The sequence below is a fragment of the Stegodyphus dumicola genome, chromosome 7, assembly GCF_044657685.1.
Source record: "Stegodyphus dumicola isolate Sdum_Otavi_A_Nest chromosome 7, ASM4465768v1".
Classification (NCBI taxonomy): Eukaryota; Metazoa; Arthropoda; class Arachnida; order Araneae; family Eresidae; genus Stegodyphus; species Stegodyphus dumicola.
The window spans coordinates 119,306,857-119,451,035 of NC_140774.1; positions in this window are offsets into that span (position 1 = coordinate 119,306,857).

A 144,179-nucleotide genomic window follows, 5' to 3' on the forward strand; every position below is an offset into this window, starting at 1 on the left:
GGACCGAACTATTAGTGCTCAGGAACTTTACCGCTCGAGCTCTGGTGGGCTCTTTTTTTTTCATTCGCTGTTTGAAAAACGGGTGTTCACTTTACGATAAAGTAAGCACCCGTTTATTTCAATTAAAATGGGTTAGACGATATGACTCTTCCTACTTTAATCTCACTTAGCTTTTGATTTCTAATATTGATTCAATGTTTTCTGTAGACAAAGTATTCTGATTAGAATAATAGATTTCAAACATGTTCAAAAGTTGTGTATCTGAATATAATTAGGTTTTTATAACATAGGGCCCATTTTATTAGTTTCACATAGTTCTAAAGCAACTGAACCACAGCATCGCTGTTTTGAAAGAAAGTAAAAATGTGAGAAATGTATAATGAACATTAATATACAGGCTTTATTAAAAGTAGTCAGCCTTTCAAAACGTGACCGTCTATGCTTTTAGAGGATTTTTGGAGCTCTGTGCATTTGCTCTGGCATCTTAAAAAAATGATGTTCAATATCAACGTATGTTTATGTTCTCAAAAATACAGGTTTCTTTCAGAAAGCGACCTCTTAGAAGTCGTCAATAAATGATTCAGTATAGTTATTTTCTAACAGACTATAGAATAAATTTATTTTAACATCAATTTAAAAATGGCTGCTTGTACTAACAGTTAAGAGCAATAAGACTCTAATTTTTCTTTCGCAATTAGCTATCATGCCAGCTGAATTGTTTTCTGCATAACCTTTATTGTGTATAATTGAAATCTTTAGCTATGCATTCAACAAATATACAACAAATGTAAGACAAATCATTAAAAAAATTAAAATTTGGAACATTAATGATAATTTTTTGTTATACATAAAATATTATTAATGAATGATGAATTTATATCATATTATATATAAATCAAAATTTAAACTCCTGTTCCTTTATAATAAATTGAAGAAAAGCTATAAAGTGAATTAATTTTTAAACGAAAATTTAAAAAAAAAAATATTTTTCATATACCTAGAATCTAAAAATGACGAATACTGAATTTTACGACTCATGTGTGTATGGGTGTATTTAATTATGGCAAGGTACACTATGGCTATCTGCCTAAGGGGGGATGCCTTCGTGGATGACTTTCTAAGGGAAACTGGCTCGTATACACGTTACACATGAAGAAAACCACGAAAACACCCATGTAGCCAGACCGTTCGCGGGATTCGAACCTCGGACCGAACTACCAGTGTTCAGCGACTTTACCGCTCGACCGCTGGTGGGCCGTTTTACGGCTCATATAATAATAAATGCATATTCATATTGTAACAGAAATTTTGTTAGAAGTCTAGCATATGTGTAGTTATTTGTGATCATTTAACACTGTCGTAACATGATGCATATTTATCATTATCGTGAACCAAAACAGTATGCTTTACATCCTTACAAATATACGTGATAGATTTTAATATTTATTTCTGCATATACTTACGTTTCCCAAAGACACGAAAGCAAGTCAAGCAGATTTTTGTTGTATTAAGCAGACTTAAGTTTTCTGTTAGCTAGTGTAACATAATTTCGGATGTTAGTATAACATAATTTCGGATTCTATGAGCCTTCCAGAATTATTAGCAAAATAGTGGTCTTTACAAAGTGTTTTTATAAGCAAACAGCAGATGTACACTGAGCAGTGATCAACTGATATATTTCTTAAATAATTTGGTTTAGTTGATTATGACAAAACACACTGGGGCTATGTGGCTAAAAGCAAAAATGCCTTCGTAGAGCACTTTCTTAGCAAAACTGGCTCGTATGGTACGCGGTAAGCTGGTACGGGAAAAAAACCACGAAACGCTTAAGAAGCCAACCCGTTTGCTTGAGATCGAACCCAGGTCGGAACTACCAGTGTTCAGCGATTTTACCGCTCGACCGCTGGTGGGCCATTTCTTAAATGAATAAAGGTATACTCATAGCATTATGAAATAACACTGATTGAAATATTTAGCGCTTCACTATTATCTCTAATAAAGTAACATAAAACTTTCCTTACCTTTTATAGATTTCTAAATTTCTTTTAAGTTCTTATTCGTACTTAACCTATACATTTGCGAATGTTTTTATCGATTTTATTGTTAAGTGTAAAAAGCAAGTTGATATTTATAATATAGCATTCCTTGTCTCAACAAATAACAGTCTCAACAAGGAGTTTTTGGAGAGAGGATGAATCGGGGAAATTTCACCTTTTCGTCATTAGCGGTTCTGATGAAGGGAATGGGGGAAGCAGCAAACAAAATAACGAATAACGGACAAATAACGCAAGCTAATCTTTAATGCGGTCTCCCAATTTCTGTATTTGTATTTGGGAAAGTTTTATGGTCATTATGAAAAAGTGAAAATTTGATATGGATTCCGCCTGACTTCCTTCTATGACTATTTAAATTATGCTTATTTTTTCTGCACTTCATTTAAACTTATTTCCTCGAATTATTCTAACTCAATTAAGCGATACCCGAAGGCAAGTGGCAAATGGCATCAAACATTGCAAATTTTGAAACTAAATTTCCCGGTCAATCTTTGTCCTACACGACTCAAACTTCTTGTATTTTTATTTTTTCATAACAAGTATAAAACTTTGCCAGATATAAATAGAGAAACCAGAAGACGACATAAAAGTTAGATTTCATAATTTGTCCAAAATTAATTCTTTTTTAAATTTGACATTGACAAAATATGAATATTTTCGTCATTTAAAATACTTCTGTATTTTTGTTGCACCGTATTTAAACTTGCTTCCTCGAGTTATTGACATTAAATTACATTAATTCCATTATCTATCGGAAAATAATTATAGCAAATCATCTATTTACGACATCTCTAAGAGGTCACCTTTTAAGAGATCTCTATTTTTGGGAACATAAACAAACATTGGTAGTGAACATCATCTTTTTAAGACCACCATATGTAAAATCCTCTAAAAGCATGAATGGTTGCATTTAATGAGGACCCATTACTTTTAATAAGGAATGTAACATTAATCTTAATTATACATGTTTTTGATGTGTGTGCCAAAATAGTGATAACGTACTTCTGTTGCTTTAGAAATGTGTGATATTAAAAAAATGCATACTATACAACAAAAATGTTATTATATTCAGATACGCACCTTTTGAACACGTCTGAAATTCATTATTCTGCTCAACATAATTTGTCTGCATAAAATATTAAATAATATTAAAAAATCAAAAGGTAAGTCGAAGTAGAAACAGTCATCTCTTCTAAACTATTTTAATTGAAGTAAACAGACGTTCGCCTTATCGTAAAGTAAACACCTATTTTTCAAACATCGGATGAAACGGGAAAGAGGGAATTGGTGGGGGAAGGCAACGAACGAAATAACACTTTTTCGAGCTGGGTATGAAATGAGAAAGGACGAAACGATACTAAGCCAATAAGACAAGATCTGGTATTTTACTTTATTATTTAATTAGTCATCATAAATTTAAAAATTATTTTAATTTTTATTTGTTTTTACATTTTTATTAAATTGTACTTATAAGTATTTTATATTTCAGTTGCTAATTATTATGTTACTTTAATTATTCATTATTTTAATCACTAGTTTTTATTATTTTAATTATTAAGGTTTTTAATAAGTAATTTTTTTGTTATTTTAATTACTAATTAATGTTATTATTGTAATATTTATTTCCTTTCTTTCTTTATTTTTTATTTTATATTTTCCTGTTTTCCTGACTGCCTACCGTACACCCTTCTGACTTTAGAAACTAAGCCCTGACAGCAATAGAAAAATTAATAATGAATCCAATGTACCAAAAAATAATAGCCAAAATAAAGTGAATTATTTCTACCCAAAAATGCGACGCAAAACTCCCTATCGCAGCACTACCCAGTTCCCGCGGGGTAGAATAGCTCACGTGATTCAATGCAATGCGACGTTTCAAGGCCCTTTTTAGGGCCGTAGCCCGATAAAAAAGGGTCAGGATACGGATACCGATCGATTTTACCGAAAGTAACGAGTAACGATACGATAGTAACGAGTACTGGTTCACCGAGTAACGAATACATACGGGTACACAATTTCTCATTACTTCTACAGCACTACTCAATAGAGCTGGAGCAAACCGCATGTATTCGTTACAGAGTAAAGTGTACGTCGGTGACTCGAAGTACCGATTCGGTACTCACAAATTCATTTCGTTACTCTCATCTGTTCGTTACTCGCATCTGTCGTACGATGCGGTTTATTCGAGTCCGAATGATGCTGTTGCTATACGAATACGAATGATGCGGTTTCTATGCGAATACAAAAGATGCGGTTGATGTTCGAATACAAATGATAGGGTTGCGTCACAATGCGCTCATATTTTTCATAGATAATTTTGAATTTTTCGTGGAATCGGGAAAATTCTTGTTTACATTGTGCGTTTTAGTTGATATACTATTTAGTTGTTGATATTTAAGAAGATGAGCAATTTTGATAGCGTGAAGCGGTATTTTGTATTTGCTTTTTACATTAAGATTTATGTTTGTAATTTGAAAATTTAGATGATTTTTTTTTCCCCTTTGAGCGTGCCATAGTGAGATTTTATTGATTTAAAATATTTACATACTGCACTTAGGTATTGTTTATATAAGAATATGTAGGTTAATATAGGTTCTTTACTTCTTTGTACCAAATAAAATGGTAGTAAGTATTGTAATCGAGAAAACGTTTGGTTATCATATTTTAACGGAAATATATTGGCGATTACGGAATCCATGTGAATTATTTTTTGGGGTGATGTCTGTGCGTACGAACACAATGAAGGACTCTCTCTCTCTCTCTCTTTTTTTTTTTTTCAAAAAGCTGATTGTTATATGTAATCCCATTTACTCTAAGCTGATACTTATGACTAATGATTATGACTCTAAGTTGATAGTTGAAAGGGATTTTTTTCGTGATGTGTAAGTACGTGTATTCATTTCGCATAACTCAAAAACGATTAGTTGTAGAACGTTGAAATTTTGTATATGGGTCCGTTATAACATCTAGATGTGCACCTCCCTTTTTATTGCAATCGGTAATACTACCAAACGTAAATATGTATATATATATCAAATAAATTATAATTAAATGTAAAGTACATATATATATGTCCTTATAATTAAATGTAAAGTACACACACATATATATATAAATATAAAATAAAAGCCAAGTAAGGCGAAAATAAAAGCCTTGGCTTTTATTTTATTTAATTATCACTAAATAAGTTACTTGACTTTTATTTTCGCAATCATCGGCTGTAGTCAGGAATTTAAATAATTTTTAAAATTAGAAATGCTGGAGCTCTATGGAAGGCCATCAGGAAAGATGATTAAATAAATAAATAAAAACAAAAAATAAATAAAATAACTATTACAATAATAAAATAATTAGCAACTAGAATTTTAAATGATTATTACTATAATTCAAAAAAAAATTAAAGACAAATGAAAATGTAATTAATTCCTAAATTAATGATGAATAACTAAGTAATGAAATAAAATACCAGACATCGTCTTGTTTGGGGGCTGTGCGTGAAATTGCTATTTAAGAACTAAGCCGAGCATTAACTAAATTTAGGTTTTTGATGAGCAAATAATGTAGTGTTTACCAAAATATGGATAGAAATTTGGTTATGTAGCCCATTCTTCTAAAACGACGTTTCGTCGCTGCCTTCCACCACCAATTCCCCTTTTTTTCCGGTTTCGGTTTATTCGGTTACAGCAAAGCACACTAGGGCTATTGCCTACGGGGATGGAGGCCTTCGTGGAGTATTTTTTAAAGGGAACTGACTCATATGCAAGTTACACACGGGGAAAATCACGAAAAGCCCGTGCAGCTAGCCGTTAGCCGGGAATTGAACCCCGGACCGAACTATTAGTGTTCAGCGACTTTACCGCTCGAGGTCTGGTGGGCTCCTTTTTCGTTTCATTCGCTGTTGGAAAAACAGGTGTTCACTTTACGATGAAGTAAGCACCTGTTTACTTCAATTAAAATGGGTTAGACGATATGACTCTTACTACTTTAATTTCAATTATCTTTTGATATCTAATATTGATTCAATATTTTCTGTACACAAAGTATCCTGATTAGAATAATGGATTTAAAACATGTTCAAAAGGTGTGTATCTGAATATAATTAGTTTTTTATAACATAGGGCCCATTTTATTAGTTTCACATAGTTCTAAAGCAATTGAACCACAGTATCGCTGTTTTGGTAGAATGTAAAAATGTGACAAATGTATAATGAACATTAATATCCAGGCTTTATTCAAAGTAGTCAGCCTTTTTAAACGTGACCGTCTATGCTTTTAGAAGATTTTTGGAGCTCTGTGCATTTGCTCTGGCATCTTAAAAAAGTGATGTTCAATATCAACGTATGTTTATGTTCTCAAAAATACAGGTTTCTTTCAGAAAGCGACCTCTTAGAAGTCGTCAATAAATGATTCAGTATAGTTATTTTCTAACAGACTATAGAATAAATTTATTTTAACATCAATTTAAAAATGGCTGCTTGTACTAACAGTTAAGAGCAATAAGACTCTAATTTTTCTTTCGCAATTAGCTATCATGCCAGCTGAATTGTTTTCTGCATAACCTTTATTGTGTATAATTGAAATCTTTAGCTATGCATTCAACAAATATACAACAAATGTAAGACAAATCATTAAAAAAAAATTAAAATTTGAAACATTAATAATAATTTTTCTGCTATACATAAAATATTATTAAGGAATGATGAATTTATATCATATTATATATAATCAAAATTTAAACTCCTATTCCTTTATAATAAATTGAAGAAAAGCTATAAAGTGAATTAATTTTTAAAAACAAAACGAAAATTAAAAAAAAAAAAAAAAAAAAAAAAATTTGTCATATACCTAGAATCTAAAAATGACGAATACTGAACTTTACGACTCAATAATAATAAATGCATATTCATACTGCAAAAGAAATTTTGTTAGAAGTCTAGCATATGTATACTTATTTGTGATCTTTTAAAACTGTCGTAACATGATGAATATTTATCATTATCGTGAACCAAAACAGTATGTTTTACATCCTTACAAATATACGTGATAGAATTTAATATTTATTTCTGCATATACTTACGTTTCCCAAAAATACGAAAGCAAGTTAAGCAGATTTTTGTTGTATTAAGCAGACTTAAGTTCTCTGTTAGTTAGTGTAACATAATTTCGGATTTTATGAGCCTTCCAGAATTATTAGCAAAATAGTGGAAATGTCTTTACAAGGTGTTTTTGTAAGCAAACAGCAGATGTACACTGAGCAGTGATCAACTGATATATTTCCTAAATGATTTGGTTTAGTTGATTATGACAAAACACATTGAAGGTATGTGCCTAAGAGGAAGAACGCCTTCGTAGAGCACTTTCTTAGGAAAGCTGGCTCGTATGGTACATGGTAAGCTGGCTTGCAAGCTCGTACGGGAAAAAAACCACGAAAACACCCATGAAGCCAGCCCGTTTGCCTGAGATTGAACTCAAGTCGGAACTACCAGTGTTCAGCGATTTTACCGCTCGACCGATGGTGGGCCATTTCTTAAATGAATAAAGGTATACTCTTAGCATTATGAAATAACACTGATTGAATTATTTAATGCTTCACTATTATCTCTAATAAAGTAACATAAAAATTTCCTTACCTTTTAAAGATTTCTAAATTTCTTTTAAGTTCTTTCTTAATTCGTACTTAACCTGTACATGTGCGAATGTTTTTATCGATCCTAGTGTTAAGTGTAAAAAGCAAGTTGACGTTTATAATATAGCATTCCTTGTCTCAACAAATAACAGTCTCAACAAGGAGTTTTTAGAAAGGGGATGAATCGAGGAAAATTCACCCTTTCGTCATTAGCGGTTCTGATGAAGGGAATGGGGGAAGCAGCGAACGAAATAGCGAATAACGGACAAATAACGCAAGCTAATCTTTAATGCGGTATCCCAGTTTCTGTATTTGAATTTGGGAAGGTTTTATGGTCATTATAAAAAAGTGAAAATTTGATATGGATTCTGCATGACTTCCTTCTACGACTAATTAAATTATGCTTATTTTTTCTGCACTTCATTTAAACTTATTTCCTCGAATTATTCTAACTCAATTAAGCGATACCCGAAGGCAAGTTACAAATGGTATCAAACATTGCAAATTTTGAAACTAAATTTCCCGGTCAATCTTTGTCCTACGGAACTCAAACTTCTTGTATTTTTATTTTTTCATAACAAGTATAAAACTTTGCCAGATATAAATAGAGAAACCAGAAGACGACATAAAAGTTAGATTTCATAATTTGTCCAAAATTAATTCTTTTTTAAATTTGACATTGACAAAATATGAATATTTTCGTCATTTGAAATACTTCTGTATTTTTGTTGCACCGTATTTAAACTTGCTTCCTCGAGTTATTGACATTAAATTACATTAATTCCATTATCTATCGGAAAATAATCATATCTAATCATCTATTTACGACATCTCTAAGAGGTCACTTCTTAAGAGATCTCTATTTTTGGGAACATAAACAAACATTGGTAGTGAACATCACTTTTTTAAGACCACCACATGTAAAATCCTCTAAAAGCATGAATGGTTGCATTTAAAGAGGACCCATTACTTTTAATAAGGAATGTAACATTAATCTTATTTATATATGTTTTTGATGTATGTGCCAAAATAGTTATACCGTACTTCTGTTGCTTTAGAAATGTGTGAAATTAAAAAAAAAATGGATACTGTATAACAAAAATGTTATTATATTCAGATACACACCTTTTGAACACGTCTGAAATTCATTATTCTGCTCAATATAATTTGTCTGCATAAAATATTAACTAGTATTAAAAAATCAAAAGTCGAAGTAGAAACAGTCATCTCTTCTAAACCATTTTAATTGAAGTAAAGAGACGTTCGCCTTATCGTAAACACCTATTTTTCAAACAGCGGATAAAACGGGAAAGAGGGAATTGATGGGGGAAGGCAGCAAACGAAATAACACTTTTTCGAGCTGGGGATGAAATGAGGAAGGACGAAACGATACTAAGCCAATAAGACAAGATCTGGTATTTTACTTTATTACTTAATTAGTCATCATAAATTTAAAAATTATTTTAATTTTTATTTGTTTTTACATTTTTATTAAATTTTACTCATAAGTATTCTATATTTCAGTTGCTAATTATTGTGTTACTTTAATTATTCATTATTTTAATCACTATTTTTAATTATATTAATTATTAAGTATTTTAATGACTAATTTTTTATTATTTTAATTACTAATTAATGTTATTATTGTAATATTTATTTCCTTTCCTTCTTTCTTTTTTATTTTATTTTTTCCTATTTTCCTGACGGCCTTCCGTAGGCGCTTCTGATTTTAGAAACTAAGCCCTGACAGCAATAGAAAATTTAATAATAAATCATATCCAGTGCACAAAAAAAAAAAAAAAAAAAAAAAAAAAAAAAAAAAAAAAAAAAAGAACAGCCAAAATAAAGTGAATTATTTCTGCCAAAAAAGACGACGCAAAACTCCTTATCGCAGCAGTACTAAGTTCCCGCGGGGTAAAATAGCTCACGTGATTCAATGCGATGCTACATTTCAAGGCCCTTTTTAGGGCCGTAGACCGATAAAATAGGCTCAGGATACGGATACCGATCGATTTTACCGAAAGTAACGAGTAACGATACGATAGTAACGAGTACTGGTTCACCGAGTAACGAATACATACGGGTACACAATTTCTCGTTACTTCTACAGCACTAGTAAAGATACATTCGATATTCACGTCACGAGATTTTTCTGAGTTGTAGTAATAAAACACACAAGCGTCTACCCCAGGGGTCGGCAACCTGCGTCTCTTTTGATGTAAAGTTGCGGCTCTCCAGTTCCATACAGAAAAATTAATAATTTATTATGAAAACCCTTAAAAAATAAGAAAATATATTTTTAAGTACCTAATTTCTCAATAGCTTCTATTTATCATAATCGTTAATTACGCTTAACATGACCGTGATGAGATAAATTTGAGCATTAATACTGTACTGTTAATTTGAACTATTGTTCATTTTTTCAGCTCCGCCGTCAGCATGGCAGCTGGTAAAAAAAGAGAACTGAAAAGAAAACCGAGAATTCAATCAGGATTGGGCGGAGTCCTTTGCATTCATATGCAACACAGATGGCCTTCCGAGTTGTGTAGTTGCTTGCAAAGTTCTTTTTATAATAATTTAAAAGGCAAAAAGCAAAAGCAAGAATTTATTTTTTTTTCATATATGACATCTTTATTATTTTTTGGGCACAGCTTTAGTATTAGTCCTTTCTGGCGCGATTCTATTTGGCGACTTCTTTTCGCGCGATTAATGACAAATTATGGTAACCCTGTTGTTTACTGTTTATTTATGGTAATCCTAAAGCAGGAGTCCATGATTTCAGTTCAGTACTCCGCATTTTTTTTTCTGTGCAGTGAGCTCGGGATCGTTCGATTGGGATTTTTATTATTTTTTATGGTTTGTATTTCAGGTAAGTTTTTTCTATTTTGTCAGTATGCCTTCCGTTCTAAGTGTGTTTATTAAGTATCAGGGTTTGCTACAGAGTACGGTTAGTTGGACTTATTCCAATAACAATCCAACTTTAGGGAAACAGGGGTTTTCAAATAGGAATTTTGTTACGGCTTTGTGTAACAACAGGGATGTATTTCTTGACTTTTTGAGGGAAGCTGATTTAGTGAAAAGCGATTTAGTATGTTTGAAGTGTGGAGAGCTTATGAAGATTGGTCCTAAAAAGACCGTTTCAGATGGTTGTGCTTGGATTTGTAGGAAAGTTAACGAAGGAAAGGTTTGTGGGGCTCAAAAGTCCTATAGATATGGCTCTTGGTTTTCATGCAGTAAGCTGAAGCTGGAAGAGATATTTCATTTAACGTTTGAAATAGTTAGGGGGACGCGAACGTGAGATATTGTTGACGATTTTGGCTTCTCGTCAGCTACTCTTACGTCATTTCGTTAATGAAGTGAATCTCGATCACGTTGAGCTGACGTCCGAGAAAATAGGTGGTGTAGGCAGGATCGTTGAAATTGACGAATCTAAATTTGGCAAGAGGAAGTATCATAGAGGGCATTGGGTGGAGGGTCAGTGGGTTTTTGGCGGGGTGGAAAGAAGATCAGGTAAGATTTTTCTAGTTCCAGTACCCGATCGAACACAGGATACATTATTAAATGCAATCAGAGAATGGATAGAACCGGGTACACTAATTTACAGTGACTGCTGGAAGGCATACGACGTTATTTCAAGGGAAGGTTTTGATCACTTAAACGTGAATCACTCGATCCATTTTAAGGATCCTGTGACAGAGTGTCACACGAACACAATGGAAAGCACATGGAGGCATGTGCTTTCCATTGCCGTCTTATAAGTTCTTTGCCGTCTTATAATCGGCAAAATGACTTCTCGTTTTATTTAGCTGTGTACATGTTTAGGCATTCGTGCAAGGAGAAGAATATAAATGCGTTTATTGCATTTCTGGAAATTATCAGGGAAGTAAATTGGGAGAATTTTAGGTATGTCCTTTAGTGGGGTATGATTTGATAAATTTCATGTTTACATTTGCTTTCCATTGTACTCGTGATTAAATGTGATAATTTGTGCAATATTATAATCAAGAGTTTGTTTTTTAAGATTGTTATTTAGTATAGATCTAATTTGTGTTGGCATTCCGCTATAAATGTGATAATTTGTGCAATATTATAATCAAGAGATAATTTTTTAAGATTGTTATTTAGTTTCATTGGCGATCCTCCCCGTCAATGTGATATTTTGTGCAATATAATCAAGAGTTTATTTTTACAAAGTCCCGAAACGGTATTTTTACTTTGATAATTTTTGGAGTATATAATCAAGAGCTTATGTTTTAAGAATGTTATTTAGTCCAGATATATCTTTCGTTGAACGGTTGTGTTGACGATCCGCCATTTTTTCCAATCATCATTGTCGGGTCTGCCTCGGCGACAAAATTTTGTCGCCAAATCAAAAATTCGTCAAAAGGACCTATACTAAAGCTGTTCCATTCTTTGTAGCGCTCACTAACTCCTTATTGATTTCAGGCATGACAACCTTAGAAACTAAACTGAAACTAAAGGTGAAGTGAAAGTCGTTATTATTTAGTAGAAGTAGTTGTAGTTATTATGGCCAATAATAATTGTTGCCTACATCACTCCCCTACCAGTAACAAAGTTACGTAACTCTGAAAACATGGTGGGAGAGAAGATACAAATATCTATACAAATAACACTGATACAAATATATAAATTGAAATAATGTACACAAAGAAAAACATAATTAAGTTTTAAACTAATGTAAAAGAGTTATAAATTCAAGAAGAATCAATAACATCATTGAAACGAACCTAAAGTTTTACTTGTCTTCCACAGCGTGTTGATTTTTTAGGTTGTTCTAGTTGCTGACTTGGCACTGGTGTTTGATTACTTGGCACAGATGTATGATCACTTTTTGAAGTTGGAGACAAAAGTTCGTTAGGTTGTAACACATAAGCTGGTTTTAACCTATCCAGAGAGATACTAAGTTGTTTATTTTTAATTGATAGAAGAAAATATTTCGGGGTTCTCTGCAGTACCAAAAAGGGCCCTTCATGTGGGGGCTCCAAAGGTTTTTTTACTCCGTTAACCCGCAGAAACACATGCGAGCATGTGTATAATTGGTCAAAAAAGTATTCGAACACCGGTACCCTATCAGAAAATGACAAGATTGCGTTTTTTTCTCTCTTTCCTTCTTGTCTTTCCATCCTAGGTGTTTCTTCTTTCCCCATCTTGGAAGAACGGAACATGACCGCTTACCACGCTTCTCTCACTCTGTTTGAAACGGGAAACCATTTTTGGGGGGACTTTGGAAGTCTGCACCCCGCTGTTTTTTTTCTGAATTCGGAAAACCATTTTGGGGGGAAACGGACTCTCTGATTTTGGAGAATTGAGGGGGGGAGGGAAATGAACGCTCTACGCAGTCTTTCCCTGTCTCTTTGAATTTAGAAGGTATTTCGGGACCTTCTAACCTTGAAGAATGGAAATGAACACTCTATATACCCTCTCTCTGTTTTTTTGAATTGGGTAGCCATTTTAGAGGATTCCCCCCTTAACCTTGGAAAACTGGAAATGAACGATCTACACGATCTCTCTCTCTCATTGAAATGGATCACCATTTTTTTAGACTCCCTAACGTTGGAAAAAAAATTAAAATGAACGCTCTACACCGATTTCTCTCTGTCTTTGAAATGGATCGCCATTTTGCTACTCCTTCTCCCCCTAAACTTGGGAAAAAACTGAAATGAACGCTCTACACAATCTCTCTTTTGAAATGGGTCGCCATTTTGCGACTCCTTCTCCCCCAAACTTGGGGAGAAAAAAAACTGAAATGAATGCTCTACACAATCTCTCTTTTTTGAAATGGGTAAGTCATATTTTTTTAGGATTCTTCCCCCCTCCTTCTAATCTTGGAGAATGGAAATGAACGCTCTACATCCTCTTTCTTTGAATTAGGTAACCATTTTGAGACTCTCCCATGTTGGAAAACTGAAAAATGAACGCTCTACACGCTCTCTCTTTGAATTGGGTAGTCATTTTTTAAGATCCTTCTTATCCTTGAAAATGGAAAAGGAACGCTTTACACCTTCTCTCTCTGAATTGGGAAACTACCAAGATTGGTATCTATAATTTTTTTTTATTTTTATCATGACCCTCTCACAATTTGTTACAAAAAAATTATTTTTTTTGTTTACAACATTTCCGATGTGATTTCAGAAATGCAACCCCATAACAGTTCAATTTCCTCCGAAGATAATTAATCTAAACAATTTTTGACCCACCCATTCGTATTATTATTTCCTTCTTCTTCTTCTTCTTCTTCAGGATCCATCCAACTTTGTAAGCCCATATAATCTTTCCATACGGGAAAGGCTGGATCCTCCCCAATTTGTCTTGAAACTCTTGAAGTCTCTTTAGGATGAGTGGGAGGATCCACGATGTCTAAACCCGGCTGAGATTCTATTTCCATGACCTCTGGACACGTTGGAACTTCTGGACCCGGCTGAGATTTTATCTCCATGACTTTTGGACATGTTGAAGCTTCTGGACCCGACTGAGATTCTATTTCCATGACCTTTGGACACGTTGGAACTTCTGGAGCCGGACGAAGTTGGACGACCTCCATAATCTCTGGATACGTTGGAGAAGAAGAAGAAGATTCCAGGTTCTTGGATGAATCTTCCCCGTCAGGCATGTTACGATAAGTCGACCGTTTTTTAATCGGTAATTTTTCTCTTCTTCTTCTTCCTCTTTTTCCTCCTCTTTCTCCTCCTCCTCCTCATCTTCAATGGTGATGATTTCGATTACTTTCCGTTGACTCGTTCCGGGCCAGGACGGTTTGATCCATCTGCACTTATCATCTAAAGGAGGGATGGGAGAAAGTGGCCGTGGTTCCTCTCGAAACATCATCGGCGTTTGAAAAAGAATCTGTTTTTTTATTTGTTTCCAAAGCGTCCACGGGCATCGATCCACGAAAAAGAGGATGAGGATGAGGCAGCACGTTTTCGGAAGAATGACATAGTTTTGGAAAGGTCTTAAAACATCTTTCTTAAATTTCGTCCTGTCGGCTATGTTAAAACTTCTTTCCTGGAGATGGAGCGACGAGGATTCGTAATAGACGATGGAGGAAGATGTGGTCTGAACAACACTTTGTCCTTGGCCGTCGTTCTGACTCCAAACGTAAAATATCTTTTCGTGAGAAAAATATTCCTCCATCGAAAACTCATGCGGGGATCCGTATACCTCCGATCTGTTTGAATAGGCCGTCTCAAAGCTCGATTCACCGGCTCCAAGAGATGGAAGATTCCTCTTTCGTTTGTTGAGATTGGAAAAAATTCCTATACAGGTTTTGAACGAGCAAGTCAGAGGATCCGACATCCTGCTTGAAAGAGACGATGGCTCGATGAGTGGGTAGATGTGGAATAAATTTGGCAGAATGACATGCCAGAAAGATTTTCAGGTTTGTGATTTCCTTGAGCGTTTTCAAATCCTCTACACCCGAAATGGGTTGAGTCGGAAAAACATCGAACAGCGACATGGCTCCTAATGGGGAAAAAAATTCATCTCGCTGAGTGCTCTCCGCCTTCTTATATACACACACACACACACGTAGAATCTCTGTGACATCATAGTTTCATTCATTGTTTTTAGTTTGAGTGGGTCGGAATGCGAAAGTGAAAGTCATCATGAACTTACCATGAACTTCCCGAATTTATTTTTTCAGTTACCCTTTCTCTATCCCAAGGACGTCCAGAGATATATAGAGAGAGAGGAAGAAGGGGGGAGGGAACTCTCTCTCTATATATAAAATAGAATAAGGAGAGTCAAACAGTTGTTATGTTTTTTTTGGAGGAGAAGTCGATCATCATGAAGAATCCCCAGCTCACCACATGTATCCATATCAAATATAAAAATTTTGAACTTTCTTTTTATATACTTTAAGCCGTTCTTTACTTGAAAGCCTCCGATTTTTCAAAATGTGCGGGATATCATATCGTGGGGAGCTACCACAAGATGCGGCATTACTTTCTGGCCGACGAAAAAATTTTCATGGCTCGTGAAATTTCAACTTTGGATTCACAAATTTTGTCGATGAAAGGAGCCAAATATCATTATACGTCTACCTTTCTAACCCTCCCGCAAATGAACCATAACGTGAATTGTCTTCAGAAGAAAAAGGGGATTCTCGTTCATTTTAGCGATTGGTTGCCCAAATTTCTGCACGAAACTCTCTCGATCGTGAGGACTGGGAAGAATTCATATTATATTCTCGAGAACAATCATCTGAACGAGACCACGACTTTTCAAAAAATTATCGAGCAAGAAAATATAGAATGGTTGAAAAGCTACCCTATCTCTCTCACCGATGATGATGAAGATGAGGAGGAACCTGTTCAGAAGAAGAAAAAGTCTATCCTTATCCATGAGGAAGAGGACACGAAGGATTCTGTTCGGATTCATCTCCTTCCTTTGTCAAACCCCCTCGAGAACGAAAAATCAATCCCTTTGTCAAGACCCCTCAAGAATGAGGAAGGACCTGCCCTCCTTTTGTCAAGATCTCTCGAAGAGGAAAAACCTCTCGATTTGTCAAGACTCTTCGAGGATAATGAACCGAAACTTTTCTCCCTTTGACAAGACCCCTCAAGGAGGAGGAGGAGGGACCGCTCAATATCTCAAAACAGGATTCTCCTATATCTCTTGAGGATCCGACAGAAATCATTCCTACTGAAAAACAATGTAGGGACGATCCTCAGAAAAGACCCTCTGATGAAACTAGGCTTCTCTTCCAAAAACGACTCTGCAATAATAATAATATGACATCTTCTTCTCAACAGGATCCTAGAGAATTTGCAGATAAATGCATTCAAACCAATCCCTTTATAGTAACATTTTTGATTGGAGAACCTCTGTATTAGCTTTGGGAGGGAAGGAAAAATGAGATTCTACAATGTTTGTATGACAGTTTAGGAAAAAAAGGGAGGAGATGGGAAGTAAAATGAAAAAAACTTGTGAAAATCAATGGGTATGTCTGGCTCAGAATGAAAAAAAAGTAATAAATAGATCAGGAAAAGCTCATTCTTAAAAAAAAAAGGTGCTGTCTTGCCAATCGAAAAATCGAGTCGGCTGGGAAAAAATTTCTGACAGACAGAAAAATATTTTCTCTGGCTCAGATTTAAAAAAAAAAAAAAAAAAAAAAAAAAAAAAAAAAAAAAAAAAAAAAACTTTTTGTTAATTTTTATGATGTTTTAGACATCATAAAAATTAACTTGACATCCCCTATTTTGGATCGAATCAGGTCTCAACATGTTTCAACATGCTTCTAAAGCAGATTTCCAAGAAAAAGATGACTCATTCTTTTCTTAGAAATCTATTTTTAGAAAGGGGAGACATCATTCCCAGGCTAGACATAAAACAGAGTTTCGTTTCATTCAGGAATTTATTTAATGCGAAATGGTGTGATTAATCAATGAAGTCTCTTTTATAGCAGTACAGATTATTATTCAATTCTTCCAAGTATAAATTGGGATTTCTAATAGAATTTTATATATTTACTTTGTCTGCCAATTTCGCCATTTTAATTAAAAAATGCTAATTTTTATTGAAGATGATTGGCAATGCCAAGAATCTTCAATAGTATTCAAATTCTCTAGACTAGCATTTCAAATAAAGCTAAAAGCAAGCATAAATATTTTACACAAAATTTATCTCTCGACTTCACTTTCAACATCAAATATTCTCGAAATCTTTATCCAGTGGAGGAAATGTCCCTTATGACAAAAAATAATAGCTTCGATTTCAGAGAGCATTTAATATGCTGTAGAAAGACACAGTTTTATTTTTTTTTTTAAATAAATCAAACGTTATTCGGAATATTTAAGGAACTGTGCTAGGAATGGCTGTGCATACAAAACGAATTAAACGAATGTTTAATTCCTTTTATATACTTATTTAATAGAAACAAATTATATTTATTAATTTAACATTTTTACTAATGAGTCAAAACTAAATATAACTACAAAAATACTAAAACAAATAGAAAGGAAACCATATTTTTCCAGTTCCAATACTAATAATGTCCGAGTTAGGACTAATTTCTTTCAATTAAGTGATAATTTAGTTTCTATGGTTTGTAATATTTATGAACAATTAAATTCTTGAGTTTTTGGACAGTTTAAAATTTTTTGACTCACAAGATATTAAAAAAAGCAATACAGTATAACAGTTTTCTTCAAGTATTTAAGTAATCACGAATTAAAAGCTACATTTAGGGCATAACATTTCTTTTTAGAACTTAGAGACATTTGTGTAATTAAAATGGGCCTTTCATTTGGAACATTCAACAAGGTTCAATATTTGAAGTCGAAGCTTTATCACTTGTACACTATACAGTGTACTATTCTGTATCGTGTTGCCAAACTCTTAACAGCTGCTAAACTATATATTATTAAAACGGGTATTAATGTAGATTATAGCTCCGCGATATTGTAAGTTAGACTGATCATGGATTAATTGAGCGCCCGTTTCCTATACAGGGTGATACTAAATTGTTTTTACAAATTAAGAAGAATATTACCAACTAACTGAATATTATGAACTTACTCCAACTTTCACTGAATGCCGAGATCAGCATGAAATGTTCAAGCCGCGTTCCGGCCGTCAGAACTTCGTGTCCCATAGAAGGGTGCTTCAAGTAAAATGAGCGCAGAACAGTATGTCCAGGAGGAAAAGTTAGAAGGTGGCAAAGGGCAAAAACTGATACTTTGATATCAAGGTATTCAGCCCCTGATTAGATAATTAACTTGTTGCAATCGTTTGCGAGGTTCAGATCTTTATGAACCAAAGATGTGCATGTGAGTGTTTGTCATCAAAGTTTGAGAACGAATTAACACTTGAACGCCAAGTTTTCGGTTTTATCCGTTTTGTGCACTCTCTGGGAGTTTTTCACTAAACTCATTAAGCAACTTATGGTCTCGTTCATTCACTTTCCCAATATTGTTGTAAGATTAGGTTGAAATTCTAATATTCCTCTTTTCTGCCTCAGAGCTTTGAATGCGACCCAATGTTCTATGGTAATTATTGCTCTTCTGGATGAGTACTATAATCCCTCCTAATTTGTAAAAACTATTTAGAATCACCCTGTATAATCACAGGGACAAAAGGTAGATTAGTGCTTCTAATGAAATGCAAAATTTTACAAGAAGCTCACTCACCCTATATATTAAAACAAAACGGAAAACTTTATGTACGATTACCCGATCATGCCTTATTATGTAAATGATTCATGATGTGTTAACGCTCTTAAGAACATTGTATGTCTTTAACACGTCTTCCACGAAAGCATTCCTTTCTCTAGGTAGGTACATAGGCCCTACGGACGCTTTTCTACACTGAAATCAAACCAAAATGTTTTTGGTAGCAATTATAAATATATTATGCTAAAAGTGAAGCAAATTTACAGGATATGATATTTGAAACAAAGCACGCAATCAGCTGCAAAAAACAAAAACATTAAAGTTGTTTCTCAGCAGGGCCGGACGGGGGTGGGGCAGGTGAGGCATTTGTGTCAGGTGAAGAAATAGAAAGGGTGTCAAATAAGCTATTCGATCAAAAAGTCAGAAATTTATTTTTGAAACTTCTGATTTTGAACTTTTAATTTCGGAATAGTTCAGTGAATATTAAAAGAATTTTGTGTTATAAGTTATCCAACTAAAATCATAAAAACTAATGGCATCAATTTATTCTCACAAGACATGAACGTTCACAGTAGTGTATATAATATTTTCTAAGATTAAAATTTGTTATTGCAAGTAGCTTTAGGGAGCTAATTACACTTTGTGTAACGAATTGTATAGACTAAACTTTCATAGAAAATACTATACTGCCGACATTAGTTGTTCTTTACTGACTCTCATTAGTGTGATTTAACCTTCTAAAACCAGGCCAAAATTCTCATAATATAGCCTACAGACCGGCGCGATCAGAAACAGGTTTGCCCCCTCTTTGACATTTTCCTAATGAGAAAAGTCGTTAGTCCCCCTCCATGGATGAAGTAAAATTTACATGTTTGTCGGACGCTTACGTCCCATAGTGAAGGGGTTGCTAGATTTGCAATTTTTTCGTTGATTATTTTGCTTTCATTTAAATGAAGTTCTAAATAAATAGTGCATAAATAAATATGCAGTAATGGATGCATATCCAGTGCACAATTTATTTAGAACAAAATGTATGTAATGTTTACATTTCACTCACTATTTCTAATCAATCTCGTAAATAATTTGTGAATTTTTTAACTTTGTTTTAACTCTTCATTTATATTCGAGTATTTTCGTATTAGAAATTAGAAAGCGAGAACAAAATTGAACAAAATATAGTAAATACGGACTAGATTTGTAAGTCTGCAGGCTGGAATGCGATTTTTAATAACATATTTTCATTAATAAAATAATGTTAATGACTAATTTAATGAAATAATAATAATAATATTTATTACCATTAGATGATTAGAATGAGATTCAATACAATTAGATTTTGAGATGAACTTACAGCAATAATAAAGCTTTACATAACAATAACAGAGATTTAAATCTTCTTTTTTCGATAATTTTGTTATTATAATGTAAAAATCAAAATCCGAGATACAGTGGTTGCGTTTAATCATTTAACTTTAACAAATATTACATTGGACTATCAGGCAAAGAAGGTATATCTTTAACGATAATTTTTCTTTGTAAAATTGGCTTTTGTTTATGTTAGCCGAGAAAAAAATCCGTGACCTATACATGCAATCATCAAAAGAATTTTGAGAACAGTTTTAAATGTTCATGAAGAATTAATTATACGTCAATTTCTTTTCATAGGTAGAAATTTCGTCTAAAACCATCGTTATATCCAAAGGTTGAAGTCTATTTCATTTTCAACGAATATTCTATTTGCACATAATATATTTTCTAATTTATTTTAGAAAGAGTAATCTTTCACGTTTTCAAAAGAATAAGGATATACTGAGTGTTGACACAATGTAGTAAATCTGTTTTTCATATTTCTTCCAGTTATGAAAACGATTACCCTGGAATATTTTCAAAGCAAAATTAAGAAAACCATTTAAGCCAAATTTTGCATAAAGTATTTCTCGCGTATTTTTTTATTTAAAGTGTGGAATTTTCTCTTTGAAAATATCAAAAATCATGAACGGAGCAAAATTAATTCATGAGAAATAACTTTGAAATGCAATAATTCCATCGTAATATGAAATAGTGGAGAAAAGTGCAATACAGTTTATTTATTCACAAATAATCCCCCCTCATATGCGTAATTTATGTACTGTCGACTGAGAAATATAGGTTAGTAAATTAAACCGGTTATTTCAATACTTTTCCTTTATGAATATTTTTGCGGGTTCTTGAGTAGAGCGGTAAAGTTGGCTAAACACTTGTAGCTCGCTTGGGTTTGAATCCTGGCTAAGTAGTTGGATTCACGGTTTTTGTGTAACGTAAATGCAAGCCAGCTTCTCTTAGAAAGCCCTCCGCGAAGGCATAACTCCCCTTATACAGGTAATTGTTGTGTGCTTTGATGTAATTCAGTAAGCGAACAAAATTAATCCAATCAAACCCGAAGAACGGGTTGATTACATGTGGAGTTTTCCACCAGGAACGTAAATGCGAGCAATTTTCTCTTAAAAAGGTTTACACGAAGGCATCCATCCCCTTAAGATAGCGTTCGCGTTCTTTTCCGTAATCCAATCCTAATTTTTATACATTTAATAGTAAGTTGACATACACCTTATTACAGACAAAATAACAACATTTTTTAAAGATATTTTTTTTATTAACTTTTCTGAATTCCCTTTATCTCTTGAGGAGTATAAGAATTCCAGCAAATAAAACTGGCCGAAATTTTATACAATGTAACTGATGTTTTGATTCAATTTAGAAGTAACGTGAGCTTTACTGATATTCAAATACTTTTTGGCAGATCTCATCCTAAAAGAGGGTCTAAATATAAATTGATTTTATTTAATTTACAATCAATGAAAATCATTGAAAGCAATCACTGAATGAATGAAAATCACAAAAACTATTATGCATACAATTGTCTCTTATTTATTTCCTGATAAATCAGACAAACTTGCCTACATAATAGAAGCACTTTGAAAGAGTTAACCATTCTTAAGGATTTTATGCACTCCACAAAAAAAAATGTCAAAATAAAATCTTATTATTCATAAGTATGAAAAGAAAGTAAACGATAAAAGCGGTTTTACCTATTTTCTAGAAGGGCTTTAAATTTAAAATATTAATCTATTCTTATTTGTTATGATTAAAAAACATTAAATATGGTAAGCTTAAAGAGCGTGCAAAATCGCTGACGTTTTAATCATAGCAAAAGTCAGTACTAAAAAAATTAGCATTAAAATTATGCGACAGATTGAAAAACACATGGCCTCTTTTTGATTTTTAAGTATAATGGCGCGAGACAAAACCTGCCATTTTTGCCAAAATGTAGCCAAACTGATAACAAGAGGGAAATAATGCGTAGCCAGCGGCTACTCTGGAGCAGCGACAATGGACCACCCAGAGATCTACAGATAGGCGATTCTCTAAAATGGGCAGAATGAGACATACCGCAAAGGAAGTTCACATGGGAATGCTGATGCTATGTCAAGGTTAGCAGTTAACTCTTTCTCTCTCAATGAACTTTGAGCAGTATTGTCTCTACGGTGACGAATGTGCTTCTTGTGGGGAACTTGTAAAGATCGTGACTTGTAAAGATCATGACTTGTAAAGATCAGGACTTGTAAAGATCGTGACTTAAAAAGAACGTGAAATATAGATAATAGGATAAGGACTTGCATTTTACGGTGTGGCAACAAGAAGGGATTCGGTATATCTTAGAAAATTTTGAATAAAAAAGTCTAATTTTTTGCAGATATGCTTAAAAACACACCTACTTTAAGGTGATTGTAAAAATTTTATAGGTTATAATTAAAAAAGTTTTCAAAAAATTTATAAAAATTCTTTAAAAACAGAAATTTAAAAAAAATACAAAAAATGGGTAAATTTTATTTGGAATAAACCTAAATTTCGAAATGTGAAAGAAAAATGATAAAAGTTTAATAAAAAAAGAGATATTAATAAATATTTACCAAATTCAATTAACATTGAGGAGCTAAAATTTTGAGAGCTAATATTTTAAAACCTACTTGTACGATTTTTACAAAACTAGGTATTCTGGGATAATTTGTGTCGTAGAATAGAAATATGGAAAAATATTGATATGTTATTTCAGAAAAAGTCCGATTTTGTGTCAAAATGCCTATGTTAGTATAGTGCTATGTATAAATCTAATATATTCCTAAGTCGCGCTTTCGAGACATGAAAAACGCATTTTGAATTTTGTCAATTGGCCCAGTAAAACGGGAGATATAGCACAGTCCTTTTTTTTCTTTTTTCTTTTTTTTTTTTTTTTTGAGCAGTGTACATTTAGCTTGATAACACATCAGCACTGTTTTCCACCATCTCAAAATAAATTATGAAGATTTGTGCTTTTGCAACTAGTTGAATTTCAACAGAAATACACGTTCATATGAAAACGTTGAAGCTCTTTTAAAGGGCCGGTTTCATACCTTTATGCAAATGTAATTCTACGCATATAGCAGTACTTCCCTGTTAGCTGAATTACTTTCACACTGAGTCTTCCGATGAGAATTTTCCTAATTAAATACCAAAGGATGAATGATTATAAATTTCAAAGCACCTACTATCTTAACGATCGTTTCACTCAAAATCAAATATTCGAAAAGTGAGCAGAAAGGCAAAATAGACAATAGCTAAACATGGGAACATTGAATGTGAATAGCACTTTATTGTTGGTCTGCTGCCTTTTACCAGCTAAGATAGTACTTGCCAGAAGCCGAAGATTATCCAACTGTGGGCATTGTGGTAAGAAGTCCTTTGCTGAGTTCTCCAGCCGAGTGAACGTGAATGCGATTAAGAGGGTAATGCTTGAGAACCTATTGTAATAATTTTGTGGAAACATTTATTTGGAAGAACGTTTATAAAAGTATAAAGAAACATTACAATGAGAGAGAAAATATAAATTATTATCAGGTTTTAGTCAAATTATCTGTATATGAAACGTCGAAATGGTAATATGAGGAGTATTTTATTCATTTGTGCAAGCATTTTATTTACTTGCATACCAAAGAGTTCTGACGAAAAGTCTGCATAGATTTATTACCTAATTATTGGCATTTCTTGCAGACGCAAATAAGATCTAATCAGAAAATAATCAAACATCTGAATAAGTCAGTCATCAACATGCACATTCTAAATCAGATTTCTGAATTACTTTCCTATAAGCGTTTACAGTCCAAATAAAACTGAAGAAACATTTTAAGCACAAAACAAGCAGCAGAAGTATGAGAAGTATATATTACTATAAAGCCACCCCTCTGTCAGTTAAAGACAAAGTAGTTTGATTAAATAAACAAGGTGAACAGAGACACAGTTGTAGCCGTTTGTAATTTTAAAGTACATAAAGCGCAGGAGTATATGAGAAAACTAGTGAGTAGCACATTGGTTACAATTTTTATTATAAACAATCTGAAACTGTGAATATAAATTCAAGCATCGGTGGCATCATCGAATGGAGACATTCTTCAGTGTCAGATTATTTCATTAAAAGATATGAAATATTTTTAAACGTTTAAGAACACAGTTTCTGAAGTACTTAACAGCTCACCTTGTATAAGTTTCATTCCTTTGTTTAAAAGTCGGTAAAGAGTTATCACAGATTTTCTTAAAAAGTTATCAGAGATAAATACTGGTATTGATCAATAATAACGACAATAACATACATTGTTATGGAAAGAGAGAAAGTACTTGTGAGGCTTTCTGTAAGACCGAGTCTCAGTTTTAATATTTTAATATTAATCTCTACAAGTCTGACCTAACTGACACGAGTGAAATAGTTACGAAAAATTGATTCCCACTGTTCAAAAATTGATCTGCATTTTTTTTCTTAAATTTTATTTTTTTAAACAACATGTCTGTAATCAATGTGCACACCGCTTTGATGCTGGAAAAACACTAAAATTTGAATCATCGTTGCACAAGCTAAAAAAAAAAAAAAAAAAAAAAAAAAAAAAAAACAATATTTGATTGTGAAAATAAAATATTCTAACGACTATAATGACTAACTTTTTTAGTGTTATAGTGGTTAGGGAAATCTGAGTGCGATACCGAAGGGCTCGGGTTCGAATCCCGGAGAAGGCATGGATGTAAAATTGTCTGTCCTTTCACAGGAGCAATGGTGGCCCACCTACTAGGCGCCTCCATGATAAAGAGACTACCGATCTGGCCTTAGGACAGGACGATGCCGACATAGGCAAGTGCCAACCATTAGAAAAAAAAAATTGATTGTAATCTTATTGAAAAATTCCTAATTTTAAGACGCAAATTTTTAGACACCTTTCTCATGTTCGTTTTTAATGGTAATCAAACTAATATGAAAGTGGACTCAAAAGTCATTTTTAAATGAACTCCATAATCTTATACGTCTCTGTACATTTGCATAAATCCATACTGGGCCAGGTATTATTTTGTCGAAGGATCATCGAAGAAAACAATCATCGACGAAAAAAACAAAGCGGTTCCAAAACTTCGCAGTTTAAAAATATCGTCGTGGAAAATATATTCCTATAAAATAGAGTAAATAAAATAATCGCATGACGATTATTCTGCAGATATATCTTTTCTACTTTTAAAAGGTGCTGGTGCGTATTCGAGTAATGAATTCTAGGTGCGAGTAAGAATGAGGAATATTTTTACCTCTATATTTCATACATTTCCTTTTATTAATAATTCTTTGCTAAAAATCCAAGAAGGAACTCTTGCATTGAAAAGTTGAAAGGAAGTAGAAAATTAATGATACGTATGGGAGTGCTATGGAGTTTTTTATTTTAAGAGAATTTTAAATTTATGTACTTAACTATTAAACGTTATTATTTAATTAAGTCCTTTCATAAAGTTGTATTGGCAGTTCTTCATGAACAATATATTTTTAAAAAATTAAAAAAGGGAAAAGGAGCATTTACATCAGATTAAATATATTTAAAAGGTTTACGCATGTCTGAAATTTCTAATATTATATTCTTTGAATAAAATTAAGACTTCTTTTGTTCTTTTTCCTTCAGCTTCTTCAAAGTAATCCTTTTATATAAGTATCCTTTGGATGTTGCGATTCGTTAGTTGTGATGAAACAAGTCAGGATGAACTACGTAATATTTCAGTACCGTATTTATATTTATTGGATTATTGGAAGAGCACGTTAGGGCTCTTTTCCTAAGGGGAGGGAAGCGTTTGGGGAGGACTTTCTCAGGAAAAGTTTCGTACGCACATTACACATTAGGAAAACCACAAAATTCTCAAGCAGCGTGTTCGTGTGCTGGGTCTAGCTACCAGCGTTCAACGACATTACCTCTGGACCACTGCGGCCAGATAGAATTATTAACGGAATAGATTATTAACGGAAATGCAATCATTTTTCACACTTTTTTTTTGAGAAAGATCAAATTTAAATTTAGATCTAGAAAATGTAAACTCAGAATTTTACAAAAAGAAAATATAGGTACAATAAATCCTCTTGTCGACTACCATCCTAAGATAACCGATGTTTCTGAGAAAATAGTAAATATAGGTATTTAAGAATGTCTCTCTAAGATGACCACATCCACGGAAGATTAAAGAGATATGGAATCGTCAACGATCGCTTTGAAACGAATATTTTATATTTAACTTTACATTTATATATTTTTATAAATGATTTTAAAATATGGTTAAACATTTGTGTCTAGTGTTCCACTACATCTAACACCCAAATTGAATCGCTTCGAAAACCTTTAAATTCAACCGTAAATATATAAAAACGCTTTTATAATATACTTTGAACTTTTTTTTTTAAACCGTAGATAGCAGCATATCACAAGGAGACACATAATTTTCATTTATTATGTGTTACTAAAATCCATTTTTTCAAGTAATTATCTCTATATTTCTAATGATATAAAAATTTTATTTGGAGAAGAAATAGGCATAATTTTGCTGGCTGTACTCCAAATTATTTTTTTAATCTTTCATACAAAAATCATACGCAGAATCATTGAATAAAACCAGGTGTTCCATTAGCGGGAACACTGCGCCTTTAGCAATCTCATGCTCTTACTAATCAGAACATCTGTGCTCTTAGGAGAGAACATCCGCTGTTTCCGTTGACTTTTTTTTTTTCGGGGGGGGGGGAATGAATTCAAACAAAGCAGCATTGAGTGGCGAGATGTTTTTTGTGTTATGAAAGCTTTAATATTGGCATCTCGAAATTTTTGGGGGTAGTTTTTAGGCGGGAATTTCATTAGTAGCTTGACTCATCTTTACTTAGACCTACGCGAATTTTTTGCTGTCTTTTTAGTCTCATTCCCGTTTATTTTCAATAATTGTGTAGATATTTTTCGTGTATCTATATATTATAAGCTTATTTTTCTTTTTTGTTAATATTAATCGTAGTTAATTATTTTAATCGTAGTTGGTTTGTGCTTCCATCAAAGAGGTGTGACTTGCTTTGAACAATTTCACGAAGCTAAGAAATAGGAAAATTTATAAAAATTTTTGTATATAGGACTTGTGTATATAGATATGTATCTCATTTATCCGTATATATTCAAGAATATTGTGTATATCCAGGAAACCATGTATACAGCCATAATACAGAGTTTTTTCATTCTTATGAAAACGCTTCTACTCATTTTCGTGCTTCCCTGCAATGCTCGCTTAGTCGCACTTTTAAAAGCTCTGGCGGCGCAGTGTTCCACCTCATGGAACAACCACAGAATTAAAACGGTAAGTGCAATTTTTACAACATTTTACCTGTATACTCCTTTAGGACTAAATAGACTGCATACAACGTTTCTTGCTGAAATTCCGACGTTAACGTACAGTGCTCTGCAAAAGATTAAGTGTTTTAGTTCTATGTTACGCAAATTGTATTTCTCTCTTTGTACCGAGGAGCGGCGCAGACACAAATTTGTTACGATCGTAAAGCTCGGGTTTAGAGCTTTTAGGTTGCTGTGAGTTTCAACTAAGCAGAGGTTCTCTTGAGTTTACTTGGTGAACCGCTACTGAAGTCGGAGATTTCAACGTGTTCTTCGCCGTTCCTCAGCCAACTTAATGTTTGAAAGCCAATAAAGTAGTTTCGGTCAACATTATGACTCTGAGGTTTCTTGGGTTCTACATTGAGGGAACATCAAGTGAATTTACAGTCCACTACTTTTGAACGACGGAACATACAGTTTTCAGACACAATTTATTCGAAAATTTTTTAGTTATTGCTTGAACTTTTAGAACGAAGTTCTCAGCGAACCACTTTCTTTTACGACCACTTCTTAAAAGTATAGCTGTGGAAATCTGGTACTAATTCTCATCTTTCTAAGATTTCCCATTTAGGTAATTTTTTATTACTGCCTTTTACAATATAAAGGAAGTATTATAATTACGAAAAATTTCAAGTATCACATTTCAGTGGAAATATCCATTTGGATGATTTTTGTGCGACATCCCATACGGACAGAATAAAGACTTCTTCCTTTTCATAGTATATTTTATAATGCATTCAAAAGGGATTTTTTCGTGTTCTCTGTATGTATGTAGATATAATATATGTGTGTATGTATCTCGCATAACTCAAAAACGATTAGCCGAAGAATATTGAAATTTTCTAAAGAATAGGCTTGCTTCTCTCTTTTATATTGCAGGTTAGCTGTACCAACCGTATATGTATATGCTCACGTATATGTACACCAACATCCTTTATCCGGCTTAAAAGTCCCTACACGACCTTTATTTTTGCAATCGTTGCTTGTAGTAATATACTTCCAGTTATCGAAATGTTTTTAAATCACGAAAATATTCATGTTTTGGTGATGTCAAATTAAAAAAAAAAATCTTTTTTGTAAAATAAGTAAATCCAAATTTTAATACAGTCTCGCGGTTCGTATACTTACATTTAGGAAAGTTTCATACTTTTTATCTATATAGTATATAAAGAAGAAAGTTTGTGTGTTTGTCCTCTTATAACTCGGTTACTACTATAGCTATCACCGCCAAACTTTCTACAATTCTTTTATCGGTCCCGGAATAGGTCGACGTCACTTTTCTCAAAAAAAAAAAAAAAAAAAAAAAAAAAAAAAAAAAAAGTAGATAAAATCAGAGCTATAAATTAAAAACTCGGAAAAATGATAATTTTCTTCCTCATTTTCCGAGTGGCAACAGTCTCGCAAGCTGGAGACGAAAATCTGCTTAATTTCGAAAGTTGTTACCATTGCTCTCTTTCAAATCCTAGATTTTGTTAAAATACGAAAATAGATAAAAGATGAAATAAAAATAGATTTCCCAAACATTAAATACGTTATTCCCGATTCCGAAAATTCGAGGGAAGCCATTTCGACTATTCTCATCTTTACCACTTTCATGAGCCAAAATACTAATTAAAAATTCTGAAAGTTCTATTTTTCGCACTCATTTTTCCTAGTGGTAACAGTCTCGGGCTTTGGAGATAGAATTGCTTTATTTCGAAAAGTGTTGCTACTGCTCGCTTGCAAATCGTGCATTTTATTAATAAAAAATTTGTAAGTTTTACAAAACCTATACATATAAAGAAGAATGTCTGTTTGTGTGTTTGTTTGTTTGTTTGCGTTATTGATTTCTGATCAGTTATGATAAATGTTTTGCGACATTGAATCGACTAAAGTTGAGTACAGGTGAAATATTGGATGGAACTTGAGCTGTTATGATCATTTGATTAGAAAGACGAAAATCACTAAAAGCTGAGTGGCATTGCTTCTGACACAATGAGAGAGAATTATATTTTTCTACCGAAATTTTTTATGTGGCGTTGCATATCGCACCAGACTGAAAAATGTATAACTATGAATCGTATTTTTTACATCGTTAGAGAAGGATTACAACGGTATCATTCTCTCTGTTGTTAGATACATTGCTTTCAATCTAACTTCATTGACATCGGGTACTTCCGCTAATAAAGAAATAAAATTAGAAAAAATTCATAAACGCACGACCAAAATTGTGCAGTATACGTAATTTCAAAATCAGCAACTTTCTTTTAGGAATAGGGTATTCAAGTTTGAAAGAGCAATTCGAAGAAATAAATTTAAATGATCAGCAGCAAAAAGTGTGTATTTCGCCTGAGATTTTTGACTTTAGTAAGCACATAATTTTTCGATTTTTTTCATTCGAAAAAATATGCGTCTGTTTCTCGTACTTTTCTAATATACAGAGAATTATTTCATAAGGGCATTACGTGGAAGTTTCTAATAATTAGTTTATATATAGTATATAGACATGGTCAAACATTCGTTTCCTCCAGATGTAAACCACCTGTTTCTCAACCTGGTCCAAACAGCTTTTTACATATTGTTAACTGCAAACAATCATTCGAGTTACTGTATAGTTAAATGGAATGTATTCTGAGAGCTGAAAATGCCATCTAAGCAACTTGCAATTTTATTCATTACTAGTAAATCTGAAATCAGTTTCGTTATTTTAACAAGAAAGGGCATTTTTATGCATAGTGCTGGAAATAGATTAAAGATTTAATAAAAATTAAATTTTAGGTTCGAGTTCCATTTGACGAATATCAAAATGTTTACATTGAAATATTAATAAAAGTATTTTGAAAATAGGAATGCAATTTTTAATTATTTTAAATCTATTTACTCTAAAGCAAAATGCCGTTACATTAAATATCAGAGGCACAAGTAGAAGATATAGATCTGGATATAGATGGCTAGAAGTAAGAAACAAACAGAAAAGAAAGAGAGAGATCAGAGTAAAATTATTCATGTTAAATTCAAATGGAAAGAATTTGAAAATGCTATATTTCAATAGCTAAGATTTAGTTAACTCTAACAGGGAGAAGTACCTCATATGGGCATAGTATACACCATAAGTGAAGTGGTGAAAGCATACGGTATCGTGTTTTTATTATTTGAACACTTTCGAAGATCTGAATGATGAGTTTATATATGTCAAATACTCTATTAATTGCTTATCTCTATCTATCTGTAATTATACACGTACTGTCCAGCAATGAATGTTCGATGTATAGGTCACAGCCACTATCCCACCAAAAGAGAAAACTTTCATTTATGAAACTTCCTAGTACGTCTGCCAGGGAAACGAAAACAGGCTTTACATCTAACATTATCCTGCACATTTTTACGAAATATTAACATTTTGATTCGACCCTTTTGTTTTATTTTGTTCTGAGTTTTGTTCAAGCAAACGTTTCGGATATCATTCCTACTTGTAAATACCTGTTTGTTTCTTGTATGTTTGGGGCACCATTGGTCATGTGGTTAGGATTACAGAAAACTGACTGTTTTATGGAACTGATCATCCCAATTGTAATTTCCATTATTTATATACAAAAACAATTTAGGAGCATGAAAAACACCAATATGGATAGTTTAATAAGACGAAACTTCAGCTAGTAAGTGCTGATTAAAAACAATGTACAATAACTAAATGTTACTGTGTGATGCACACTCATGTGCTATATGTACTTTAACGTACAAAAAACGTTATAGAATAGTGTTATCAAGGGTTATTTAAATCAAACTGCTCTGCGCTTTTAAGGCCGAGCGGTGGCTTTCCAATTAACACGTTGAGTTCGGCGCCGAATTTGCTGTCCTTTCCGTTCAGCCGGCAGCGAGCTAAGCCTTAAAGCTAAGCCGTATTTTTGTTTAGAATGTTTCAATACATTTCATTAAAGCTAAATTTGATCACATTTCATTGAGACTATATTTATTTTTTAACTTATACTGTCGGGCCCTTGGAACGACGCCAGGCAAACGAAAATTCCAGTGCCGGTCCCCAGGGACCGACGCCGGCCACACGAAAAGTTCACTGTCGGTCCCCAGTGACCGGCGCCGCGCTCAACGTGTTAAGAAAGTTTCGGGCCGGTAAGTAAATATGTATTTAATTCAAATATATGAATTGATATGTAATCTATATATACGATTGATTGCGTTTGAGTTCCATTTCGAATACTCAAAACTTAAACACAAAGAACTAGAGGCAGCAGATACATAAATCAATTTATTGAAAGCAATTTAACAGAATCGTTACAGGTGATGAGATGTGGGTAGCTCACTTCACCACAGAAACCAGCAACTCACGATTGATTGGCGTCACAGCGATCCACGCGCCGGACGATCCTCAGTCTATGCACGGAAATTGAAGTCCACGGTATTCTGGGATAGTAAAGGCATTCTGCTCATTGACGTATTGGCGAGTGGCGCTCCGGTGAAAGCTGATCTTTATTGCGCTTTACTAGAGAACATCTGAAGAGCCATTCAGAACAAATGGTTTGGGATGCTCAGTGCTGGTGTTGTGGTGTCCTACGAGAACATGGGACGCATACGGGGAATTCCACAAAATATATGTTGCAGACGTTTCGCTGGGAGATGTCTGACCATCCATCCTATGGCTCCGATCTTGCTGTTAAGTACTTCCACGTGTTATTGCAGCTGAAGATGTTCTTGTCTGGGCACACTTTCCTACAAGTGAAATGTTGCAGACAACTGTGACGGGCTGCCTTTCTTCCCAGGCGACAGACTTCTATGACACTCTAATGGAAACAGGTAACCGACGCTATGACAATTGGTATAGTTCCGATGTTTCTTATGCTGAGATGTAGCAGAAATATAGCTGTATCTTTTGCAGTAGGTCTTTCCAGGTAATAAGACTTTGTTTTTTATGGTTTACGGCAAAGTAATTTTTCGGACGACCCTCTTATTGCTTAAATAATCATTATCAAATGAATATACCTTCATCTAAATCAATATCTAACTCATTGAAATCATCATCTATATAAATTTCCTTCTAAATCCAATCAACTTCATCTGCTAATCTAAGACATCTAACTAAGCATAACTACCCAAAACACATCTTCATGTTTAACCATCATATATATATTATCATCATCATCGTCATTGAAAATATCGCCAAATTAAGATAAATCATCATAGCTAAAATCAACTAAATAAAAAGCAGTATCATCTAAATCACCACCATCAACAATATGATACTCATTTGATCATCGTCTTCATCACCTCAACCGTCTAAATCACCATCAAAATTGTTATCTGAATAACCAAGAAAGAAATTATAAAATAATCACCAGATAATTCAATACCATCATTTAAATAATCATCATCATCGAAATCATACCTTCAGTTTAAACCGTCGTATATGTCATCATCACCATTCTCATCGTCGAGATAGATAAATCCATCTAAATAGAAAGCAATATCAACCAAATTATCATCTTCTTCATCCTCATTTAATCATCGTCTTCATTGCCTAACTCCTCTAAATTATTATATAAATCACTCTCACATCATGTATAAAATCGTCATCAGTCAAAACTATGTCACCATCAAATTCATCTAAATATTTATTATCACTTAATACACATCGTCATTTTAACCATCATGTATATCGCGTCACCATGATCATCGTCAGAATAAGATAAACCATCATCACCCAAATCACATCAGTCATTCTAAACCATCCTATGTATCATCTTCATCATCATCATTGAAGTCGTCGTCAGAATAAAAGAACTTCACCTAGATACAAAGCCCAATCACGTAAAGTTTTATTATCATCCTACTCAATTAATCATACTCTTCATCACTAAACCATAAATTCAGGATTACCTAAATAAAAAATCATCAGCAATTAATCTAAATCCTCGTCCTTAAAATACCAGTTAAATTATTTAAATCATCGTCGTTTAAATCATGATTTTTTAGTGTTTCGTTAGTGTGCCGTCAAAAAGAGCCAGTTTCATTCAGGTACAGGCAGAAGGATATCACCGGAAGTTCACTATCGTTGGTACAGGTGTAGATACCAACCGCCCTCAGGAGATGCCAGAGGCTTGGATACGTAGCCGAAACCTATGCCATCTTAGATAACGTGACACTCGGAAGTGACGTAAGAGTTTGAATAACGTAATGTTTCAAAAAGTTTGGTTTTTGTGACAACGAAAATATTTTTTAAAGTTTCATTTCTTCCGGAAACGACGAATTGTTTTCTTTTTTTTAGGCAACGGCCTCTAGAACATCTTGAAATCTTGTTTGTAATGACATTAAAAATTTCCCTTTTATCATTAAATCTGTATTTGTTTTTAATTGAGCATCTCATTATTTACTGTTTGTTCATTTTGCATAATTTTAATATAATAATAATAAGCCAAATGCAAAATGTTAATCGTTAAAGAAAAATGCGACCAGAGATATAAAATTAAAAATTAAAAGACAAAGAATTAAATTTAGATATCAAGTTTTATCAGAATAGAAAAAAAGAGAAAGGACTTTAAAGAATAGAATAGTTGAAGGGGTGTTGAAAGCGAAAACATTTCATAAAATGAGGATTTCTGATATTTGCATTTTCAAATTCTCTACAATTTTAGATTTCTTAAAACACCATTCTTTAATCTATGAAAATTAGGACTGTACAAAATCTAGCTTTAATTTGTTATTGAATGCTTTGATAATTGAGAATTTTTACATAAAATCGCGTTTTTCCCCGAACGTGATTTTTTGTACTCGATGTAGTTCCTGTTCTCAAGAACTACTGCTCACAGGTATCTGAAATTTTTATACCTTATTTACTACGTTTCCAAATATTTGCCGAAATGAGCTTTTGATTATAATCAGTGCTAAATTTTACTACGCGTAACAAAATATTCCGTAAAATACTCTAAAATTTAAAATGATAAAAAAGCTCGCTTCAGGATATTCAGCTAGGTATTGTGATGTTCCTTCCCTTAGCGAAAGACGTTTCCAGAACATTTTATCCGCGAGGGGCGAAAGACGGTTAAAGGAAGGGACGTAGTTACGCCGGACAACAGAGTGGAGGCAAGCTGGTGGGAAGAATACGAGACTTGTGACTTTTGCGGTTGGACCGGCAGTGATGCCGTGTGCAAAGAGATAACTTAAGCTAAATGTATAGTAGTGGTATTTGTTTTATTGTGTATTGTGTAATAATTTAGTGAATAAAATTTCAAAGCTGATGGAGATTATTTTCATATTATGGCGAGTGCATGAGAAATAGACGAACCCGCCTCGCAGTGGAAACGGCGCGAGGTGCAAATCGGCGCAGTCGATAGAATAAGATTGTGAAAAAGGAAATCACTAAATAGTGAAAATAATAAATATATATGGCCGTAAAAAGTTACTGAAATTTATAAAATGAAATTCGGTGATAGTTCTTCACGAATGGATCTACGATGTGATTCACGAATGTGAGAAGATTTTTATGACGAAAGAAAATGGCGCGTTTAAGGCCATGTGTGCGAATAAGTTCATCAGATTTGTGAAAGCGTGATGTGCTAAAAAGTTAACAGCCAGTGAGTGGTAAAATGTGATCATCAGTGTTCATCATCCTAGTGAAATCGTGGAAAATTAAATCAGGGGTAACATGAATTACCGTGTTGTAATCATGTCAAGTTACGTGCCAATGCAGTGTGCTCATGATTAAAGTTTACAGCGTCAATTTGTGCTCTTCGTTCGACATTTTCACTATCGGGATCAAAGGCAAGTCCTTCTTAATTTATATATTAACCATATTAATTTAGAAAATTAAAATTGTTTTTATGTCTGTTAATAACATGATTCGAATGTCAGGCGTTAAAGCCAGTAGACACCGAGAAAGTATATTTTATATGCAAATGAGAAATTAAGGTTCTTATTTTTATTAAGATATAGGAGATTCTTAGAGATTCTTAGAGCAAGGGAAACTATTATTGAAACATTTGAAAATAATGAAAGGAGTTATGATTGACCCACCATCGAAAGCTGAAGAATGGCCGTTCTTTTTACATCATGCTGAAGTGATTCTTAATCTCTATAAAATTTCTGAAGAAGGGAAAATTATTTTGCAGAGTTTAAAAACAAAAGTTAAAAGTTTGATCGCGACTTTCGATGAAATGGATTGAAATAACAATATTATGATTAAAGACACCGTATTAAAAGAATTCGAGATTCCTCGGAAAAACCGATCGAAGCAGGCTGGTGGGGTGAATACGAGACTTGGTACTTTAGCGCTTGGACCGGCAGCCATGCCGTGTGGAAAGAGATTACTTAAAACATGTTTTGCGCGCCTTATATTATGTATATAGTTGAGATTACTTAAAACATGTTTTGCACGCCTTATATTATGTATATAATTAAATGTATTCTATACTAGTGATATTTGTTTTATTGTATATTGTGTACCGTTATGTATAATAAATTAGAGGATTAAATTTCAAAGATAGAGATTATTTTCCTACTATGGCGAGTGCATAGACGAACCTGACTATTGGTTGAAAGGGCGCGAGGTGATAGATGTACTTTAATTACGGAAAAACATTCAAGCCTGTAAGAACGGTAGATTTTCAGAAAAGGTAATCCAAAAATGGCCAATTTAACATTGTTGCTATAGGGTTTCCAACACCCCTTAATAAAAAGGAGTAAAATATTTTTAAAAAATGGCATTTATAGAAATACGAAAAAGAAATATGTTTAGCTTATAAGAGTATATATTATTTCTGTAAAATAAATAAAGCGAGCACTTAAAAGCAATTTTTTAAAATAAAGAACCAAAAGGAAATATTTATAGTTTTTAAAATCAGTATTACTTTTGTAAAATGAAAGAACTTAAAATCTTTTTAAAGTAAAAATAGCGAAAAGAAAAATTTAAATTAAGGTTTCACGTTATTAAAGTTAAATATTGAAGAGAAAAACACTTTTGACACGAGAAAGGGAAAATAAAAGAATTTTAAAGTCAAAATTGCATTTACACAAGTTGCAACTTTGATAGAGATTCGCGTTCCTTTAAGCCTCGGGCGTCTTCCCATGACGGTCGGTTACTATTAAGCTTGTTATTGTAAATTGGCTATTCAAATTACAGTCGGTATGCGCAAAGGGGGCCTGAATCTTCATCCTGAAAAATAAACAAAATTATTGTTACACATCACATAAAAATATCAGTTAAAATGATAATTCAATTCTGAGTCACAAGCATGAGAATATTTGAGAAGGTTATATGGCATACGCAAATAACCAAAATGAAAGGTACTCGAAACGCATGTCTGTGCACTGTCTGCAAAAGTTCAGACCGGATCTTGGTCGTTTGTGGTAGGCATTGACTTCCAAGTACAAAAGTGTTTGGAAAAACGTAAATGTTTGCGCTTTGGTACTTTTAAATTTAAAATCATTTGTTTTGTAAAAATTACGAAGCCTAGCTCTTCATATGTTTCTCCGACACTCATAATTTTATGAGGAAAACGTTTGCACTCGTTATGAAATAATTTTGAACATAAGTATCTCCGTCTGATTTCGATTGACAACAGTCAATTGTTTTGTGATTTATTTCTTATAACCAAAACGAAAGTTTCCGAAACAGAAGTCTAAGTATTGGAGGAAAGAATAATTAGTAAAATGTAGAAAACTGATACTTTTATTTTCAGCTTTTTTGAAATGAACTCATTATGCAGCGTGCCAAAAAAATAAAAAGACTTCTCTCAAAATTTAATTTTTAACGTTCTATTTTGGAAAAGAAAATACCAATTAACAATAGACAGAACTCTTCCTTGACTTTGTAAATTATTCTAGAAATCCTTGACTTCCTTCAGCTGGTAAAATCCTGAAATCTCTTACTAAATTTGACATGGAATATGCCAGTAAATTTCAAACGTAAAAATGTGCGCCATTTGTTTTTACATAAAAATTTCTCATATAAATAATTCTTGGATTAGACTTTTTTGATAAGTATCTTGACCCAAAACGTTTAAACTGTTTTCTTAAAACATTCGTTTGCTATTGAAAATTTTATAAATATAACTAGACTGAGTTTTGAATAAATGAAATTACAACGCATAAGCACATTCTTGGAACATTTTGTATAAGAAAACGTAATCGCATACAAATCAAGTTCTTATATCGCTTAATTACAATGCATCAGATCTTTAGTAAATAAAGAAAGCAATAAAATACACATGGTGGTTTGGCAATACCAAAAACATCATATCCCGCAACAGCTCTTCTTGATTATTTCATACCTTAGAAAACACGAGCAAATATGTCAATTGCGGAAACATTGCAGTTTCGCAAGCGATAAGGTGGTGCGCAGGAGAATTGATTATCGGGGAAAATATTTCTGCAAGGTAGGAGGTGATTTGTATTCATTCTGGATGTGGAAGAGAATGTTATTCTAGGACTTCGAGAAATAAGGAACATAATTTGGATAAGAGTGCACTTTCGACCAAAGTGAATTTGCGGAATTAGGAGTCATGTTTCTTCTTTCTGTAGTCATTTGAAGCCGTGGTTCTGATGTCAACATCAAAGACTTAACGATATCACATTTGATTTTAGTGAAGTGTAGTTCATCCAGTGCGTTCTTCAGCAGTAGTTATGGCTTTCGCCGAACGAAACAAACACAATGCAAGTTTCAAATGTTAAGTCATTCAGTTTGCGAAAGAAAATGGAAATCATGCAGTTTGGTTTTCGTGAATGCTTCCTACACGAGTGGAAGAGGCATGAAATTTTAGAATGATTATTGCGCCAAAGAATAAATGTGTATTGCACAAAGATGTAATGAAATAGCTTACCGTCGGCGAAAGTGTTGGAAACTGCATTGTAGAAAATCCCCATCATCACTAGAATGGATTAATTGTAACAAGAAACAGCGTACTTTTCTTTGCCTTAAAAATAGAAAAAATGAGTGCAAATGGAAGTGAAAACTCTAAAGCAAACTGAGTTTCTGTATTCGATTTACTTCACGGAATAATTCAGTTCTCCGAGAAAAAAAGACAAAATTTTTTCAAAGGCTTCTGAAATATAGAGATAAAACTTTGATGAGTTTTTAAAAATATAAATAATTTAATTACTATCACGTGTTGCAAATATGGATGTCATTCCAGTAGTTTTTATACGGTAGGAGATAAATAAACATTGATATGAAAGAAAAATAACGGTTACCATAGAAACGATAGGCCAACGAGAAATCTCAACTAACCGTACTGATCTCATGCTTAGCCGACCGTACGAAATTAAAATCCCATCGATATCTTTAAAAGAAAGACGGATCTTTGCTGAAGTACAGTTTCCCGAAAGTGTTTTCATCCGTATTCACGAGAAATGATCGGCGGAGAAAAATGTCGTGAAACTGTGGATAAGAAATATTTGGCAAAAGCTTCCTTTTGTCTGAGATAATCAAGAAAGTCCAATATTTTGGGACATGTTCAGCCTCCATCTAACGGATAACACAAATATGTTGTTGAAAGAGTGTTATACAGATATGAGAGTTTATCCAGGCGGATTATTGCCATTAGTTCAGATATTAGACATATATGTCAATAAATCATCGATAGAATATTTTTAACGTCAGTGGAATACTCGAGCAAACGTAAAGGTGAAAAAAACAATTAGAAATGGAGACCAAATACGTCATGTCAGTCCATAAATAGTGTGTCAGTAAATAATAAAAGCATGGAATAAAATTAAACCCATTTAATATATGTGGTATATCTGACGGTCTAGTTGAAACGGAAGATGATTATTTATCTGTGGATCAGAGAAAAAGTGACGGCGAAAATGAAACAGAATTCGATGATGTGCTTGAAGATATAACTTAAGCCGAATATGAGGAACTTGGATCTATGGAAGTATGGATCAGATGTGAAGTGAAAATGAAACAGAATTTTTATAACGAAAATTTTTAAATACATAAACTGTGTTATTTCTTTTAAATAAAAAAAAATTTAATTACACCCAGAAATCTAATTTTCGTATGCTCACTTTTTCCATATTTCCAAACATAACATTTTTATAGCTGGCGTACAGCGCGCACCCATAAATTTCCATCTTACATTTTGTTTTAAAAGTGCGTCTTATACGCCTGAATATACTATAACAAACATAGCTGAAACTTAAGTGATAGAGATATTTACATGCTTGCTAAACCATTATATTCTGTTTTTTCCCTTCTATTAGTTTACAAATGTTTTTAAAATGTCGATGTTACGTTTTTCGATCTTTGTGTTGAGAAAAGAGATAAGGAATTAAAATTTTTATCTCGGAAAACAAAATTCCAAATCAGATTTCTAATGAAGAAGTGAAATTTTCTATAGCTTTACTTTCCGGATTATTTAAAATTAAGAAAAAGAAGAGAGGAAAAAAAAAGAATTGATTTGGGTAACCAGAATATTTAGCCATTCAGTATCTATTGATGGGAATGTATATAACTCTAATGAATAGTACAGAAATAAGATAAAGTTTACGTTTCGGTTTGTAGGCTTTACGTTTCAAAATGGTTTTATACATCTTAAAGCGCATAGCAAAAGATTAGGCTCTCAACCGCTTTTTGTGTAATAACGTCAAAGAATAATTCTTACAGTTACAAGGTTTTCAAATAATCCATTCCTTCAAAAGTAATCTATTGTATTAAGATAATGTGTTTTCGAGGGGGAAGAAAATGAAACAGAACGGCGAGATCCTTCAGAGTATGATCCTGTAATGCTTTAACAAATCTTTCGCAGTCTAAAGTAATAGAGAAATGTTGTAGAGCTTCATCTTACACTATAGTAATGTAGTCAGATGTTTTATATTATGTGACTATGTGTCTCTATTCGATGTGTGGGAAAAAAAATCTCCAACAGGTTTATATATACGATACCATTCAGATAAACGCAAAGAAAACCAACATTTCCATCTAATAATATTTATTTTATTTTAGTTATACCATTTTCTAGTTAGATAACCAATTTGTGAGCAAGAATTTGTATCGTAACAGTGAATCATATTGCTGCCAAATTCCAAATATAAAAAACTAAAGCTCACCAATCATAAACCGAGAGTTTCTGTGAGATTTGTGAGGTGCGAAGGAATCTCTATTTCGAAAGAAATCGAAATTGATATAAATTCGCTTTATAACATATTATTCAGTTTATTTCTCTAATTATATTATGATTCTGATTTAATGTATACACACATTTTAAAAGTTATTTTTTTTCGCTCATTTCAATTTGTAATCTTGAATTTTTACACTAGAAAAATCCTGAGTAGAGACGAAAACTGTGGTATGTCAAACTACATTTAAACAATGTGAAAGCAAATTAAAAGCTAATGTACATACTACAATAGCTTTTAATTTGTTTAGAATTATAATCTTAGTAATGCAACTCAAGATGATTAACACATAATTAAAAGCGGATAAAAATTCATTTTTGAACGTTTCTTTGAATCTTGATATAAAGTTCTACAAATATCTGCATTTGGATAAGACAACTCTCAGGGTCAAACAAATTTTAAAAAGAATGATTATTTAGAATATCACTAGTGGGTGTATGAATGAAATTTGTATAAATTAATTTCATGAGTTCAATTCTGAAATATAAGCCGTGCAATATTTATTTGCAAAATTTAAAGCCAGTAGCATAACATAAATTTATTGTTGAAAAATACTGTCATGTGTAAAGTTATGTGTTAAAAAAGTCAAAAAACTGTGACTTTCCAGGTAAAACCGGAAGACCTCGCAGCCATGAAAGGCACTGAAAACATAGATCTGAACTACGAAAGAGTGTACTTAGTTGCTGCTAAAATAATGCTGATATCTTAAAGTTAACATGACTAATTACTAGCTAATAATATATCAGTAGTTACACTTACCGAGCAAAATATTATCAAATGCTGTCCATATGCTAAGAATACCATAAAGTTCTTCATAATAAAAATGTTATTGATAATAAATTTTGGTAAAATGAAGCAGGTGTATGATTTATTTGTTCTATTTTTCTTTTCCGGGTCTTGCTTCGTTTGGTCATTAAATCAATCGTTCTACGGTCGTTATCGAGTTCTGGCTCTTTTCGCAGTTCATCCGGTTTCCTTTTCGGGTTTGACAGTTATTTTCAGGTTCCAGCTTGTTTTTCAGATTAGGATTCTTTTCCGTTTTTTGCTTTTTTTCCAGGTATTGCGTCTTTTCTGACTCGTCTATATTTTCCAGTTCTGGCATCTTTTCCGGCTCTTGCTTCTTTTCCAGTTTTTGCTTTTTTTCCAGTTTCTTATTCTTTTTCAGTTCTTTGTTTGTTGTTTTTTTGCATTTTTTCCAGTTTCTTCTTCTTTTTCAGTTCTTCTTTGTTTTTTAGTTTTTGCATTTTTTCCAGTTTCTTCTGCCTTTTCAGTTCTTCTTTGTTTACTAGTTTTTGTATCTCTTTCAGTTGTTTCTCCATTTTCAGTTCTTCTTTCTTTTCTAGTTTTAGTATCTCTTCCCTTTTTTCTTCTTCTTCAGTTCTTCTTTCTTTTGTAGGTTTTGAATCCATTCTAGTGTTTGCTTCTCTTTCAGTTCTTGCTTCTTTTCTAGTTTCTGTTGCTTTTCCAGTTTTTGTTTGTTTTTCAGTTCTTGCTTCTTTTCCAGTTTTTGCTCTTTTTTCTGCTCTTGCTTCTTTTTCAGTTCTTGCTTCTTTTCTAATTCTTGTATGTTTTCCTGCTCTTGCTTCTTTTCTAGTTTTTGTATCTTTTCCAGCTTTTGTTTCTTTTTCAGTTCTTGCTTCTTTTCTAGTTTTTGTGTCAATTCCAGTTTTTTCTTGTTTTTCAGTTCTTGCTTCTTTTCCAGTTTCTCTTTCTTTTCCTGTTCTTCCTTTTTATTCAGTTCTTGATTCTTTTCCAGTTTTTGCATCTTTTCGGGTTCTCGCTTCTTTTCCAGTACTTTCCCGTTTTCCAGTTTTTGCTCCTTTTCATGATCACAAGAAGGGTTTTCCAATCTACAAAATAATCAGTATATCTTTATTTCAGTAGTAAAAAAGTGAAAGTAATGCAACGACTATCACGTTTAACATGTACAACACTTCCATATTTAGATACTGTATAACACTTTTGGCTCAGTTTCATAGGGAAAAATCTCCCCGTAGATTTATTGCCTGACAGAATGTTTTTCTACAAAGGGCGAATTTGTTGCTTTTGTTGTTCTGACCTAAAGCCAAGCAGAAAAGTTAAAGCATTTGGCGTGATTTGTATGCAATAAACGACCTCCATGAATCTCACGTAGAGCGTAATAATTTGCAAAGTTTCAATGTCTTACTTTTCCTTACTTAATTTTTACATAAGTTGTAATAATAATAATAGTAATAATAAACATGTGGCTTAAAACAGAGGGAAACAATGGCAAAAACTGCAAAACAGGAGGAAAAATGAAACAACTACAAACAAAGGATGGAAAAAGCATTTTAGAAGATATACACGTAACGTTCTTTCTGAATCAGCAAAACCTGTATTTAAACGAGTATAAGTTTGAGAGTTTTGGATTCATTTATTTTTTGAATCAATTACTATTTCATACGCATGCCAGATATTTTAAATTTCTTCAATTTTTGTATAATTTACTTACGTATTTTAACCATTTCTTATTATTATCCAGTAGAGGTAACCTTACACATCATTAAAATATCTCCGAGTTTCCTCATTAAAGTAATCTTTCTCCCAGATCAATCTCTTTGCATCGCAGGCTGCACAGGTTTCAAATTTTCTCTCGTTATTCCGAATTCGGAACATATTGCTGGTCTATTTCGTCGTCCAGCAGAGCAGCACTAGGATTTTTGCCACCATTTGTTTTCAATTGAAAAATTTATTCTCATCTTCAATTGCATTCTTAAAGTTTTTTATTTATACAGGAATAAAGAAAGAAATCAAACAAAGCAAAACAAATTAGGAAAAGAAATATCTGTTTTCTCATATATTTATTGTTCCCTGTAATTTCTTTTGCCTGTTCCATTAAATTTATTGAAGGAAAATTTGCTAAATCTTTCAAAATGTATTTCCTAAATCCTTATGCGAATTAAACCTTTCTGAGCGTTTCGGCTACACTTTAATGGCTTTTACAATTTAATGTTTGAATATTGACAGCTGCCTATGCTGAAATATTTTCTCCATTGACCTCGAAAAAAGAAGAATTAAAGTTCCAGGAGATTTTACAATGAAGGACCCATATTTCTTATTTGAAGAGCAATAGGATAGAAAAAAAGATATTTTCGGATGGGAATATATAGCATTTTAAACACCGTGTTTGTAAATTTCATCATATAGTAGCAACACTTGTGTCATAAGTAATTATGCACATATATGAGAGAGACGACGAGGACGAAAAATGAAATGGCAAAACATGGCCGAAAACACTTTCCTGGCCGGTACAAACAACACAAAACACAAGAAAGAACGGACACCAGTTATGCTTAGCACAAGAGAAATTAAAAAATAGGAACAAAATTAGACACTTATGGACCTCAAAGAAGGTGTTCGAAATTACGACCTGCACCCTAATGCAGGTATCACATCTCTCGTACATCGAACATAAGATGTTCTCGAAAATACCGTGCATTCCCAGGACTTTCCCAGCAGCTGCCACGATATGTGTCACAAGTTCCTGTGTGACTTCTAACAGGTTTCGTGCAATAATGTGTTGACGTATCCCGAGAGGAAGTCACCGAAGGAACTTTCGAATACTTTCTTTGATGACGATCCCCTGTTTTTGTTCTTATTTCTTAGTTTCCGCTGCGCTAAGAATAATAAACAAATACCTTTACACTGTTCGTACCCTATTTTTCTTGTGTTGTGTCTCGTCACTATGGGGCCAGGAAAGCGTTTTCGATCATGAATTGCAATAAACGATTATATATATACGGGAGTTTGTTTGTTCCTTTTGAAAAGTCAACTAATTTCCGATGAATGACAATGATTACATGTTTTTAATTTAATTTTTCCTTTTACAATTGAAATTTTGTTCTTCATGATGATTTAATTCCAGTCCCCGTTAAAACATTATTAACAATGTACTTTCAAGTTACTTCAAAACATCTTTCAAAATATAACTTACCAGTATGGATTCACTATTTTAAAATAATTCTACTTTAATTAAACTTAGGAGATAATATAATCAATTAATCAATATTGTTTAGGAAATAAATTATATATACACAGATATATATATATATATATATATATATATATATATATAAAATCGTATATATATATGTTATCGTGAAAGGTCGATATTGGAGAATGTCGACTTTCACCGGAGAATGTCAACATTCACTAAATACGTCGGTGAAAGATCGAATATTGCATTACATTCTTGTACATTCGGACCCTCACCGGTGTATGTCGACAATCAACAGATATCCTCAGGTGTAGGTCGAAAAGAGAGGAGTATATATACACGCTCTCATTGCAAAAGGAAGCGTTCCACAAATAAATGCAGTTGTAAAAGCAAGGGCCTTTTGGGCAATTGAAAGTGTCCTAATAGTTTACGTTGTTGCAATAAATAAGATTTGAATCACGTAATTTAGTAAGTTTTTAACTTCTATTATTTTCCTTTCTCATTTTGAATGTACAGTGTGTTTCAAATTCTTATATTCTTAAGTTCTTATTTTAAGTTTCAAGTGCGTTTTTTCGCGACCGAATTACGGAGAAGAAAATATAATATTCTTATGTGTTCAACATTCACCATTAGTAGATGGTGAATGTCGACATTTACCGGTATTTGGAAAAGTCTGAAATAAGAGTATTTGGAAAATATTTCGGACATACAACAAGCGACTATGTGAATGTTGACATTCACCCGTGAAAGCCGACATTCTCCAGATTTCGGTGTTTCACCGTAACATATATACGATAAACGTATATATATATAGATATATATGTATATATGTGTGTGTGAATTAAAGTTAGGAATTCTGATCGCACATATTGATCTATAATACAGAGCAAATTTGGCAGATGAATAAGATAAAATATTCAGACTTATTTCAATTCACATTTGCGGCCCCAATTCATTTGAAATTCTAAACTTACCTATGTCTAGAATATTTATATTTCTCATATTGTTGGAATAGGAAGAATGTAGCACGACGCCGTGTCAGCGGTGACAGAGATAGAAAAGATGTGCATAGCTCTACAATATTGTGGTTTAGTAAGAGAAATATTTGATTCAGGAAATTTTATATTCCCACTTAGCTAAGTCATCATCTTTAAATGAAATCATGTGATATATATATATATACATAAATATATATTTTAATTAATTAATTTTTATTTTTTAATTTGTTATTAATTCAAAATTATTTAATATTATATTGTAGGGTTTATATTTATTTTAACTAACATTTATTTTAAGTTTAAACTTTCTTTCCTGTCAAGCCTTACTTTCCCCTGGAATTGCCAATGTCAGAGTATGTAAATTTTAGTAGAACGCGCAAAGTATTCAAATTGTCAGCGGAAGTATTTGAGTTAAATAGAAGGGAAACGAGTTCGAAAGTGTTTTTCTTGCTTCAAGAGCGTGAAGGTGGCTAGGTAGAAATTGAAGAACCGCGCGTTTCAGCCTGTGTGCTTGCCTCGGCAGATAGTTGATTCTTTCAACTTAATATTCAGAAGTTTGCTGAAATATCAGCTGTATCTTAGAACGCGGTTAGGTTAGTTACGTTTAAAAGCCTCGTAGGTAGTAACATGTTATTATTCATTTTTGGTTTCTTATTTTTATTTTACCTCCGGGTCGGCGTAGTTTGTGAGCGTCAAGAGCACGCATGTGTAATTTCTAAAGTTGAATAAAAAGGGATTTAAACCCTTCTCAAGATTTTGTGTACTTTCCAGTTCATAGCAGTCACCACTATTGTTGCGTGCAGGTTGGGGCCGCGGAACATTACAATACATTAAAAAAATAATTGCAATGAAAAGTTAGAATCTCGAAATTTTTATTATGTTTGATGAGTACATTTTCAAAACTCGAGCTAAATAAAATTATAAATCTCTGTAAATCTAGAAATATATAGTCTAACAGAAACAGGTGAAGAGAACAATTTATATTAGTTTTGTTCCGAACAGAGTATGGGATGGATTTCAGTGTTTACTTAATTTGTTTTACATACATATATATATGTATATTATTTATAAACATAAAGTCCTTTTTGTATTTGTTACTCTAATTATATCAACTATTTGACACTTACTTCTCATTCACAAATTTTGCAAACTGGCCCTTTAAACACGTGTATTTTGTATATTAGCTTTCTGTTTAGATGTTTCATTAGTTAATGCAATAAAGTTTCCTCATAATTAAAAGGTATTACAATAAATTTGAATTCTTCACAATGTGATTTTCCAACTTAAACATTTATAATCTATTTTTGTAATGAAGGAATGAAAAAACATTACGCATTATAAATCTGAAAACGTATTATTTTCCAGACCAGCGTTTTTGTCAAAAAATTATTAAACGTATAATTAAACTGGACCTGAAACATTATGTTTTGTTTTATTATTTTTTCCGAAATGACTTACGTCTCCGACACGTATTGCAATCTTAAACAGTGGGGATCCAATTCTTCTAGTAATTGTTCGCTGTAGTATATTTCTGCTTCTCCTTCTTCTTCTTCAAATATACGTCGATAATTATTTGCGCTGAAATATTTTTATTTATTAAATATATATGTTCATATGTTTGAAGTCATTAATTTAATAAATGATTATTTATACGTTTTTTGCCAAAAGTAGTAAGTTACAGTTTGCGAGCATTTTAACACATTGTCAAAGATTTTTAAAGGCGCTATATTCCACGAAGAAAATATCTTTACTTATTCAAAATCTTCAAAAAACAATAAATATGGAAATGAATATTCGTCTTATTAGCCTAAATTCCATTATGAGGATATACAGGTATAATAGGAAATGAAGCTGCTGGCACCAGCAGCTCAGGATGCCATATTAAAAGGTCTGATTGACATCTATCATCTCAGATCAAACCTTGCAATCAGAAAAAATTTTCCAAACACGTTTTAATAAAATAACAAACAGGATGGGACGAGGCAGATACAAGAAGATTGCTTCACCGTTACTTCCCGCAAGTAGCCCTATAAAGAATAATTTATTTTCTCCAATTAGATTGGCAACAAATCATGGAAAGTTTCCATTTTATTTCCAGAGATTCTTAAGAAGGCACGTAAAATGCGAGCGCGAAAAACCTGCAAATCTAGCAAAACCTAACCTTTATAAATGACACTCTCCATTACTTTCCATTCTTAGAAAAAATAACTAGGATTTGCATCAAAAATTCCAGAGAAACTTTTTTCTACAATATGAAGTGTGTGTCTACACTTCAACAATTTATGAAATATATTATTGAAAATGAAGGAACTGCGATTATAAGTATCTAATCATATTACAGGAGTGAATAAGCAAGTATTTAAGAACAAGTAAAATTTTTAAACTTTGGCTTCCGTAGACCAGGCTGATCAAATTTCCAGTCGAGCAAGAAGTATTAAACGCACAATATCTCTTCGGATGTTCCTATGTTCCTGATTATTACATCTGCTGAAAACAATTTAATACGTTTAAATGCAATTACATTTCACTGAAGTAATCTATTAATTGTTTAACACTTTTCTGCTGTTGAATTCAATAAATTTATGATATTTGGTATTTCATTTGTTTCCAGCAACACCTAGTCTCCTTTGCAAAGAAAATTAATATGAACTTTTGTAATTAAGAAATGATTTAGATGAAAAATTAAATTCGACTGAAGATAATGTCTCGGTTGTTTCCGTTAAAAGAAGTTGGTGCTTTCCTAATTCGAAAAAAATATCTCCATATATATACATAACATACATGTAATTAATTTACACACTAAAAAAAGTATTCTTCGCATGGTATCTTCAAATGGGTAGATACGATAGCTGAAAAACAAGTGTCGGATAAAAGCGGAGCTGCAAACAGCGATTTGTTGTACTGATCTTTCCGTTTAAGTAATTATGTTATTCGATGCATGTAATTTTGTTGAAATTCGTGTTACAAATTGCTTTATTCTCTGATGTAAAAGAATTATCCCAAATTTTATTAAGAAGATTTAAATAACGGTTTCGATCACAATACGCAGCAGTTACTAGTAAAATATCTGAATCAGTGACTTTTTTGACGTCATTTAAAACGCTTAATTACAGGGCCGTAGTACAATTCCCAAACCCCCAACCCCAGGAGTATAGCGATATACAATAGTGACGTGATCGAAGTTTCTTTGGAAATAAACGTTGTCATCGCATATTCTATTTAAGTAATCATAGTCATCAGCTTTTAATATTCGTTGCAAATAATCATTGTCATCGGATAATCATTGTAAAGAATCATTCTCATCGGATAATCATTAAAAATAATCTTTGTTATTACATAAAGAGGCATAGTAGCTGATGTATAAAGAATTGTACTCAAATTCTAATCAAAAGAATCGCATATGTATGCAATTTATCATATGATCATTATTTACAGCAATGATTCTTATATGTTTTCGACCTACGGCTCCTAATGACGCCGCGGAAAACTTGCGCAACAGTGACAAAAAGAATATTTAAAAATACAATAAAAGCTTGAAAGCTAGGGAAAATGTCTGAATTTAATTTTCTTTTATTTAAATGAAGCTTAATGTTTTTAAAGGAAATTGAATATTGTAAACAGGAATCAACAATATAAATATATGTGAGTTTTTGCCTCTTTGTTTTTTTTCTTCGTAACATCATATCCTTCGGAACGGGTGGGGGAATTTGAGTTTGGAAGGAGGTACCCTCGGATTCCAAAAATTCATGGTAAAACTTTTCGACTTTTATTATCTTCCTACGACTATCACTCTAGATATTATATAAAATTTCGGAAAACGCTAATTTTTTGCATTCATTTGTCCAAGTGGCGGAAGTCTAACGCGCTGGAAATCAAAATGTTTATTTGGAAAAATGTTGGCCCTTCTCACTTTCAAATCGTTGAGTTTGTTTAAGAGAAATTTTTAAGTTAAAAAAAAAAAATATGAAATAAATAGTATTGCCAAAGGTGAAAATTATTGTTGTTATTATTTACGGTTATATTCAGAAGTTGAAGAAAGCACGTGATTCCATATAACGTCATTGTATGTCGAAAATATTTAGTTAATGTCAGTATATTAAATGTATAGCTGCTTTTGGTAACTTTTATGTTTCACCTTTAGATACGTGACACGATAGGCTATCGCTATGTTAATTCTTTTACTGAGATTTTGAAAATTTGTTATATTAAAATAAATTTGAATCATAACCTCAAATTTATTAACTGGAGTGTCAAAAGTCTTTGTTTCCTGACTTCGCAAGAAAAATTTATTTACGAACCGCTAGTTGCTTGGAAAAAATGAATACATTTTCTTCATAATGAAATGTTTCTATGCATTTTACGCTATTCTAATTTTATTTATAAAAATTTAATTTCTTTTATTGTATAGTTCCTTTCCAGAAGCGAAACGGATGCCCTTTAAGCAAGTGGAAGGTCAACAGAATATGCGCGATGAAGAGAAGAAGTTGCAAGTAAACGAAGGATACAACACTCTCCGCGTCATCGTCAGATTCGACAGGAAATACCAAAAGAGCTCAAGAACTTGCATAAACAACTCAAGACGCTGCAGATTACGGATAATTTCGGTTCGAAGAGGCAGAGCTTATACGAGAAAACAAGCTTCGCATGAACGCATCACGACATACACGTAGTACTCTTCACAAGGCAGGAAGTTTACTTTGAGCAACACACTGTATACATAGAGCTCGTAGACATATATAGTAAAGATTTTGCTTTGGCAACAGCGCCCTAGTAAAATGTATGAAGTTTATATTGATATCTCACAGTACCTGAACGAAATTTTTCTATTTTCTTCTTCATTTACTATTTTCTTAAATTTTTTATCAGTAATCCTATCTATATATTATAGATATCAAAATCAGAAAAATTTAATTAATTATCTTTAAATGTATATAAGTGATGAATACTTTGCCCTTGTTCATACCGAAACAACACGATGTAATTGTAGATAGCTAGAAAGTAAAATGTATTCAGCAGGCTGTACAGCAAGCGACATCTATAAATGGTGATAACACAAGAATGTTATATACTGGCAGAGTTTTAAAATAAGAACATATACATCAGTGTTTTAAAAATACGAATTTTGCATCAAACTGCAAAACAAATATCTTAAAATCTGCCTTTCATGCATAAGAGTTCAGCATTCCGAATATTGTATTTTCGTAAACGGTTTAGCAAAAATAACAAACATCATTGCCTTGAGAAATGGATAATCTTGGTATGAATACGAATTACGCCAAGACTGCCCGTCAATGGTTGTTTTGAACACGCCCTTAATGTATATATATAACCCTTAAGAAACGTAAAGTGAGTGAATGTACTATCCGAGTGTGTCTTTATATCTTGAGCATTTAAGAAATAAGAAATGCATTTATCTATTTGGATAAAGCTGACGCTATTGGCCGAATAACAACGTTTATTTAACACATGATATAACCAATGTCATATATATCTTGAAATAAAACATAAATTTCCTAATCAGATACTACCAATTGCAGAAAAAATACAAAAATAATGGAATTTCTAATAACACTACAGGTAACATTCCGAGGAATAAATTGCGCGGCAAAACTGATGCAATCTACAATATGTAAACCACAAAATTTATGTACCGCTATAGAAATGCAATAGAATGAGAAACGAAACTGTGATGAGAATTATAATGAAAAATTTACCATAAACTATTAGTATATGATATAAGTAAATATATACTTTTAATACTATTCATTTAAATATGTTCAAACGTTCATAATATTCATTACTTACAAACGCTTCTTCATCCATCGAAGCATAGCACAAGCCATTCTCAATTCAGTGCTGGTGCACGTCAATAAAATAAGGATAAATCCAAATTTTTACAAAAAATCAATCGCTTTGACCCTTTCCTCAAAAAACTTATATCTACAAATGCAGTATTAATATATCACATCAATATAATTCGGGATTATAAAATCTCCAAACAACGCATTAAACGCAAAAAATCGCATTAAGGCAGAATGAAGAATTTTCACTCTTGCAATTACTTTTACAACAATATAAAATAGAATCGAATTTCTAAACTAAGTGTTCATTGTTACACCATATTTCATTCTTGGGGAATCTTTCATGGTTGTTTAGTAATTATAACTGTTAACTGGTTTAAATAGAATTATGATTTCATATATATGCACAGACTTATATATGTATTATATTAATACGTATCTGTAGTAACATACATCATCTTATTATATGTAGGCGCATAATTCTAAATTAATTATACTAGTCAACATAATTTATATATTGATAGCAGCAGACTTTTAAAATTATTTATTACTATCTGCTTGCTAACGATTATATAATTAAGTACAGTGGTACCTCGACATACTAGTTCAATTCGTTTCGTAACCTTGCTCGTATGTCAAATTGCTCGTATCTCAAAGCAATTTTCCCCATTGAAATTTATCGAAATGCCATTAATCCGTTCCAGCTTCCAAAACACTACCTCAGTTGTTTTTGTTAAGTGTTTTTGAATAAGAAAAATGTAGTTTCTTATTCAAAAACAAGAAGAAACATTTATTTATAAATAAAAAATACATATTCTATAAAAACATAATTAAAAGAAAAAGTGAAGTTCCTACGGAAGCGCTTAATTTTTGTCACTGGTCTTCGCTTTCTTCGTCATGCTCTGCTCATTTTCACCCGCAGATCGTTTAAAAAAACTGTCCAAGGTGGTTTGTTTCTTCCTTCCTGTCAAGGTAATGAGTTAGGCAAGTTTCGTTGACCAACTCCGATGCACGAATAGTTGCAACCTTTTCGCGGTGATTTTTATCCACGAACTCTGCAAATTTCTCTCTTATTCCCAAGATCTCTTTTATATCTCTTGTAGGGATAACCTCCTCCATCTCTGGCTCCTCTTCAAACCTAATTTTTCGTTGAACCACCGTATGCTGCTGCAAATGCAGATCGTGTAACTCCTCGGTTGTCAGCTCCTGAGACTGTTCCTCGACGAGTTCGTTCACATCTCTCTCATCCACCTCCAGACTCATGGATTTTCCCAGAGAAGCAAGCTCCTCTACCACTGACACTTTGGGTTCCAATCCTTCGAAGGCCCTTTCAGCTACAGCTTTTGGCCACAGCTTCTTCCATGCAGAGGTTAAGGTCCTCGTTGTAACACCCAGCCAAGCCTAATCAATAATTCTTAGGCATATCACGATGTTAAAGTGGTCTTTCCAGAACTCTCGAAAGGTAAGGTTTGTGTTCTCCGTCACCTCAAAGCAGCACCGAAAAATGTGCTTGTTGTACAACTTCTTAAATTTAGAAATCACCTGCTGATCCATGGGCTGCAGGATAGGAGTGGTGTTGGGTGGTAGGTAGGGAACTTTTATAACTTGACCTCTTCGAGTAAATCATCTTCGAGATTTGGTGGGTGAGTAGGGGCATTGTCGAGGAAGAAGAGGGTTTGTATGGGTAGATTGTTTTTCTGTAGATATTTTTAACCGAAGCGCAGAACACCAGGTTTATCCACTCCACAAAGAATTTCCTGGTGACCCACGCCTTCGGATTTGCCCTCCACATAACTGGCAGTTTTTCTTTTAAAATATTATATGACTTATAGCCTCTGGGATTTTCCGAATGGTATACTAGCAGAGGCTTGATTTTACAGTCGCCACTCGCATTGGCGCAAATTGCTAGATTTAATCTATCCTTCATAGGTTTGTGACCTGGAATCGTCTTCTCCTCTGCCGTTATGTAAGTTCTATTCGGCATCCTTTTCCAGAAAAGTTGACACAGTTGAAGACTTGCTGGGAGGGATGTATCCTTTGGCTACTATCAGTTCGGAAAACATTTTGATGTAAACCTCAGCTGCTTTCACATGCGAACTTGCTGCCTCACCATGCCTGACGACGGAGTGAATGCCAGTCCTTTTCCTAAAGTTGTCAAACCAGCCCCGACTAGCTTTAAACGAGTCTTCCGATTCCTCGTTTGTAGAAGTGTGTGAGATCTTCTTTAGCAAATAACCGTAAATTGCTCCTGCCTTCTCACATATGATGCTTTGTGTTAAGGTTCCTCCTTGAAGCTGCTTCTCTCTCACGCACACCATCTGTAGTTTCTCCATCTTTTCACGGAGAGAGGTTTGGAGCTTAGAAATTATTATAACGCCCTTAGTTGGCGTTATACCCTTTACCAACTCCTTTTGTTTAAAAGAAAAGGGGAAGAAAGGAAAAGACAGTCGTGTTAATTCTGTGGACTCAACATCTGCAAAAGATGCTTCTACAAATTCAGTTCGGCCGTCCAATCCTCACAGAAATCGCCAATGTCTACATCCAGCAGTACTGTGTCTCCCACAACTGTCCCTGGAAGTACGAACTCTACTACAACATTATCTGCCTCAGCAGTTAGTTCAACAGGTATCAGTCAGAATCTTAGATCAAATAGCTACGCTGCAAGCGCAGCAACAGAAGCACCGAAAAAGAATGTCAATTCTGTAGATAAATTCTTACCAATACCAAAGTGAACTCTATACATTCTAATGAAAGTCATCCTCCTCCACAAATACCTAGTATTACGCCTCAGACTGCAGTCATGGACCAAAAAGGACCAGCAAAGGCTAAACGAGGTGTTAAAAGAAAAGCAGATACAACTACACCACCAGCTGTTAATATTGTTATGAATTTGGTATTTAAAAAGCTAATGTCAGTTCAATTATAAATTAAATGATTTTATATCTCGCGCAGTGCAGCGCTTGACGAATATTAAAAGAAAGCTAAGCCGGGAAATTGAAAATACAAGAGCGCGTGCATTAAAGGCCTTTCGGTCTTCGTCCTCATCTTTCGGAAACTCAACGCAGCTACTTAAAGATGCGTTTTACGGAAAATACGGAATACAGCTGAAGATTACGAAATACTTGGATACTTATATGTTTTATTGTTAGCATAAATTTAGGTATTTTGCATAATGAAACTCGAAAGGCATACGAAACGAACGTGCGCCAAGATATTTATTGGCGAGAGAAAGTAAAGTTCGTGAGCAATGCAGTATATTTGATTTTCACCCTAGCTACTTGTACCTGGCCATAGGTCTAATCCAGTAGTACTTTCTCTTTTCAGGTACGGTGTTAAAGTATGTTCCTCTTGTTCTTTTTTCTTATTGCCTAAAATAGGTAAGCCTGATGATATTTAGGACTGATGATGATTCTGTGTAAGTTATCTCCTTTTCGATACTTCAGTGTTTTTAATGTCTGTGAAGATTATTACTTTTTGTTATGCTTAAGTTAAGCAAAATTATAATATTTTATTAAATAAAGATTTCGTAGTTAACTTTTTGACTTATGTTTCTTTAATTCTGTGCTTGAGGAAACGTACTCATTACGCCTTCAGTGCTAATGCACAACCAACATTTATACAGGCATTCTACTGCATTTGACAGTACTTTCCTGTTCTATCAATTTTTTTCACAATGGGCCTTGTGAGAAAAATTCCTTGGTGAAGCGGTCGAAACGCGAATGTGTATGCAAGAAATTTGAGACACTTTGTCTCAGTAAGAGTTCGATGTCCAGAGAAATCATGAAGTAAACCGCAGGTGGGGTGCCATCTGCCGGTCAGGGTTTCTTGCAATAGCTGTTGAACTGTATTTTCAGAAAGAAATCACATCGAGGCGGAGCCAGAAGCGAGCGGGAGTCAGTCAGGAGTAGGGGGGCGGAGTTAGAATAAGTTGCTATATTAAACCTCTTTTTTATTATTAATGTAGCTGAATATGAATACTCAATATGTGGGCCACGTACGGCCTTCTAAAATAGTCATCTTCTATTTTCTCAGAATTCAGTAAATCCGCGAAGTCTGCAGTTAAGTTTTGCTCCGCTTTTCTGTAAAAACTTTCATTTAACTTATTGAGATGATCTTGAATGTATTCTTTTTTCAGGTCGTTGTGGAAGTTCTTATTTCTGAGAAAGTAAGGCCCCGTTCAGGCGAGAGCGTAAAGGGCATAAGTGGTTAAAGCCGAGCTCTGTTGCCAAGGAAACCAGTCTCTGCTACGTCACAGAATCACAGGTCTCGTTGCATAGGGTTCAAAGTTTTCAACTTTACGCCGAGTTTGGGATAAGCGTCGACCAATCAGCGCGAAGCTAAAACGAAGCGGCTTTCTTTAGACGATTTCGCTGTCACATTAAAGGTGATATTTTTTTAATATGGAGCAGATCGTATCCGAATGAGTTGTAATCGTATCCGAACAAAATAATGAGTTGATCTCGCAAGAAATCTACGATGATGACATGCATTTTTTAATGAGTTTTTCAATTTATATTGAAAAATATGGATAAAACTCGTAAAGCGAAAGTTAAGCTCAGGATTATGCACGCTGTGTATGATCCTGTAGATGATTGATCCCATCCAATATTTTTCATTTTATTATGAAAATTCATTAAAATTTCCGTAAGGAAGCTGAGCCTTTCTTCCGTAAATGAAACGTTTTAGAAATGGAGTAATTTTTTTTTTTTTTTTTTTTTTTTATAATATGAGGCATTACCTCGATTCCATTAAGGTTTGGAGAATACTTGATATTGAAAGTGATGTTTAGGGGTAAATTTTGCCCAATTATTTATGCATGCGTCCAGGTTTATTTGCAAGGATAGTCTAGAAATTTTAAATCCTATGACAAATTCTTGACATTATCACTTATCGTCGGCATTTTTGATTAATAACAATAACATAACAATGGGGAATTTTTTATTAAAAAGCCGAGATTTCCCTGGAAAGTACACATAGAAAACGCTACTAGAAGTCCGAATTTATGTTTGGGAAAAACGAATAGTAATCTCTACTGCTATTTAAAAGGTTTGATTTATACATTACTCCATTTAGCGTTTAGCTTTAAATAAAATCCTGAAATTGGAAAACTTGCTAGTTTAAGCATATTTTTGATTTTGAATCCTACAGAAACTGTCTTCACTCACCATTATTTTTCAAAAAACAAAAGTCTCGCAATATATCGCAAATGCATTTGGCAGCTAACATTTCCAAAGACATCTTAACTACAATGCAATCAAAAACTTAAATATATGTTCCAAACCCACCGCTTTGCTGAAAGAGACAATGCAGTTTTATTCAATAAAGAACAAAAAACGACAGACAACGTTCTCATTTTGACAATTTTCCAAAATTTTATACGCCGAAAAGAGAAGAAAAAAACTGGTGGATAGCAATTTTTGTAATAATTCATATTAAAAATTATGAATGGGACAAGGAAGGATTCGTAGATCTAATGCCGTCGCTGATACTTAGATGACAGCATTTAGCCGACAACTACCCAATAATTACTATCAGTTACCACGTTTCTGCTGATTCCCCATAATTTTTAATATTCAAGTAATTTTATCACCTATGAGTAAATTTTTTTCAATTCTTCAATGAGCTGTAACAGCTTTAAATAGTATTAAAATCTTGTAGTTTAAATAATTTAAATAGATGAACATTAAGGTAATTGTGAATGGCAATATTTGAAACCAGACTCGAGTGCCACGTGCGACTCTCGCACGAAGAATGTAATTTATTTTTAAATGTTAGAATATGTTTTCTCTTCTTGTTTGTATGTCGCCATTTTGAGTGCTAAATAAAGTTTTTTCTGTGTTCCATCATTGGAGTTGCTTCATATCACCAAAGAAGTATTACAGTCTTAATTATTTTGGAGGCACTGACCGAGATCGAATAATCGTGCGTATTTCTATTTTATTAGTTCATCATTGAACATAATATTAGTGATACCAGATTATTACTTAATGTTTATATAGAATTGCTTTATGTTATTAGTTCATCACTGAACGCAATATTAGTGATACCAGATTATTACTTCCTGTTAATAATAAATTGTCTTATTTTATTACCGTATTTGATATTATATTTAATATTCATTTTAGTTGTCCAGACGGTAGATATATATATTGCTCTATGTTATTATTCTTATTTTAATCACAATTAATGTGGTACAGAGAATGAACTTCATATAATTTAAATATTCCATTTTTGAGGTATACGTACTTAACAAAGTGCATTTAATTTCGTAATTCCTGACTTCATTAATTAATTAAAGTATTTGAATTGAGCTATTTTGAGGAAATATAAAGAACACAGTGTTCGTTAATTTTAAACATAAAAAAATGTCCTACTTAGGAAGAGCTCGTAAGGAAGATATGCAAAATCTCGCGGCTGAACTGGGAGTTCATGGGACTGCAGATTTGAAAATAGTTGATTTAAAACAGAAAATTGTTGAAAGTAGAGATTATGATGAAGTCTTCGTCAAAGGAGTCTTAGACACAATAATAGAAGAACGGAAAGAGAGGGAGGAAAGGGAAAGAGAAGAAAGGAAAGAGAAGGAGGAAAGAGAAGAAAGGAAAGAGAGGGAGGAAAGAGAAGAACGGAAAGAGAGGGAGGAAAGAGAAGAATGGAAAGAGAGGGAGGAAAGAGAAGAACGGAAAGAGAGGGAGGAAAGGGAAAGAGAAGAACGTAGGAGACAGGAAGAAGCAGAAGAGCGGAGAAGGAACGAACAGTATGAATTAGAGAGATTAAGACTTGAAGCAGAGACAAAGTCTCAAAATACCGGACAGATCCGGCCGAAAACGGAGCTGCGTCACCTTATGCAGAAATTCGATGACAAGAAAAGAGATATCAGTCTATATTTGCTATTGTTTGAAAGGCAAGCAGAATGGGCTAAAATTGATAAAGAAGAATTTGTATCTCATTTACTAGGACTACTTCCTTACGAAGTAACCTAGTTAATAGCTAGAGAAACCTCCGATACAGCTAAAGACTATGAACACGTGAAAAATTTATTGTTAAGACGGTTTAAACTAAGCCCGGAAAAGTTTAGGCAGAAATTTATGAAACATCAAAAAAGTACCGAATCCACATGGGTGGATTTCAATTATGAAATAGAAAATTATTGCAAAGAATGGGTGACTGGTCTAGGAGTTAAGACTTTTGATCAGTTGCTAGATTTGATGGTGCTTGACCAACTTAAACGTCGAGTTCCTCCTGAAATTCGAGATCATTTTCTTGATGAATGGGTAGAGATGATTTCATGTAAAAAATTAGCTGAAAAACTTGATGCCTATGAAAACGTTTGCGGAAACTTTCAAAAAAAGCCTGTAGTGGATCGGCAGAAAGAAAGATACAATGCACTAACTCAAGGTAAATTGAGTTCAGATAATAAAAATAAAACTGAAAAAAAATTGTCATCAGGATTTAATACGCAAAGCTTGTTTCATAGACCTAGAAGTCCACGTTCAGATGATAAAAATGAAAAACGAAAGACGCCACAATGCTATCAGTGTGGGTCCTAGCAACATTTAAGGCCCCAATGTCCAAAACTTAAGAATAGGACTGAATCTCCTGCTAATCTTAACAGAATTAGTGCAAAACCAGAGGATAAATTTTTATTACCTTATACTAGCATGGGTTACGTAAATGGTCATAAAGTTCCTATATTACGGGATTCAGGTGCTAATATTGATATAGTTTGTCGCAAATACATCACGCCGGAAATGCTGACAAGTGAAAATGTGTGGGTGCAACAGCCATTAGACTTGAATCCAACCTGTTTACCATTGGGCTAGATCGAACTAAATTGCGATCTTGGGCGAGTAATAACTAAGGCTGCCATTATTAGAAATGAACTCGACAAAGGGAGGTATTTATTAGGCAATCGAACTTTTGCACTGTTGAATAAACAAAGAAAGGAACCTGATAGTCATCCTTATCAGGTTAATGCCGTCTCTACTAGATCTCAAAGGAAAAGAAAAATAGCTGAAGAGAAGATCTTGGAACCGATGAAGGAAGAAAATAAAGCATCCAGAGATGTCTTTGAAGAAGTAAAATCACCGGAATTAAACGTGGAAGATGTTCACGAAAAACTGGAAAACGATAAAGAAATTAATATTGGGAATTATTTTGCAATGCAGCGTTATCATCATCTTTTGGCTTTTGATTTAATATCAAAGCCGCTACTAATAGACGAAGAAAACAATTGTCGAAAGCAAATGACAAATGAATATTATCCGAAAGGCACAGATGAACTGAGGAAAGGCTTTGCTGTGAATTATAGCCGAGGAACTGGTCCACCATGGAAAAAAAGCCGAAGAGAAGCTCTTGGAACCGATGAAGGAAGAAAATAAAGCATCCAGAGATGTTTTTGAAGAAGAAGATAATTTACCGGAACTAAATACGGAAGATGAAGCTCTCATGAAACTGGTAAAAATTGACTCAGAAGAAGTTGCACGACTTCAGCTTACTGATAAGGAACTGTCTAAAATAATCCAAGAAGTTAAAGAAGGTACATGCAAAAATGAAAACTATAGTCTGACAAGAAAAGAGCTTTTAGTTAAAAAAACGACTGATAAAATGGGCTTTGAAAGACAGCTTGTCGTTATACCTGAAAAACTCAAGTTGTCAATTATAAAGATGTGCCACGAAGGAACTTCTGGTCATTTGGGCGTCAAAAAGACCAAAGACAGACTTGCTAGATATTTTTATTGGACGAGGTGTTACAAAGAAACTGAAGATTTTGTAAGAACCTGCGATGCTTGTCAGCGCGCTGGGAAAGGAAATGACAAAAAGAAGGCTCCAATGACATTAGTACCAGTAATTTCCGAAATATTCACTAAAATAAATGTCGATGCCGTTGGTCCGCTACCTATTTCAAAGACTGGGAAAAAATATATTATTACAGCTCTGTGTATGTCGTCCAAATATCCAGATGCTGTTGCGGTGACAGACATTTCTTCGCCATCTGTGATTGATGCTTTCTTACAGGTTTTCAGTCGTATGGGTTTCCCAAAAGTGATCCAAACAGATCAGGGGACCTCTTTCGTTAGTGCTTTGACAGAGGAATTTTTGGAGCGTTTCGGCATTAAACATGTAAGAAGCTCTGTGTATCATCCGCAGAGTAATCCCGTTGAGCGATTCCATAGAACGCTAAAAAGGGTGTTAAGAGTCGTATGTATAGGAGCGACTTCGGATTGGGAGAATTATCTACCATCAGTTCTTTTTGCTCTCAGAACAGTCACACACGAAAGCACTGGTTTTACACCAGCAGAATTAGTTCATGGCAAAAACCTACGAACGCCAGTCACTTTACTTTATGAGCAGTGGCTAGAACCGATTGAAGAAAGTAATAATGTTGTCAGTTACGTTTTCGAACTTATTAATCGAATGAAGAAATGCCAAGAACTTGCCGTGGAAAACATGAAAGAAGCTCAACAACGGAGGAAAACATGGTACGATCGAAACGCAGTGAAAAGAGAATTTGCTAGAGGAGATTTAGTTCTTGTTTTATCAACGAATCGTCAAAATAGACTAGAAGTACAGTGGAAAGGACCTGGAAAAATAGAGCAGAAAATTTCAGAAACCAATTATATTGTAAGTTTCGAGGAACAAAATGAGCCAAATCAAGTATATCACATTAACATGCTTAAACCATATTACAAAAGACCAGAAATGATTAATATGATAACTGAAGTGGAAGGAGACTTAGAAATTGACATTCCTCGTTTACCTTCCAATCCAAGTATATTAAATTTTTCGGACATCCTAGAGGAGAATGAACTCGAGAAAAGGTTGAAATCCGAGCAAATAGAAGATTTACGAAAGATTTTATGGAAATATTCTGGTTGTTTTTCAAATAATCCTGGACTAACAAACTTAGTTTGTCACGATATTGAGCTATTAAATAACGAACCAATACAAATAAAGCCATTGAAATTCTCAAAAGGGAAATACAGAAAATGCTCGATCTTAAAATTATAGAGCCGGGAGAATCGGACTATACATCTCCCATTATTTTGATAGAATCTTCATCAAAGGATCCTCGGCCTTGTATTGATTATCGTAAACTCAATGCTGTTACTAAAACTGAATACTATCCTTTGCCTAATATTGAAGAACGTATCGAAACTGTAGCAAAAGCAAAATATATTACCCTATTAGATTTATCTAGAGGCTACTGGCAAATTCCGTTAACAGAAAGAGCCCAAAGATATGCAACATTTGTAACTAGTTTTGGAAGTTTCAGGCCTCTACGTTTACCCTTTGGATTAAAAAATGCCCCATATATTGTTTTAGCAAAGTTATGACTAAAGTCCTGGCTGGATGCGAAGGTTTCGCTGTACCATACCTGGATGACATTGCCATTTACTCAGAAAACTGGGAAGAGCACCTTAAAAACTTAACTTCTGTTCTAGAGAGAATACAGAAAGCAAATTTACGACTAAAACCATCAAAATGTAAATTTGCACAAGATCAAGTGAGATACCTAGGCCATGTTGTGGGACAAGGACAACGAACCCCGGATGAAGTAAAGATCCTGGCTGTAAAGGAGTATCCTACACCTAAAACTAAAACAGAAGTACGTGCTTTCTTAGGACTGGTAGGGTATTATCGCCAGTACATACCGAGATTTTCGGAAATTGCTTCACCCCTCACGGACGCTTTGAAAGGGGTAACAAAAAAAGGAAATATACAATGGTCTGAAATATGTGACAACCGATGCCTCAGACAATGGCATGGGTATAGTACTATGCCAATTAGATGATGAACAACGTGAACATCCTATCTTGTATATAAGCAAAAAATTTACTAAGTTTGAAAAGAATTATTGTACTACTGAAAAGGAGTGCGCTGCTATCATCTACGCTATCAAGAAACTGCATTTTTATCTGGATGGTCAGCAAGAATTCTTGATTCAAACTGATCATAATCCTTTGGTCTGGCTACAATCCAACGCCAAATGTAACTCTAGATTGATGCGCTGGGCACTTCCATTACAACCTTATAATTTTAAGGTCATTCATCGCAAAGGATCTTTGCACAAGAACGTAGATGTTCTGAGTAGAATTAAGTAATGTAATAACTCTTAGTGTATGTAACCACGTTCAGGATTTATTTATTTATTTAATGTATACTCCTCAACTGATGTATTTTAACGTTCTCCATTTTTTTTCTTTCTATTTAAATGCAGTGTAAAATTATTTGTTTAAAACTTAAAATTTTGGCCTGAAGTTTGGAAATTTATCAGAGAAATTACCTTTTCTCTTTAAGCAAATGAGCAAGCCTAAACTGTCAAATTTTACAGAACTTTTTCCTTAGGAAAAAGTTTCTCCGTTGGGGGAGAGGTTGTAACAGCTTTAAATAGTATTAAAATCTTGTAGTTTAAATAATTTAAATAGATGAACATTAAGGTAATTGTGAATGGCAATATTTGAAACCAGACTCGAGTGCCACGTGCGACTCTCGCACGAAGAATGTAATTTATTTTTAAATGTTAGAATATGTTTTCTCTTCTTGTTTGTATGTCGCCATTTTGAGTGCTAAATAAAGTTTTTTCTGTGTTCCATCATTGGAGTTGCTTCATATCACCAAAGAAGTATTACAGAGCTTTAATTCTTGAGTAATTTAACATAAATTATGGCTTTTCATGTATATCGTCCAAATTGAAAAAAACGTTGAACTTTCTCGTCAAGGAAAAGGAATAAAGAAATTAAAAAAAAAAAAAAAAATAGCTAGTTACAGTCGGTCACTAAATTACATTTTAATTTTGAATCTGCAATAATTACCCGTATTTTTTCTTCATTCACTACTTCATTCAGTCGATGCGTTAGGTTCCTCCTACTAACACACTTCGCGTTATGGTGTTCTGCTGTTCGTAACTTCTGTAATAGAGCGACGCTGCAGTCCACTATTTTTAAGCTAAGGATGAGCAATTTGGATAATCTCTGTGAGATTAAGTATCTTGGAATTAAATACTCGGTTACGTAACATCATTTTTATTTACCACGCCTACCGCTTAAAACGTTAGAAAGATTAAAGTTTAGAAAAATAAACTGTTGTATAATGTTAATGTAGAAGAAAAATAACATTTAAAAGTTGTTTTTTTTCTATTCAGAAATTAACTAATTTTTGCAAAATCTAAATTTCAATCTTTGTATCTTGAAAAAGGTACTGATAACCAACTCGAGCTGGACTTAGTTTTAATTTCAAACTCCACCCACGAAACATCTTGCGTCGGGGTGTGCGCGAGAATTTTGAGTATTATTTATGCGTACCTCCAGTAGAGCGGTGTCATGGTACACCAGGGTACCTGGGCCGAAGCCCCTACCCCTTGTAGATCATGTTTGAAAGTTTCGAATTATGATAAAAAATAACTTCTTTTGGAGAATTAAGTTTTTTTTTTAAATAAATTTTTTTTTTTTTTAAAATTTTCTTTTGTATTTTTATTGGATCCTTTGAGAGCCTTTAAGGGGTATAGAGATTTTTTATCGCTGTAGAAATTTTTTTATCATCACTACAGCGAATTCTTTGGAATTTCCTTCTCGCAGCATTGCGGTGTTTGAGGAGACTGTCGAGTTCCTTACTTCCTTTAACCTTTCTGGGGGCGATTTTTTGCTTTGCATCCTTGTGAGCAGAGATAATTTTTTCTGTTATCACCTGGAAATAAAGTATCAATTTTATCCTCCGATTATATCGTGGGTAATGTGCAGTGAATTTTGTAGAGAGCTTTGACAAATTTTTGCCAGTCCGTGCGAAAGGCTCTGGTGTCTATTGATGTCAAGAATCATTTTAACCGGATTGTGATCCGAAGAGAGTCCGTCAAGCACGGAAATATCCAGTGGAACACTGGTATTTCCTAGTCAATAATTTTCATAATAAGTCAATAATTCCCGTAGACCCAGAGTTATACTGTGTTGAGTATTTATGCGTCGGGGTGTTTTGTTGAGTATTTTGCCGCCAAGAATTTTGGGTATTATTTATGGAAATTCCACGGTGGTAAAAATATACTATGATTGTGTCTTAATATAATATTGTGTATTACGATTTGCAAGTCTTGATATGCAGTTTTCAATATACTCAGTTATATTAATTGTTTTCTATTTTATCAATATGCGTCAAAAATTATAAATATTCATGCATAATGACAGCAAAAAATATGTACTGAAAATAAATAAAGTTGAATCTTTGCAACAGAAAATTGAAAACTTAAAATTGATAGTACAAGCATGATTTTGAGCTAATTTCTTTTGTAATGTGTGATAAATATGTGATAAAAAATAAGAATGTAATGCCCAAAATGACAAACATAAGAATGACAAATTGACAAAAACATGAATGCTATTTCTTCGTTCATTATTTATTTATGTAATCGTTGGTTAACCAATGAATAATTTGTTACTAAATGACCTAAATATTTCAGAGACATAAGTCTAATTTATTCATATATATTCTTTACTTTTATTTACCTAATTAAGGATATTTGATTTTGATCCATTTAACAATTCTTCATTTTGCGGGTAAGAATAAGTTTATTGTTAAGCAACAATAAGTTTGTCGGAAACAATAATTTGCCATTACTTATATTTGAGCATTTGCAACAATATTTAAATTTCAGCTAAATCCAGAATGTTCTATGCAATTGATTTTTTTTAGTCAAGCTCGAACTTATTAGCCGAAGGGGTGTTAGCCCGGAAGGCCTGTTAGTTTCAAAACGGTATTTTGTGCCAAATCACTATAAATATCTTATTACTTTTCAAATTATTGCCCTTTATTATATTTAAGGAAATTAATTAATGAAGAATTTGCATGAATATATGTACGTTTCTCACACTGGGAAAAAACAACAATACCTAGAGACATCAACTTCTGAATAATGCAGTCTTCCACCTGAATACGGGCAACTAGAAGCCCACATGTTGAATTTCAAATTTGTTTTATTATCTCGTTCATATTTTTTAAACTTTAAGGAATTTTTTATTAAGAAACTCAACGATTACAATCAGTGGCAACAATTGCGCAGAATAAAATATTCCTATCTCTAGAGCGCGAGACTGCCTATAACAAACTGTGAAGATATGCTGTTTTCAATTATTCTTAGCTCTAATGCTCCTGAAAGTATGCATGTGCAAATGAAAAAACGCTCCTTTGGGCGTAATATAAAATCTAAAAGATTTTAGGCATTTTCTTCGTTTTTTTGAAAAAATAAAAGCGAATGGCTTATTAGTGAGCACAACCTCATGAATTTTCTTATGGCGTTTCCCTTTTCGAGTTACGGATCAGTAACTGAGGTTTGTGAATCCGACGTCTTCGCGGCATTACAGAACTTAAAAACAGTCGACCCGAAATACCTTTTGAGAGTTTAATGAAGGGGCAGAACGTTTGCAAGACCTTTCAAGTCCATCTCAGTTCCTACTAATTTTCAGTTTTTTAAAGCTTAAGCTTCCATCTTACGTTTTAAACAGACATTTATCAGGTAACATAAAAATAATGAATCCAAAAGTAAAAATATCTCTCTTTTCTTCTTGCATTCCCAAAATCATTAGTCGAATATGCATTTATTAGTCTTAAAATCTCTAAAACACATGTCTGCGATGATTTTAGGGGCTTAATATTTTACCACGATATTTTGGACGCCAATGTAGTTTAAAGGGACGCATATGTAGTTTAAAGAAGCATTAAAATTGTCCGCCGGGCATTTTAAACCCTTATCATAAAATTTACTGTTTAATCTATGGAGATAGGGCCCACCAGCGACCGAGCGTTAAAAGCCGCTGAAGACCGGTAGTTCGGTCCGGGTTTCGACTCCCGGCGAACGGGCTGGCAGCATGGGCGTTTTCGTGGTTTTCCCCATGTGTAACGTGGATACGAACCAGTTTCCCTTAAACAGACCTCCACGGGGCATCCCTCGCTTTCCGTGTAGTGCCTAAGGGCGGAGTACGTAATAAGCAACAAATCTATGGAGGTACTTATCAATGTATTCTGCCTTCAAATCATCGTGCAGTGATTTGTTTCTAATACAGAAATGTGCGTCTGGAAAGGTGCGCAAGGTTTTATTTTGTACAACTTGTAATTTGTACAGGTCATTATTCTTTGCCGCAGCCAAAACTGGCTAGGCGTAACACATGATAAGTCGCAAAATGGAAAGATAAATTTGTCGCTTCCTGCGTAAGTCCAATTTAGAACACCTACGAATTAGAAGATTGAGTTGCTGCGCAACACCTTTAGTTTTGTTATACATAGTTGATATGGGTGTTCCAGGTTAGCCTGTGATTGAGATAAAACGCCTAGATATTTGACCTTGTCAACTGTGGGTACCCTCTGGCCGAATAGGTACAGTGACTGAATAACAGCTCTTAAATCCTTCTTGCGTACGATTAGCAGTTTAGACTTATCAGCATTGATGGAAATCCTCCAGTTCGAGCACCATTCTTCAGTATCAATTAAATCTGAAAACAAAAAGCTGAAACTGAAGGTTTCGTAATGTCAATTTTTGCCAAATCGTTCAAACTATTGAGTGCGTGCACCGGTGTCTGAATGTATGAAAGAGTGTTTACGAATTAAGATGTTACAAAAACTATTATGTAACATTATATTGTTGAATCGTAATTATATGTATATTCGGATATCTCTTTTAAGCAGCACCATTTTTAATTATTTCAGTAACCATTGCTACTGGATTGTCAGTTATCTGAAGAGTAATGCATTCGTTTGCCTCACGGTACATTCCATCGTATAACCACTAGTAACGTAGAAACTAATTTCTAGCTTCCTTATATACTAAAACGTGTTTCGCGTTGGTCTTAAACATAGTCTTATGAATTTAAGTAGATGTTTCAGCGATAATGGGAAGTTTATTGCATGCGATTAAGTATTTCCAATTCTTTCTCCGAATTTCAAATTCAACTGTTGTTTTTAGTGCTTTTATGGAAGAGAATTTTTTTGCTTTTAGAATTTATATACATCAGCACAGTGAGAGAAGCCAGTGGAGTTTATTCTCTGCACTGATTTTTTTTTTCTGCTTCAGGATTATTAACTGTATTGCTGTAATTATTTCCTTAAAATCGACGTTTCTTTAGCGATTGCATTCCATATGAAATTCAGGTAGAGAATTGGTTTTCTTGTAATCAATTTACAGTTCCTTTTTTTACGAAATGCAGAATCCCAAATTTTCATCCGAAATTTGCTACCTATATAGAGCTTTGTGCTTTAGTAGAGATAAAAATGGATACACAAAATTAAGTTAAAAATTCAAACAGAGACAAAAAAATAACTATGTTCGATATACACAAATACAGTAGCTCATGTCTAAACTTTGCGTTAGAAAATTTAAATCTGTTAGGAAATGTGCAGCATAAGGACATAATTCTTTCTCCTCTTGTTGAATTTCTTATTGAAACAAGTTAAAATTCTTGAGATGGTTACACGTATTAGCTTTTTTTCAAAAATTTGTATTTTGTAGAAATTGCAATCTTTCAGTGCGCACGAAGGAATGCGAGAAATCGCAAAGTTTCTAATTCAGCTACCTCGAGCTATCGGGTACGTGAGCTTATAGTTCAACGTAATGAAGTCATTCAGCGGGCGTCTTTATTCTAAACACCTTCCTAGTGACAAATTTTTGCTGACTTACTATTTTTAGAAATGAACCAAAAATAAAGATAATTATAAAACTGTAGAGCCAACAAAAAGAAAACTTCTCTATTTTCAAGATCCAAATTCTAACTAAAAATTGTCCGAAGTACTTAAATGCTAATTTAACTTCTTTGATCTCTAATGCTATAATATGTACAATCATTTTCCTGAATTTTGGGACGGTTTAAATATTTTGATCTACAACTTATTATAAACAGTAATACATTAAGAATGTTCTTAGACTTTAAAGACATAAGATTTATTTATTTAAAGACTCATGATATGGGCATTACATGATTAAAATGATCTCTTATTTGGAGCATTCAACAAGGTTCAATATTTGATTCGAACCTTAATCACTTGTTCACTCTGAAGAAATAATAGTTTCTTCTCGTGGTGCCAAACATTTTCTAGCTGCTCGACATCATATTATCAAAACAGATATATGGATTTTAGCTTCGTAATACTGCATGTTAGACAGATCATGGACCTAAACGCCACCGTTCCCCTTGGAATGGTATGGACAAAAAGCGTATTATTACTTCTAATAAGATTAAATATTACTGATAAGGGACTATTCTAAATCTTGTTACTAATAAATCTTACTTTTGTTTCCTTCTAAGAGTCTTATTTCTAATAAGACACTTGTATTATGACTGGTACAAGAAGTTTACCTCTTTATTACTGGCTATCGCAGTGCTGTCCGCCGAGACTACAGGCTATTCCCCATTCCAGATGGCCGTGGCTTTTGGTTGACTTGTGAACTGGTTTTTGGTCTCCGTCCATATGTGCCTTCCATCTGAGGACTACATTCAAGGTATCCGGGCACGGTTTGAAGTGATGCACAATTTTGCACGACAGGGCGTAAACCAAGCTAAGAAGATGAAAACCCGATAGAAACAGAAAGCTACAGGACATCGATTCAACCATGGTGATAAGGTGTAGTCATAGAATCCGATTCGACCCAAAGGGCTTTCTAATAAAATAGAGTCACCTTGGGAACGGTCATTAAACAGACCTAAACAGGCTGAACGACGATGTAGTTATGATCCGTAAGCCATCAAATTCTAAGCTTTAAGTCTTTCATTACGACAGGCTAGATCCTGACCAGCCATACCATATATTCTCCGTGGCGTATATAATGCACATAGAAACATAAGTCTATGGTCCTGTTTGTATATCAGTATCTAAATTTATGCTTTTATGTATTGGTTTAGTATTTGATTGGTTTTGCGTTTATTGCTGAAATTATTGCTTTAGTACTGCACTGATATTTCCTTAGTAATAAGAATATCTACCTCTACAGGTTTGGACTGCCCGGGACATTCAGTTTTCTCGAAGGGTGCAATGTTACGAATTTTGCACTTATATGAATAATTTTAATGAAATTATAAGTGAAATGTTTGTATTTTTTCTGTATTTTTGTTGCCAAATTTGAAGAGAAGTCGCCGAAAGTCGCAAAACTTGGAAACCATTTGGCAACATTTTGGTCGGGTCCCTGTATAACTGTAATGGGTATTGTAATTAAAAATTAGTCATTTGTATATATAAAGAAAAATGTCTGTCTGTGTGTTTGTTCATGATTAACTCAGTCCCTGCTATAGCTGTCGTCACCAAACTTTCTGCCATTCTTTTCCGGGTTCTGAAAACTAGCTAAAATCAGAGATATTTTTTAAAATATCTGAAAAGCGCTAATTTTTGCGCTCTAATTTTCGATTGGTAAGAGTCTCGCGCTTTGAAGATAAAAGTGCTTCGTTTCGGAAAGTGCTGCTACTGCTCGCTTTCAAATCGTAGGGTCTGTTAATTGAAAATTTGTAAGTTTTATGAAATCTATATACCACGAATAGTTATACAGTTCATATGGTATATATAGTTTTACGAAATCTATTTATCTATATCTATCTATATATATAATTGAAATAGAAATTGAAAAGCTAACAAGTAAAGTGTGGTAAGACCTATTTGGCCTTAAAAAGTTTGCGCAAAATGCTGCAAAAATATGAAAGAATAGGAAGAAATATTGTAGTGAGCTCGCTAAAAAGTTACCAGGAGCTGTGGCTCCAAGAAGTAGTTCAACGCAGTATTTATTAAAATATTAATATGGAAGTAATTATCTCTATGTGATTGATATGAGCCAGTAAATTGAAAGTAAAGAGGGAGCTAGCCTGCTTTACAGTGTTTTTTGGAAGGAAGACTAACCTATCGTGAAAGTAGAACTGTAAACAGTATCCGGTAACTCAATAGCTAAAGCTTAAAAAAGTTGAAATCAAAATTCATCTAAAACTTACAGAAACTTTTAGCGCTGGTAGTTGCTAAAAAGAAATAAAATTGAAATAGAAATTGAAAAGCTAAGAAGTAAAGTGTGGTAAGACCTATTTATCGCATCAGACTGAAACATGTATGACTATGAATCGTATTTTTTCTTGCATCGTTATTAGAGAAGCATCACAGCGGTACCGTTCTTCCTGTTGTTAGATACATTACTCTCAAACTAATTTAACTGGCATCGGATACTTCCGCTAGTTACTGTTTGTAGAGTGAACCTAAACAAGTGGGTAGAACTTTAGGAGATGATAGAAGGCAGCTATACAAGCAATATTCGTCATGGAATGTACGATCAAAACGCAAGCGGTGAGAAGTTAAAATGTAGATTTCCACTGTTACATTTAAAGATTTAACACAAGAATGAGAGGAGATTCTTCAGAAAACATTTTTAACAGGAATGTGACTGACGAACATTCTCAAAGAAATTTCTCAAAAGACATTCCGCCAGATAGAATGCAGGCATCACACCTGCGAGATAAGGACTGAAGCATATTTGCGAAGACACCAGCGATTTCTCAAGTATACCCGGCAACAACGGCGGTCTTGGCGACTAGATCCGTATTGGTTTCAATGAGGCATTGGTAGATAATGCTTTTCGTATGGCCCCACAGGAAAAAGTGCAGACACAAGAGATCCGGTGCACTTGGTGGCCAAGCTATGGGACCACTTCGACCAATCCATGGCCCTGGAAATTTCGCGATTTCTTATAACCAGTCATCCTCTCGGCAATGCATGGTAGAAAAGGTGCGAGAACAGACCCTTTTTATACAATTTACAATGTCACCTCGCGGCCACCCGTTTGCATTCCGATTATGCATTTTATGATGAATATTGCTCGTACAGCTGCCTTCTATTACCCCCTAACGTTTTCTCCAATTGCTCAGAATCACTCCATATATCTAACTGTATCCGGTTCTCATATGCCCTCCAGTAATTTCGAGAAGTAAGGGAGATTTCTTGGCTGCCGGGGGAGATGGAACATCGTTAATTTCTGAGTAGTTGCTGTTCTTATTTCAGATCTGAACTATGAGTATTTGAGATGCCGGAGGGACTTTTGCCTTCCAGATGCACTTCACCATTACGTTGTGATTAACATTCTTAGTAGGTTGAAGTGTAATTTCTGATTGTAATCCGTGATAATGCGAGCAAGCGTACGAGTGTTTTTGGGAAACGGTTCCTGCACTGTGAAGTGTTTCGTTTGAAAAAATAAATTTTATCAAACTATTATCAATTAGTTTTGCATTTGTTTTATTGCAAACTCTGACGTAACAGTATTTTTATACACACAAGAAAAACTGAAAACTAAATAAGTCCACATCAAATATGGAGCTAAATAAAAAAAAAATTCGCATATTGAATTCTTAGTATTAATTTCAATTAAACATATATTGCAATTGTATAAACAGTAGATAGTTAGTATTCTTGATAATATTGATACAACCATTTTGAATTAGAACACGTAAAAAAAGTTCATTATATTGTTGCGTGCGTGCGGGTTCGTAATAGATTGAAAGCACGAGTGCGATAAAAAGTTAATAAATATTTTTTCTTATCACAAGAAATATAACAAAACGCTGGAGTTTTCGCCAAAGATATTCGTACAATATCAGGCAATAGTTATATTTTAAATTACTAAAACGTTAAGCAGAACGCAATCCAAAACGAATAAAAAGCTAATCCGATCTCAAAAACTACAGCAGCTAAGTAAACCACAAATGAGCTGAGATGTCTTTTCCGGCTTTTTAAACAGACACGAGAAAGTTTTGGTAATTTCTGTTTTCTCGAGGTTTCTAGAAAGCAAAAGGGTAGAATTACGAGATATACGTATATTTATTAAATGTTAAACGTGCGTGCTCCTGTAGTTTTACTTTTTCGTTGTAGCTTTCTCTTAAAATAAGTCTCGTGTTGCATCGCAAGGAAATATAAACCAATTTTAATGATAATTCTATTAAAAATAGCTAACTAAATACAAAATCCGTAACAATATTGAAATGTTTTAAAAACTTTTAACAAATATCAGATTTAAATAGAAGTTTGGCAAAGGAATTGTGAACAAAAATATGAAAAAAAATTTCCTACCTCCGGTCCTCACATTTACACTAAATTTCAAAACATCCTATTTGCTTTCATCTTAACAGTCATTTTTGTTTGACGATACGATCCTCTCTGAACGTTTTTCTTCGTGCTGATTTTGTCCATTATCACTCTAACATGCTACATCCCAGGATCATAATCCAAATTATATCTGTTTTGATAATATAGAATAGCTGTCAAGTGTTTGGCACCGCAATGTAAAACTAGTTATAGTGAACAAATGATAAATTAATTCAAATATTGGACGAATAACGAATTCGTAAATCATTCGAATATTGAGTGAATAACAAATTCAAATATTGAACCTTGTTGAATGATCCAAATTAATGACCTATTTTAACTATACAAATGTATATATTTAAAAAAAATGTTATGCCTTAAATGTAGATTTTACTTCATAATTGCTCAAATATTCCAAGACAGCTGCTGATGTCTTGCTGTTCATAATGTGTAATAGGTCAAAAAAATTTAAACCATTCCTAAATTCAAGAAATTGATTGTGCATGTAACGTTACAGAGAAGCTAAATGAACACTTAGATCAATTTAGCTAGTGTTACTTCAGACATTCTTTTATTAATATTGGTATAACAATATATGATTATAATAATATTAATTATTATTATTGGAATTAGGACATTTTCTTTTTGTTGGTTTTGGTATTTTTGTAATTATGTTTATGTTTAATTCATTACTCAAATATAAAATTAGTAATATTATTTTGTCACTATTAGATAAACTGAAACACATTGGCTTAACATATCGAATTTTATCACAGTTATTTAAATATTCTGTTAAAAAATAGAGCTGTCTCTTTCTTCATCAAATGAAATGCTCTCAGAAGGAGGAGTTATTATTTTTTTGCCATATGGTACATTGTTTTCACTGGGTAAAGGTTTCGACAATACATGGTATTAAAAGTGATGTTGAGAGGTAAAAATTGTGTAATTATTTATGGATGCTTCTAGCTTTATTTGCAACGCTAGTCTCGAGAGTGGAAATTCTGTTGATGAATATTCGCATTATTAATCATGATTTTAATACTAATTAGTATGAACTAATTAAAATGCCAAAATTTTCCTTTAAAATAAATATAGCAAATCCTATTAGAAATCACACTTTATATTTGGAGAAAATAAATAATAATCTCTAATGTTATTTACCTGGGTTGATTGATAACTCATTTCGTTTAGTGTTATTTCATTCGTTCTGAATGAAACGTACCTCGTTTTATATCTGGCATACCTGTATTTTTCGTTAAAGCTTCCAAAACTCTCAAATTGTTAATTGTATGTCAATTCAGAAACCATTCTGGTTTAAGCATTTCTTTTTGGAAAAAAAAAATGTCTAGGTTTGCTTTTGTTTTCATTAATTTTAAATTAATTGAATTGACGTCAATCACGTTGCGTATCAATTTCCAAAACATAACGAGAATATATTTTGCAAACAAGAGTATTCTAAACACAATCTAACAACGAAACAAATAACAAGCTAATCTATGTTCCATAACCATAGCTTTTCTTCAAACAGACAAAGCAGTTTTATTAAATAAATAAACTAGAACGGGAGCAGTTTGGTAAAAAGAAGCAAGTTTCAATCTTTTATACCAAAAGAGGGTACGAAGAAACTGGTGGCAATTAATTGGCTTACATTTATTTATACAATTCTTTATTTCTCGGAATCAAAATTATTGGCGAAAACTTCAATTTCACATTATTCATCCAAAATAAAAACGCATAACTTCAAAAGTAATTTTGCTCAGTTTTTCATTCACCAAACGGCCCACCAGCGGCCGAGCGGTAAAGTCGCTACACACTGGTAGTTCGGTCCGAGGTTCGAATCCCGCGAACGGGCTGGCTGCATTCACCAAACAGTAAGTCAGTTTGGGTATTTTCTATCTTAGATGTCGCAAAAATTGGTTGCGGATTTAACTTTTTAAATGTTCCTCTCATAGACATTTAATACTTGTATTTTTTACATAGAGTGTCATCTTTAGTTTTACAGATATTCATCTGTTCAATAATTACGATTAAGTTTTACAGCCAGAACATATGATACCTGATTACGTTAAGTGATATTTAAGACAGAAACTTACTTACTGGTACTTAATACAGTTGCTAGAAAAAATATTACATAGTGAAAGACAGGGTACAAAATCAGAATCTGTTTTTTCAATATAACTTATTGACTTACTATAAGTTGTTTAATGCTTGAAATATTTATGATTAGATAATATCTTTTACATCACCTACATCTAATAGAGATATGATATACTTTAAGTATAAATATACAGTAAAACTTCTTTATAACCTTCCATAATTTTGTACAATTTTGATATTTAATGGAGGTGGTTACTTCACAAGTCATGATTCTCAGTGATAATTAATATCAATGTTTGTATCATCAGAATACTTGACATAGTCATTTAAAGAGGTATAGTTGCCGAGGAAGACTTTTCTGTACTTCAAACAATAGTTTACATACACTGGTGTGCAAAAATTAAGGACGAGACGGTTTTTTCAATATAACTTTGTACAAAAGCTTTCCAAATCAACACATTTAATACCGTAAGATCCCCAATACGTAAGGACATGAGTAATGTAAGCAACACTTACTAAAAGAGAAATCAGAGGGATAAAAAGAAGCTTTATTGAAAAAGTAGCATGGTACGCAATGCGACTGAAGGCCGAAACATCCCTGTGATGGGTGTCCAGCAAGAAACATGCGGTCTTTAATAGAGGATATGATCTCTCCTGACTGCTAGGCAGGTTTCACAGCGTCTGCCCATGCTGAGAATGAGGGTGTCAATGAGTTGTTGAGGCATTGCTGCCCATTCGTCTTGCAGCGCCAATCGAAACTTCGGAATCGTTACTAGTGGTAAGGTACGAGCTGTCAAAAGTCTGCCTAGAAAATCCCATACATGCTCGATGGGATTGAGATCCGGAGATCGTGCCGGCCAATCCATACTTAATATCCTCACTCTCTAAGAGCTGTTCGGCAGCTACTGTGCAATGACATGGTGCATTGTCGTCCATGAAAAGGAACTGCGGACCATTAGCGCCTCTAGAAAGACGCACATATCGAAGACGAATCTCGTTACAATAACGGGTCACGTTGACTGAACCTGCGTCGAAGATGTGAAGGTCTGTACGACTACCAAGCATGATGCCTCTCCAAACGAGAACACCGCCATCTCCATACCTGTCCCTTTCAATGATGTTCGAGGGATGATTGCGGCTTCCCCGCTCTCTCCAGATGAGTATGCGATGAGAATCGCTACTCAGATTGAATCTGCTCTCATCTGTAAAGAGTACACGTCCCCATTCATTGTCTCTCCAATTCCGGTGTTCCCGGCACCACAGAGAACGCCTTCTCCGAGGGGCAGGCGCTAGAGGTACACACCGTACAGGGCGTCGTGCAAACAGATCACCACCGTGCAGTCTTCTGGCCACGGTAAAACGCGATATCGGTCGTCCAGTCGCCTGTTTCGTGTGTCTAGCGATTTCTACCGCTGTCTGCCGCCTGTTTCTTCTGGTCTGTAAGGCAATATACCGGTCATCTGCGGGTGTGGTTCCTCGTGGACGACCACTACTAAACCCCCGGATAGCTGTTCCTGTAGTTTGAAATTGTCTCCAAAGTCGGGAAACGATGCTGTGAGCAATTCCGAACTCTGCAGCCACACTTGTCACACTGCGGCTTTCCTCCAACTTCCCAATGATTCGACCTCGGGTAAAAGCATCCAGATGTCGTCTAACAGATTGATTATTCGCCATTTCTCGCTGAGGCAGCAACTCGCTGTGATTTTAACGCCTATACGGCGCGCAATCTCTTTGCCAGAAAGACTGATCTTACACCGACAACATGCTTTATACTACTCAGACACTTCCCCATTACGTCTACCTGCATATATGCGCATGTGCTACCGTACATCACCTTACTTAATCTCCTGATTGGTCTTGCTGTCCGCTCTGCCTCTTCGTTCAGCTGATATGCTAATTTTTCGACTTCGTCCTTAATTTTTGCACACCAGTGCATTTTAAAAAGTATATTTTTCTGACACTGTTCTCTGCAGCCACACTTGTCACACTGCGGCTTTCCTCCAACTTCCCAATGATTCGACCTCGGGTAAAAGCATCCAGATGTCGTCTAACAGATTGATTATTCGCCATTTCTCGCTGAGGCAGCAACTCGCTGTGATTTTAACGCCTATACGGCGCGCAATCTCTTTGCCAGAAAGACTGATCTTACACCGACAACATGCTTTATACTACTCAGACACTTCCCCATTACGTCTACCTGCATATATGCGCATGTGCTACCGTACATCACCTTACTTAATCTCCTGATTGGTCTTGCTGTCCGCTCTGCCTCTTCGTTCAGCTGATATGCTAATTTTTCGACTTCGTCCTTAATTTTTGCACACCAGTGCATTTTAAAAAGTATATTTTTCTGACACTGTTATTTAAAAAGTTTAACTCCTTCTACTCTAAATAAAAATTTGATATTTTTATGCTTTAGAGTCATTCATTTAGTTGTAACTTACAGGAAGATATCTTTAACTGCCTAAAATGATTTCATTTATGAAAAAACAGCAGTTAGAGTATATTGAAGGGTGTCCCCTTTATTATCAAGGGAGCGCAAGTTTATGCAATTCTCTGATGTTTTTTTAAATGAAAATAGGTCGATGTGTACATTGATAAAGTCAAGAGAGTGCGGGATGCCAAGTTTGTACAATTTGCTGATTTTTTTAAAGTGAAAATAGGTCGATGTGTACATGGCTACCGAGTATGTGAAATCTCTTGTCTTTGTGTAGCGGTGGTTTTGGCACACAAATCGTGGCTACACAAGTAAAAATAATATGGTCAAAGATTTGCACAAACTCGGTATCCATGTATCGCCAATTTTTGCCAAGGGGCACCCGTAAATACGCTTTTATCAAAACAGGCTTTAAGGCATACTATCAATTACATTTTAAATTCCGGTTATTTTTCAACACTAGTACAAATACTCTAAGCATATGTTTGCATAAGTTACACAACTTTTGCATTAGCAAAATTTATAACTTAGCAAATATGAACTATGAAAACAATATGAGTTTATACTTTGACCCTTGGATTTATCAAATCTATGACACTTTTAACGCCAAAGAAATTCAATGACCAAAAATATGCGATTATTTATTTAATCTGGTTTTAAAATGGGTTATTTTAAGTTTGGTTATATCAACAATTTATATTACTCAGTATTGTTGGATAGTGAATTTGTAATTCCTTTTCATTCTTGAAATATAATCACATGACAGAATTGGAATAAAAATTTTAGGTTTTTCAGATGAACTCATAGATTGAACTAATTGGTAAAATTTTATCAAGTAGTTCTTAACACTACAACCAACGATTAATTAAAACCAACTGCAATTGAAATTGATACTCTTTGTCAAAAAGGAGCGGTAGAACGTAATTTAAACATTCAGCAATAAATAGTTTTCTGAACACATTTTTTAACGTAATGGCAGTTTCAAACATAATAAAGAGAACAACATTCATTCTAATGAGGATAATTTTGAAAATAATTCACATTAAAATATATCTCAAAGAGATTTTTAAATGAAAAGATGACATAAAAGAATTATTCTCGAAAAATACATGTGATCTCAGATATAGAAGAAATTTGGCATTGAGCTGAATATTGAAATTAATATATGCAACTGACGTATCATTACTTAAATTTCCATGATTTGACATTGAATGCTATAACTATTAAATATTAGCAAATGCATTTTATAATGAACTTTGCACCAAATTTAAAATACAAAATTTATAGTAAATTTTTATGTAAATTTACATTATAAGTACTAGAATGAATGTTGTACCATTTTATTAATATTTTACTTTTCAACAAGCATAAAGAAAAAAATAGAATTTTTTTCTCTAATGTTCCTAGTATGTTACATCACAGTTAAAAATATGCCAAAGTCATCGCATTTCGATTATTGCCTTTTGTAAATGCTGGTTATAATGTAACTTAATAGATGCTTTATAAGTTGGTAAAGACTGTCCTAAATTAAAACTATCTTAACACAAAAAATAATATACATTGAATACTTTTTTTACAAATATGTAATTGGTATACGACTATATAATCTTTTAAGGCGAAACTTATCGCATGTATTAATGTATAATGAATGTATAATGAAATAATATTCCATTTTTAATTTATGTTATTTTCAGGAATTTTTTAAATATATTACATTTATTTTTTCTTTTTCGTCGAGATTAATAATAACATACATAGTGTAATAATGCTCTGAAAATATTCTAACGCAGTTCCCGCTGGGATTAATGATAACATGTATGGAATAATAATGTTGCATCTGTCCACAAAATGAAAAATATGAATATTCTAACGCGATATGTTTTAAAAGATACATAAATATTTAACATGAGAAATTATTAGACTATAGATAGAACATTAATATTAAACTTATTTGTTTTGAAACTAACACATTAACAAATTTGTTTCTGTTTCGAAATATGAGCACTTTAACTGCATACACCTGCAGATATAAGGAAGAAAAAATGTTGTTATTTTACTAAATGGAACACAAGCTCTGTCATTTGAAATCTATCTAATAATCATTCAACACAGATTTATTTAGGAGTACTAGAATTATACGCTAAACATTAAAAGAATTTAATTATATATAGTGTAAAGAACATAACAAATACATTACATAAAATTAATAAAATACACGTCAAACACTGATTTCGAACTTGCCTTGACAGTATGACACGATAGCAAAAATAATGACTAGCATGGCGACTATCATTCATGTCTCCCTCTAAAACACTTTTTTCAGCTTCCTACCTTCTTCTCTCAGCTGTTTTAAGCCACGCGATCACACGCTACGGACAAAATCAAAGCAAAACTTCTTGAAAACTTTCTGTAGAATTTACAGTTTGGTTCGATTCTGTGTACTTTACAGGTATTTCCTTCGTAATGGCTCGCAATTCTGTAACTATACAAAACTTTTGTCGTTAAACTTCGAGGTTTTTTTCCTGCAGTGCAGTCTTGTAGAGATTAATATAAAAGTAATAAAATTCAGACTTGGTTATGCAGGAAATCTCGCAAGTATATCGCTTCTATTTCTAAACAAATGCATGATATTCTCGTTCATTGCTATCCATCCATCCATTCATGTATTGCCGAGAAATCGCGGTAATCTCGCGATTTATCCAGCTGAATGATACATTTGCCGCTTAACATAATACTATCCAGACCGGTAGCAAACGCTATCTAAAATGTAGAGAAAATGGGTGCGATATGCGTCAAGCACCCATCTGTATTCATCACTCTTAACTGTAAGAGTAAACCTCTCATAACACGTTACTAACTTGAAAAAAATATGTATGCTTCGTATAGCGATTGTACTGTCAAATACTTTGTAAATTTAGACATTCAAATTTTAAAAAATTTCAAATTTATATATGAAATGGATCTGTCACGGAAACAGTTTTCGATTTGATGACGCAGTGGATTTTCAAAATTGTTTGCAGTTTAAGATTCTACTTTTGATAAAATTGTAACTAATTTCTTACACACTAGTCTTTTCACATACTCCTGCACTGTATGTAGTTTAAAATCACGGGAAAGCTACGTAATTCCTTTTGTCTTTTTTTATCTTTTTAAATGAAACTGCTTTGTTTACAATAGATAAAGCGGTGGATACGTAGCAAGTAGTTAATTCTTCTTCTTTTCTACTCGCTGCTGTGATGTCGATTTGATAGGGGTTACTTAAATAGATTTAGGTCGTACAGAAATACATGACACAAATGCTGTCGCAGAGCGGAATACGATTTATTAACGAAAATTGGTAATACATTAGTTAGAAATAATCACCGCCCATGCCAATGCACTTCTGCCCTCTGGCTGGGAGGTCCCTAAGGGGCTTTGGTAAACCAATCTGTTACGTGTCCGCGCATCACATATGGACATGCAATTTGGAAGAAGATTGAACATGTTGGTCATTGACTACGTCTTTCATGTTGTCGAGCAAACCGTAATCCGATGTCTATCCACTTCGCACGCACAATTGTCATCCCTAAGTCACCATGCACAATTGCCTGGAATGTTCCTTGCGACTCTTCCTGCATATTGTTGAACGTTTTGCCATGATCAAATAGGACACAGTTGCTGCTGTATGCGATGTTGACGGTCGTCCCGCGCTTACACCTTCGACTGCGGTATCCACTCCACTGCTGAATTTGGCCGACCAACGGGATACGTTACGTTTTGTTCCCGCACACGTGTGACGATGGATCATACTACCCGATATACCTTCCTTCCATAGGAACCAAGCATCGGACACAATGCTGACCGTGATAATAATTTTCCATCATTACTGTGCAAGCTCTCAATGACGATGGCGAAAGGGACGGGAGCCGACTTATACCGTTCGCTTGCAGCAAACTCCATCTATCCATTCTGAGTAGCTCACGCCCCCTTGTATCTATTTCACTTGTTTTCCCTGCGCTTAGTGTAATAGTTTTGTTGTGGGAGCCGTTGTGTCCATCATGTCTGTACGATACAAGTATAATTCTATTTAAATATATTCTAAAGGGACTAGCTATTCAATTCATAAATCGACATCAAAAGAAGAGTTTCGTAAACAAAAATGCCTTTACTTTAAATTCGAACAAACCAATCGCTAACATCGACGGGCGAAGACTACTTCAGCATTGCACTAAGTACCTCATTACACCCCATTTGCTTTCCAGCTGCTTGCCATGCATAATGCTTTTCCACCATCTCAGCACTTTACTTCAATTACAATTCATAGACTACTTCACGAACCATATTACTATCGGCAAGCTCCTAGGCGGAGGCGACTCACGTAGAGTTCGGAGGATGTCGCTTATATTATTCCACTGACTTCAATGCTATCTGCATTGTTACTACCGGCTCCTGATTAGTGATGTCTTCACGAAATGTTACTCGACTGCTGCTTATGATATAAACTCTCTTCAAAATACTATAAACTTCCTTCCTCGACTTAGTCATTCTTTTCATGTCATCATCTGATGGAAAATCGTACAACTAGCTGTATTAGATTAGGTGTAGTGACTCGCTATCCGCAACTCAACACAAATCCAGTCGAAAAATATCGTACTGAATACCAAATTCTCTTACGCAAATTCTCTCTCTTAAATCAACGCATTTCAGAATTAAAGAACAGTTAGCTGTAGGTAAATTAATATGCAGTTAACGTAATGGAGAAGGAAATATTGTTATATAAAACAACTTAGCCATTCTTAAATGGCAGAATTAAGCTGAGGGTTTAGCTATGTTCATTTTTAAGTATTTTAAGTATTACTATTAAGTGCATTAATTGCTAACCTTTAAGTCTTTGCAGGTTTGCTTTACCTGCGTGTTAAATCTTATCATTCTCAATTGTATAATCAGGTATATACTGCACATGTATTTCTTCGGTTGCGGACACTTAGCCGACAGGATACTTGACCAACACCAGTTAGCCGACAAGACATTTAGCCGACAGCGACACTTAGCCGACATGGATACTTAACCTACATAGATACTTAGCCGCCAGAACATTTAACCGACACGGACATTTAGCCGACAGGACATTTAGCCCACAGTGTCCAGTAGTTACATGTCCTGACGGCTAACTCTCTGTCGTGTGTCAGCCAAATAATGTCCTTGTCGGCTAAATGTCCTGTTGGCTAACTGTCCGTGTCGGCTAAATGTTCTGTCGGCTAAGTGTCCTTGTTGGCTGAAAGTCCTGTCCGCTAACTGGTGTCAGTTAAGTGTCCTATTAGCTAAGTGACACGGACCCTACTTCTTGCTATGATAAACAAATGTTTAGTACGCGGCTTCTTCTCAGTAACATAATGGGTGATTACAGTGCGTTCTAAGCAAATTATCGCTTTATTTAGATAAAGAGAGAAACGTAAGAAGAATGTAAAAGCCCCTTTTTATTAAGAACTCAATATATTTGCAGAAAAATCACTTCTTCTGCTTACGAAACAATGGCGTAAAATTTCAAGTTAAAACTAAGCTAAACTTAAAGTTATTCTAAAGGCTACATAGCAATGACTAGCCCACAAGTTGGTTTAAACCTATATGGGGACGACAGACACTAATGGCAAGAATACAGCAACTCTGATGAAGATAGCTAATGACAAATTTAAATTAGTAACATGGCCTTTAGCGGGCAGAACACGCTGTCACTAAACAGTCTAAAACTTTCCTATAAATACACTTTCTCACTACCTCACTAAATACGAGTCAGCTAAAATTTACATTCTGTCAGAAAAACCGAAATGGAGAACACACAGGGAAGATGCGTAACATAAAAGAACTGAGTTTAAATTTCTACAATGCTCTGATCTTATCAAACATTGTGACATGAAGAATGATAACACACCTCTAAATAGAGGAGTTACAGAATCATCTGAACAGTTGTCACAAACCATCTGAACGCGGGAAATTCCATTCTGCTCGTCCAAAACTCAGGTTTTTTGGGATTCGTTTTGAACAGAAGGTTGCAGCTGGAAATAAATTAATCCTTTCCGTTATTTAAAAAGCTGAAGGATTTATTTTAATGACGATATGCATAGAAGAAATTTGTGCCTGCGTGACAGAAAACCGGAAACGTGTTCCTGCCCTGGTTATTTCCTGTCAAGAAATATCGTCCAGTTGCCAGGACACCAACCAGGCAGACGTAGCGCCGCTGTCCCATCCGTGCTTTATACATAACGCAGGACGAAAGAAACGTTCAGTCAATAAAAATTACGATGTCACTTTTGCAACCGGGCACGACACCGGTCGCAACACTTAGGTCATCATGACCATCTGCTCAGTCTGTCAGTTAGCAGAGGACAGCATGGTGCCAAATGACCCAAGAAAATCCTCATACCTAGCCTTGTTGCGACCCCACTAACAAAGAACAGATAATATAGTATCATATGATTCCTGCCGCGCCTGAACTATCCCCGAATAAATGGAAGATTTTGTCTTTTAAAGACTGATTATGCACCCCCGTAACCGAAACTGCCGAAGTACAGATCCTGCCAGAAACTTCAATGGCTTTCTCACTACGAACCGCAGTGGAGATATCAGCGTGACAACTTTACGCCTGTAATTTGCAAATAGAATGCTTAATTTTTACTTCTCGATAAGAGAAATTTAAGAATTCACACACAGTTAATCGAAGTAAACGTTCTTCTTAAACTCTAGACTTCTTAGAATTTTTTTGGACTTCTACAAATATCTAAATACGTATAATATTATGGATTTAACCTTATAATTAAGCTTAATTTCTGTGATTCAAAAGTAAGGGAAATTTTGATCAAATTTAAAGTTTCCACTTTCGGGTAGAAAAATTTTGATATACATTATCTTCATAAATTTTATTAAAATAATTGTTAATTTATTTAAATATAAAATCTAAGACAACATGTATAATGGAAATTAAAAAATAATGAGACATATATCGTAAACTTGTGATTTTATTCGTAGCCGCGGAAACAATTTTATTCGCGAATTCTCTTAAATTTTCCTAAAATTTGCGAAATACGCCGAGGAATGAATTTCTTAATAAAATTGCTTCAAAGTGCGTTTTCGAGATTCATCGTAGGTAAAATTGTTGTCTTATCTATTATATTATCTTCAAAGACGACGTATTTTAAAGATTAATTTAGAGTAAGAAGGAGCTAGAACTGTAGCTAAAATTGCTACTTCCTCGTTCAAACCGAAATTTATAATCAACCTAATAAACAATTGTGTCAAATTATTCTTCATTTCTTACTCGATTATCTCAATTTAAACTCAGATCCATAGAATATTATTTATACACTTAGCAGTTCTAGCTACTTTCGTTTTTTAAGCTTTCTTTTAGAAACTCTTTGCAGCTGAGATAAAGTGAAAAGAAATGGATGGAACAGTAACTAAAATAAACGCTTCAATTCCTGCTGCAAAAAAGTTCTTATTTTAATAATCATCTTAAGATAGTTCACTGTAACCGGAACAATATTTTGGTAATGAAGTATGCATGTTCGCAGTAAATTTCATATCACACAGATATTCTTAGCTAGATTTTATTTTTTTCAGTTTCTGCAAAATTTTTAAGGGTGCTTACTCATTCTTATACAGGTTCGGGCAGTATGATTAAACCTATCAGTCATTTAGAGGTCTTACAACCGAAGAAATTATGGAAAGAGCGCCGGAAGGGGTGAATCACACTCGCGATAAAGAGGAAATTCAGCCCCATGTTTTCTAAAGAATACCTAAGAGGATGGATCTAAAAGTCACCCAGCTCTTGTCTTACTTCTCTGTCTATAAGTCACATCCCCGATAGTAGTTCGCGTCACCGGTGGCCGAGCGTCAAAATTCCTGAGCACTGGTAGTCCCCAGCTATACTCGATTCCAGACGCACGGGCTGTCTGAGGGGACGATTTCTCTATGTGTATCGTTTATACGAGGCAGTTTCCTTTAAAAGGTCCTCTACGAAGGCATTTTTCCTCTTAGTCATATGAACTTATTTCTTTGAGGTAAAAAACTAAACGAAACCACACTAAAGGACATCAGTTTAAGTGTCTCTATGGCGCATAGGAACTATACACTTAACAAAGAACCATGCCTTTTACAGGATTCGATCACGAATTCAAACCGTTGGCAACCGACTACCCTAACTTCATACCAGAAATGAGCTCAAAAGAAATATTTTAAAGATATTTTGAGTTCCAGGAAGTGAAATAAATATATAGATTATAGATAATAAATATATAGATTATTGATGGCCCTAGATTATGCTTACAGAACGATTTGAAAATGTTCGGAGTGACTTGGCCAGTGAAATTATCTGTTTTCGTGAAGTCCAGACTGCTGTTCTCTGCTTTTGTTCGCTTTATTTATGCATGTAATTTTTAATGTTTATTTATACAAGTAACCTTGAATGTTCTAGTTAACTTACTTCTGTATGCCCCGTGTTGTACATATGTGGTGCACGGGGAGTCTGTATGTTCTCAAAGGAAAATATATATATATATATATATATATATAGATTATCCCTGGAGTCACAGTATAATCATAATGGGAGAATGCTATATTTTCATTATAATCCTGACCAACATTTGAAATTATCCTTAAGAGTTTTGGTCTGATTTCGGTCCATTAGATACATGCTTTGAATCTTACTTTATTTGATAGTAAACTTAATAATCATACTTAGAACATGCTTCTAAATATATCGGATGACGGGACAGCTAATGGGCAATTGTACAAGTACAGCTGCTGAATTTTTTAAACTCAGGTAATTGAGCAGGGTAATAATTTGCAAAGATTTGTTGATTTCTTGTATTCAGCAAGTCGTGAATATTCTAAACGTGATTTTGTAATTCTACAAGAACTATTTATCGAAACGTCGCAATTTAAAAATTCACTACAAAGAGTTTTCAAGTACGAATGTTCATTAAAAGCTAACTGATATATTAATATTTTAATAAAATTGCATATTTACATGTATATGAAATGAAAAATGTAATAAGAAATAAGAAAATAAATTTGGTTCAGTTCTAAAAATATGCTAATGTTTCAAAATGGAATAAACTCTATTTAAAAATATCAGCTAAGCGACTGAAAGCTCTCAAAAAGCCATTTAATACGTCTGAAGTGCATAATTTGTGCAAGGGCGAATTGTAAAGCATATTTAACAATTACCACAATGGCTGGCTTGTTTACTTGTACGCTGCTATCAAATATTTTTCTGGCACATTTCAAGGTTTGTACATGCAACAACAAGAACTTGGCATCCAGAAGTTATTCTCCTATGCTGTCAACGGCAAAGAATGTATAAAAGAATACAATTTTGTTCATGCTTTTTTGCAGATTTCACTTTATCTTCCAAGAAACAAAACTTGAAAGGGTACCAAACAGGATTAATGGTTTTGATAATTCCATGAAAATTGAAGAAATATTCAACTAACGCCCTGCAATGGTCCTAATCTTTCACATTTGCTTTTTAAACTTTTATTACAGCTTGTATACTGATGATTGAAATCGCTATATATGAGACAAAATCTTTTAGTGAAATGTAGATCAATATTTTTGCAATAGATTCAATTATCCGTACCTAGTTTAGTCAGGTAAATTATGCTAGACTCATAGAGTTTAATATCAAATCATTGACACACTCTCGTCCATTGGTGATACTGTGATACTGCTGTTTATATTTGGGGTTTCTATTGCCTGAAAATTACTTCTCCAACATTCAAAGTAGAGATTCCTTACGCGATGAAAAAGTGCTATTTATTCCTCTGAAAGGAAAACATGATGATAAAGCGTTCATTGGTATCAATCAATATTAGCATTATTTATCTTTGATAATTTTTTAAGAAAGTCTGTGATTACCCTTTACGTACTTTTAAAAAAATAAATGCTGCTTGCTTATACAAGTTGGACTCTCAAATACTTCGGAAATTTAGTTCTTCATTTTGCAAAAAATTTCAAATTTCTTCATTACATGCATCTGGCATTGAATAAAGTTTCAATTCGATAAAGCCACAGACTTTTAAATTGTATTTAGTTTGAGATTATACATATTAGGAAAATAACTGATAGCCAGTTTGTTGCTTACCAGATTTTTCGTATAATCATGTGCTACACAAGTTATAAAATTACAAACCAGCAATACTAATACGAGTGTCAAATACATTTGTTTAAATCAAACTGCTTTGCCTGTTTTATGCAGAGCGGTGGCTTTGAATTGAATTGTAGTGCTTTTATTTTTCCTGTTTGTTTTGTGCTTGAATAGTTTTGTTCAGTTTGCTGTTCACGACAAGACCTTTCAGGAGAGCGTGTGTGACAATGACTCTAAACTTCTAAAACACTTCTGAAAACATTAGAGGTGCATTCTCAAGCATATGCGTAAATTCACATTCTTCAAGTGAAATAAAAGTAACAGTTTGAAGATCTCGGAAATTTTGAAAAAGTAATTTAGGCTTTAAAAACCGAAATTATGTTTCATTCCGGAGCGCTTTTCAAAATCCCGACAGGAAGTGTTTGACATTTAAAGTTTTAAATAACGGTAAAGGCTTTCTGCTAAATTTTCAAATGTTAAAACGTATTGTAAATCTAACGTGTTTAGCACTAATAGGGATTTGATAGCAATTTTGTTTAACATTTTTAACTTCACGAAGATCCGCCCCATCTCTTTCTGTGATTCGACACTGATCAAACTACCTGTTTTCACAAGTACAACACCTCGGCTGCTGGTGGGGCCCCCACTATAAGCAAAAAAGATTTAACAACATTAATTTACCAGGAGTTGCACTAGTACACGAAGCTGTATATTTATTCTAGCAAATAACCAAAAAAACAAGAACTTCTGATAGTCAAGCATTCAACAGCTATAGCATAGATCTTTACTTTTCGTCGCATTAACGTAAATGAGTCTAACATTTTAGCTACTCTGGGCCCCTTAGATAGCAGATGAGATATTTTGAGACACACAAATCGTCTATTATCAGTGGCAATTTGTGATCTCCAAGTAAGCAAATCACATAATTTCATGGATTTCATTGAAAATTCTCGGATTTCTCACGTTTGACTCTTAAAAGAAATTTTTTAATTTCACCTGTAATAGAGAATTTTACGGGTTTGATTACGTTATTTCAAATTTGCTCAGTTTGCACTACATTTATATGTCCATATGTAACAAGCGCAAATATAACACATATACATGGAGCATTTAAGTGAATCAATGATTTACTTGATTTATTTGACGTGCCCTCACTGCCTAACGATAGCGAATGACAAAAAAAAAAGTAAAATATGTTTAAGAAACTCAAAAACTTTATTAATTTATGCTTGATTAAATATAATGACAACAAATTAGAAATATTCTGATATTTGCTTTTAAACTTTTTACATAAAATTTCATTCTAAATTCGAATTGTAATTTCAGTGAAACATTAAATTAAAATAGCACTCAAATAGTTACAGTTTCAACGTTAAGCGGCGAGTAGTTTTGAAATTTGCTCCGGCTGCCGTCAAGTATGGTGCTACTACGAAAGATGCAGTGAGTTGAATGCTCAAAGTGAGGCCGTAGAATAAGTTAGGCGGTGGAAAAGTTAGCATTCTTGCATTTGAAAAACTAATGTATTGATGTCTGTTTCGATTGAAGTGGTTGCAATTCTCAGGAGGTTCTCAAAGATGTATATCCAATGATCCGTTATCCTCTGAAAGGAAAACTTTTATTGGTATCGATAAATATTAGTATCTATCAAATTAGCATTTATCTTGTTTTTTATAAATGTTTAAGATCTGTGGTCACCCTTTACGTACTTTTAAACAAATGAAGGCAGCTCATACAGGTTGGACTCTCAAATACTTCGGAAATTTAGATTTTCAAGTTCAAAAAAATTTCATATTTCTTCATTACATGTATCTGACATGGAAACAAGTTTCAATTCGATAAAGCCATGTATTTTTTTAATTAAATTTAGATTGAGGTTATTTATATTAAGAAAACAATTGATAGCCAGTATGTTGCTTACCAGTTTTTTTATATACTTGTGTGCTACATAAATTTTAAAACTGCAAATCGGACGAAGTTCCTCCCGTGCACGCAATGTGTTCAAATCAAGCTGCTTTGCCTTTATATGCACAGCGCTGTGGCTTTAGAGTGTTTAAGAAATTTGATTTAGAGCGTGTTTGACGGTCATTCTATCTTTTCTAGCACTTTTGATTGGATTATTTAATTATGGCAAAGCACGCAAGGGCTATCTGCCTAAAGGGAGGGATGCCTTCGTGGAGGACATTCTAAGGGAAAATGGCTCGTATCCATGTTATACATGGGGAAAACCACGAAAACGCCCATGCAGCCAGCCCGTTCGCGGGATTTGAACGTCGGACCGAACTACCAGTGTTCAGCGTCTTTTACCGCTCGGCCGCTGGTGGGCCTAGAACACTTCTGAAAACCTTCTCTAGAGATACATTCTAAATCATTTGTGTAAATGCACATTCTTCAAGTAAAATAAAATTAACAGTTTGAAGATTTAAAATTTTTTTGGAAAAACTTACTAAGGCTTTAAAAAAAAAAGTTCAATAATTTTTCACTCAGAAGAATATTTCTATAGCCTCACCGGAAAGTTAAAAAAAAAAAAAAAAAAAAAAAAAATTAAAGTATTTAAAATACTAAAGGCTTCTTGCTTAACATTCAAATGTTAAAACGTATTTTAAACGTGTTACGTATTAATCTAGTTTTGTCAGCAAATTTTCTTCTTTTTTCGTCTCAACGAAATTCCATGCTACATCCTTTGTTGATTCGAACTGGATAAAACATTCTAGTGATCAGTAATTTCATTCCTCAGCTGCCAGTGAGTTCCCCACTGTAATAAAATAAAGAACTTTTTATTTTCCACGTACTCCAATAAATCACGAAGCTAAAAAATATCTGATGTGTACACCACATGAATTTCTTGTAGGGAATATTCAATTTATACGTATTTTGTGGTGCATTTCATTTAATTTTTTCCCTCTAATTTCATTAGAGATATATTTCTCATTCAATTAATTCAATTCTTGCAAGGCAAAAATACACGAAATCCTCAAAATACCTTCATTAAAAATTGAAAAATATAAAAAGTATAAAAAGCCACATTCAGTTAAAATACTTTAAAAATGATTTTTACAATTAAAATTAGAGTTTCTAGGCAAAAACAAGCTGTATCGTATATCGAATAGACATATAGACTATTGACTGTATATATAGAAAATAAAGCAAGCTATCTGGGGTGAACGATAACAAGAATTCAAGAAATCTATTCGGCAATTTATAAAATTATTCAGAATTTACGTCTATTCCGGTTTCATTCAAATAACCCTCCTTCGGCAGGTATCACCTATCCAAATAATAGTTACTCCATTTTTTCCTGTACATTTTCCACAAACACAAAAGTTTCCGCAATGACAGTTGAGCTTCGACGAATAAAATTTAAGGACTTTTTAAGTTCAGACTTTGCATTCAGTATGCACTTTCGATCAGCAGTGTACTACACCGGTAAACAAATCTATATTTAGTTGCCTTTTCTAAGTCTTTTGAAAAGAACATTTTAATTACTAGGTTACATTTATGTATTAGGGCGCCAAATAAAGTGTTTGCCTATTTTTTATTTTTTATCTATCCATCTATTCTATATACCCACTGGCAAGGTCATTTATGTAACATAATAAGTGTATTATTTGATTATAGCAAAGCAAACGTTGGCTGTCTGCCAAAGAGGTATGCCTTCTTGGAGTTTCAAACGAAATTAATTAGTATATTCCTTAAACAGAGGACCTGTCATGAAAACACCCATGCAATCAGTCCTTTTAGAATCGAGTTTAGGTCGAAGTAACAGTGTTCAGGAACATAATTTGCTCATATGTCCACGTGGCTTGAAAACACATACATATTGTTTTCACGTCATCGCAAAATAAATCTGGAAGTTTTATTCTTTAGCAACTAGTTGAATTTCAACTGCAATCCACGTTTATATGAAAACTTTGACAGAGCGATTAAAGGGCTGGTTTTATACCTTAATGCAGAAGTAATTGTACTGCACATAGCAGTACTTCTCAGTAACTTGAAGTACTTCCACATTGTGTCTTGCTTTTAGAATTTTCCTAATTAAATACCAAAAGACCGACGATTATAAATTTCGAAGCACCTACTATCTTTAAAGATCGTCTCATTCCATATCCGATATTCGAAAAGTTAACAGAAAGGAGAAAATAGCCAAAAATGGGAAAATTCAATGTGAATCATTTTATTGTTTATTGTTGGTCTCTTACGCTTTACCAGCTCAGATGAAGTGAAAGATAACTCATACTTTGTCACATATGTGATTATACTGATTTTCTGCTGTTTAGGTATTACTTGCCAGTAATCTCAGATTATCCAACTGTGGGCGTTGTAGTGAGAAGTCCTTCAGTGAGTTCTCAGTCTTCAGTGAGCCAAGTGAACGTGAATATGACTAAGGCGATGAAATGCTTAAATGTTGTAACAATTTGTGGAAGCATTTGTGTGAAACAAATTTTATAAGAGTTTAAACAAACATTACACTGAGAGAGCAACTCTAATTTATTATTAGGTCACAGCTCAAATTTCTCTATATGAAACATCGAAATGGTAACTATGAGGATTATTTTATTCATTTGTGCAAGCATTTTTTTTACTTGTATACCAACAAACTCGGCTTAAAAAATCTCCATTGCTTTAATATTTAATTATTGGCACTTTTTGCAGAATATTTTACTTTTTAATAAAAAATAATCAATCATCTCTTAATCATCGCCACACACGTTCAAAACCAAGATTTCTGAAAAACCTTCCAGAACGATTTTGCGGTGAAAAGTAAACTGAAGAAACAATGTAAGCAAAAAACAAAGCAGTAGATAGAAGAAAAACATATTATTCCAAAGCCACCGCTCTGCCTAAAATAGGCAAAACAGTTTGATTAAATAAAAATAGTACTACTATACTAAATAGTACTATAAAGCGTGATAGAATATGAGTAATCTAGTGGGTAACAAATTGTTTATATAATTTTTATTATAATAATTACGATTTCAAACTGTGAATATAATTTTAAATATCGGTTGCATCATCGGATGGGAACCTGCTTCTTTGTCAGACGAATTTCATTAAGAAATTTGAATTTTGTTTTAAATTTTAAGAACGCATTTTCCAAAGTATTTGACAGCCCAACCTGCATAAGCTTCATTCCAACAAGACAAACTCATTTTGGTGAAAATATACCGTTTTGTGACATCTTTTAGTTGTGCGTTTCTATTGTGGCAGCGCGATCAAGAAAAAGAAAACAAAGTTCCCATGGAAATCGCAAACGACTTTTTATTTTTAGTTCAAAAGGGCAATTTTACCTGAAGGACTATTAATTTCGTTTTGGCATTTTCACTATAAATGTTGGTTTGCTTTTCACATTGTTGCCACCAAATATTATCGCCCTGTGTTAAAGAAAATAAATAATGAAGAATCTCCATAAATGTATGTATGCTTCTCGCATTGGGATAAAACAGCGGTACCTAGAGCCATCAAATTTTGAATACCGTAATCTTCTACAGAATATGGTAATCTGGAATCCCAGACTTGGAATTTAAATTTTCTATTATTATCGATTTCATATTTTGTAACACTTTAACGAATTTTTGTTTAACAAACTCAACGATTTCAAAACGAAGAATGGCAGCACTTTACGGGGGACACATTTTTATCTCTAACGTGCGAGACCGTGTATCGGGAATTCTAAAGTTTTGCCCATTTTAATATTATTTTGTGATACTGCTGTTGAATTGAATTTTATGGTTTAAGTGAGATCAACATGATATTTAATAAATAAAGGTAACACAAAAAGCGTTTAAGGATCGCCCCCTATGGGCGTAATGCTAAACCTGAAAGCTTTCAGATTTTCAGTAAAATGAATTCTTTTTTAAATACAGTCCATAGAAATTCTTGTAACAATTGTCTATAATCAGCAACAAAAAATTCCATTAGTCGAAAGGGGCAATTTGCCCAGAAGAGCTAATAATTTGCGTTGGTTCACTATAAATGTTGGCTTTCGTTTCAAATTGTCGCCACCAAATATTATCGCCCTCAGTTATAGTTAAAGAAATTAAATAATGAAGATTCTACATAAATGTATGTATGTTTTTCGCATTGGGGGGAAAACTACGGTACCTAGAGCCATCAAATTATGAATAAAGTAATCTTCTACCGAATATGGTTATCTGGAAGCCGAAACTTGGGATTTGAAATTTGTTTTATTTACTATTTCATATTTTTTTTTAAACTAACGAAATTTTTATTAGCAAACTCAGAGATTTCAAAGCGAGCAATACTGTACGAAAAGAAAAAAAAATAATCTCCAGCCCGTGAGACTGTGTATTGGAAATTTTAAAGCGTTGCACATTTTAAAATTATTTTGCGATATTGCTGTTGAACTGAATGTTATGGTGTAAGTGCGAAGAACATGATATTTAATAAATAAAGGTAACACACAAAACGTTAAAGGGACGCCCCTTTGGGCGTAATGTAAAAAACCTGAAAGCTTTTAGATTGTAAGTAAAATGAATTTTTTTTAAAAATACTGTCCATAGAAATTCCTGTAACAGATGCCTATAATCAGCAACAAAACGTTTTATTAGTCCAAAGGGGCAATTTTCCAAGAAGAACTATTAACTTCGCAGAAGCAGTCGAGCTGGTGATGCTGGGATAAATGCATGATATGTATGAATGTATGAATGAAATATTTCATACAAATATGTATCAAATGTATGAATGCAAATATTTAGTAACCTGAATCCATTATAGATCATAAGACACCAAAATAAAATATAACATGTGGAAAATATACAGTAAGCACAATTACAAATAACATAAATACAGACATGGTGCAGAAGATATTTGGATACGTAAAATATGATGGCACGTGTAAACAGTTGGTACCTGATAATAGGGTGTTACATAATAGTGATGTTCAGTTGGGGCGAGGGCCTATCCATATTGTCTAAATTATTGTAGTTATAAGTACAAATTTTAATACTGGAGTTATCAATTATATTTGTTTTGCATGAAAATGTTTTGCTATTTTGTAACAAAAATTTATATAATGTAATTAATTATTTGTAAAATGTAGTGGGTTCTAAGTAACTCTACACCAAGCTCCTGTTGTATTCGATTATTTCTGATGTAACAGCCTGCACTGGTTATCTGCCTTAGCACCATATTCTGGCATGCTTGGAGCTTCTGCCTATTTCTTTTTCTCGTATGAGCCCAGACTGGGCTTGCATAACATAATAATGGTCTGAGAATGGACTTGTAAATAAATAACTTGAGACTGTGCATCGGAGAAAGAAATTAACCGGAGAAATTAGATAATATACTGACATGATATTGCAAGGCATTTTACTGTCTTGTCCTCCATGTATTGATTTTATTATAAATTATAAAGTTGCATTGCTCATCAACGTAAAAATATCTGTCATATAAATATTTTGTCCAAAGTGTTTGAGAAGGAAGAAACGTGTAATTTTATCAAATGTGTTATATACAGTACATATTATACGGTTGTACTTTTTATAAGAGATCTAAATATTGTAGCTTAAACAGTATGTGATTTTTATTTCCTTTAGGAATTAGCAATGTTTTTACAGTTATGAAAATATACATTTAGGAAATGTTGTGTGTTAATTGCATGTGTTGCAACAGCGCGTTTACTGTTTGCAAAATAACATAACAAACATTGTTCAAACATCTTAAAAATGTATTGAATGCTGAAAGAAGAGAAGCTACCAATTCAAATAATCCTTCCAAACAAAAATTCGAATTTTCAAAAAATGAAAAGAATTAGATAAAGATGCATTTTTCTGAAGCACTTTTCCAATACTTAGAATATCCAATGTTACAATATCCGTTAGAGAAGTAGCGAGACATAGCAAAGTTATGATTGACGATATTTCAATTATCGGATATAGGTTAATAGTTTTCCTACTTTGCGGTTTTAAACTTGTCTCTAAATTCAAGGACAAATTAAAAACTTATAAAAAAATATATGGAGGTTTTAAAAATTTAACGATCCCTCAAAATAGTTTGTTATGTTTTCTTACGCTCTTTTTGACTTCGCAGTTTACCACTCTCTTGCTACACTCCCTCCTACTAACCCATTTTTTTCTGTCTTTTTAGTTTTATTATTGAATATCATTTTATTCCCATTTACGCCATATGCAAATCAACAGAAAAATTACAGAAAATTTAAAAGCAGCGTAGCAGTACATGTTTGAATATTCATGATGCGGCGTTAACTATCGCATACATTTTCCCGTTCTTTTCGGTCTTTTCTAAGTTAATCATATCAATTCGGCTTGACAAAACTTTTTGTCTTTTTTTTATTAAAGATCTGTGTATTCACTTTATTTGAAAATTAAATTCAGAGTAAAAAACGTTTTCGACTTCCATTCAAGTAACTTTGTTATTTTCCACTTTTAGGATCGCTGGATCAAATCATTTCTTCCGCAGGATTATGTTTTCAGACGCAAGGTTACGATTTTTCCGAATTATTGACATTCTACTATTATTCATACGGAATTATTCATACGGACTTCGAAGAGTCCTAATGAACTTATTTCCCAGATTCCCCCCGAATGAGTTTTGGTATTACCAGTAAACTGAAGCAGTATTTTCCCAGTCCTCGAACTATTTGATTATATTATTAGTATGCGAGTTTCATTAATATAAAAGGAGGTATAACTTCGTGAAGGACTTTCTAAGGAACACGGCTCGTATTAATGTTAAAAGGTGGAGAAAAACAGGAAAAAACGCGACAAGGTTCTCTGAGGTTTGTTTCCTGCTCTAACCAATAATGATAATTCAATGATTTTACTGTCGGTCGGCTGGTCCAACTGTATGATTATTGCTAAAACAGGGACATTTGGTTTGGTTTATGTGATTATGGCAGATCCTGAAGTTATGTGATTAGGCTATATGCCTAAGGGAAGGGATGCGATCGGGCAAGACTTTCTAAGAAAACTGGCTCATTGCACACGGGGAAAACCACGAAAACGCCCATGCAGCCAGCTGGTTCGCGGGATTCGAACTACGAACTGAACCAACAGTGTTCAGCGACTTTGCCGGTCGGCCGTTGTGGTACTTCCAAAATGGGGAGGAGATTCGAAGCCTCTCACCACTACATATATTTCTCTGCTGGAGGCCGACACTTAAGGAATCTCTGAGCTAAATGTTTTAGAAATGAATGCGAAATTATATAGTAAAGTGGAAAAACAATTTTAGAGAATTATACCGTATAAAAGCAAATAAAAAGTAGACTTAACTTTATTAATTTTGGAAAATGATGTAATATAGGAAATACAAAATGGATATGAGATAGACTTATTCATTTTAAGGCATTTCATTAAATTTCACTAAGAACTGAGAAACCCATTCGTTAAGTTTAAATTATCAATCAGGCAAACGTTTGCCTTTACTAGGTTGTTAAATTCTAGAGTAATGTACTAAAAACTAATTAACAATTTGTAGTGATTCAATTTAACATGAAAGAAATATCCCAAAGAATGGTATTTTCAATAACATTCAACTCAGTCTGACAATCTAACAAAAGCCATATAGTAACAAGAGTTGCTAAACGATTTAAATATCACTTGTTAAATTCAAATATGAATTAGAGTAATGAATTTGTTTTACGCCAAGATGCAGTTGTTTTTCATGTTAAAGTAAATAAATAGGATAAAGATAATAGACTTGCTTGGCAGTTTTCGCTAAAATCAAAAGTACATTGATTATTAAAGTATTTATTATTAAAGCTATGTTTGCATGTATTGTATATGAGAGTATTTTAAAAATATTAAGTCCCTATGAACTAGCAAGATAGTAAGAAATGGAATTTCACTATAGTGTTCTTTAATAGAAAACAATTTGTAATTATTTTGTAAAGCATTCAGTAGTTTTTGATTAAGAAACTCAGCGTTTTGAAAGCAAACAATGACAACTCCGTAACTTATAATCATTGGCAGTGTGCGGGGGGGGGGACATTTTTATCTTCAGCGCGCAATACAGTGTATCGGAAATTCTAAAGGTATGCTTTTTAAAATATTTTGTGATGTTGTTGTAGAATAAAATTTCATGGTTTAAATGCAAACAACATGATATTTAATAAATAAAGGTAATACACAAAGCGTTAAAAAAAGGCCCGTCTGGGCGTAGTAACAATTCTGAAAGCCTTCAGATTTTTTTCCTTCTTCTTTTACGTTCGAATCCCGCGAACGGACTGGCTGCATGGGTGTTTTCTTGGTTTTCCCCATGTGTAACGTATATACGAGCCAGTTTCCCTTAGAAATTCCTCCACGAAAGGCATCCCTCCCCTTAGATAGCCCTAGTATGCTTTGCCATAATTAAATACACCACACCCCACCACCTTCTTCTTTTACACTATAATCATAAATATGTAAGAAAAATACATAATATATAAAAAATTAACTTAGCAACGTAACTTTCTCTTCTCAGTTCTAAAAATAGCAACCCCTCTCTGCACTGCGTTATTCTAGATTAATCCATGTCATATGACGCTTACATAATTCAGATTATGTAAATGGCATTAAAACTCTAACAGCCAATGGTAATTTTATAGTAATATTAACTATCCAATCAAAATGCATCGAGAACCTAAACTAACTCAGTCTGAATTAAGATTTCATCCTGAACATTACGTGCTTGCTTCCTGCGCTTTGTCTTAGCTGAATTGCTGTCTGCTTCTTTCTTCCTGCAGATATATGTAAAACGTAAAAACTCTTGGAATAGGTACAATTACTGTGCCAACTTGAATAGGTACAATTACTGTGCCAACTTGATTGTGTCCGCAATATGTTTGCTGAAATAAAAAATGAAGATCAATTTGCAGGACATATATTTTAACCGCAAACATTTAACGAAAGAGAAGCAAGCTTACACGGTTTGGTGAATGTGAAAGTGGAAGAATTTTTTCTTTGAGTTTTATGTCAAGATTGCATTTTTACTTTTGATGAAAATTCTAAAATCGACTTTTTTAATACAAGCTTTCATTCCCGAAGGAGAAATAGAATGAAACAATATCTAATCTAATAGATAATATAAAGAATTGTTATATGCTTGACCACCAGTATTTTCGTATTTTTTTGTGGTATAAATATTCAAAAGCAGCTGCGAAAATTAAAGAAAATGAATAAATACAACTTTTTTAAATAAAACTGCGATGCTTCTTTGAGGCAAAGTGGTGGGTTAGTAAAAAAAAAAAAAGATAGTTTGCTTGCTCTGTAGGTGGCGTTGGCTGTTAAATGTGTCCGTGATTTATTCCGGAATTTGAATTTGCAATGTTAGAATAGACAATTCAGTTAATTAAAAGTTACCGGAATATACTAATCTAGACATTGTTTTTCAAAAAATAAATTAAGCTGGATATAAAATTGAGTTACGATTGATTCAGAAATTTATTTAAAACTAAACGATAAACGGGTTGATTTATCAAACAGCCCTATTAAATATCAATAGATATTATTATTATTTATTTTTTCCAAACGTAAATTCGGATTTCTGAAACAACTATTTATATTTACTGTGCGAGCAAATTTCGGCATTTTAATTCACAACTGCCATTTGTTATTGAAATGCTGATTGATAATGCCAAGAATCTTCAACAATATATGGATTCCTTAGTCTAGCTTGCAAATAAAGCTAGAAATAGGAACAGTCCCTAAATTATTACTCAAACATTTACCTCTCAGCATCACTTTCAACATCAAGAATGTCCAAACGTTTATCCAATGGACGTAACATCGCATATGGTAAATAAAAATAACTCCTTTTACTGAAAACATCTCATTTACTGAAGAAAGACTGAGCTTCATTCTTTATGTTTTTTAAAGATATCAAATGTTTAGTAACCAGATTTAAAACTGTGCTAAAAACGGGTGTGTATAAAAAATAACTGGGTTAGCCAATGCAGTAAGGTTTTTAATAGTGACAAATTAATATTGCTAATTTAAAATTTTTAGAAAATGAGTTAAAAATAAGCGTAAATAAAAAATGCAGAATCAACGGAAAGAAAGCTTCTATATTTTACGGATCCCAATATAATTAAAAGGATGTCCAAAGTAACTCTAATTTAATACATCAAAGTGCTAATTTTGAGCTGTAATCGTATATGAACTATTAACGTTAGTTTTGGGACAGTTAATTATTTTTTTACCTACAACACGTTCTGAACAGCAATACATTAAAAGCTTTCTTCGACTACTTAAGTAAGTAATTAGGAATTAAAATCTACGTTTAGGTTATAATATTTGTTTTTAAAAAGCTCATGATAGGGACACTTGCACAATTAAAATAGGTCTTTCATTTGAAGCACACAAGACTGTTCAATATTTGAAATCAAAACTTTAGCTCATGTTCAATATACAGGAGTAGTTAATTTTATATCGAGGTGCCAAACAATTCCTATATGCGTAACATTATACTATCAAAACTGCTACTAATTCAGATTGTAGTCCAGGCGATACTGTTAAGTTAAAATGAAGCACAAATCAGCACTGCTCTCTTTTTTATTGCACGGACAAAATATGCACTAATACGTCTAGGCAAAATGACATTTAAAGATTGGTATCCTTCTAAGTACAGAAGACATTATTCTGCGTTATTCGTTCTATAACTGTTTATAATACCTCATATGAACAACACTTCTGTAACGAAAGTAGCTCAAGTTATACAAAAACTAAATTTGCGCTCTTTTGATTTTGAAAAGAGATTACGATATCAAATTTTTGCTCCACCTCCTTTTATTTATAAGCCTCCACCTTCGACCGAATTACACTGTACTGTGCTCACCATGTATTGAATATTTAGCGAAATTCGATGGGGCATGTTATGTAACTTTGTAAGAGATATAGAAAATAATCAAAATTCTGTAGCTTATAGGTTTAAAAATGATAGGAAAACTGCCTCTTCTCTCCTAGAGGATTGACTATGACTGCGTTCTTGCGAAAAGCCTTCGTGGAACCCGTCCCTCGTGGCCTGCGACCTTCTTGGAAGACGTATTAGCGTGTTCTGAGGATACTCTTCATTATTGGCAATAAATTAACGACCTTACCAAATATAGTCAAGTTAATACATTTTAAAAAGGAAGGTTAAAGAGAGAAAGTAAGTAATGCTGATATATCAGAGATTTTCTAGAGCCGTCACGAATCCCCATTCATCATTCAAGTGAATGCAAATCTAATACAGTTTATTAAATGTGGGAAATATCATTAACGGTAGCAAAGAAAGCGGCAAGGAAATTGTTGAAAACTTCCATTGCTAGGTTAGTGAGAATTCTGAGAACTTTGCTTTATAAACTTAACTATAGTGTAACCATTCTCCTTTGAACGCAAATGCCGGTTAGCTCTAAACGTATGTATTAATAAAGTACAGAAAAAAAACAAAATCATAAAAATGGTACATACAACAAAGCAGTATACCTAGAATTTAGAATAAACTTTCGATTTACGGGCACGTAATATTGGAGAATCCATTCTCATCGCAGCCGTACGTCGACTGCTGCAGGTTGTTTTCGTCGCTACTAGATGGCATTCGATAAAATTGTTCAATTACAACCAAATAGTTCTGCGACATTTCATATTCTGACTTCGTAGACATCCCAGCAAGAAGCAGAAACTGACGCCTGCGTTTTTTCTACAGTAGGTGGAACAAAAGACAGCCACAGGTTTTATGAGAAATAGCTTTAGATTCAGGAGGATCTAATGAAACGCGTACAAAGCTCTGTGGGTATTTCACGTTTTGGTGTTCCCTTTTCTTCAAGGGACCACTGCACCTAAAGTCTGTTACTTATTACGCTCTTGAAATGATTCCAAAGCTGAAATATGATACTTGCCGAAAATTTTGTCTCCGTTGTTGTGATCAGGAAATCAAACGGAGTTGGAGATCTGGTAGTCACTATGACATAGCGACCCTCTCGCTTACACATGAATGTAACATGACTTTATTAATTAATATCTTTTTTATATCTTTTTTATAATCTTTTTTATATAGTAATTACTACATAGCTTTTTAATTATATATATATACTCTTTTTCAAAAACCTCGAAGTTATGGTCGTGATGGAATTTTGTATGCAAAAACATGTTGATCAAACTTGCAAATGATCCAAGTTTCAAGGCAAATGAACAGGAATTGGGATCATAGCGCTCATTTCTAGTGCGCAATTCGCAAAGCATAAAACGAGTAACAGGGGCAGAACATTTACCTTTTTTGTTGCCTTTACGACGATATCGATGACTTTACAAACAAATAAACGATTTCGAACGTGGTCGCATTGTAGGGTTGCATGAATCTGACTGGTCATACCCAGCAATAGGTCGCCACCTGAAGCGTACAGACACTGCGGCGGAACGATTTTGGCAGCAATGGTTGCTACAAGGAACTTGCCGACGAAATGAAAGCTCTGGAAGGCCAAGGAGCACAAATGCGAGGCAAAATAGGATGATTGATCGCGACGCCCAAACGGTACCATTGTCGACAATTCAACGCACTACAGCCACGTCTATACCTCCAGTGGTTCCATCCACCCTCTCACGGCGCTTGTCTGAGACGGGATTACGCTCACAAAGGCTTTTTAGACGTTTGACTTTGACCTCACAACATCGGCGCAGTCGCATATAGTGTAAAAAAAATTAAGTGCGAAACCGATTACTATGAACAGGAAAACTACAACTCATCCCAATGCCACCGCTGTGCCTAAAATTGACAACGCAGCTTGATTTTAAAAAAAATTGCCATATCGTTTTCATTTTAATTTACGTTATGTAATTTTAAAATACATATAGCGCAGGAGTATACGCAAAAACTAGCAAGTAACAAATTACTTATATCTTTTTTTTCACAGTATAATTTCAAAGTGTACATATAATTTTAAAAGTCCATAGCATCATTGAATTCATACCTGTTTTCACGTCAGATGTACTTGCTTAAGAAATCTGTCAAAAGCAAGGTCACTTTGTCAACCGTCACTGGGTTAGTTTACGTTATTTAATTATGGCAAAGCCTAGAGGGCTCACTGCCTAACGAGAAGAATGCCTTCGTGGAGGACTTTATAAGGGAAACTGGCTCGTATACACGTTACACATGCGTAAAACCACGAAAACGCCCATGCAACCAGCCCTTTCGCGGTATTCGAACCTCGGACCGAACAACCAGTGTTCAGTGACTTTACCACTCGGCCGCTGGTGGGCCTCAAGGAAAAATGTATTTGCATTGAAACGCGCAAATCAAGCGCTAACGTTGATGGGCGGTGACTACTTCAACATTGCCCAGCATACCTCCCAATTACACCCATTAGCTTTCCAGCCGCCTGCCATGTAGGACGACCTCAGCTGTTTTTTAAGTGTTTTTGAATAAGAAAAATGTAGTTTCTTATTCAAAAACAAGAAGAAACATTTATTTATAAATAACAAATACATATTCTATAAAAACATAATTAAAAGAAAAAGTGCCTACGGAAGCGCTTAATTTTTGTCACTGGTCTTCGCTCTTTTTGTCATGATCTGCTCATTTTCACCCGCAGATCGTGTAAAAAAACTGTCCAAGGTGGTTTGTTTCTTCCTTCCTGTCAAGGTAATGAGTTAGGCAAGTTTCGTTGACCAACTCCGATGCACGAATAGTTGCAACCTTTTTGCGGTGATTTTTATTCACGAACTCTACAACTTTATCCCACATTCTCAAGATCTGTTTTATATCTCTTGTAGGGATAACCTCCTCCATCTCCGGCTCCTCTTCAAAACTAATTTTTCGTTGAACCACCGTATGCTGTTGCAAATGCAGATCGTGTAACTCCTCGGTTGTCAGCTCCTGAGACTGTTCCTCTACGAGTTCGTTCACATCTCTCTCCTCCACCTCCAGACTTATGGATTTTCCCAGAGAAACAAGCTCCTCTACCACTGACACTTTGGGTTCCAATCCTTCGAATTCTCTTTCAGCTACAGCCTCAGGCCACAGCTTCTTCCATGCAGACGTTGTAACACCCAGCCAGGCCTTGTCAAACCAGCCCCGACTGGCTTTAAACGGGTCTTCCGATTCCACGTTTGTAGAAGTGTGTGGGATCTTCTTTAGAAAATAACCGTAAATCGCTCGTAAATAACTCGTAATAGTGCCTTCTCACATATGATGCTTTGTGTTAAGGTTCCTCCTTGAAGCTGCTTCTCTCTCACTCACACCATCAGTAGTTTCTCCATGTCTTGACGGAGAGAGGTCGGAGCTTAAAAGTTATTGTAACGCCCTTAGTTGGCGTTATACTTTATCAACTCCTTTTGTTCAAGCACAGTAAATATCATTGATGTGTTACGCCCGTACATCGTCACCAAGTCAATTACTCGCACACCTTGCTCATGGTTTTCTATTATTTAACGCTTTAATTCAATAGACATCATCATCTTCTTTGGACCCAGGGTTATAAAAATAAATATGATAATGTTTTCTAAATGTACAAAAAGCAAAAAACGCGAACCCAACTTATCAAAAATGCTTCCAAAACGAGGGAAACAAGCACTCAGACTGAGGACTAGTCTGAGGTGGGAGAAACTGTTAGACGCTGCACACGACACCTACATGCGCGCGCATGTTGCGGTCGTGTACAGCGGTGTAGTGTGCGATTCCTCGTATCTCAAATCTTGCTCTCGTCTCAAAGCAAAAACATCGCTCGCTCGATAGCTCCTGTCTCAAAACACTCGTATGTTGGGGCACTCGTATATCGAGGTACCACTGTAAATACAGTTTATAGTTTTTTTAATGTGACAATCATTATAAGCCATGTAGATTTTTCCTTGTGGCTTCATTTGTTTTCTCTTCCAAAATTTCGAACGTCCAACAGTTTTGTCAGTTTCGGGCTTTTGGTATGGAGAGTGAGAAAATGAGATAAGACCAGAATGAACTTCAGTTCTGAACTTTGCAGTTCAGCATAGAGTAAGGAGTATTGACAGATTTATGTTCGCTCTTTACGTGCGCTTTTCATCGTATTTTCTTCATCATTCTCAGCACTTTAAAGTGATAACTACTAGCAGTGTTCCTTTATATTTCTTATATTTTTGGAATTATATTTTTTTACCCGTACGTTTCGAAAAACTCCAGAATTGTTTAGTGTTTTTTCGGGACAAATAAATTCTAACAAGCTACCAGCTCTTCCGCATGCTTTAAGAACCTTTATGCCAGGAACAATTTTGGGTGTTAGAAGTAGGACAGAATGCTAGTCACAAGAACAATTGAGGAGCATCTGGGGCAGCTTGTGACAGTCTTTGCTGCGTTCCAGGAAGATATAAAAGGAGAGGTTGATTCCTTTACAGAAGAGATAAATGCGTCCAACAAAAGAGGGAACGGGGAAATAATACCAGTTCAAGGAAAGATGGAATCTATCCAAAATTGATACTTAAGCCTGTCAAGAAGAAATAAAAGACAACAGTAGAAGATTTTCGAGGATTTTGAAAGCAGAAATAACATGGTCGAAAGGAGAGTTAGAGAAACTGGAGAACGTGTTTCTGTTGTCAAACAACAAATCAAAGAAAGAGTTAATGCTGTCAAACTACAAATGAAAGGAAGAGTTTCTGATGTCGAACAACAAATCGATGACAGAGTTTCTGCTGTTGTCGCCAAAGAATCTGACAGCTTGAACACATTCATAATGACAACTGGAGACGATTCTGATACCTTTAAATTGGTACCTATGTTTTCCGTCCCATTTCTCATGCTTTCCACGTGTGATGGAAAAAACATTTGGCATATGGACAAGGCTCAGTTCTGTATAGCTCCAAATGGAAATGGGTAGGATTCCGAAGACAAACCTGTAATTTCGCAGCTTCTCTGAGAATAGAAGAAGCCGATATCGGTCCCACTCTTCTAGAAACCCAGAGGCTAGATTTTGATGCTGTACCCGGTACGCGAAAGCTCCACTAAGAAGTGTTTAAAAGGCTACAGAAGGCTGCAGTTAATATCTCGATAGCAGAAGCTCAACAAAATAATCCAGAATCTCGCCACTGATATCGAAATGCTGTCCCATCTCTACTTTTCTGACTGCTCAACAGAAATATGTGAAGTACAATCCATGAAATACATGAAATACGGTGGCATACGGGAACCTGAGGTATAGAAACAACTGCGAATAGTGGATCTCAAAGATTTAAAAAATGCCTAGAGTGTACGCCATGGAAAACGTGGCAGTCCTTTCAGAAACTTGCACACACCATTGCCCAATCGGAACTACTCCAACCCAGAAACTAGTGGACAAGTGACAGCTCGTCCAGGCAGTCTACCCACTTAAGTAAGTGCCTTGAGGCGGAACAGACGTCAGACGAAAGCGACCTTAGTATGCTAGAACTGCAGTGGTGATGAACACTTACGAAAGAACTGCAGAACACATTAGGACACAGAAGATAATGCTGCTAATCAGCAAGAAGTCACGAAAACAAATCGTGGATGTTGAGCGGAATTTGCCAGAGATTGCCAGATATTGAGAAGTCCCACATAAAATCCTTTCAGATTTCGGTTATGGTTGGTGGCAATAATGGACTTTTCAATCATGAGGCATACAAATAGAGTTCCCTTAGTTTAACAATCGATACATGAGTAATTTACCATCATCCAAAACCTCAAGTCGAGATGACAGAACCAGCATGAACAGAACTTTTCCTTCCAGGATTATAGCTGAAAACAGAAATTTCCGGTAAGGCATTATGAAATATGCTAAGAACGTTAAGAGCACGAAATGAGTACTAATAATATGTTCTTTCGTTGAATTATCAAGGCCGTCATTCCGGTGACGGTTGAAACGTAAGTGCCAAAGCTAAAGTCATTGGGGAATGCGAAGTGGTTGCATCACGTTCTCCATTGAACTACGTTAAGGGGTCTCGTACACCTTAAAACCCTCAAAACCTCTGAATATGATCCTGTTGTAAGGATTGGGATAACATATTTATTTTTAAAGCTATTACTTCCAGTTTTTTACAGCTCACTACATAGCACAGCTGAATTAGTAAGCAAATAGTTTGTGTTGCCACAAATGTTTTTATAATTTAATCTTCTTTGTGAGGTAATTTATTATATGTTCACGTAATACTCCCACTTTGCGTGCACAATTTAAAACATTCTGTTATATATTTTAACTTCATAGTTAATATACAGCTTGTATAGCATCTAAAGACTACTGTGAACCAAAAATCTTAAGAATTTCATGTTAAATTCTCATTTTATTTAGAACTAAATTTATACAATGCATTTTAATAAAAAATTTTTAATATTTCCATGCGTAAAACTTTTGACTATTAAAATATTCAATATATTTTTGGTTCAGTTAGATGATAATACTCATATAAAGAAGTCCATTAAATTTAAAGTGTGTACCAAGAACCGTTTTTAAAATATCATACGCGCAACAGTGAAAATTTATGTTTTGAGATAATCAAGTTTTAATGTAAATATTTTTTTAAATACTTCTCTTGTCATAAAATATATAAAATGCTTATTTTCTGAGAGATATTGTAATATTATACAATTTCCAATAGTTGGTATAAGCATAATTAATGTAAAATAAGCTGCCATCATCAAAGTATAACATATCAACTAAAAATGATTTGAAACTTCTACGCTATCAATGATACAACTAAAATTTTTCTTACAAATTGGAACTTACTTATAGGCAAATGTTTCAGGTAAATTTCTCTGTAATGTATTATTGTATATCAAACATATAAATCATTTAATAGTTCTTCCACAGGGTAACTTTAGCATACTCTAAATGCTATGTATACAACTGGGAAAAAATGCATTTTAAGAAAATCGAGTTTGGATGCAAATATTTCAGTATACAACTTTCTAATAATAAAGTGCATAGTATATTTATTTTCAAAATGATATATTTAAAAAGTATAAATCCTAATAAATTGCATAAGCTTTTGTCAATATGAAACACATTAAAATTACCATACTATATAAAATACCATGACAGAATGATAGCCGTGTATTAAAATACGTGTAGCATATTTGAACAAATAATTTATTTTTACATAACTACATCAGTTAAGTACTTTCAAGCATTTAAGCATATGATATGTATCATATTATGCAATATTATTTAAACATAAGTGGGAAAAAACCTTTACGACTTATTTGAAATTGTATGCTAAACTGCTACATTCATCGAAGTATAACATATCGACTAAGAATGATAAAACTAAAACTTCCTTACAAATAAGAATTTACTTATAGCCAAATGTCTTAGCTAAAGTTCTCTGTAATATATTACTGTATATCAAACATATAAAACATTTAATAGTTCTTCCACAATGTAACTTTAGCATACTTTAAACGCTATGTATACAACTGCGAAAAATCGTGTTTTAAGAAATTTGAGTTTTAATGCCAATACTTCAGTATATAACTTTCTAATAATAAAGTGCATAGTATATTTATTTTGAAAATACATTTAAAAAGTATAAATCCTAATAAATTGCAGAAGCTTTTGTTAGTATGAAACACGTTAAATTTACCTTGCTATATACATTACCATGACAGAATGATAGCCGTATATTAAAATACATGTGGCATATTTGCACAAAAATTTATTTTTACATAACCACTTTAGTTAAATAAACTCAAGCATTTAAGCATATGATATGTATTATATTGTATAATATACATATTATTTAACATGGGTGAAAAAATCTTTTACGACTTACTTCAAATTGTATGCTAAACTGCTAAAATTTTATTTACAAATTAAAACGCACCAGCACAATAAACATCCCCATCATTTTTATGAAGGCCTGCACTTCTGACATTTTTTGCTGCCTTTCAAGCTTAGCTGTTGTTTTGTTTCTGACAAGCCTTTCTTTTCTGCGTTATCTATTCTCTTGTTATCAATTTGTAAAAACCCTTCAATAGAAAACTTACTTCTAAAAAGCTGTAGCTCATTCATTACAGAATGTCTACCAACAGACCTTTCGTTAAAAGCAATTACTGCTTCATTTCCAGCAATTTGAACTATCCTACTACCAGCACGACATGTCTTTGGACAAAATTTCCAAATTAAGGAATTAAATGATTCATTATTATTTTGTGTTTTGCCGCCAAGGCAACGTCTATATAACGAAGGTTGTGACACATCTATAAAAACTGGCTTTATTGCCTCCATTACAGCGACTGGTTCAGAATTTATATGCTTATAATCAGCTTTATTTTGCTTAGCTTTATTGTATTTGCACCATGTGGTTTCATTTGTAGGACAAACGTCATGAATCGGCTTTTCATCACTCGATATTTTGTGGTAGTAAATTGCCCAAATGGCTTTTCTCATATCACTAACAGACTCATTATATTCTCTAATCGCATTACCATAATACGAAGTTATTTCATTTATTAACTTATCTGTTAGTCTCACTTTCCCAGACAGATTTTACCGTCATTTAATTTCACTTTTTTTCTTTCAAGTTTTAATTTGCGTAGCCATATTCCCATTCGTTTTTGAATATATCCAACACACTCAATTTTTTCTATATTTAATGAACCATATGGTTTGGCGTCAGTTATACCTGCAAATGGTTTTGCATCAACTATGTAAGGATCTTAAGTTTTACTAACGTTTATTTTATTTTAAATCTTTACTATCACTTCTTATTTTCTACTTCCGGCCAGAATTAAAAGCGTTAACTTATTTATGCAAAATTTGTGTGGCGAACGCCAAGTACTTAAGATGTGGCTTTTTGCCAAGCGAGAGAGAGGAAGGAGTTAGTCGAAGCAGGCCGCTTACCTTAGAAGTTTTACTCAGTTGCTGGTTGCCTTCCAGGCCAGAGTTTTAATCCTCGTGATAATGTTTAAACGTATTGTAGTGTTAACAGTTCTCTGTACTACATACGGCTTCCTGTTAATATACGGCCAATCTTCCACGTTTATTATTCCAAAGGTAAGTTAGAGTTTAGTTAAATATTTTTATATTCTTACGTTTAGACCACAAGTAGTGGGTCTTTGTATTCCAAAGTACGGAAATTATTGTAAAGAGAGAAAAATAAAGGGTTTTGTATACCTTTCTTGTGTATCCTGTCTACTTCCCACAGTTATTGAACATAGCTTTAGTAAGCTCTCTGTTCCGAGTCAGGTCCTTACATATTCCCGAAGAAAGTAAGACGGAACATTGAACCTGATAGTGGCGCCCAACGAAGAAGAATAACCATGGCCGAGTTTCAAGAAGAACCTGTGCTGCCTGCAAAAGCGGCTCAGAATCCAGAAATGCCAGCTGCCGCCCTGGAAAATTTGGTTACATCGTCCAGACCATGCGCGCTTCGATGAAACTAGAAGCAACATTTAATGGAAACTCACCGGTAATCAGTTTTTTGGAAAAATTGGATGACCACTTCATGCTCAACCCCGTGCACGAATTTCAAAAAGTTACCTTAGCTACCAGCGCTTTGAGGGGCCAAGCGCTTAATTGGTTCAAATGTATAGGCAGAAGTCTCTTGGGTCAAGCAGGAAGTCCCACCTATAGTTACGAGAATTTCAAGACTGCCCTAGTAAAAGCCTTCCCTGACGTAAGGGATCGTGCGAAATTAGAAACGGAACTTTTCAGCATATATCAGCAAAGAATCAAAAATCTCTCAAGCTGTATTTTAAGAAAAATTCACGTCTTCAAAATCTTGTATGGAAACCGTCCGGATCCTGAGATAATTCAAGTGATTTTGCCGAGGTTACTGCCCCAAGTGCAAGACTTTATTGAATTAAGAAATCCGACTACACTGGAAAAGTTATTTGAGCTAGCAATCCAGTTTGAAAGTAGAAGAACGGCGGACATTGAAAGAAGACGTCAATATCAACTGCGAAACCAATTTGGTGCGCCAAGACTACAGCAAACTCAAGCACACGGCTACGGAAGCAATGCGAATCAGTGGGCAAGGAAACCCGAGCATTCAAAAAAAGCCGGCGAACGTCGACAGTTCAATAGCAATCCAGGAAAAAGTCTCAAGGCCAGTGGAAAAAGAAGGAAAGCACGGAAATGAAAAATAATTTAAACTAAAACGGATTTCTGCTGACTGGAGGGGGCGAAAATCCGAAGGCCACGAAAACCCCTATTCCTTCAAGTTAAATACAGTAATGGTGAAAAATTTGACTCTTCCGAAGATTGAAGTGTTGGTAAATAATATCCCAGCCACCGCACTCCTGGATACAGGCGCGCAGTGTTCCTGTGTGGCAGAAGATTTTTTTAGGAAGTATTTTCGTAAATATCGTATATATAATTCGGATAATACGACAGTGTTAGCTGCGCAAGGAGAAAGATGTAAGTGTATAGGTAAATTACCGCTGTATGTCCGTATCAAGGACGAACAAGTAAAGGTTATGTTTTTCATAGTAAAGAATCTGCAAGCACATATTATCTTAGGAATAGATTTTCTTTCAGAGGCACAAGCAACGCTAGATTTTAATGAAGCGTCTCTTAAGCTGACAATGAAACCAGTTCGTGAAGAAAAGGCTGAACCGCCGATGTTAAACCTTGACCACCTGCCTAATGAAGAGCAACAAAGAATCCGACAAGTGGTAAGTGAATTTGCTTCGTTATTTAGTGATATTCCAGGATTTACTCAGGTTACTAACCATAGTATTGACACCGGAGATTCAATGCCAGTTCGCCACAAAGCATACCGGTATGATAAGAATAAGGAAAAAATTATAGAATAGTATATCACCGATATGCTACGTAAAAAGATCATAACGCCCATCTCAAGTAGTTATGCTAGCCCGGTGGTTTTATGTAAGATAAATAATGACTATCCATTGACACATCGAAAAAGGTGGAGATTCGCAATTGACTACCGTATATTCAACTCCATAACTAAATATCCGGTATATCCGTTACCTATTATTGAAGAAATTCTAAGGAACATAACATCGACCAAATATATGACGACTTTAGACTTAACGACTGGTTATTTTCAAATAGGGATTAGGCCTGAGGACGTGCCTAAGACTGCTTTTATAACCAAGTCTGGCACTTATGCATTTCTGCGCATGCCGTTTGGCCTTTCAGGGGCACCGGCAACATTTCAGCGATGTATGGACATTGTGTTAAGGACTGTTCATGGAAAGTCCACATTTATCTATTTAGAGGATATCATTATTACTAGTGATAATCTCGACCAACATGTACAGGATTTAAGACAGGTGTTTTCTTTATTAAATGAGGCCGGTCTAAAAGTTAATGTCGAAAAGTGCAAATTTGCAGCACTTGAATTAAAATATTTAGGTTACAAAATATCTCAGAAAGGAATAGAGACAGACGAATCAAAAATAATCGCTGTACAAAAGTATCCGACTCCAAACACGGCGAAGAAGCTCTCTTCTTTTCTAGGACTTTCTTCATAATATAGGTCCTTTATAAAAGATTTTGCAGCTATTGCTGAACCATTGTTAAAATTAAAAAGGAAAAAGGCAAGATTCTCGTGGACGGCCGAAGCCAATAATGCTTTCGAAAAATTAAAACAAGCATTAACGCAAGCCCCTGTGCTGAAATTTCCTGAAAAGGATGAGAATTTAGAAATTTCAGTGGATGCTTCGGATTATGCGGTAGGAGCGCTACTTTCGCAAAATCAGCAGCCCGTGGCATTTTTTAGCTGAACTTTAAATCAAACACAAAGAAACTATTCCGCGACAGAGAGAGAGGCACTTGCAGTTCTGTTAGTAGTGCAAAAGTTCCGAGTCTATTTTGGAAAGGCGCCAATAACAGTGTACTCTGATCATGCGGCGGTAACTAGATTGTACTCAGGGAAAAACTTATCCCCAAGGTTAATAAGATGGGCACTCAAGCTACAAGAATATAATCTGGTACTCAAGCATACCCCCGCAAAGGAAAATATCGTAGCACATGCCCTATCCAGAATTAAAATAGATGAAGAAGGTAATACTGTAAAGGTGGCAATGCTCACAGCATGTACAATAAATTTCCGAGAAACTGTCATAACCGAACTGGGTACGGATCCTGAGTTTGAAAGCATTTATTAGTATTTAAAGGATCCTGAAAATTTTAGCCACCAAGATATTGTGGCGATAAGAAATAGGGCGGCCCATAACGAACTAATAGATGGTCTATTATTTTATACAAAAACTACGAATTCCAACAAAGAATTTCGACCTGTTATCCCAGCTACTCTTAGATTAAATATCCTGCAGGAGCTCCATGACAGCCCTATAGCTTTTCATGCTGGTATTCGAAAACCTATCCAACGCGTACGCGAGGCAGTCTATTTTCCTGAACTGCAAAAGTTAACAAGGGCGTATGTCCAGTCCTGCCCAACATGTCAAGCAGTTAATTATATTAATTTCCGCCCGGCCGGGTTTCTAAATAGTATTAAATCCGAATTTCCAAATGAAATAATTGGCATCGATTTATTGGGCCCTTTCCCAAAAAGTCAGTTAAATAAAAGTCGCTATCTCCTTGTTATGGTTGATCATTTTAGTAAGTGGACCGAAATTGTTCCCTTAAAGCGAGACTCCGCGAAATTAGTTACTGATTCTATTTTAAATAAATATATTTTAAAATACGGAGCGCCCCTATAAGTTATATCGGATAATGGTCCTCAATTTGTAAGTAATGTATTTGAAGACATGTGCCAAAAACTGGGCATACGTCATTTAAAAATGGTCTCGTATCGGCCGCAATCAAATATAGCGGAACGGGTGAATAGAAATATAGTGAAAATTATCCGTAGTTATGTTAACAATTTTCATAAAAGCTGGGATAACTATCTCAATGAATTTGCTTTCGCCCTTAGGACCGCAAAACATGATACAACGGGCAAAAGTCCTGCTGAGTTATTTTTAGGTAGAAAGATTATAACGCCGTTAGATAAATTATTTTATGTGCAACAAAGAGCCACAGAAATTAAAATGGCTGATATAGAAAAACTAATTAAAGAAGCAAAAACGAATACTGAAGTAGCACAGAGAAAACAAAAGCTGTATTATGACTTGAAACGACGGGGAGTAACTTATAAAGTAGGGGATGAAGTGTTAAAAATTAAGCATTCACTTTCTTCAGCACCAGAAGATAAAACTGCCAAAATTTTCCACGATTTGAAGATCCATATGTCATAGAAAAAATAACTCACGCTGTAGTAGTGTTAAAAGCCAGGAATGGTGAAACCTGCTCCGCAAACATTGATCAAATCAAACCCTACTATGATCGTAATAAAATGCAAATATTTACAGATCTTTTGCAGGATCCGGCACGGCAGACACGGCGGGCACAAGCTCCAGATGTGGAACAACGACAAGTACAAGGGCAAGCCATTAAGAGGCAGGAGCAAGTGAAAAGAAAGTTTCCCCGCTGGAAAATTAAAGGTAACAAGAAAAAGAAGCCGTTCCACCGTCCAGAAAAGAGAGCTCACGAACACCCCCAGAATGAAGAAGGGAGAAGGACGACGTATGAAAAGAGAGCCAGGTCAAAAGACGGCAACTATAATCCGGCTCTAAAACGGAAGATCTACTCATCCGACAGGACTCTCCGCAGCAAATGTCGCCGAACTGCGGAAGGGCCACCAGCGGCGGAAGAAAAGTTACAAGGAAAATTTGAACGGCCAGTAACGAGGTCCAAGCAGGAACGCGAAAGAAGTCTCCCGGTTCCGCCAAGACCAGCTGCCATCAAACGGCCAAGACCACAGGCAGAGGCGAAAAAGAAGGTATTCAAGGGTGACCGAACGGGAGAAAAAAAGAAAGCTTCTAGAGGAAGGCACTGAAGGGCGAGCCCGCACAAGAAGGAGAATAAATCAAACGAGAATATCTGCTACCTTCCAGGCCTGGGCTCAGAAAAGAATGTCCGAATATAACAAAGATAAGTAAAATTTTATGTTACTTTGCAAACTTAAGTTAATCTTTCATTCTTACTGCAAGTGGCAGATTTCAAGAAGTTTTACGTCATGCGAGGTCTACCTTTATCGCCAAAAAGGCGAGAAATGAGTTGTTACCGATTTTGGTATTATGTTTTTCAATTACTCGCGCGTAAAACTAAAGTTGATGTATAATAGGAATATGTAAAGACTTAAATATTGTAAAAGTTATTGTATAAATTTTATTTAAAACATTCTGGCAAGAAAGAAATTTTAGTCTGAAAGACTTTTTGAAATGTAGTATTTCAATGTAGAAGAATTGGCACTTGATTTGAAAAGAATAGAAGTTAACAATGTACTACTAATGTATGTTTTCAAATGCGTAAAATTAACGGCATTTTAATATGTTCTTATATACAACGTGAACTGTTATTTTAAATGTTAAGAAATACCGTGATATGGTAAAAGTGAAAGTAATGTTAACTTTTTTTTTTATTCGTGTGACTGTAAAAAGACCAAATCATGGTGAATATGTGTTAAAGGTTGAATGAATGTAGTTAGGTTCTCTGACGCTACACTTCAGAGTTAGCCACTTTCAGAATTGTACCTCAGGGTTTAGAGTTGAAGTTAGGGTGTGTTACGAGGTCTTGGTATGTTGAATTTTTAACACGTTAGTGTTTTGATTGTAGGAGGAAGTGTTGAACACGTATACATAAACACATTCGTGTTTGGTGTTCTTTTGCAACACATGTCAGAGAGCACGGGGAGAGATAATTAAAATAGTCATGAATGAAATAAGAATGTTAAGAGAAATATAAATATGCATGTTACTTGCCATTACATTGTGTAACATTTCGTTAAACTAGTTTTCCTTCCAGATCTCTGGAAGGAACCAGATTTGAATAAAAGCTCCTGTTTAGATGCAGTACAGATGAAAAATTGCGTGTCCTTGGAGCTGCTATTGTAAAAACAAATTTCTTTTTCTTTTCTTTTTTTTTTTAATTTCAAGTTTCTAGTGAGAAATGTTTGTAAAAGATTAGGCCTCGCGTTAGATTCTAGAGCTAAAAGTTTTCAACAAGGTCGTTTTAGACCTCAGTTTAAAACTAATTAACTCTGGCGGGAAGTATGTAAGGATCTTAAGTTTTACTAACGTTTATTTTATTTTAAATCTTTACTATCACCGGCCAGAATTAAAAGCGTTAACTTATTTATGCAAAATTTGTCTGGCGAACGCCAAGTACTTAAGATGTGGCTTTTTGCCAAGCGAGAGAGAGGAAGGAGTTAGTCGAAGCAGGCCGCTTACCTTAGAAGTTTTACTCAGTTGCTGGTTGCCTTCCAGGCCAGAGGTTTAATCCTCGTGATAATTTTTAAACGTATTGTAGTGTTAACAGTTCTCTGTACTACATACGGCTTCCTGTTAATATACTGCCAATCTTCCACGTTTATTATTCCAAAGTTAAGTTAGAGTTTAGTTAAATATTTTTATATTCTTACGTTTAGACCACAAGTAGTGGGTCTTTGTATTCCAAAGTACGGAAATTATTGTAAAGAGAGAAAAACAAAGGGTTTTGTATACCCTTCTTGTGTATCCTGTCTACTTCCCACAGTTATTGAACATAGCTTTAGTAAGCGCTCTGTTCCGAGTCAGGTCCTTGCATGTTCCCGAAGAAAGTAAGACAGAACATTGAACCTGATACCGTCACCAATATAAGAAGTATATTTTACACCTCTTTTTTCCATGGAACATGAAAAATTGTTTATCTTTCCATTCATTTCCATTTTTCCTGAATAACCAGCATGATTCTCCAAACAGGCCTTGTGTTCACTTACGCCATTTCCTAGAAATGACTCGCAACCTTTGCAATATAAAGACAGTATTTCTGTATCGATTACTGTGTTGCTTTCTGACCCTATTACGGAACAGACTCCAACCAAAGACGTATGTCCTCGAGTCTTCCACGTACCGTCTCCACTTACAGTCACATTTAACGACGAATTTGAAAGAACGATGTGCAATCACAGGAGGGAGATCCATAACGCAGCAGAATTTCTGCATAGCAGCTTTCCCTTGACAAAGAGTTCGCATTGCATACGTAAATCTTCTGTTTAGCTCTGATATATTTTTTCGGACACCCATCATATTAGAGTTTCTGAAAGTTCTTTTACATGAACACTTTGAGCATAGTAACTCAAATTTTGAGCTTAAACCATGATGAAATAGTTCACTTAAATGAACATTACAAATTTTACAACATAAATTATTTTCAATAAATTGAAATAGGATATCCAAATCAAATAGTCTATAACCACTAAAATTAGGCTCTAAAGTTATCTTTATCTCTTGGTGGCAAAACAGTGTCACTATATAATTTTTTAAACGAAGAACTGACACCACACTTCTTATTCATTGTATCATTATGCTGATTTCCCTGGAACTTTCTTTTCTTTGGTCGATGAATATAAGACCTTTTATTTTTTACATCTTATTTACAATTTTCCATAATTATCAGGTGATAAAAATACTAAACAAAAACTGCAATGTTATAATAAAAGCACCTTCAAAAAAGTCAAAAGAAATTTAGAAATCGCAAAAGAGCTTGTAAACAATCACGTTTCACGCTAATCCAAAGCTGGAGTAAGATTTCAACACATGCCTATGTTAGATGCCTATGTTAGAATAGTGCTATGTATAAATCTAATATATTCCTAAGTCGCGCTTTCGAGACATGAAAAACGCAGTTTGAATTTTGTCAATCGGCCCAGTAGAACGGGAGATATAGCACAGTCCTCCCCCCCTTTTTTTTTTTTAGCTTGATAACACATCAGCACTGTTTTTCCACCATCTCAAAATAAATTATGAAGATTTGTGCTTTTGCAACTAGTTGAATTTCAACAGAAATACACGTTCATATGAAAACGTTGAAGCTCTTTTAAAGGGCCGGTTTTATACCTTTATGCAAATGTAATTCTACCGCATATAGCAGTACTTCCCTGTCAGCTGAATTACTTTCACACTGAGTCTTCCGATGAGAATTTTCCTATTTAAATACCAAAGGATGAATGATTATAAATTTCAAAGCACCTACTATCTTAACGATCGTTTCACTCAAAATCAAATATTCGAAAAGTGAGCAGAAAGGCAAAATAGACAATAGCTAAACATGGGAACATTGAATGTGAATAGCACTTTATTGTTGGTCTGCTGCCTTTTACCAGCTAAGATAGTACTTGCCAGAAACCGAAGATTATCCAACTGTGGGCATTGTGGTAAGAAGTCCTTTACTGAGTTCTCCAGCCGAGTAAACGTAAATGCGATTAACCTCTCGAAGCCGGCTGGTACAGCAGTTGTACAAGGAGAATGACTTTCTCAGGCGCCGGCATCGGTACAACTGTCGTACCATCCATGCCCTCCCCATTTTAGAGAATCGCCTATCTGTAGATCTTTGGGTGGTCCATTGTCGCTGCTCAGAGTAGCCGCTGGCTACGCATTATTTCCCTCTTCTTATCAGTTTAGCTACATTTTGGCAAAAACCGCAGGTTTCGTCTCGCGCGAATATACTTGAAAATTAAATAGAGGCCATCTCTTTCTCAATCTGTCTCATAATTTTAATGCTATTTTTTTTAGTACTGACTTTTGCTATGATTAAAACGTCAGCGATTTTGCACGCTCTTTAAGCATACCATATTTAATGTTCTTTAATCATAACAAATAAGAATAGATTAATATTTTAGATTTAATGCCCTTCTAGAAAATAGGTAAAACCGTTTTTATCGTTTACTCGTTTACTTCATTTTCATACTTATGAATAATAAAATTTTATTTTGACATTGTTTTGTGGAGTGCATAAAACCCTTAAGAACTGTCAACTCTTTCAAAGTGCTTCTGTTATGCAGGCAATTTTGTCTGATTTATCAGGAGATAAATAAGAGACAATTGTATGCATAATAGTTTTTCTGATTTTCATTCATTCAGTGATTGCTTTCAATGATTTTCATTGATTGTAAATTAAATAAAATTAATTTATCTTTACACCCTATTTTAGGATGAGATCTGCCAAAAAATATTTAAATATCAGTAAAGCTCACGTTACTTCTAAACTGAATCAAAACATCAGTAAAATGTTATAAAATTTTGGCCAGTTTTATTTGCTGAAATTCTTATACTCTTCAAGAGATAGAGAGAATTCAGACAAGTTGATAAAAAAATATCTTAAAAAAAGTTGTTATTTTGTCTGTAATAAGGTGTATGTCAACTTACTACTAAATGTATGAAAATTAGGATTGGATTACGGAAAAGCACGCGAACGCTATCTGCGTAAGGGAATGGATGCTTTCGTGTAAACCTTTTTAAGAGAAAATTGCTCGCATTTACATTCCTGGTGGAAAACTCCACATGTAATCAACCCGTTTTTCGGTATTGATTGGATTAATTTGTTCGCTTACTGAATTACATCAAAGCACCCAACGATTACCTGTATAAGGGGAGTTATGTCTTCGCGGAGGACTTTCTAAGAGAAGCTGGCTTGCTTTTTACGTTACAGAAAAACCATGAATCCAACTATTTATCCGGGATTCAAATCCAAGCGAGCTATAAGTGTTCAGCCACCTTTACCGCTTTACTGAAGAGCAGGTAAAAATATTGATAAAGGAAAAGTATTGAATTAACCGGTTTAATTTACTAACCTATATTTCTCAATCGGCAGTATATAAATTACGCATATGAGGATGATTATTTGTGAATAAATAAACTGTATTGGACTTTTATTCACTATGTCATATTACAATGGAATTATTGCATTTCAAAGTTATTTCTCATGAATTAATTTTGCTCTTCATGATTTTTGATATTTTCAAAGAGAAAATTCCACACTTTAAATAAAAATATACACGAGAAGATACTTTATGCAAAATTTGGCGTAAACGGTTTTCTTAATTTTGCTTTGAAAATATTGCAGTGTAATCGTTTTCATTACTGGAAGAAATATAAAAAACAAATTTACTACATGGTATCTACACCGAATATTTCCTTATTCTTTTGAAAACGTGAAAGATTACTCTTTCTAAAATAAACTAGAAAATATATTATGTGCAAATAGAATATTCGTTGAAAATGAAATAGACTTCAACTTTTGGATATAACGATAGTTTTAGACGAAATTTCTACCTATGGAAAGAAATTGACGTATAATTAATTCTTCATGAACATTTAAAACTGTTCTCAAAATTCTTTTGATGATTGCATGTATAAGTCACGAATTTTTTTCTCCGCTAACATAAACAAAAGCCAATTTTACAAAGAAAAATTCTCGTTAAAGATATACCTTCTTTGCCTGATAGTCCAATGTAATATTTGTTAAAATTAATTATTAAACGCAACCAATGTATCTCGGATTTTGATTTTTATATTATAATAACAAAATTATCGAAAAAAGCAGATTTAAATCTCTGTTATTGTTATGTAAAGCTTTATTATTGCTGTAAGTTCATCTCAAAATCTAATTGTATTGAATCTCATTCTAATCATCTAATGGTAATAAATATTATTATTATTATTTCATTAACTTAGTCATTACCATTATTTTATTAATGAAAACATGTTATTAAAAATCGCATTCCGGCCTGCAGACTTACAGATCTAGTCTGTATTTACTATATTTTGTTAAATTTTGTTCTCGCTTTCTAATTTCTAATACGAAAATACGCGAATATAAATGAAGAGTGAAAACAAAGTTAAAAAATTCACAAATTATTTACGAGATTGATTAGAAATAATGAATGAAATATAAACATTGCATACATTTTGTTCTAAATAAAGTGTGCACTGGACATGCATCCAGTACTGCACATTTATTTATGTACTATTTATTTAGAATTTTGCTTTCATTTAAATATGAAAGCAAAATAATCATCGAAAAAATTGCAAATCTAGCAACTCCTCTACTATGGGACGTAGGCGTCCGACAAACATGTAAATTTTACTTCATCCATGGAGGAGAACTGACGACTTTTCTCATTAGGAAAATGTCAAAGAGGGGACAAAACTGTTTCGGATCGCGCTGGTCTGAAAGCTATAATATGAGAATTTCGGCCCGGTTTTAGAAGGTTAAGAGGGTAATGCTTGAGAACCTATTGTAATAATTTTGTGGAAACATTTATTTGGAAGAACGTTTATAAAAGTATAAAGAAACATTACAATGAGAGAGAAAATATAAATTATTATCAGGTTTTAGTCAAATTATCTGTATATGAAACGTCGAAATGGTAATATGAGGAGTATTTTATTCATTTGTGTAAGCATTTTATTTACTTGCATACCAACGAGTTCTGACGAAAGTCTGCATAGATTTATTACCTAATTATTGGCACTTCTTGCAGACGCAAATGAGATCTAATCAGAAAATAATCAAGCATCTGAATCAGTCAATCATCAACACGCACATTCTAAATCAGATTTCTGAATTACTTTCTTGAAGAGTTTACGGTCCAAATAAAACTGAAGAAACATTTTAAACACAAAACAAAGCAGCAGAAGTGTGAGAAGTATATATTACTATAAAGCCAACACTCTGTCAGTTAAAGACAAAGTAGTTTGATTAAATAAACAAGGTGAACAGAGACACAGTTGTAGCCGTTTGTAATTTTAAAGTACATAAAGCGCAGGAGTATATGAGAAAACCAGTGAGTAGCACATTGGTTACAATTTTTATTATAAACATGCTGAAACTGTGAATATAATTTCAAGCATCGGTGGCAACATCGAATGGAGACATGCTTCAGTGTCAGATGTATTTCATTAAAAGATATGAAATATTTTTAAACGTTTAAGAACACAGTTTCTGAAGTACTTGACAGCTCACACTGTATAAGCTTCATTCCTTTGTTTAAAAGTCGGTAAAGAGTTATCACAGATTTTCTTAAAAATTATCGGTGATCAATACTGGTATTGATCAATCATAACGACAATAACATACATTGTTATGGAAAGAGAGAAAGTACTTGTGAGGCTTTCTGAAAGACCGAGTCTCAGTTTTAATATTTTAATATTAATCTCTACAAGTCTGACCTAACTGACACTACTGAAATAGTTACGAAAAATTGATTCCCACTGTTAAAAAATTGATCTGCATTTTTTTTCGTAAATTTTATTTTTTTAAACAACATGTCTGTAATCAATGTGCGCACCGCATTGATGCTGGAAAAACACTAAAATTTGAATCATCGTTGTACAAGCTAAAGAAAAAAAAAAACAATATTTAATTGTGAGAATAAAATATTCTAACGATTATAATGATAAGTCAAGAATAAAATCAAATCTGTAGCTGCAAGCCTTTTTTAGCGTTATGGTGGTTAGGGAAAACTTAGTGCGATACCGAAGGGCTCGGGTTCGAATCCCGGAGAAGGCATGGATGTAAAATTGTAAGTCCCTTCATAGGAGGCAATGATGGCCCGCCTACTAGGCGCCTCCATGATAAAGAGACTACCGATCTGGCCTTAGGGCAGGACGATGCCGACATAGGCAAGTGCCAACCATAAGAAAAAAAATTTGATTGTAATCTTATTCAAAAATTCCTAATTATAAGACGCAAATTTTTAGACACCTTTCTCATGTTCGTTTTTAATGGTAATCAAACTAATATGAAAGTGGACTGAAAAGTCATTTTTAAATGAACCCATAATCTTATACGTCTCTGTACATTTGCATAAATCCATAATGGGCCAGGTATTATTTTATCGAAGGACAAGAGTCTAAATGGAACGATTACTTCGCTTGCTTGCGAGTGAATTGTAGGAGGTCCGACGAAGACATCGCGGACGAAAACGTAGCGGAGAAAACAACGTAAGACGGAAACTTCGTTGTAGAAAACATGTGGGAGAAAAGAAGGCAGGAAAACATATCGTAAGTCTAAAACATCATCGAAGAAAACAATCGTGGTACAAAACATCGACGAAGAACAGAAAGCGGTTCCAAAACTTCGCAGTTTAAAAACATCGTCGTGGAAAATATATTCCTATAAAAGAGAGTAAATAAAATAATCGCATGACGATAATTCTGCAGATATATCTTTTCTACTTTTAAAAGGTGCTGGTGCGTATTCGAATAATGAATTATAGGTGCGAGTAAAAATTAGGAATATTTTTACCTCTATATTTCATATATTTCCTTTCATTAATAATTTTTTACTAAAAATCCAAGAAGGAACTCTTGCATTGAAAAGTTGAAAGGAAGTAGAAAATTAATGATACGTATGGGAGTACTACGCAGTTTTTTATTTTTTATTTTAAGAGAATTTTAAATTTATTTACTTAACTATTAAACGTTATTATTTAATTAAGTCATTTCATAAAGTTGTATTGGCAGTTCTTCATGAACAATATATTTTTAAAAAATTAAAAAAGGGAAAAGGAGCATTTACTTTAGATTAAATGTATTTAAAAGTTTTATGCATGTATGAAATTTCTAATATTATGTTCTTTGAATAAAATTAAGACTTCTTTTGTTCTTTTTCCTTCAGCTTCTTCAAAGTAATCCTTTTATATGAGTATTCTTTGCATGTTGCGATTCGTTAGTTGTGATGACACAAGTCAGGATGAACTACGTAATATTTCAGTACCGTATTTAAATTTATTGGATTATTGGAAGAGCACGTTAGGGCTCTTTTACTAAGGGCAGGGAAGCGTTTGGGGAGGACTTTCTCAGGAAAAGTTTCGTACGCACATTACACATTAGAAAAACCACAAAATTCTCAAGCAGCGTGTTTTTGTGCTGGGTCTAGCTACCAGCGTTCAACGACTTTACCTCTGGACCACTGCAGCCAGATAGAGTTATTAACGGAATAGATTATTAACCGAAATGCATTCATTTTCACACTATTTTTTTGAGAAAGATCAAATTTAAATTTAGATCTAGAAAATGTAAACGCAGAATTTTACAAAAAGAAAATATAGGTACAATAAATCCTCTTGTCGTTTACCATCCTAAGATGACCGATGTTTTTGAAAAAATAAGTAAATATAGGTTTTTCACAATGTCTCTCTAAGATGACCGCATCAACGGAAGACTAAAGAGATATGGAATCGTCAACGATCGCTTTGAAACGAATATTTTATATTTAACTTTACATTTATATATTTTTATAAATGATTTTAAAATATGGTTAAGCTTTTGTGTCTCAGTGTGCCACTACATGGAACACCCAAATTGAATCGCTTCGAAAGCCTCTAAATTCAACCGTAAATAGATAAAAATTCTTTTATAATATACTTTGAACTTTTTTTTTTAAACCGTAGATAGCAGCATATCACAAGGAGACACATAACTTTAATTTATTATGTGTTATTAAAATCCATTTTTTCAAGTAATTTTCTCTATTTTTTAATGATATAAAAATTTTATTTGGAGAAAAAATAGGCATAATTTTTTTGACTGTACTCCAAATTATTTTTTTAATCTTTCATACAAAAATCATACGCAGAATCATTGAATAAAACCAGGTGTTCCATTAGCGGGAACACTGCGCCTTTAGCAATCTCATGCTCTTACTAATCAGAACATCTGTGCTCTCAGGAGAGAACATCCGTTGTTTTCGTTTTCTCTTTCCGTTGATTTTTTTTGGGGAGGGAATGAATTCAAACAAAGCAGCATTGAGGGACGAGGTGGGTTTTGTGTTATGAAAGCATTAATATTGGCATCTCGAAATTTATGGGGGTAGTTTTTAGGCGGGAATTTCATTAGTAGCTTCACTCATCTTTACTTAGACCTACGCGAATGTTTTGCTGTCTTTTTAGTCTCATTCCCGTTTATTTTCAATAATTGTGTAGATATTTTTCGTGTATCTATATATTATAAGCTTATTTTTCTTTTTTGTTAATATTAATCGTAGTTAATTATTTTAATCTTAGTTGCTTTGTGCTTCCATCAAAAAGGTGTGACTTGCTTTGAACAATTTCACGAAGCTAAGAAATAGGAAAATTTATAAACATTTTTGTATATAGGACTTGTGTAAATAGATATGTATCTCATTTATTCGTATATATTCAAGAATATTGTGTATATCCAGGAAACCATGTATACAGCCATAATACAGAGTTTTTTCATTCTTATGAAAACGCTTCTACTCATTTTCGTGCTTCACTGCAAAGCTCGCTTTGTCGCACTTTTATAAGCTCTGGCGGCGCAGTGTTCCACCTCATGGAACACCCACAGAATTAAAACGGTAAGTGCAATTTTTACAACATTTTACCTGTATATTTATTTAGGACTAAATAGACTGAATACAACGTTTCTTGCTGAAATTCCGACTTTAACGTACAGTGCGCCGCAAAGGATTAAATATTTTAGTTCTATGTTACGCAAATTGTATTTCTCCCTTTGTACCGAGGAGAGGCGCAGACACAAATTTGTTAGGATCGTAAAGCTCGGGTTTAGAGCTTTTAAGTTGCGGTGAGTTTCAACTAAGCAGAGGTTCTCCTGAGTTTACTTGGTGAGCCGCTACTGAATTCGGAGATTTCAAAGAGTTCTTCGCCGTTCCTCAGCCAACTTAATGTTTGAAAGCCAATAAAGTAGTTTCGGTCAACATTATGACTCTGAGGTTTCTTGGGTTCTACACTGAGGGAACATCAAGTGAATTTACAGTCCACTACTTTTGAACGACGGGACATACAGTTTTCACACACAATTTATTCGAAAATGTTTTAGTTATTGCTTGAACTTTTAGAACGAAGTTCTCAGCGAACCACTTTTTTTTACGACCACTTCTTAAAAGTATAGCTGTGGAATTCTGGTACTAATTCTCATCTTTTTAAGATTTCCCATTTATGTAATATTTTATTACTGCATTTTACAATATAAAGGAAGTATTATAATTACGAAAATTTTCAAGTATCACATTTCAGTGGAAATATCCATTTTGTCCATATCTGAATCCATTTGGATGATTTTTGTGCGACATCTCATACGGACAGAATAAAGACTTCTTCCTTTTCATAGTATATTTTATAGTGCATTCAAAAGGGATTTTTTCGTGTTCTCTGTATGTATGTAGATATAATATATGTGTGTATGTATCTCGCATAACTCAAAAACGATTAGCCGAAGAATATTGAAATTTTCTAAAGAGTAGGCTTGCTTCTCTCTTTATATTGGAGGTTAGCTGTACCAACCGTATATGTATATGCTCACGTATATGTACACCAACATCCTTTATCCGGCTTAAAAGTCCCTACACGACCTTTATTTTTGCAATCGTTGCTTGTAGAAATATACTTCCAGTTATTGAAATGTTTTTAAATCACGAAAATATTCATGTTTTGGCGATGTCAAATTTTTAAAAAAATTCTTTTTTATCAAATAAGTAAATCCAAATTTTAATACAGTCTCGCGGTTCGTATACTTACATTTGGGAAAGTTTCATACTTGTTATCTATATAGTATATAAAGAAGAAAGTTTGTGTGTTTGTCCTCTCATAACTCGGTCACTACTATAGCTATCACGACCAAACTTTCTACAATTAGGTCGACGTCACTTTTCTCAAAAAAAAAAAAAAAAAAAAAAAAAAAAAAAAAAAAAAGTAGCTAAAATCAGAGCTATAAATTAAAAACTCGGAAAAACGATAATTTTCTTTCTCATTTTCCGAGTGGCAACAGTCTCGCAAGCTGGAGACGAAAATCTGCTTTATTTCGGAAGTTGTTACCATTGCTCTCTTTCAAATCCTAGAATTTGTTAAAATACGAAAATAGATAAAAGATGAAATAAAAATAGCTTTCCCAAACATTAAATACGTTATTCCCGATTCCGAAAACTCGAGGGAAGCCATTTCGACTATTCTCATCTTAACCACTTTCATGAGCCAAAATACTAATTAAAAATTCTGAAAGTTCTAATTTTCGCACTCATTTTTCCTAGTGGTAACAGTCTCGGGCGTTGGAGATAGAATTGTTTTATTTCGAAAAGTGTTGCTACTGCTCGCTTGCAAATCGTACATTTTGTTAATAAAAAAATTTGTAAATTTTACATAACCTATATATATAAAGAAGAATGTCTGTTTGTGTGTTTGTTTGTTTGTTTGCGTTATTGATTTCTGATCAATTATGATAAATATTTTGCGACATTGAATCGACTAAAGTTGAATATAGGTGAAATATTGGATGGAACTTGAGCTGTTATGGCCATTTTATTAGAAAGACGAAAATCACTAAAAGCTGAGTGACATTGCTTCTGATACAATGAGAGAGAATTATATTTTTCTATCGAAATTTTTTATGTGGGGTTGCATATCGCACCAGACTGAAAAATGTATAACTATGAATCGTATTTTTTACATCGTTAGAGAAGGATTACAACGGTATCGTTCTCTCTGTTGTTAGATACATTGCTTTCAATCTAACTTAATTGACATCGGGTACTTCCGCTAATAAAGAAATAAAATTAGAAAAAATTCATAAACGCACGACCAAAATTGTGCAGTATACGTAATTTCAAAATCAGCAACTTTCTTTTAGGAATCGGGTATTCAAGCTTGAAAGAGCAATTCGAAGAAATAAATTTAAATGATCAGCAGCAAAAAGTGTGTATTTCGCCTGAGATTTTTGACTTTAGTAAGCACATAATTTTTCGATTTTTTTCATTCGAAAAAATATGCGTCTGTTTCTCGTACTTTTCTAATATACAGTGAATTATTTCATAAGGGCATTACGCGGAAGTTTCTAATTATTAGTTTATATATAGTATATAGACATTGTGAAACATTCGTTTTCTCCAGATGTAAACCACCTGTTTCTCCACCTGGCCCAAACAGCTTTTTACATATTGTTAACTGCAAACAATCATTCGATTTACTGCATAGTTAAATGGAATGTATTCTGAGAGCTGAAAAATGTCATCTAAGCAATTTGCAATTTGATTCATTACTAGTAAATCTGAAATCAGTTTCGTTATTTTAACAAGAAAGGGTATTTTTATGCATAGTGCTGGAAATAGATTAAAGATTTAATAAAAATTAAATTTTAGGTTCGAGTTCCATTTGACGAATATCAAAATGTTTACCTTGAAATATTAATAAAAGTATTTTGAAAATAGGAATGCAATTTTTAATTATTTTAAATCTATTTACTCTAAAGCAAAATGCCGTTACATTAAATATCAGAGGCACAAGTAGAAGATATAGAACTGGATATAGATGGCTAGAAGTAAGAAACAAACAGAAAAGAAAGAGAGAGATCAGAGTAAAATTATTCATGTTAAATTCAAATGGAAAGAATCTGAAAATGCTATATTTCAATAGCTAAGATTTAGTTAACTCTAACAGGGGGAGAAGTACCTCATATGGGCATAGTATACATCATAAGTGAAGTGGTGAAAGCATACGGTATCGTGTTTTTACTATTTGAACCCTTTCGAAGTTCTGAATGATGAGTTTATATATGTCAAATACTCTATTAATTACTTATCTCTATCTATCTGTAATTATACACGTACTGTCCAGCAATGAATGCTCGATGTATAGGTCACAGCCACTATCCCACCAAAAGAGAAAACTTTCATTTATGAAACTTCCTAGTACGTCTGCCAGGGAAACGAAAACAGGCTTTACATCTAACATTATCCTGCACATTTTTATGAAACATTAACATTTTGATTCGACCCTTTTGTTTTATTTTGTTTTGAGTTTTGTTCAAGCAAACGTTTCGAAAATCATTCCTACTAGTAAATATCTGTTTGTTTCTTGTATGTTTGGGGCACCATTGGTCATGTGGTTAGGATTGCAGAATACTGAGAGTTTTATGGAACTGATCATCACAATTGTAATTTCCATTATTTATATACAAAAACAATATAGGAGCATGAAAAAAACCAATATGGATAGTTTAATAAGACGAAACTTCAGCTCGTAAGTGCTGATAAAAAACAATGTACAATAACTAAATGTTACTGTAGGATGTTTATTATAGCTTAAATAAACAATATTCTGTTTTTGCTCAAACACAGCGTTAAAAATACCAAGTGGTTGACACGAAGCCACATAAATTTCATTTGACTAATTATTAATATATTATTATATCATAATATTAGTTAGCAGTGGTAAATCTAGGTATTAAAAAACCGTAAACACGAATTTTTGAAAATTTTAATATTTCTCCTTTGGCCACGTTTGAATTATCCATTTGAAATTAGGCATCAAGAAGGTGGCAAGGGGCCTTCATTTTCAAGGAATGATTTCTACCGGCAGTAATTTTACAATAATATTATAAGATTAGACATAATAAATCTGACAGCATGAATGCATTATATGAAAAAAGCATGGAATTTGCATTATTTTGCTATAGAATGTTATACTAATTCTCGATTATCCGTGTGTGGAATACCCGTCTTGCAATTTGGAACTAGGTACCGTTGAAGCAATTTTAAGCGACCAGCGAATATATTTTTTAGTCAATTTGTCGAAATTTTAATCTTTTTAATTGCAGTTTTACATTATTTTGATTACCATTAAAAACGAACGTGAGTAACTCATCTGAAAATTTATAAGCTGTGAGAGAAATCATATTGAATGAACTGAGCATACAGAGGAGACTAATTATACGACTTTGGCTTTACAATCCTTGTTAGAATATTTCATTTTCAGAGTTGTGTTTTTGTGTTTATTGCAGCTTGTAGGATGATGAGTGAAATTGCTTGGAACTCCGTGCATTAAATAAGTGCAAACATTGGTTACATACCTTGTTAATTAAAAAAAATTAAACTTTACAAAAAAATAATGTTACAGAATACATATATTTCTTTTACATTCCGAATCAATTTTTCGTACCTAGTTGAGTCACATAAATTATGACAAACTTTGAGAAATGAATTTAAAAGAATTAAATATGAAAAAAAGAATTTAACAAAACAATTATAACTTGGCTGTGCGAGAAATCTCACAAATACTACGTTTATGTTTCTGAACAAATGCATAATATTCCCTCCCTTTCTATCTATCAATTTTATCATTTATCTCTCACACCCTTTTTTATGAAAATCTGTGACAACACTTTACAAACATTTAAACAAATAAATGAAACTTATACAGGTTGGACTGTCAAATACCTCGAAAAATTAGTTGTTAAATTTCAAAAAATTTCAGATTTCATTACGAGATATATCTGACATCGAAACAGGTCTCAATTCGATAATGTCATGGATTTTTAGAATTATGTTTACAGTTTGAAATTATCCTCATTATACGATAAATATTAAATAAATTTGTTATATATCAGTTTCCTTGCACAATCCTGTGCTATATGTACTTTAACGTACAAAGAACGTTATAGAATAATACGTTAATACGTTATAGATACGTTATAGAAACGTTATAGAAACGTTATAGAAATGTTATAGAACGTTATAGAAAGAACGTTATAGAATAGTGTTATCAATGGTTATTTAAACCAAACTGCTGTGCGTTTTTAAGGCCGAGCGGTAGCTTTCTAATTAACACGCTGAGTTCGGCGCCGAATTTGCTGTCCTTTCCGTTCAGCCGGCAGCGAGCTAAGCCTTAAAGCTAAGCCGTATTTGTGTTTAGAATGTTTCAATACATTTCATTAATGCTAAATTTGATCACATTTCATTGAGACTATATTTATTTTTTAACTTATACTGTCGGTTCCGTGGAACGACGCCAGGCAAACGAAAATTCCAGTGCCGGTTCCCAGGGACCGACGCCGGCCACACGGAAAGTTCACTGTCGGTTCCCAGAGACCGGCGCCGCGCTCAACCTGTTAAGAAAGTTTCGGGCCGGTAAGTAAATATGTATTTAATTCAAATATATGAATTGATATGTAATCTATATATATGATTGATTGTATTTGAGTTCCATTTCGAATACTCAAAACTTAAACACAAAGAACTAGAGGCAGCAGATACATAAATCAGTTTATTGAACGCAATTTAACAGAATCGTTACAGGTGATGAGATGTGGGTAGCTCACTTCACCACAGAAAACAGCAACTCACGATTGATTGGCGTCACAGGGATCCACGCGCCGGACGATCCTCAGTCTATGCACGGAAATTGAAGTCCACGGTATTCTGGGATAATAAAGGCATTCTGCTCATTGACGTATTGGCGAGTGGTGCTCCGGTGAAAGCTGATCTTTATTGCGCTTTACTATAGAACATCTGAAGAGCCATTCAGAACAAATGGTTTGGGATGCTCAGTGCTGGTGTTGTGGTGTCCTACGACAACATCGGACGCATACGGGGAATTCCACAAAATATATGTTGCAGACGTTTCGCTGGGAGATGTCTGACCATCCATTCTATGGCTCCGATCTTGCTGTTAAGTACTTCCACCTGTTATTGCACCTGAAGACGTTCTTGTCTGGGCACACTTTCCTACAGGTGAAATGTTGCAGACAAATGTGACGGGCTGCCTTTCTTCCCAGGCGACAGACTTCTATGACACTCTAATGGAAATAGGTAACCGACGCTATGACAATTGGTATAGTTCCGATGTTTCTTATGCTGAGAAGTAGCAGAAATATAGCTGTATCTTTTGCAATAGGTTTTTCCAGGTAATAAGACTTTGTTTTTTATGGTTTACGGCAAAGTAATTTTTCGGACGACCCTCTTATTGTTTAAATAATCATTATCAAATGAATATACCTTCATCTAAATCAATATCTAACTCATTGAAATCATCATCTATATAAATTTCCTTCTAAATCCAATCAACTTCATCTGCTAATCTAAGACATCTAACTAAGCATAACTACCCAAAACACATCTTCATGTTAAACCATCATATATATATTATCATCATCATCGTCATTGAAAATATCGCCAAATTAAGATAAATCATCATAGCTCAAATCAACTAAATAAAAAGCAGTATCATCTAAATCACCACCATCAACAATATGATTCTCATTTGATCATCGTCTTCATCACCTCAACCGTCTAAATCACCATCAAAATTGTTATCTGAATAACCAAGAAAAAAATTATAAAATTATCACCAGATAATTCAAAACCATCATTTAAATAATCATCATGATCCAAATCAGACCTTCAGTTTAAACCGTCGTATATGTCATCATCACCATTATCATCGTCGAGAGAGATCTTCCAGATCATCTAAATAGAAAGCAATATCAACCAAATCATCATGTTCTTCATCCTAATTTAATCATCGTCTTCATTGTCTAACTCCTCTAAATTATTATATAAATCACTCTCACATCATGTACAAAATCGTCATCAGTCAAAACTATGTCACCATCAAATTCATCTAAATATTTATTATCACTTAATACACATCGTCATTTTAACCATCATGTATATCGCGTCACCATGATCATCGTCAGAATAAGATAAACCATCATCACCCAAATCACATCAGTCATTCTAAACCATCCTATGTATCATCTTCATCATCATCATTGAAGTCGTCGTCAGAATAAAAGAACTTCACCTAGATACAAAGCCCGATCACCTAAAGTTTTATTATCATCCTACTCAATTATTCATACTCTTCATCACTAAACCATATACTCACGATCACCTAAATAAAAAATCATCAGCAGTTAATCTAAATTGTCGTCCTTAAAATTCCAGTTAAATTATTCAAATCATCGTCGTTTAAATCATGACTTTTTAGTGTTTCGCTAGTGTGCCGTCAAATAGAGCCAGTTTCATTCAGCTACAGACAGAAGGATATCACCGGAAGTTCACTATCTTTGGTACAGGTGTAGTAACCAACCGCCCTCAGGAGATGCCAGAGGCTTGGGGACGTAGCCGAAACCTATGCCATCTTAAATAACGTGACACTCGGAAGTGACGTAAGAGTTTGAATAACGTAATGTTTCAAAAAGTTTGGTTTTTGTGACAACGAAAATATTTTTTAAAGTTTCATTTCTTCCGGAAACGACGAATTGTTTTCTTATTTTTTTAGGCAACGGCCTCTTGAACCCCTTGAAATCTTGTTTGTAATGACATTAAAAATTTCAGTTTTATCATTAAATCTGTATTTGTTTTTAATTGAGCATCTCATTATTTACTGTTTGTTCATTTCGCATAATTTTAATATAATAATAATAAGCCAAATGCAAAATGTTATTCGTTAAAGAGAAATGCGACCAGAGATATAAAATTAAAAATTAAAAGACAAAGAATTAAATTTATATATCAAGTTTTACCAAAATAGAAAAAAAAAGAGAAAGGACCTTTAAAGAATAGAATAGTTGAAGGGGTGTTGAAAGCCAAAACATTTCATAAAATGAGGATTTCTGATATTTGCATTTTCAAATTCTCTACAATTTTAGCTTTCTTAAAACACCGTTCTTTAATCTCTTTGAAAATTAGGACTGTACAAAATCTAGCTTTAATTTGTCATTGAATACTTTGATAATTGAGAATTTTTACATAAAATCGCGTTTTTCCCCCGAACGTGATTTTTTATACTCGATGTAGTACCTGTTCTCAAGAACTACTGCTCACAGGTATCTGAAATTTTTATACCTTATTTACTACGCTTCCAAATATTTCCCGAAATGAGCTTTTGATTATAATCAGTGCTAAATTTTACTATGCGTAACAAAGTATACTGTGAAATACTCTAAAATTTAAAATGATAAAAAAGCTCGTTTCAGGATATTCAGCTAGGTATTGTGATGTTCCTTCCCTTAGCGAAAGACGTTTCCAGAACATTTTATCTGAGAGGGGCTAAAGACGGTTAAAGGAAGGGACGTAGTTACGCCGGAAAACAGAGTGGAGGCAAGCTGGTGGGAAGAATACGAGACTTGTGACTTTTGCGGTTGGACCGGCAGTCATGCCGTGTGCAAAGGGATAACTTAAGCTAAATGTATAGTAGTGGTATTTGTTTTATTGTGTATTGTTTAATAAATTAGTGGATAAAATTTCAAAGCTGATCGAAATTATTTTCCTATTATGGCGAGTGCATTAGAAATGACCGAACCCGCCTCGGAGTTGAAACGGCGCGAGGTGCAAATCGGCGCAGTCGATTGGATAAGATTGTGAAAAAGGAAATCACTAAATAGTGAAAATAATAAATAAATATGGTTGTAAAAAGTTACTGAAAGTTATAAAATGAAATTCGGTGATAGTTCACGAATGGATCTACGATGAGAGAAGATTTTTATGACGAAAGAAAATGTCGCGTTTAGGGCCATGTGTGCGAATAAATTCATCCGATTTGTGAAAGCGTGATGTGCTAAAAAGTTAACAGCCAGTGAGTGGTAAAATGGGATCATCAGTGTTCATCATCCTAGTGAAATCGTGAAAAGTTAAATCAGGGGTAATGTGAATTACCGTGTTGTAATCATGTCAAGTTACGTGCCACTGCAGTGTGCTCATGATTAAAGTTAACAGCGTCAAGTTGTGCTCTTCGTTCGATATTTTCACTATCGGGATCAAAGGTAAGTCCTTCTTAATTTATATATTAACCATATTAACTTAGAAAATTATAATTGTTTTTATGTCTGTTAATAACATGATTCGAATGTCAGGCGTTAAAGCTAGTAGACACCGAGAAAGTATATTTTATATGGAAATGAGAAATTAAGGTTCTTATTTTTATCAAGATATAGGAGATTCTTAGAGATTCTTAGAGCAAGGGAAACGATTATTGAAACATTTGAAAATAATGAAAGGAGTTATGTTTGACCCACCATCGAAAGCTGAGAAATGGCTGTTCTTTTTACATCATGCTGAAGTGATTCTTAATCTCTATAAAATATCTGAAGAAGGGAAAATTATTTTGCAGAGTTTAAAAACAAAAGTTAAAAGTTTGATCGCGACTCTCGATGAAATGGATTGAAATAACAATATTATGATTAAAGACACCGTATTAAAAGAATTCGAGATTCCTCGGAAAAACGAATCGAGGCAGGCTGGTGGCGTGAATACGAGACTTGGTACTTTAGCGATTGGACCGGCAGCCATGCCGTGTGGAAAGAGATTACTTAAAACATGTTTTGCGCGCCTTATATTATGTATATAGCTGAGATTACTTAAAACATGTTTTGCACGCCTTATATTATGTATATAATTAAATGTATACTATACTAGTGATATTTGTTTTATTGTATATTGTGTACCGTTATGTGTAATAAATTAGAGGATAAAATTTCAAAGATAGAGATTATTTTCCTACTATGGCGAGTGCATAGACGAACCTGCCTCGTGCTTGAAAGAGCGCGAGGTGATAGATGTACTTTAATTACGTAAAAACCTTCAAGCCTGTAAGAACAGCAGATTTTCAGAAAAGGTAATCCAAAAATGGCCAATTCAACATTGTTGTTATAGGGTTTCCAACACCCCTTAATAAAAAGGAGTAAAATATTTTTAAAAAGTGGCACTTATGGAAATACAAAACGAAATATGTTTAGCTTATAAGAGTATATAATATTTCTGTAAAATAAATAAAGTGAGAATTTAAAAGCAATTTTTTAAAATAAAAAACCAAAAGAAAATACTTATAGTTTTTAAAATCAGTATTACTTTTGTAAAATGAAAGAACTTAAAATCTTTTTAAAGTAAAAATAGCGAAAAGAAAAATTTAAATTAAAGTTTCACGTTATTAAACTAAATATTGAAGAGAAAAACACTTTTGACACGAGAAAGGGAAAATAAAAGAATTTTAAAGTCAAAATTGCATTTACACAAGTTGCAACTTTGATAGAGATTCGCGTTCCTTTAAGCCTCGGGCGTCTTCCTATGACGGTCGGTTACTATTAAGCTTGTTATTGTAAATTGGCTATTCAAATTACAGTCGGTATGCGCAAAGGAGGCCTGAATCTTCATCCTGAAAAATAAACAAAATTATTGTTACACGTCACATAAAAATATCAGTTAAAATGATAATTCAATTCTGAGTCACAAGCATGAGAATATTTGAGAAGGTTATATGGCATACGCAAATAACCAAAATGAAAGGTACTCGAAACGCATGTGTGTGCACTGTCTGCAAACGTTCAGACCGGATCTTGGTCGTTTGTGGTAGGCATTGACTTCCAAGTACAAATGTGGTTTGAAAATCGTAAATGTTTGCGCTTTGGTACTTTTAAATTTAAAGTCATTTGTTTTGTAAAAATTACGAAGCCTAGCTCTTCATATGTTTCTCCGACACTCATAATTTTATGAGGAAAACGTTTGCACTCGTTATGAAATAATTTTGAACATAAGTATCTCCGTCTGATTTCGACTGACATCAGTCAATTGTTTTGTGATTTATTTCTTATAACCAAAAGGAAAGTTTCCGAAATGAAGTCTAGGTATTGGAGGAAAGAATAATTAGTAAAATGTAGAAAATTGATACTTTTATTTTCAGCTTTTTTGAAATGAACTCATTATGCAGCGTGGCAAAAAAATTAAAAAGACTTCTCTCAAAATTTAATTTTCAACGTTCTATTTTGGAAATGAAAATACCAATTAACAATAGACAGAACTCGTCCTTGACTTTGTAAATGATTCTAGAAATCCTTGACTTCCTATAGCTGGTAAAAACCTGAAATCTCTTACTAAATTTGTCATGGAATATGCCAGTAAATTTCAAACGTAAAAATGTGCGCCATTTGTTTTTACATAAAATTTCTCATATAAATAATTCTTGGATTAGACTTTTTTTGAAAAGTATCTTGACCCAAAACGTTTAAACTGTTTTCTTAAAACATTCGTTTGCTATTGAAAATTTTATAAATATAACTAGACTGAGTTTTGAATAAATGAAATTACAACGCATAAGCACATTCTTGGAACATTTTGTATAAGAAAACGTAATCGCATATAAATCAAGTTCTTATATCGCTTAATTACAATGCATCAGATCTTTAGTAAATAAAGAAAGCAATAAAATACACATGGTGGTTTGGCAATACCAAAAACATCATATCCCGCACCAGCTCTTCTTGATTATTTCATACCTTAGAAAACACGAGCAAATATGTCAATTGCGGAAACATTGCAGTTTCGCAAGCGATAAGGTGGTGCGCAGGAGAATTGATTATCGGGGAAAATATTTCTGCAAGGTAGGAGGTGATTTGTATTCATTCTGGATGTGGAAGAGAATGTTATTCTAGGACTTCGAGAAATAAGGAACATAATTTGGATAAGAGTGCACTTTCGACCAAAGTGAATTTGCGGAATTAGGAGTCATGTTTCTTCTTTCTGTAGTCATTTGAAGCCGTGGTTCTGATGTCAACATCCAAGACTTAACGATATCACATTTGATTTTAGTGAAGTGTAGTTCATCCAGTGCTTTCTTCAGCAGTAGTTATGGCTTTCGCCGAACGAAACAAACACAATGCAAGTTTCAAATGTTAAGTCATTCAGTTTGCGAAAGAAAATGGAAATCATGCAGTTTGGTTTTCGTGAATGCTTCGTACACGAGTGGAAGAGGCATGAAATTTTACAATGATTATTGCGCCAAAGAATAAATGTGTATTGCATAAAGAAGTAATGAAATAGCTTACCGTCGGCGAAAGTGTTGGAAACTGCATTGTAGAAAATCCCCATCATCACTAGAATGGATTAATTGTAACAAGAAACAGCGTACGTTTCTTTGCATTAAAAATAGAAAAATGGAGTGCAAATGAAAGTGAAAACTCTAAAGCAAACTGAGGTTGTGTATTCGATTTACTTCACGGAATAATTCAGTTCTCCGAGAAAAAGAGATAAAATTTTTTCAAAGGCTTCGAAAATATAGAGATAAAACTTTGATGAGTTTTTAAAAATATGTAAAAATGTATTTACTATCACGTGTTGCAAATATGGATGTCATTCCTGTAGTTTTGATATAGTAGGAGATAAAGAAACAATGATATGAAAGAAAAATAACGGTTAACATAAAATCAATAGGCCAACGAGAAATCTCACCTCACCGTACTGATCTCCTGCTTAGCCGACCGTACGAAATTAAAAGCTCATCGATATCTTGAAAAGAAAGACTTTGCTGAAGTGCAGTTTCCTGAAAGTGTTTTCATCCGTATTCACGAGAAATGATCGGCGGAGAAAAATGTTGTGAAACTGTGGATAAGAAATATTTGGCAAAAGCTTCCTTTTGCCTCAGATAATCAAGAAAGTCTAATACTTTGGGACATGCTCAGCCTCCATCTAACGGATAACACAAATATGTTGTTGAAAGAGTGTTATACAGATATGACAGTTTATCCAGGCGGATTATTGCCATTAGTTCAGATATTAGACATATATGTCAATAAATCATCGATAGAATATTTTAAACGTTAGTGGAATACTCGAACAAAAGTGAAGGTGAAAAAAACAATTACAAATGGAGACCAAATACGTCATACCAGTCCATATATAGTGTGTCAGTAGATAATAAAATCACGGAATAAAATTAAACCCGTTTAATTTATGTGGTATATCTGACGGTCTAGATGCAACGAAAGATGATTATTTATGTGTGGATCAGAGTAAAAGTAACGGCAAAACTGAAAGAGAATTCGATGATGTGCTTGAAGTTATAGCTTGAGACGTATATGAGGAACTTGGATCTGTCTATGCAAGTATGGATCAGAGGTGAAGGTGAAAATGAAACAGAATCCGATAACGAAAATTTTTAAGTACATAAACTATGTTATTTCTCTTAAATAAAAAGCATTTAATTACACGCAGAAATCTAATTTTCGTATGCTCACTTTTTCCATATTTCTAAACATAACATTTTTATAGCTGGCGTACAGCGCGTACCCATAAATTTCTATCTTGCATTTTCTTTTAAAAGTGCGCCTTATACGCCTGAATATACTATAACAAACATAGCTGAAACTTAAGTGATAGAGATATTTACATGCTTGCTGAAGCATTATATTCTGTTTTTTTTCCCCTTCTATTAGTGTATAAATGTTTTCAAAATTTCGATGTTACGTTTTTCAATCTTTGTGTTTAAAAAAGGGATAAAGAATTCAAACTTTTATCTCCGAAAACAAAATTCTAAATCAGATTTCTAATGAAGAAGTGAAATTCTCTATAGCTTTACTTTCCGGACTAATTAAAATTAAGAAAAAGAAGAGAGGAAAAAAATAACTGATTTGGGTAAGCAGAATATTTAGCCATTCAGAATCTATTGATGGGAATGTATATAACTCTAATGAATAGTACAGAAATAAGATAAAGTTACGTTTCAGTTTGTAGGCCTTACATTTCAAAATGGTTTTAATACAGCTTAAAGCGCATAGCCAAAGATTATGCTCTCAACCGTTTTTCAGTAATAACGTCAGAGAATAATTCTTACAGTTACAATGTTTTCAAATAATCCATTCCTTCAAAAGTAATCTATTGTACTAAGATAATGTGTTTTAGAGGGCAGAAAATGAAACAGAACGGCGAGATCCATCAGAGTATGATCCTGTAATGCTTTAACAAATCTTTCGCAGTCTTAAGTAATAGAGAAATGTGGTAGAGCTTCATCTTACACTATATTCTTGTATTCATATTATTTGTATTATGTGACTATATGTCTGTATTCGATGTGTGGGAAAAAAACGTCTCCAACAGGTTTATATATACGATACCATTCAGATAAACGCAAAGGAAACCAACATTTCCATCTAATAATATTCATTTTATTTTAATTATACCATTTTCTAGTTAGATAACCAATTTGTGAGCAAGAATTTGCATCGTAACAGTGAATCATATTGCTGCCAAATTCCAAATATAAAAAACTAAAGCTCACGAATCACAAACCGAGAGTTTCTGTGAGATTTGTGAGGTGCGAAGGAATCTCTATTTTGAAAGAAATCGAAATTGATATAAATTCGCTTTATAACATATTATTCAGTTTATTTATCTAATTATATTTTGATTCTGATGTAATGTATACACACATTTGTAAAGTTATTTCTTTCGCTCATTTCAATTTGTAATCTTGAATTTTTACACTGAAAAAATCCTGAGTAGAGACGGAAACTGTGGTATGTCAAACTGAATTTAAACAAGGTGAAAGCAAATGAAAAGCTAATGTACATACTACAATAGCTTTTAATTTGTTTAGAATTACAATCTTAGTAATGAAAATCATGCTGATTAACACATAATTAAAAGTGGATAAACATTCCTTTTTGAACGTTTCTTTGAACCTTGATATAAAGTTCTATGAATATCTGCAGTTGGATAAGACAACTCAGGGTCAAACAAATTTTAAAATGAAATTTGTATAAATTAATTTCATGAGTTCAATTATGAAAGATATGCCGTGCAATATTTATTTGCACAATTTAAAGCCAGTAGCACAACATAAATTTATTGTTGAAAAATATTGTCATGTGTAAAGTTATGTGTTAAAAAAGTCAATAAACTGTGACTTTCCAGGTAAAACCGGAAGACCTCGCAGCCATGAAAGGCACTGAAAACATAGATCTGAACTACGAAAGAGTGTACTTAGTTGCTGCTAAAATAATACTGGTATCTTAAAGTTAGCATGACTAATTACTAGCTAATAATATATCAGTAGTTACACTTACCGAGCAAAATATTATCAAATGCCGTCCATATACTAAGAATACCATAAAGTTCTTGATAATAAAAATGTTGTTGATAATAAATTTTGGTAAAATGAAGCAGGTATATGATTTATTTGTTCTATTTTTCTTTTCCGGGTCTTGCTTCGTTTGGTCATTAAATCAATCGTTCTACAGTCGGTATCCAGTTCTGGCTCTTTTCGCAGTTCAACCGGTTTCCTTTTCGAGTTTGACAGTTCTTTTCCGATTCCAGCTTGTCTTTCAGATTTGGAATCTTTTCCGTTTTTTGCTTCTTTTCCAGGTATTGCGTCTTTTCAGACTCCTCTATATTTTCCATTTCTGGCATCTTTTCCGGCTCTTGCTTCTTTTTCAGTTTTTGCATTTTTTCCAGTTCCTTCTTCATTTTCAGGTCTCTCTTTTTTGGTTTTGCAATTTTTCCCTCAACTTTTGCCTTTCCAGTTCATTTTTGTGTGCTTGTTTTAGCATCTCTTCAATATGTTTCTCCATTTTCAGTTCTTCTTTCTTTTCTAGTTTTTGTATTCCTTCCCGTATTTTCTTCTTTTTCAGTTCTTCTTTCTTTTCTAGTTTTTGAATCCATTCCAGTAATTGCTTCTTTTTCAGTTCTTTCTGCTTTTCTAGTTTCTGTTGCTTTTCCAGTTTTTGTTTGTTTTTCAGTTCTTCCTTCTTTTCCAGTTTTTGCTTCTTTTTCTGCTCTTGTTTCATTTTCAGTTCTTGCTTCTTTTCCAATTTTTGCTTCTTTTTCAGTTCTTGCTTCTGTTCTGATTCTTGTATCTTTTCCTGTTCTTGCTTCTTTTCTAGTTTTTGTATCTTTTCCAGCTTTTGTTTCTTTTTCAGTTCTTGCTTCTTTTCTAGTTTTTGTGTCAATTCCAGTTTTCTCTTGTTTTTGAGTTCTTGCTTCTTTTCCAGTTTCTCCTTCTTTTCCTGTTCTTCCATTTTATTCAGTTTTTGATTCTTTTCCAGTTTTTGCATCTTTTCCGGTTCTCGCTTCTTTTCCAGTTCTTGCTCCTTTTCATGATCACAAGGAGGATTTTCCAATCTACAAAAAAATCGGTATATCTTTATTTCAGTAGTAAAATAGTGAAGGTAATGCAATGACGATTACGTTTAACATGTACAACACTTCCATATTTAGATACTATATAACACTTTTGGCTCAGTTTCATAGGGAAAAATCTCCCCGTAGATTATTGCCTGGCAGAATTGTTTTCTACAAAGGGTGAATTTGTTGTTTTCGTTGTTCTGACCTAAAGCCAAGCAGATTAGTTAAAGTATTTTGCGTTATTTGTATGCAATAAGCGGCCTCCATGAATCTCACGTAGAGCGTAATAATTTGCGAAGTTTCAGTGCCTTACTTTTCCTTACTTAATTTTTACATAAGTTGCAATAATAATAACAGAAATAATAAACAGGCGGCTTAAAAACAGAGGGAAACAATGACGAAAATTGCAAAATAGGAGGAAAAAAGGAAACTGAAATGAAAAGGGAAACAACTACAAACAAAGGATGGAAAAAGCATTTTAGAAGATATACACGTAACGTTCTTTCTGAATCAGCAAAACCTGTATTTTAACGAGTCTCTTTGCATCGCTGGCTGCACAGATTTCAAATTTTCTCTCGTTATTCCAAATTCGGATCATATTGCTGGTCTTTTTCGTCGTCCAGCAGAGCCGCACTAGGATTTTTGCCACCATTTGTTTTCAATTGAAACTTTTATTCTCATTCTTCAGTTGCATTCTTAAAGTTTATTTATTTATACAGGAAGAAAGAAAGAAATCAATCAAATCAAAGTAAATTAGGAAAAGATATAACTGTTTTCAACTATATTTGTTGTTCCCTGTAATTTCTTTTGCCTGTTGCATTAAATTTATTGAAGGAAAATTTACAAAATCTTTCAAAATGTATTTCCTAAATCCTTATGCGAATTTAGCCCTTCTGATCATTTCGGCCACACTTTAATGGCTTTTACAATTTGATGTTTGAATATCGACAGCTGCCTATACTGAAATATGTTCTCCATTGTCCTCGAAAAAAGAAAAATTAAAGTTCCAGGAAATTTTGCAATGAAGGACACATATATCTTATTTGAAGGGCAAGAGGAAAAGAAAAATATATTTTCGGATGGGAATATGTAGCATTTTAAACACCGTGTTTGTAAATGTCATCATATAGTAGCAACACTTGAGTCATAAGTAATTATACACATATATGAGAGAGACGACGATGACGAAAAATTAAATGGCAAAACATGGCCGAAAACACTTTCCTGGCCGGTGCAAACAACACAAAACACAAGAAAGATCGGACACCAGTTATGCTTAGCACAAGCGAAATTAAAAAGTAGGAACAAAATTAGACACTTATGGACCTCAAAAAAGGCGTTCGAAATTACAACATGCACCCTGTTACAGGTATCCCATCTCTCGCACATCCAACATAAGATGTTCTGGAAAATACCGTGCATCCCCAGGACTTTCCCAGCAGCTGCCACAATATGTGCCACAAGTTCCTAATGGACTTCTAACAGGGGTTTCGTGCACTTATGTGTTGAAGTACCCCGAGACGAACTGATAATGCAAGTTAGGTCTCGTGATCTTGCTGAACAATGCACTGGACTATCCCTACCAAACCCATGTTTAGGATACGTTCCGAAGGAACTTTCGAATACTTTATTTGATGGCGATCCCCTGCTTTTGTTCTTATTTCTTGGTTTCCGCTGCGCTAAGGAAAATAAACAAATATCTTTACAATGTTCGTACCCTATTTTTCTTGTGTTGTCTCTCGTCACTATGGGCCAGGAAAGCGTTTCCGACAATGCATCGCAATAAACGATTATATATATATATATATAAAAACAATATATATATATATATATATATATAAAATCTTATAAACATATGTTACCGTGAAAGACCGAAATTGGAGAATATCGACTTTCACCGGAGAATGTCAACATTCACCAAATACGTCGGTGAAAGATCAAATATTGCATTACATTCTTCTACATTCGGACCCTCACCGGTGTATGTCGATAATCAGAGATATGATCTGGTGTAGATTGAAAAGAGCGGAGTATATGTACACACTGTTATTGCAAAAGGAAGTGTTCCACAAATAAATGCAGTTGTAAAAGAAAGGGCCTCTTGTGCAATTGAAAGTGTTATATATTATATACATATATATATATATATATATAATCGTATAAACATATGTTACTGTGAAAGACCAAAATTGGAGAATGTCGACTTTCGGTAGATTGAAAACAGAAGAGTATATGTACACACTGTTATTGCAAAAGGAAGTGTTCCACAAATAAATGCAATTGTAAATGCAAGGGCCTCTTGCGCAATAGAAAGTGTTATATATATTATATATATATATATATATGTATATAATCGTATAAAAATATGTTACCTTGAAAGACCGAAATTAAAGAATGTCGACTTTCACCGGAGAATGTTAACATTCACCAAATACGTCGGTAAAAGATCGAATATTGCATTACATTCTTCTACATTCGGACCCTCACCGGTGTATGTCGACTATCACAGATATGCTCTGGTGTAGATTGAAAAGAGAGGAGTATATGTACACACTGTTATTGCAAAAGGAAGTGTTCCACAAATAAATGCAGTTGTAAAAGCAAGGGCCTCTTGTGCAATTGAAAGTGTCATAACAGTTTAAGTTGTTACAATAAATAAGATCTGAATCACGTAATTTAGTAAACATAGCTTGAGTAAGCTCCCTGTTCCGAGTCAGGATAGTTCATGTTTCCAAAGCAAGTAAAGAGGAATACAAGTCCTGATAGTGGCGCCCGACGAAGAAGAATAACCATGGCCGAGTTTCAAGAAGAACCTGTGGTGCCTGCAGAAGCGGCTCAGAATCCAGAAATGCCAGCTGCCGCCCTGGAAGGATTTGGGTACATCGTACAGACCATGCGTGCATCGATGAAACCAGAAGCAACATTTAATGGAAACTCACCGGTAACCAGTTTTTTGGAAAAATTGGATGACCACTTCATGCTGTATCCAGTCCATGAGTTCCATAAAGTCACCTTAGCTACCAGCGCTTTGAGGGGCAAGCGCTTAATTGGTTCAAATGTATAGGCAGAAGCTTCTTGGGTCAAGCGGGAAGTCCCACTTATACTTACGAAGATTTTAAGACTGCCTTAGTAAAAGCCTTCCCTGTCGTAAGAGATCGTGCAAGTTAAGAAACGGAACACTTCAGCATATACCAGCAACGAATCGAAAATCTTTCCACCTTTATTTTACGGAAGCAAATCGAATCAGAGGGCAAGGAAACCTGAGTATCCAAAAACAACCGGCGAACGTCGACAGTTCAATAGTAAGCCAGAAAAAAAGTCTGAAGGCCAGCGGAAAAACAAGGAAGGCATGGAAAGGAAGAAAGAAAATTTAAACTAAAACGGATTTCTGCTGACGGGAGGGTGCGGAAATCCGAAGGCCAAGAAAAGCCCTCTTTCTTCAAGTTAAATACAGTTATTATGAAAAATTTGACGCTTCCAAAGATTGAAGTTAGAGTTTTATAAAAGATTTTGCAGCTATTGTTGAACCATTGTTAAAATTAATAAGGAAAAAGGCAAGATTCTCGTGGACGGCCGAAGCCAATAGTGCTTTCGAAAAATTAAAGCAAGCATTAACGCAAGCCCCTGTTTTGAAATTTCCTGAAAACGATGAGAATTTAGAAATTTCAGTGGATGCTTCGGATTATGCGCTAGGAGCGGTACTTTCACAA